Below are 129,842 nucleotides of genomic sequence, written 5' to 3'. Positions count from 1 at the left end.
TAGTAGTCACAGCACCAAACAGATCTTGCCCAACAAACGCAGAACCTCAAACCCAATCAAAATTAAATGAATGTCCACAAACTACAGACAACCGTAAGCCTGTGTGTGTGTGTGTGTGTGTGTGTGTGTGTGTGTGTGTGTGTGTGTGTGTGTGTGTGTGTGTGTGTGTGTGTGTGTGTGTGTGTGTGTGTGTGTGTGTGTGTGTGTTTTCACCTTTATTTATCCAGGTAAGCTAGTTGAGAACAAGTTCTCATTTACAACTGTGACCTGGCCAAGACATACAACAACACAGAGTTACACATGGAATAAACAATATATACTGTGTGTGCAAATGAGGTAGGATAAGGGAGGTAAGGCAATAAATAGGCCAAAGTGGCGAAATAATTACAATATAGCAATTAAACACTGGAGTGATAGATGTGCAGAAGATGAATGTGCAAGTAGAGATACTGGGGTGCAAAGGAGCTAAATAAATAAATACAGTATGGGGATGAGGTAGTTGGATGGGCTATTTACAGATGGGCTATGTACAGGTGCAGTGATCTGTGAGCTGCTCTGATTTCTGGTGCTTAAAGCTAGTGAGGGAGATATGAGTCTCCAGCTTCAGTGATTTTTGCAGTTCGTTCCAGTCATTGGCAGCAGAGAACTGTAAGGAAAGGCGGCCAAAGGAGGAATTGGCTGTGAGATATACCTGCTGGAGCGCGTGCTACGAGTGGGTGCTGCTATGGTGACCAGTGAGCTGAGATAAGGCGGGGCATTACCTAGCAAAGACTTATAGATGACCTGGAGCCAGTGGGTTTGGCGACAAATATTAAGCGAGGGACAGTCAACGAGAGCATACAGGTCGCAGTGGTGGGTAGTATATGGGGCTTTGGTGACAAAACGGATGGCACTGTGATAGACTGCATCCAATTTGCTGAGTAGAGTGTTGGAGGCTATTTTGTAAATGACATCGCCAAAGTCAAGGATCGGTAGGATGGTCAGTTTTATGAGGGTATGTTTGGCAGCATGAGTAAAGGATGCTTTGTTGCGAAATAGGAAGCTGATTCTAGAATGAATTTTGGATTGGAGATGCTTAATGTGAGTCTGGAAGGAGAGTTTACTGTCTAACCAGACACCTAGGTATTTGTAGTTGTCAACATATTCTATGTCAGAACAGTCCAGAGTAGTGATGCTGGACGGGCGGGCAGGTGCGGGCAGCGATCGGTTGAAGAGCATGCATTTAGTTTTGCTTGCATTTAAGAGCAGTTGGAGGCCACGGAAGGAGAGTTGTATGGCATTGAAGCTCGTCTGGAGGTTAGTTAACACAGAGTCCAAAGAAGGGCCAGAAGTATACAGAATGGTGTCGTCTGCGTAGAAGTGGATCAGAGAATCACCAGCAGCAAGAGCGACATCATTGATGTATACAGAGAAGAGAGTCGACCCGAGAATTGAACCCTGTGGCACCCCCATACAGACTGCCAGAGGTCCGGACAACAGGCCCTTCGATCTGACACACTGAACTCTGTCTGAGAAGTGTGTGCGTGCGTGCGTGCGTGCGCGTGTGTGCTCAGCAGATGCCATAATGTCAAGGGTTAGACACCCTCTATTCTGCAGTTCTTGGAGAGACTTATGCAAACCAACACACGCACACCCACACACACACACACACTGAACACTCATGCACAACAAACAGGGTTAGGCCTACACCTCAGAAAGAGACTTATTGCGACAAACACACTCGTTACCTCGCTCACAAGATGATGAAAGTGAAACATGCTCACATCATGTTCATTTAAGCCTGTAGACTGTGGCAGTAGACCGCTGACTGAACTGCCAAACAGCAGGTCCTACACACAATCCACAACTTCCCTCCTAGCCCCTATGATGAGCTCTAAATGGATTCGATAGGTATGCTGTAAGTAATATGGTAGCAGCCATATTGGATACACCTATTCAATTCTCTCTGGTCTAAACAAGTGCCTATGGAGTAGGCCATGGTGTCGGGATTAGGCGTCGGTGTAGTGGCTATGGTGTTCGGGTTGATTTGGGATTAGGCCTGACCCTCACAGCACCTCAGGCCCCTTACCTCTCCTCACTGTTCCTCACGTCTGCCCCCTGGTGTTCTGGAGGCCTGGTACAGACAGCCTCACTGATCTCAATGACCTGTGTTTCTACTGTATGTATGTCTATGGAGCTACCTGGCCAGTCTCTCAGTCTCCAGGCTTCTGGAAGATGGAGGGCCTCGTTAAAGATGAACTGCCCTGCACACGCTCTCCTGCTGCTGCATAGAGGTGTAGATTACTAGAGATGATACTGGAGACGAGAGGGGTAGGAGGGGGATGGTGTGGGTGAGGCAGGAGAGATACCTAGACAGGTGAGCGAGACAGAGGAGGAGGAGAGAGATGGAGGAAGAGGAGGGCTCAGGGCGAGCTATGGTGAGCAGAGAGTGGGTCTGTCAGTGCTTCTGTGTCTGCCACAGCCGATTCGTCCTCTTCAATATGTCCTGTAGGTACTGCTGCTGGCTGTCTCTCACACTCTCACTGGATTGTGTGTATGTATGTCTGTGTTATAATCGTGACATAGAATGTGTGTAAATGTGTTTAGATTGTGACATGGTGTGTGTGTGAGAGAGAAAGAGAGCGAGAGGTGTTTTCAGGTGACTCTGAGCATTGTGGATATTGGTAGTTTGTGGACATTCATTTCATTTTGATTGGGTTTGAGGTTGTGCGTTTGTTGGGCAAGATCTGTTTGGTGCTGTGACTACTAGTAATGTTGTGTGTGTGTGTGTGTGTGTGTGTGTGTGTGTGTGTGTGTGTGTGTGTGTGTGTGTGTGTGTGTGTGTGTGTGTGTGTGTGTGTGTGTGTGTGTGTGTGTGTTATGTGAGTGCTGAATGATATTAGATAGCTGTTGGGTTGTTGTGGATACTGGGATTATGTGTGTTGTGTTGTGTTTGGCTGTTGTGAATATTGTTGGTATGTTATGGTCTGTTCCCTGGAGTGGATCTTCAGTATGTGGATGGTTGTGTTAGGATGTAAACTGTTGAGTACTTGCTTTTTGTTGTCAAAGTGTGTGTGTGTGTGTGTGTGTGTGTGTGTGTGTGTGTGTGTGTGTGTGTGTGTGTGTGTGTGTGTGTGTGTGTGTGTGTGTGTGTGTGTGTGTGTGTGTGTGTGTGTGTGTGTGTGTGTGTGTGTGTGATAACTAATTAATAACTCATTAATAAGAGATGAGGTAGCAGTATGGAGCGGTATGGAGATTGACTGTCCAGAGATCGTGAGCGATTGTGTGAGATCGTGAGTCCGGTTGCTTTGCTGTCGTGTGTTATTTTGGAACACTGGCTGTAACTCGACCAACCACAGCCATCAACGTCCTCTCTAACCAATCACTGGTTGCTATGGAGACACTTCCGGCGGTAGTGACCCGACATATGAGATCGTAGGTCATAAGTAATGTGTCAAACTTCAAGTCTTGAGGAATGCCTGTGGTTCAGGGCCCCCACATTCCCAGTCAAACTGGTACCACTGTGAGGCCCTCTCTCTTTTTGTAAAGTCACACAGGCAAAGCTTGGGCTATGTAACTAGTCTCTATAGACATCCAGGCTGCCTCACACAATGTTTCAATGTTCCAGCTCAACGCGTCTGTATGGAATATAACGTCAGTTTGGCATAGAGGAACTACGTCACTGCCGTATCGGTTTGAATAAAATGCTAAATAGTAGCTAGCAAGATGGAGATCACCGAGGTTCTTTTTGCAAATGGATACCCAGCAAACCAAAAGTGGTTATGTGAAAGTTCCCAGAACATTTGTTAGGTCGCGTCAAATGTTCTCATAAGACTGTCCAGTCATGCTGAGGATTATAGAACGTGAAGGTTCCCCAGAATGTTTCATTAGGTTATGGAAACAGTGTGGTGGGAACATTGTGGGGACATCACAAAATATATTTTCCCAAAACACATAACATGTCTAGTTGTGCAGATGATTCTACAATGTTTCTTTTAGGGTGCAAAAAACCTTCACCTGATGTTACAAGAACATTCCCAGAACACATTTTGTCTGTTCTTTAAAGGTTCCCAGAATGTTTCATTTGGTTGTGGTAACAGTATAATCATTAACATAACTGGACAGTTTTTGTGTTATGAGAACATTTGCCGCAACCTAAGAAATGTTATGGGAACTTTCGCAGAACCAATTTTGGTTTGGCGGGAAAACATTACTGGTACATTGTGTTATTACATTACCTGGAAACCTAATGACAACTTTTGGGGAATGTTCTGTGGTGGTTGTTACAGATGTTGTGCACAACATTTTAGTGAATGTTAGGAGAACATTCCAAGGATATTTTTTATATATTTTATTATAAAACCCTAACAAGAACTTCATGGGAATCTTAGCTAATGTTCTGGGAATGTTCCAAGTCTACTGGGTAGTTTGCATCAACTACCTTCACTAAACGCGCAATTTTTGTATTTTTTATTATCGAAGTTAAGAAAGTCACTGCTGTTGCCTAGGGTCATATTTACGAGACTACTATGTAACAGGAGTATGTGTTTGTGATGTAAGAGAGAGTGAGCGACAGCTGTGATGCAGGTGGGAGTGGTCTATGCCTCTCACCTTTCAGGTGGATAAGAGACGCACACTGGGGTCTCTCTCTCTCGCTCTCTCGCTCTTTCTCGTCGCAAACCAACATAAACAATAAAGTCAACCATACAAACAATTGGTAATAAATATCTCGTCTTTTCTCCCCCTTCCTTCCCTCCTCTCCTTCCAGGCCCAGCGGTCCAGCGCCAAGTCCAGAATGGGCCCACTACAGACGAGATGGAGGTGCAGAGAGCAAGGTAAGGCATCGAGGTACTCCGCAACAACCACGCAACAAGACACAGCATTCACAAAGCAGCCACACAACGTTCACAAAACATTGAAACAACGTTCACACAACTTCCACACAACATTGACACAACGTTTTCCACAGAGTGGATCACTGCAGTTCCAGTAATGAGATTGTATAGCTTATCATTGGATGTCAGCATGGCTAAGACAGGAAATACATCAGACACAACATTCAATGAACTTCTCAGAAATATTTCCCAACGACAGGATTAGATGAGTAAACACACTGTGTTGTCTGTGCACAATAAAGAACAGTCTGTCGCGCAGGACTCAGTCTGCTAACAGGCAGCAGCCCTACCCACATGACCCCCAGCCAGACAGCTGTCCTCATCAACCTTTTATTCCCCTCTCTCTCCCTCTGTCTCCTCACAGGATTAACATACAGAAGGGAGAGAGCGAACGAGAGTTTCAGAGAGTCTGACAGAGAGAGAGAGAGCGAGTAAAAGAGGGAAAGAGAATGATGGAGTTATAATGATAGCTAAACACAGGAAGTACTTATTTCTGCTAAATCATGGTCGGCAGATTGTGGAGAATAGATGTTAATAGCAGATTTGTGCTTGAGATTATGCTCCAGGACTATTAGATTGCACCATAGCACCTATTCAGAGAGGTACAGTAACTCAAGCTGTTTCTGCTATCTATCTCTGTCTCTACGCCCCCAGGGAATTACACAAGCCCTTTGTTGCCTGAGTTATTTCTGCTCCGCTTATCATTTCATCTCAATTCCAAATGCCAAAGCAGAAACAGAACAAATATGATTGTATTATGGATATGTGATGACCCTGAGGCGCTCACTAGTGGTAAAAGCCAGGATTGCACTGCAGCTCTGTGCCATGTGGAGATCAAAATATCAGGTGTTTGTGTGTGTGTGTGTGTGTGTGTGTGTGTGTGTGTGTGTGTGTGTGTGTGTGTGTGTGTGTGTGTGTGTGTGTGTGTGTGTGTGTGTGTGTGTGTGTTTTTTTTGTTTGTGTGTGTGTGTGTGTGTGTGTGTGTCTCCCAGGCCTGTGGCTGCTGGGTCAGCACATCTCCTCTCCAACATTACACGCAGCTGGAAAATTCCACTTCCTCTCTGTGTGCTCTTTCTCTCTCTTTCTCTGTCAGTTCAATCTCAATTCAGTTCAAAGGGCTTTATTGGCATGGGAAACATATGTTTACATTGCCAAAGCAAGTGAAATAGATCATAAACAAAAGTGAAATAAAGAATCAGAAATGAACAGTAAACATTACACTCACAAAAGTTTCAAAAAAATAGAGACATTTCAAATGTTATACTATGGCTCTGTACAGTGTTGTAACAATGTGCAAATAGTTGAAGTACAAAAGGGAAAATAAATACAACTAAATATGGGCTGTATTTACAATGGTGTTTGTTCTTCACTGGTTGTCCTTTTCTTGTGGCAACCTGTCACAAATCATGCTGCTGTGGTATTTCACCTAACAGATATGGGAGTTTATCAACATTGGGTTTTATTTTGTATTATTTGTGGGTCTGTGTAATCTGGAGGAAATATGTGTCTCTAATATGTCTTTCTGTTTCTCTCTGCCCAGAGCTCTAACAAATGCGTCTCACATCAGAGGGGGGAAGAGAGGGAGGGGGAGATAGAGAGAGGAAGAGAGTGGGTAAAGAAGGAGAGAAAGGGGGAAGAGAGAGGTGGGGGTGAGAAGAAGAAATGGGGGATAATCTCATAAAGCCTGCAGCATAGTGAACAGCAGGGAGAATATCTCTCTTGTCATGGAAGTTAATAGTGCTACTTGTCCATGTACTGCACATAAGATTTGTTTTTGATTTGATTAGTGCACATAAGCAGACATACAGGATACTTACACTGTGTGTACAAAACATTAGGAACACCTGCTTTTTCCATGACATAGACTGACCAGGTGAATCCAGGTGAAAGCTATGATCCCTTATTGATGTCACTTGTTAAATCCACTTCAATCAGTGTAGATGAAGGGGAGGAGACAGGTTAAAGAAGGATTTTTAAGCCTTGAGACAATTTGAGACATGGATTGTGTACGTGTGCCATTCAGAGGGTGAATGGGCAAGACAAAAGATAGAAGTGCCTTTGAACGGGGTATGGTAGTAGGTGCCAGGCGCACTGGTTTGAGTGTGTCAAGAACTGCAACGCTGCTGGGTTTTTCACGCATGTATCAAGAATGGTCCGCCACCCGAAGGACATCCAACCAACTTGACACAACTGTGGGAAATTTTGGAGTCTTCATGGGCCAGCATCCCTGTGGAACGCTTTCGACACCTTGTAGTCCATGCCCTGACAAATTGAGGCTGTTCTGAGGGCAAAAGGGGGTGCAACTCAATAGTAGGAAGGTATTCGTAATGTTTTGTACTCTCAGTGTATACCACCACATGCCATCATTTTACCAGACCTTGGACACCTGGAGAACTGTAGAGCTGTAGGACTATAGGTTAACTGACTGTGGTGCATTTAAGCAATAAGGCCTGAGGGGTTGTGGTATATGGCCAATATACCACAGCTAAGGGCTGTTCTTATGGATACCAAACCCCCAAGCTACCTTATTGCTATTATAAACTGGTTACCTGTGGTATACGGTCTGTTATACCACAGCTTTCAGCCTATCTGCATTCAGGGCTCGAACCACCCAGTTTATAAATACAATTGAAGGACTGCTGGCTGTATGACTCACTGGCTGTTTGTCAAATGTCCCTGCTCTATGGGGCAATAGAGCTCTAAGGCTTTCTGCCTTTCTGCCTATCTCACTGACTGTGCTATGACAGGCATAAAATGGAGATGGGCTGACTGACTGACTGACTGACTGACTGTGTGTCTGCTGTCTCCCCAGGCAGATGATGGAGCAACAGCAGATGCAGGCCCACATGGAGAGGGAACGACGATCCTCGAACCCAGGTGAGGAAAACGCTAAACTCAACCTACTGAACAGTGAAATGGAAATGTTTTTAAAGTAAAGGTCTTCTTTACAGTCTCAAGTGCCTGATGTGAGTGCATATTCCCTTTCAAAGTCAGACACTATGTGACACTATAAACAATGTCTTATTTTCTCGTTTCTCTTTCTCTCTCCCTCTCTCAATTTCGCCAGGCTCTCCTTTCCCAGGCCATCCCGGTGTGCTTTCTGTAGCCCCCCCAGCCCCCATGCCGCCCCCCATGTCCATGGGCTCCTCTTTAGGTGGAGGCCCCCCCTCACTGGGTGCCCCTATGCCTCCTCCCCCTCCCGGGCCCCCTCCCCCCTCGGCAGGGGCTCCCCCGCCCCCCCTGCCTCCTCCGCTGCCCATGGGTGGAGGGGGACAGGGTGAGGAGGCTCCCGCCCCGACGGGACTCGCCGCCATGATCGCTGGAGCCAAACTGCGCCGCGTCAATAGAGTAAGATGCCAATCACACTAATCACCATGTTACATAACATAAAATAATACTTGGACTTACCCTCTCAGACAATCTATCAATACCTTCGTAGACATGGGGATGTAAGAGCATCCTATGAGGTTTTATAAAGATGTAATGAGCTTTATAGTAGTAACAATAAGGCCCAGGCAGACATACTGCGAGTGCATCTCAAAAGTGTAAAGTGACCTCCTCTCCTCCTCCTCTTCTTCATCTGCACTGATCTCATAACAGAGGATGGGTGAAAGCACAATGTTCACCAAGCCCAGCTCTTTCATATCAGTGGAGCTGAACTAGGAAAGGAAGCCCCTTCAGACCATTAACTTGTGCTCCACCTCTTACAACTAGGGGACGTCACACACACTCTATCCGTTCTATCCTCACCTAACATACGGCGTGTGTGTGTCTTCCTTCTCTCTCCAGCCTGAGGACTCTAACTCTTCAGGATCGGGGGCCAAAAACGATGCCAACAGGACGAGTGGCGGCAGCGGAGGACTGATGGAGGAGATGAATGCTCTGCTGGCGCGGAGGTCAGAGCATAGAGTTAGAAACACTAGAACTAGACATTCCTATTCAGAGCATTGTTAAAACCACCACAACAGACATTTCTATTCAACATAATTTCCTGTCATATGTGGAGTGGGCCGGCAGCCATATTGAATGTACTACTTTGATATCAAACTGAATGAGGGTCTGACTTGAGGCTTCTTCTTGCCCCCAGAAGGAAAGCAGCGTCAGAGAAGCCTGAAGACAGCCAAAATGTGAGTGATGCTAACTGATGATACAACAGTGACATATGACTCTTTTCATCATTAAATGTGTGGCTCACTTCTCCTTAGTTGACCTCAACATTTTCCTCCTGTTGTTTTTCAGGATGACCTGAACGGATGCCCTTCACCCAGCACCAGGGGTGGACAAAACGCCACAGGTACTACAGTCATACACACTATATACAACATATACAGTACAAATACAACACAATATATACTGCACTACACAAGAACAACACAATACAAACTATATAGAAACAATACAATTGACATGTTTAGGTAATGTTTTTCCTCACCTGACCCCTGTCTTCTCTTCTCCTTCATTCTCAGATGGAGGGAAGAAGCCATGGGACAGAGCCAACTCTGCCGAGAGGTCATCACTGGTATCAAGGTGAGAATCTGAGGGACTTAGTCAGTCTGCCAACATACATCTCATAATTAGGTTATGTAATCAACGAGGCTGGCACTAAGACAGCATTGAATGAGCTGTATACCGCCATAAGCAAACAAGAAAACGCTCACCCAGAGGCGACGCTCCTAGTAGCCGGGGACTCTAATGCAGGGAAACTTAAATCCGTTTTACCAAATTCCAATCAGCATGTTAAATGTGCAACCAGAGGGGCCACCTTTACTCCACACACAGAGATGCATACAAATCTCTCCCTCGCCCTCCATTCGCCCTCCATTTGGCAAATCTGACCATAATTCTATCATCCTGATTCCTGATTACAAGCAAAAATTAAAGCAGGAAGCACCAGTGACAAGATCAATAAAAACAAGTGGTCAGATGAAGCAGATGCTAAGCTACGGGACTGTTTTGCTAGCACAGACTGGAATATGTTCCGGGATTCCTTCGATGGCATTACGGAGTACACCACATCAGTCATTGGCTTCATCAATAAGTGCATTGATGACGTTGTCCCCACAGTGACCGTATGTACATAATCCAACCAGAAGCCATGGATTACAGGCAACATCCGCACTGAGCTAAAGGCTAGAGCTGCCGCTTTCAAGGAGCGGAACTCTAACCCGGAAGTTTATAAGAAATCCCGCTATGCCCTCCAAACAGGCAAAGCATCAATATAGGACTAAGATCGAATCGTACTACACCGGCTCTGACGCTCGTCGGATGTGGCAGGGCTTGCAAACCGTTACAGACTAAAAATGGAAGCACAGCCGAGAGCTGCCCAGTGACACAAGCCTACCAGACGAGCTAAACTACTTCTATGCTCGCTTCGAGGCAAATAACACTGACACATGCATGAGTGCACCAGCTGTTCCGGACGACTGTGTGATCATGCTCCGCAGCCGATGTGAGTAAGACCTTTAAACCGGTCAACATTCACAAGGCCGCAGGGCCAGATGGATTACCAGGACGTGTACTGCGAGCATGCACTGATCAACTGGCAAGTGTCTTCACTGACATTTTCAACCTCTCCCTGTCCGAGTCTGTAATACCAACATGTTTTAAGCAGACCACCATAGTGCCTGTTCCCAAGAACACTAAGGTAACCTGCCTAAATGACTACAGACCCGTAGCACTCACGTCTGTAGCCACGAAGTGCTTTGAAAGGCTGGTCATGGCTCACATCAACACCATTATCCCAGAAACCCAAGACCCACTCCAATTTGCATACCACCCCAACAGATCAACAGATAATGCAATCTGTATTGCACTCCACACTGCCCTTTTACACTTGGACAAAAGGAACACCTATGTGAGAATGCTATTCATTGATCACAGCTCAGCATTCAACACCATAGTGCCCTCAAAGCTCATCAATAAGCTAAAGACCCTGGGACTAAACACCTCCCTCTGCAACTGGATCCTGGACTTCCTGACGGGCCGCCCCCAGATGGTAAGGGTAGGTAACAACACATCCGCCATGCTGAACCTTAACACAGGGGCCCCTCAGGGGTGCGTGTTCAGTCCCCTCCTGTACTCCCTGTTCACTCATGACTGCACGGTCAGATACGACTCCAACACTATCATTAAGTTTGCCAATGACACAACAGTTGTAGGCCTGATTTCCGACAATGACGAGACAGCTTATAGGGAGGGGATCCCTGACCTCTATACCAGTCGGTGTCAGAGGAAGGCCCTAAAAATTGTCAAAGACTCCAGCCACCCTAGTCATAGACTGTTCTCTCTGCTACCACATGGCAAGTGGTACCGGAGCGTGAAGTCTAGGTCCAAGAGGCTTCTAAACAGCTTCTACCCCCAAGCCATAAGACTCCTGAACATCTAATCAAATGGCTACCCAGACTATTTGCATTGCCCCCCCTTTCCCCCCTTTTCCCTCTTTTACACCGCTGCTACTCTCTGTTGTTATCATCTATGCATAGTCACTTTAATAACTCTACCTACATTTACATATTACCTCAAATAACCGGTTCCCCCACACATTGACTCTGTATCGGTACCCCCCTGTATATAGTCTCGCTATTGTTATTTTACTGCTTCTCTTTAATTACTTGTTACTTTTATTTATTATTCTTATCCGTATTTTTTTTAACTGCATTGTTGGTTAGGGGCTCGTAAGTAAGCATTTCACTGTAAGGTCTACACCTGTTGTATTCGGCGCATGTGACTAATACAATTTGATTTGATTTGAATCAAGGGATTGCCTGGTTAACTGTGTAAAGGACTGTACATGTTTCCCGATGTACACTTAATGCCTTATATGTTCACTTATTTTTCTCTTGCACGTTCGCTCTCTGTGCATTTGTCAAATAAATACATTGAAATAGCAGTGATGTTATGACGTGTGTAAGTGCGAGAGTGTTTTACTTTTCTGTAGGGTACGACCTGTGGGGAGTAGCAGCGACACAGACGCCTTAGACTTTGACAGAATGAAGCAGGTAAGGTGCCCTGCAGTCAGTCAGGGGCACATACGCTTTGTAAATCTGAAAACGTATTATACCTGGAATGATTAACTTTTTTGTACTTGAAACAGGAAATCTTGGAAGAAGTCGTTCGTGAATTGCACAAGGTGAAGGATGAGATCATTGATGGTACGTCATCCTCACTCACCTCATCAGAGAATGTCTCCATGGGAAATTGACTGTAGTTTACTACACATATGTTTGTAACTGATCAAACGTGCTTGTTATTGTTAGAGAGGGAGAAGTGAGACGTATTATCCACCAGATAGCATCAGAAACAGAGAAAGTGAAACTAATAATCCTAATATACTATTGTTGGGCTTTGACAGGACAGGACAGCACCTTTTATGTCTATGACATGGCCTGTAACACTCCTCTTGTGTGTCACTTCTCTCTTCCAGCCATTAGACAAGAACTGAGCAGAATCAGTACTACATAATCTTTCATGTGACCCCAGCTTTTGGAACCATCGTCCCCACGCCAACTATTGTTAGGAAGCAAGGAGAGGATCAAGGCTCGAACCACAACCTTTTATTTATTGTACATTGTTGTGATGTTGTAGCAACGTAACAATGTTGCTGTAACACTCCAGGAATGTTACGTTTGGTTTGGAAGAATAGGATGGATGGACACTCTCACTGCTTTTCTCTGTTTCTTTGGTTTTTCTCTTCTCTTTTTCCTTTCTATCTGTCCATCGGTAACCCCATGTTTGCTGTTCTTTTTCCAGTCTTAAAGGCAACATTTATTCAATTCAATGAAGTAACCTCTTGTTTTTTTTTTTAGGAGTTTATTGTTTTGATTAAAAAAATGTTGTTTGGGGTTATTATTACTATCATTGTCATTATTATGACCATTCTTTTTATTATTGTAGATGTAATGGTGTGAACATGAATAGTAGTAGTTTTAGTGATGGCAATAGTAAAAATGACTAAATAATAATGATAATGATATGGATGATGATAATAATAATTACACATCATTTTATGTCAGCCTTTTATATTTTATATTGTATTTTTTTCCTTTTGGTTTTGTTTTACAATACAATAATAAGCACATACGGATTTCTTTCTCATGATCTGACCTTGAGATTTTTTGAAGAGTTTTGTATCCTTTTCGCCAACACCGTTTTGTGTGTGTGTGTGTGTGTGTGTGTGTGTGTGTGTGTGTGTGTGTGTGTGTGTGTGTGTGTGTGTGTGTGTGTGTGTGTGTGTGTGTGTGTGTGTGTGTGTGTGTGTGTGTGATTTTTAAAAACAGGTCTTTAACCTGAAAGGGAGGGTGGTATATAAACTATTGCTCTTTGGATATTGCAATCTTATGAACAAAAAAACATCAATACACCAGAGTATTTGTGTTGATGTTGTTAAAAATGTTTATTGGCTGCAAGAATAAGTATTGTTCGTTTTATTATTTACTTTTATGACCAAGTGCTTCCTGGTTTAAAAATTTGAAAAAGACACACACTACATTAAAAATGATTTCAAATAAAACTGTGAACAATGTCTTGGATAAATGAAGTGGTCTCTGATTGTGAGTTTTGTATGTTTTTTTTTTTAGTTGTGCTTGATTAACTGCTTGATTCAGTGTTCTTTCTCAAGTATTCACCTAGTCAGACTCTGTATTCATACACTATGGGCCACAATGTACATAATTTGGTCTATCGGTTCGTTTCAGTTTTACTTTGTAACAACACATAACATTTTGGTCATTTAGCAGACGCTCTTATCCAGAGCGACTTAGAGTAGTGAATGCATACATTTCATTTCATGCATTTTTTTATTTTTTTTGTACTGGCCCCGTGGGAATCGAACCCACAACCCTGGCGTTGCACACACAATGCTGGCGTTACGAACACCATGTGCTACCAACTGAGCCACAGGGAAGACCTAATACTAATACTATCCTGGGGTGAATTAATTGGGGATCAATTTAGAGCAGTGTAATGTATAGGGTTGAATGATTCCCTGCATAAAGGAGATGCCTACTCTTGCAGTCAGTAGGCAGGAAAGGTATTGCAGATACATGACTGCACCACAAGAGGCAATACAATATACTGTCTGGAATGTGGATTATGTTGGATTTTGTTTCCATGTATGTAGCGCCATCTGGAGGTCAGATTAAGAAAGAGGTAAAAGACAACCTACTGTATATAGAGTAACCTACTTTACAGTAAAGGTGTATTTGTAGAAAACCCAACAAACATAAGTCAAGTGCAGTATTTCCCTTTGAATGTGTAGGGTAATATTCAAGAGTATATGAAACTGTTTGAAATACATCTATAGGATTAGATGGGCCAAATACCAGTGGGTATTTGAGGTGGCAGCTCATCTACCAGGGTTTCCCAAACTTGGTGCTGGGGCCCCCCCTGGGTGCATATTTTATTTTTGCCCTTTCATAACACAGCTGATTCAAATAACCAACTCATCATAAATCTTTGATTATTTTAATCAGCTGTGTAGTGCTAGGGCAACAAACTAAACATGCTCCTTTGGGGTGCCCAAGGACTGAGTTTGGGAAACCTCGCTCTATAAAATAGTCATTTTCTGCATTCGGAAACTATTTAAGTCTTATGGTGCATTATGCATAGCAGTGAGTTGCTCAAAGTCTGTGTGGCCCTTGATGTTTTAGCAACCTAAAAAATATTCAGCAAGCCATTCATTTATTAATTCATATGTGATTTTTTTTTTTTTTTTGGTCTAAACATATCCCTCACCAGACACCCTGTTCCAGAAGTCTCGCGATGTATTTTTTTTTTTTTTGAGCATAGTGGCGACGGGAATTGGTGGTGTGGGACGGAATTGAGTTAGACAGCTATTTGTGTTATCGTAGAGAGAGAGAGAGAGAACCGGAACAGGGGGTGTGTTTGTTGGGCAAACGAGCACAGCACAGCACAGGGTGCGTGAGAAGCAAGCTGGCGGAATTCAACATGGCATCCGGCGATACGCTGTATATTGAGGCGGACGGCTCGGAGATGCCGGCCGAAATAGTGGAGTTGCACGAGATAGAAGTGGAAACGATACCCGTGGAGACGATAGAGACTACGGTGGTCGGGGAAGAAGACGAGGACGATGATGACGACCAGCCGATGATAGCACTTCAGCCGCTGGTATCAGACGACCCGAATTCGATCCACCACCACCACCACCACCACCATCAAGAAGTGATCCTAGTGCAGACAAGAGAGGAGGTTGTTGGCGGGGATGATTCGGATATGCATGCGGACGGGAGTTACGAGGATCAAATCCTCATCCCCGTCCCAGCACCCGGCGTCGAAGACGAGTACATCGAACAGACTCTGGTGACTGTGGCCGGAAAAAGCTCGGTGGGTCGGATGAAGAGAGGGGGAGGCGGCAGTGGCAAGAAAGCGGGGAAAAAGAGCTATTTGGGTACTGCAGAAGCAAGCGGTAGAAAATGGGAACAGAAGCAGGTGCAAATAAAGACTCTGGAGGGGGAATTCTCTGTTACAATGTGGGCTTCGGGTAAGTGGTCGGTTCTATGTAATCTGTCAATTCGAAAAGTGTATCTCTCTCCCGGCATTGTTCGTGCTTGGTCGTTAGCCTGTGCAAGGGGCCTTGTTGCAGGGCGTTGTCCTTCTGCACCAGTCTATTTCCTCGGGTAGTTCGCCAGGCCACGGTTGGAATCACTTTTAGTTGTTTTCGGTGCAGAATTGCCAGTCGGTTAGATTGAAATGTTTTTGTTATGAAGGGAGGCCATGTTTTTAGATGTTGATGGGCGCCGCCATGTTCCCCGAGAACCAGTATGGCGGCCCGAAAAAATGGCGATAGAGCGGCGGGGCGAAGATGGCGGCGGTTGGGGGAGCAAGCGCGCTGTTGGCTCCAGAGAGTAGGCCGCGATGGCGTAGCTAGCTAGCTATTTACTACTAGGTTAACTAGCTAGCTGGCTAACGTTGACTATGCGGACAATTAGTTTGCTGCAGCCGTGATTATCTAGGTCAGTAACCCTGTAATTTAGCACCAGTTGAGTTTTATGTTAGATTTAAATAGCTGGCCAAATATATTTGTTTGCCAAAATAAGTAATATTTCTAGTCTACGCCCACGCATTGATGCACACACTTTTCGTCTGCATAACCAGCTAACGTTAGCTAGCTTTAAAAAATATATATATATATATATATATATATATATATTTTTAGCTCTGTTACTGTTAACAAATGTTATACAAGTTACAACTAGTGAGTTTCCAACACAAGTAAGACGTTCCTAAACACGAAGGCCCTACAGAGTTTGCCTTGTCCAGTATTGCATGAGCAACGTTTATCCGCATTTGGATTATGCATGATTCATACATTAGAATTATAGTCCCCCGTTCGCGTGCTAGTAAACCCATTATAATGTGGCTACAATTAAAAATATGCGACTACCATCAGGGCTAGAAATTATGTTGGCTGGTAGACGGTGCAGGGGGATCAAGGTGATGCATGATTGTATACATTGTATTTACTTTTGGTAATAACACAGTCAGACTAGGTACACTGTCTAGAAATATTGCTGCAGTATTGTTGTTAACATGACTGTTTTCAAACTGCAATGGTGTACCCCGGTCTTGTAAGGCTATTTTCGGTTAAGTCCCTGCATTGTATCCTAGATGACAAAAAAGACATCGACCATGAGTCGGTTGTTGAAGAACAGATCATTGGTGAAAATTCCCCTCCGGACTACTCTGAATACATGACTGGGAAGAAGCTGCCCCCTGGAGGGATACCTGGCATCGACCTGTCAGACCCCAAACAGCTGGCAGAGTTCGCCAGGTCAGTGTCTGTCTGTCTAAACTCACCTGTCCGTCAAGGATATGTACAATGAACACACACAAATAATTGTGGCACACCTTGTAAAGTGGTGTTTAGCAAGATGCCAGGATTTGTGATTCTCTTCATGTTGCCTGGCTACTCAAGTCTTGAAGGTAGCACTTGATGTGGCAGCTTTCCTGTAGTAGATGTCGGAGGTATATAGCCTAATCTCCTTCCTAAAGGGAGTGATGAGCTCTTTCTGACTCCCGTTTGGATGTTGTGTTTTTAGCCCCTTCAGTAACTCTGCGGGTCCCTATGGTCAGAGCCCAGTGCGGTAAGTTCTAGAGTTCAACCCACGCACTGACACAGAGCGCCTGGACACAGTGAAAGGAGGGAACCGGCTGTTTCAGCCATACTGAAACTCTTCCATGGGTGCTGGTTTATATTATTTGGTTAGCAATTGAACATGGTTAATTGGATTTTGTATATGGGCAACATTATTTGAGTTCTGTTTCCCGTGAATGCAATAGGATGAAAGTTACCTCCACATCTGATGTTTTCTCAGGATGAAGCCAAGGAAGATAAAAGAAGATGACGCTCCCAGGACGATAGCCTGCCCTCATAAAGTAAGTAGTCTGTTTCCAACAGTATCTTTCCTACCCGGTCTCTTTCTCAGTCTATGCCCGACTTGACAGTTGTCTTGGTCCCCAAGGCGTCCTACATGCCTCAATAACGGAACTCTCTCACTCAGGGCTGTACTAAGATGTTCAGGGACAACTCGGCGATGAGGAAGCATCTCCACACCCACGGGCCTCGCGTGCACGTCTGTGCCGAGTGTGGCAAGGCCTTCGTAGAGAGCTCTAAACTCAAACGCCACCAACTCGTTCACACAGGGGAGAAACCCTTCCAGGTACAATACCCGGACACACACACTCACATAAAGGACAAACCCTCCCAAGTACTCTGTGTTTGACACTGTAGTGTAACATTTTTGCCGTGAGAGTTATTCACAAATTTTAAATAAGTCCCTTAACTTGCATTGAGGGTCTGCATACATTTTGATAGGACATTGACACAAAAAGACTAATGCATGTTGAGCACTGAATTTAACTGCACACACTGACTATTAATTCGTATATCCTAATAAATGTTTCTTGTTGTCCATCCATGGTCTCCTTTCTGTGTGCAGTGTACTTTTGAGGGCTGTGGGAAGAGGTTTTCGCTGGACTTTAACCTGCGCACACACGTTCGTATCCACACCGGAGACCGGCCCTACGTATGCCCCTTCGACGGCTGCAATAAGAAGTTTGCCCAGTCAACCAACCTCAAGTCTCACATCCTCACACACGCCAAAGCAAAAAACAACCAATGAGAGCCCTCCGACCTGCCCCAAGTCCCACCCCCACAGCAGCATCTTAATGACACCACACATCAACTTCCTTTGAGGAAATAAATAAATGGGGGGGGAGAAGAATAAAGACTAAAGAAATTCAAAAGGTACTGAAATTCTCCCCCCTCTTCTTCTCCTATTGGATTGGCTGACTAAAGTACAGCGGCACTCTTGAAAAATAATAAACCCTCCCATCCCCCTCTCTCCTCCCTTCGTAGTGGCATCATGTTGTTGCCAGAAATATGGAACTCATGGACAAACATCAGAGACTATTCTTTCTGCAATGGAGCTGCAATAGAGAGAGAGGGAGCAATCTGTTTGTTTTTCCACTGACCGGTCTTCATATCTACTGCATAGCTTTTAATTTTCTATTTCTCCAAGTGTGCATATTGTACACTTATTTTGGGATATGTTCAGTAAGACAATTTGTGATTATTATTGAGATCCGCTTACCATATGATAGTCCCTCAGACAAGACTTACTGTACCATCACATCGCTTCAAATAGTATTTTCTGTAAAAAGTTTTGGTTTGCATATTCATCCCTACTTTTGGTTGTATTCCTTCTAACCATTAAATAATCTTGTATACTTGTATTGTATGGCTGTATTGAAATGTAGACCTTGATAGAGGTGTGATTTAAAGTGTTAACCAATTTAACTTTTAGTCATGAGTTGCTTTCTTTTTTTTATGGATTGTCCCCTTGCAGAGAAACGTGTCCCTACCGTTGATTCGCTGCGAGCCTGTCTCTGTTGGAATACTGAAACACATCAAATGAAATCGCCAGCGTGACCATCAGTTTCTTTGTTAGAATGTAATGTACAGGCGTCCGTCAACCATGAACTTTCTTTGTTGATATTTACACCCATGTATTTCAATGGCCCACAATAAAACGGTCATCCCAAATCCTTTTCTAGGCCTGGGGTGTAATCATTAGTCCAAAATGTTGCATTTGCAATTAAAACAAGTTTTAATTTTTTTAGGGGGGGGGCAAATTCAGGTAGGTCCCTCCTTGTTTGTTTCCTAGTGAATAGATCCCCTGATGTGAGCCCGGAGTGTTTCTCATAAGTGTGGTGAAAAACATATTGCTTGCATAATACTGGAGACATGGGCTCAATCCTAAATTGACCCCTATGCACTTCTGGAGATCTGATTTATTGGTGTAAGCAATATGGTGAAACGTCCACCTAGCCTATCAAGGGGCAAGGTGGTGCTATTGCCATAATACTAGCACCTCAGATCTCCACAAGTGCATAGGGATCGAAGGAATAATCCCATTCCACTTCCAATTATATTTAGGTATTTTTTTCATTAGTCCACTGCTGATAATAGTCCCAAAATGTTTTGCATGTCAGCAATCAAGTTTTTAACATATAGGACTTTCAAAAAGCAAATTGTGATTTAGTGGTATTTTAGTTTCTTATTTTTGTATCTACTCTATATTTTGTAATCTGATTAAGTGTTGGTTATATCGATCCATGGAGTTTGAAGACCAACAAGCCAGTTGGTTTGCTGAAACAACTGAAAGGATAATTACTACCCACTGGGCAAAAACTTGTGGAATCAATGTTTCCATGTTATTTCAACCCTAAAGAAATCTATGTGAAGCCGTTGAATCAAAGTGGAAACCTGGATATTTTTTCCACCCAACTTTAAACCCAATTTTAGGTTGAAAGTTGAAAAGCTGTGAATTCACATTAGTTGACAACTCAACCAAATGTAAATCAAAACTAGACGTTGAACTGACGTTGGTGCCCAGTATTTTTATTTGAAATAAGAAGTGGCGGAGGCTTGTGGAAATTGAGCCGCTGATATCTCAAATGGTTATTAAACTTTTCCTGTTACTGATGTGCAATGAGCTTCTGGCGCCCAAGCGACACCTGGCGTCACCCAGGTTGGTGCCACAGACTCTACAGAGAGCGGCTAGGGATGGGGTGCCTTGATCAATGGCTTCGGATCTGTCCTCCGGTCTTTCCCTCCTACTGGAGGTGACCACCATCCCCCTCGTTCAAACCAGCTTCATCGGGGCATGCTGACGAGCCAGGGACTTTGAGGTAGAGGACTGTGCTCAGATAGTGGAGTTGAGACAGGCTGAGTCTAATATCTTACCATGCAGCCCATAAATGATCAATTACTTAATTCTGGTTTTTGTTTTAAAGCGTCTTTGAGATTCTTCTAAATTAAATAATATATGATGCAAAACGTATCAAGGCAAGTTACATTTGGTTTTTGAAAGTCCTATATCTTGAAAACTTGATTGCTGACATTTAAAACATTTTGGGACTATGAATAGTCCCCCAAAAATACCAAAATATTGTTTTTGAGTGGATTATTCCTTTAAGGGTCAATATGAGATTCGGCAATAGTTTATTGCTTGTCAATACTGGTGAGAAAGATTACTCACCTATAGGCTACCTGAGCTATCCTTTTACATACTGAACAGAAATATAAACACAACATGTAAAGTGTTGGTCCCATGTTTCATGAGTTTAAATAAAACATCCCAGAAATGTTCCATACGCACAAAAAGCTTATTTCTCTCAAATTTGGTGCACAAATGTGTATTTCATCCCTGTTAGTGAGCATTTCTCCTTTGTCAAGATAATCCATCCACCCGACAGGTGTGGCATATCAGGAAGCTGATTAAACAGCATGATCATTGTGCTGGGGACAATAAAAGGCCACTCTAGAATGTGCAGTTTTGTCACACAATACAATGCTACAGATGTCTCAAGTGTTGTGGAAGCGTGCAATTTGCATGCTGACTGAAGGAATGTCCACCAGAGCTGTTGCCAGAGAATTGAATGTTCATTTCTCTACCATAAGCCGCCTCCAATGTCGTTTTAGAGAATTTGGCAGTACGTCCAACGGCCCCATGTTGCAAGGAGATGTACACAATTCCTGGAAGCTGAAAATGTCCCAGTTCTTCCATGGCCTGCATACTCACCAGACATGTCACCCATTGAGCATTTTTGGGATGCCCTGGATTGATGTGAACAACAGCGTGTTCCAGTTCCCGCCAATATCCAGCAACTTCGCACAGCCATTGAAGAGGAGTGGGACAACATTCCACAGGCCACAATTAGCAATCTGATCAACTCTATGCAAAGGCCGCGCTGCATGAGGCAAATGGTGGTCACACCAGATACTGACTGTTTTTCTGATCCACAGCCTGACCTTTTTCTTAAGGTATGTGACCAACAGATGCATACCGTATCTGTATTCACAGTTATGTGAAATCCATTCATTAGGACCTAGTGAATGTATTTCAATTGACTGATTTCCCTATATGAACTGTAACTCAGTCAAATCTTTAAAATTGTTGCATGTTGCGTTTATGTTTTCGTTCAATATACATGAAGTGCCCAGGTGAAGGCTTAGCCGGGTAGGTAGGTGCTAGGGGCCTATTTGGAACCGAGCCATGGTTGTTAATACAAAGGCAGGAGTTCTGTCCTGTTCTGCATGAGCTGCAGGTTTTTCCACATACCTCAGCATTCTGCTGATCCTGCTTCCAGGAACTCTTGGCCTCATCAATGATCAAGTCTGACTGTAGTCAGTTCTACTGACACTCTGTGGTGAAGTTGAGAAAATGCATCAAAACAGACTATTCACAAGTTCAGGGGATGTTTTTACTCTTCTCTGCAGGGTGCAGTCTAGCAGTTTTACAGCCCTGTTACACTATAACCATCGGGCGTCCGGCATTGCCAGAGTAAATTCTTCCTTTGAAATCAATGAACGCTGCTATACTGCCTGTGTTGCGCTTGCGTTGCATCACGTCCAATGGCAGCGTCCAAGCTCAATAATCGCATTCATTCTATCTTGTGAATTGAAATAATGAGAGATAAAGTTGATGACTATACACCACTGGTTATTGTACTAAGATTTAATGAAGTCAAGAAGCTATCTCGCAGAAACTCTTGCTTAGTTCACAATGTAAACAAAAGCAAATTGTGTAATTAGAGGATAATTTACTACAACCACGAGCAACAATTTAATGAGTTCTTGTGAAAAACTGGACCAAAGCTATTGTACACACATAATCAATGAATATGGTAAATTCACTCTGGAGTGCTGGGCATTTATAAATGAGTGTTCAGAGCGCACTCAGCACTGGACGCTCTGGCCGAGGAGTAGGGTTGATCCAAGCGTTCTCACCTCACAAGTGCAATCAAGCAGCGAAGCTAACTGGTTGAAGCTGGCTAGCTACTTCCAGACACAAATGAGAGAGAACCTCACTCTGACCATTTTACTCGCCCTAGCAGAGCTGGTTAGGCTGTTTTCATGTACTCTAGAGCACAAGGGACTGTAATTATGCTGTTGGCCACAATTTAATTACGCTTTTTTGCAGTTTACTGACACTGGCCATATTCATCGGGTGTTGTGCGTTCTTTAATTCATCAGTTATTCTGCGCTCTGGCACACAGACGAGAGTGCTCTGAAATCTGAGTAGATAGCCAGAGTGAATTTACAAACGCACCCATAATGTATCTAAGAGAGCGACATAATGTTTTTTGGTTGAATACTAAATTGCCAAGTTATCTACCCTACTCTGTGCCTCTAAAGAAAACTAATTGGGAGCAAGATCTGTTTTTGAGCCACGGAAGATGACATTTCCACCATATAGTAAGCGTCTCAGCTGCAGTCGCGTATCCATCTTAAAGGATTACATCAGTGGTGCTGAAACCACTGAGGTATGAAGAATGGCTGAAACTCCTGCTGCGACAGCAGTGTTTCTACTGTATGTTCACATTTTCCCAGACGTCGTTGGTGAAAATGTATTGGTTGCGGGTGGAGGGTTTTTGGGCTATTTCTAAATTGTATGGCGGCTGCCATGACAATTGTCTTAAAAGAAAATATACAGTACCAGTCAAAAGTTTGGACACACCTACTGATTCAAGGGTTTTTCTTTATTTTTACTATTTTCTACATTGAAGAAAAATAGTGAAGACATCACAACTATGAAATAACATATATGAAATCATGTAGTAACCAAAATAAGTGTTAAACAAATCAAAATATATTTTATATTCTTCAAAGTAGCCACCCTTTGCCTTGATGACAGCTTTGCACACTCTTGCCATTCTCTCAACCAGCTTCACCTGGAATGCTTTTCCAACAGTCTTGAAAGTGTTCCTACATATGCTGAGCACTTGTTGGCTGCTTTTCCTTCACTCTGCAGTCCAACTCATCCCAAACCATCTCAATTGGGTTGAGGTCAGGTGACTGGAGGCCAGGTCATCTGATGCAGCACTAAATCACCCTCCTTGTTCAAATAGCCCTTACACAGCCTGGAGGTGTGTTGGGTCATTGTCCTGTTGAAAAACAAATGATAGTCCCACTAAGCGCCAACCAGATGGGATGGAGTATCGCTGCAGAATGCTGTTGTAGCCATGCTGGTTAAGTGTGTTAAGAAATCACAGACAGTATCATCAGCAAAGAACCCCACACCATCACACCTCCTCCTCCATGCTTCACAGTGGGAACCACACATGCAGAGATCATCCATTCACCAACTCTGCGTCTCACAAAGACACGACAGTTGGAACCAAAAATCTCAAATTTGGACTCATCAGACCAAAGGACAGATTTCCACCAGTCTAATGTCCATTGCTTGTGTTTCTTGGCCCAAGCAAGTCTCTTCTTCTTATTGGTGTCCTTTAGTGGTTTCTTTGCAGCAATTCGACCATGAAGGCCTGATTCACACAGTCTCCTCTGAACAGTTGATGTTGAGATGTGTCAGTTACTTGAACTCTGAAGAATTTATTTGTGCTGCAATTTCTGAGGCTGGTAACTCTAATGATCTTATCCTCTGCAGCAGAGGTAACTCTGGGTCTTCCTTTCCTGTGGCGGTCCTCATGAGAGCCAGTTTCCTCATAGCGCTTGATGGTTTTTGCGACTGCACTTGAAGAAACTTTCAAAGTTCTTGACATTTTCCGGATTGACTGACCTTTATGTCTTAAAGTAATGATGGAGTGTCATTAATCTTTGCTTATATGAGCTGTTCTTGCCATGATATGGACTTGGTCGTTTACCAAATAGGGCTGTCTTCTGTATACCAACACCTACCTTGTCACAACACAACTTATTGGCTCAAACGCATTAAGATGGAAAGAAATTCCACAAATGAACTTTTAACAAGGCACACCTGTTAATTGAAATGCATTCCAGGTGACTACCTCATGAAGCTGGTTGATAGAATGCCAAGAGTGTGCAAAGCTGTCATCAAGGCAAAGGGTGGCTATAAAATATATTTTGATTTGTTTAACACTTTTTTGGTTACTAAATGATTCCATATGTGTCATTTCATAGTTTTGATGTCTTCACTATTATTCGACAATAAAAAATTTTAAAAAACCTTTGAATGAGTAGGTGTGTCCAAACTTTAGACCGGTACTGTATATTTCACTGTGACCTGCTGCTGCTGACTATCAGGCAATGAGCAGGCTGTTACTGAGTGAGTGAGTGAATGGTGGGGAGGAGGAGTGAGTGAATGGTGGGGAGGGGGAGGGTCGGAGGGGTGTGGGATCACACCGACAGGGTCGTTGCATTTTGGTATACCAGAAGTACATTCATTTCAAATTGAACGCTGCGTTTGCCTTGCAGCATTGTGTTGCAGAGGCAGTGCGTTTGGTGTGGTGCGCACCATCGGATTTTTCGAACGTATGCTTCAAACTGGTATGCATAGGCTTGACAGAAACGGTAGCAGAAGTTGAACTTTTGTTGCACACATATCCAGATGATGCTGCGTACCATTTTGTGCAATGACTCTGTAGGTGTGATTAAGGCATGAGAGAGTGCTGCAGTTGAGGCTGCTGAGTCACGGAGACAGAGCAGCATGTGTGAATGTCGTGACAACTTTTTACTAGTTTTAGCTAGGCTATTTATGCCTCGATCACACCGATAGCGTTATGGCGCAAAATGGTATGCAGCATTATCTGGATATGTGAACAACAAAATGTCAACATTCACCTTCTGCTACCATTTCTGCCAAGCCTTCTACACATACAGTTTGAAGCATAGGGTACTACAGGGTAACTAGCCACCCCTAAGAACAATGTCTGGTTGCTGACGCAAAAAAAGCAACGTTTGGGGCAAAAAAATTGTATTTGGATGAAGGTCATGCTTAGGCGAATTAACTTTAAAGGGAAATAAATGGCTACAGTTTACACTTTTTTTGTTATTTTATGAAATGTTGTTTTTAGAAAAAGGGCCCATGTCAGTTATCCCGGTAGAAGATTATGGCATTGGGTTTCACCCAATTGTGTCTAGTTGTCTTATTGTAATTATTTAAATAAAATGTGGGGTGGAAATGTTGTTGCACGTCACCATTAATATCTGCACTATGAGGAGATTTGATGTAAAGTCCCTCTTTTAACTCACTTGCACATACATTTTCTTTGTTCTTTCTTTGTTGTTCCTTTTCCATACAATCCATTATGTACAACTGCACTAAATATTACTTGAATAATGCAAGATTTAAAATCCCAGCAGTTTTTAAAATGACATAACAATAACTTCACTAATTAACCCAGTGTAACATTGATGTAGCAACTATCTTATGCGCTTCTATTGCACAACTCTAATTTCTACACAGGTCACAAAAAAAGCTATCCCCCAGTAAAATTGGAGCACAACTCATGAGCCCACCTCCTGCAATGCTCACACCTGATTCCAGTCCCCACCTGTGACTGAAAACAGGGCGAGAGATGCCAATTAAAAAGCTCTCTTAAAAACATAGCTAGCTATATTACATAAAATGCTGTGTAAAATAGCTAAAAGGCTATAAAGTAACATTAACTGTAAAGCTATCAGTCACTAGTGGAAACATTTACAACTGCAATTAAGTTATGTTTTCTTTTTAATATATTTTAGCTCAGACAATCTGGTAGTAAGGTTCCTAGCTAGCAGCTTATGCTAACTAGCTAGCTGGCGTGCATTTACTGCTAGTGAAGTTGCTACAAACTCATCCAACATATTACTACTATTTCTCTCTCTAACAAGTGGATTATTTATCTTAAGGCTTTCCTACTTGTATATTTACAAAACTATTATAGATCTAACTTCATTGGAATGTATCTACAACTTTTGAAAAATGTTTTAAAAAATTTGATAAATCTACCACAAAATCGTTTTTGTTGAAATATCTCTAAAAGTTATGACGACACCGAGGACATCTTTTGTTGAGCAAGAGCAGTGACAGCCAGGGAAAGTGTTGGGGAAATAATTTGGTGACATCTTGTGGTTTTAATGTGAATTTCAGGGAGGGGGGTTACCCTAGCGGGCTGTATCATACTGTAACGACCCGGTATTGTGTTCTGTGTTTGTGGGTGTGTTATGGTTCTCATGGCTACTAGCAGGGGTTAAATATGTCAGGACAGAGGGAAAGGCTGGGGGGGTATGATGGGTAATCCCGCGGGATTTGGAAATGATAAATAGGGATTACTGTCTCATCTTCTCTCTCTTTCTGTTCGGGGCCTTGATCTGTTCCTATGGGAGTAAACATTAATTAGACTTGGTATAGTTGTGTACATTCGGCATTTAGCGGCGTGGGCTGTGGCCTGAACAATAGCCCAGTTTAGGAATAAACCTGTGTTCTGACCTGCACACCTAGAGTCCGTCTCTTTTTCCTTTATGACCCAGCCGGGTCATTACAATACGTTCCATGAATCCAATGTATGCACCACACAGAAAGCACTGCAATTGCCTCTGCAATGCAATGCTGCTGCAAGGCAAATGCAGCGTTCCATTGGAAAATAATGTACTACTGCTGTACCAAAATACAAAGACACTGTCGGTGTGATCGAGGCGTTAGATTGGTTATTATGGAGACACCCCTTTTCCATAAAACCTATTAACGCTAGAACTGATAATTTGAAAACGACTTTAGGCATACAAAATCTCTTTAGAAAAATTAGCTCATAGGTGGTTTTAGTAAACTGCATTCTAATGTCGACTTTGCTTATGGATAACAGTATCAAGCGAAGTGTTTTACTCATTTGAGCCCCACATTTTTAGCAACAAAAAAATATCATTTTTTTGGGCCTTGCCTGTTTTGCATGCTATTTTTGCGTTAATACGTGTCACATTGCCAACAATGTAACAAAAATATATATAATTGAGTTAATGAAGCCTCATACAAACATGGTCTCTTTTTTGTTTTCTTGAGTAAGGCAGCTCCAAAATGCAGGTGTTTCAGCCTAGCTCCGTGCTTTCTGTGGTGGTGGGGCAAGCCAGCAGAAAATATGGAGTGTTGCGCCGTGATTGGCTCAGTGTTCTGTCACTCATGGGGACGCTATGTCACCGCCAAGTCTAAGGGTAGAGCTAGAAAATTCTATCCCCTTGGGTGCTGCCATAGAGTTACATTAGAAGTGCCCATCCAAGAAGGCTCAAGATCATTGGCCACAGATAAGATGATGTCAAATCATGTTATATGTACAGTAGCTTTGATTGGACTGATCATGTCAACATCATACTTTCAAAATCTTAGCCAGCAGTCATCATCATGAATCAAGTCGACAATCTACTGGCAAATCGTTTTTAATCCTTATCATATGAAGATAAATAATTAAGGGAAATTATAGATAAAACGTATCGGTGCTCATCGGCCATTGGACATAAACATTACACAACAAGTTGGAAATCGCAAATTCAACAATGAGTGGTTTGGAAGGAATCAGTGACAGTGGCTAACTCTGCAAGCATTACAAAGCAATCACTAGCCTGCTATTCCGTGGAGTGACTGTGTGGTCCCAAATCTGGGATTAATGGGCTCTTTTCCAAGTTTAAAATGATAAACATTCAACATTGGCCATGCTGTCAATGAAGCATGATTTGTGCTGTGCTCAAAACAACTGTTAACTCGGAACTGCGAAACCTTGTCTTCAGTGAGCTCAAGACAACTGGGAAGTCGGGATTTTTACATTTTTTATTTAACCTTTATTTAAGTAGGCAAGTCAGTTAAGAACAAATTCTTATTTACAATGACGACCTACCCCGGCAAAACCCTAACCCGGATGACGCTGGGCCAATTGTACGCCACCCTATGAGACTCCCAATCACGGCCAGTTGTGATACAGCCTGGAATCAAACCAGGGTCTATAGTGAAGCCTCTAGCACTGAGATGTAGTGGCTTAGACCGCTGCACCACTCAGGAGCCACTCGGGAGCCACTCGGGAATAAACAAGCTCCGACTGGGAAAATATGTTTTGAACGGTCATCCAACTCGGAATTGTAAATCCGACCTCTTTCTAGAGCTACGACCTGAAGATCAATGACGTCATCATGATTCGACCTTGTTTTTTTCAGAGTTCCCAGTTGTTTTGAAAGCACCATAAATCCAGAGAATGCCAGACTTTGATGACAAAATTTGCCCACGAACGACCGCCGCGCCACCTTCCTTTTCAAGTGAGCACAGCACAACAAGGTTAGTCCAAAAATGTATTGTATGCTGCTGAATAAATTATGTAATATGCCAGGGAGATATGTATACTGTAGCTAAGAAAGTAATATTAAGTGTATGTTGTGTAGTAAGATGTTAGTAGCCCATGTGCCTCACCCTAATAATTTGGTCTACTTACCCCTCTTAATTTCGCCTACTGTTCTGACTTGGTGGTGCAAATGTAGCCTATAACCTGTTTTAGAGAAATGTAATCATCGAATATTGTAAGAGCTTTCATTGTCTGCTTATATGCCCCCTTTATTTATCCTCCGATTCCGACTTGGTGTAAAAAGAGAACACTGTAAGAATGGCCCATGTTCTGAATTCTGTCGCTGTACATTTCAAAAGTGCTAAACCAATAGTTATATTGACTACATCCGTCCTAGCTTGCTCACTAATGTCTTAATCGAAATTACGGATTGCCTCTTATCCACTTGCCGTCCCCTTATGACATAGTTTGTACATCTCAATTGTCATTAGAAACGACATTTGTTTAAGCAAGTTAGCCATATCAGCTATGTTTTTTTTAAAAGGCAGTAAATGAGGCTGAATGAACTGCCAGACAAGGCTCCGCTGATAGCCAGGTGTAGCAGTGGTCCCAAAATGTTGGGACTGCTGTTGGGACAGCTTCGTGTAGGCCCTAACAGTTTGTGGGCACCGTTTGTCACTGTTATAGTGCAATTAATGTATTGTTTAGTGTTCTGTTGTGGCTTTGCTGGCAGGGATCCCACTTACATTTTTTTTTTGCCCCATCAATATTTACATGCTAAAATCGCCACTGCTCAGTTATAGGGTCTGGAGCGCTGCACAAGTGGACATTTGAAATGGAAGTTATGAAACTCCCTTGCATGCTTGTGTTATGGGAAAAGTCCACAATGAAAATGACATTAAATGTGGAGAATGATAGGCGACATTTGCATCTGTTGGCCATCAAGTAGGCTATTTCTGTGCCATTGCAGTGTACTGTAGCCCACCATTTGATACAATAAATATATTGAAATCATATCACTGGAGTCATTGCAAATCAATTTGTGCCACTTGTGTAGCTTACCTGGAGCTGGCAAATGGATTTAATAAATAGCCTATAAATCTTCTACAGGATCGGTGTCCCTATACCGGGAAGGTTGTTGCTGACGTGCGCTAATGTGACTAGAATGACGTTGCAAGTAACAGCCAACTGTCCAGGATATAGAGGTGTCTTATATGTGTAGAAAGCTTAAATGCTTGTTCATCTAACTGCACTGTCCAATTTACAGTAGCTATTACAGTGAAAAAATACCATGCTATTGTTTGAGGAGAGTGCACAACAACAAAAAACTTTTATCACGGCAACTGGTTTGATACATTCACCTCTGAAGGTAAATAATGTACTTACATTCAGTAATCTTGCTCTGATTTGTCATCCTGAGGGTCCCAGAGATAAAATGTAGCATAGGTTTGTTTGATAAAATCCATTTTTATATTCAAATGTAGGAACTGGGTTCTACAGTTTGAACCACTGCTGTTTCTGCCAAACAATAGCCAAATGTTGTTGTTTTTAAGTTTGGTCAAGTGTTTCTTCGACAAAGATTTCGAGATCCTCTGTCCAACTTTCATCACTCAAACTCACCTGTCAGATTTATCTGTAGTTATGCACAAGCGCAAACTGGATTTATTTCAGCAAGAAGGCCAGAGGGAGTGTGGTACATGGCCTGGAGTGCCTGGATACAGCCCTTAGCCATGCTATATTGGCAATATACCACAAACCCCTGAGGTGCCTTATTGCTGTTATTAACTGGTTATCAACTTAATTAGAGCAGTAAAAATAAATGATTTGTCTTACCCGGGATATACCACAGCTTTCAGAAAATCAGAATTCAGGGCACGAACCACCCAGTTTATAATTACAATTGAGCCCTGAATGCTGATTGGTTGAAAGCCATGGTATATCAGATGTGTACCACAGGAATGAAAACATACTTTTTACTGTTCTAATTACATTGGTAACGCATTTATAATAGCAATAGGGCACCTCAGGGGCTTGTGGTATATGGCCAATATACCACGGCTAAGGCTTATGTCCTAAGAACAGCCATGTTCTAAGAACAGCCCTTATCCGTTGTCACACCCTGATCTGTTTCACCTGTCTTTGTGCTTGTCTCCACCCCCCACCAGGTGTCTCCCATCTCCTGTCCTTATCCCCTGTGTATTAATACCTGCGTTTTCTGTTTGTCTGTTGCCAATTCGTCTTGTCAAGTCCTACAAGTGTGTTCCCGTGCTCTAGTTTTCCTAGTTCTGACCTTTCTGCCTGTCCTGACCCTGCCTGCCGTCCTGTACCTCCCTGACCCTGATTTGGATTATCTTTGCCTGCCTTGACTTACCTTTTGCCTGCCACTTGTACTATAATAAACTCAGAGACTGGTACTATCCACCTCCCGTGTCTGCATCTGGGTCTTAGCTTGATGGAAAATGGTCTGAAGATTTTAATAAGGGTGATTTCTCTTCTCTTGCAACATATTGTTAAACTCGCAATAATTATTATTTTGATGGAAAAATGTATTTTGCCTACATCATTAAAAATGACTCATGTTCCTTCTTAATTTGCTCAATAACACTATGGGACAAGGGTTTATTGGATAAATGTGGCAACCCCTCTCTTGCTGCGAAAAACATTTTTAGCCTAGTTTTCAGGCCTTGTGGGCGGGTTTTCTGAGGTCATTGGCCTATACGTTTTTGCTAGACATGGCAAACCTGCGCGACAATGATCGCCAAATCCGAGCCAGTGTAGGTATTACTAATGGTTTTCTTTACTCCCTAGTGGACCAATGGAGACGCATTATCCACGCTTCCCTTTAAATCCCACATTCATGGAAAAACTGTGCCAAATCTTGCAATTGAAAGAAATGGCACTGTAAGCGAAGAAACAGATGGCGAAGGAAAATATCTATATATGTAACTGCAAAATGGATTCAATAGGGTTGTTGGAAAAGTTTAACTGAACAATTTCTGCATTCGTTTTCAAATGATTTGCTCTAGCTTTTAAATAATTTGCTTGCAAGTTTTTTGGTTTGCTTTTGATATAATTTTTGTTTAAAATTCTACTAATTTTGCTCTCAATTAATTTAATTTATTTCAACAATCTATAATTTAACCTTTCCTCTAATATTATTTTTACATTTTCAACTTTATTTTTCATGTTTATGGCAAATTTTATTTTGAATTCAGTACTTAAGGTGTGAAACCTAATATAATTGATTCATATCACTGACTAGCAAGATTTCTCTCACCTGGTGTCCGAGCGCTGAATCAGTCCATGATAAGAGGGCAGTACGCCTTCTTCTGTTCTGACCTAGAGGTCTGGATTTGAGAAATGGTGCCTGGCTGGGCTATATCTGTGCAGCACAAGTCTATAAGCTCTGATACAAAGGCTGGCATCTGGTCAATGCTTAAAAGAAAATACCCTTTTTTAATAAATCTGGATCATGGCTTACAGACAGAACAGCATTTGCATTCAACAACAACATAAGATATTTTGGTTTATTTTCTTTTGTCTCTCCCCTTCTCTCTCCCAAATTCACCTTGTGTCTACAGTGGATTTTTTAACTGAACTGAAGCGATAATACAATTATTTCAAAGATCACTGACATATAAAAGGGAAAGTAGGCTACTTATTTAATTATACCTCCTAAAGAAATACATAATTTCAATTCAAGTGCATTCTTGATGTGTTGTCAGCTTCTTAAACATTGCAGAGAACTCACAGGCGCACCTCTGACACCTAGTTAATATTCACAACCTGTCTATCCATTCCATTGAATCTGAAGATGGCGCGTGGGATGCAACTTTCTGACTGGTGTTTAAAGCAACTGTGTTACTCCAACCTGTGTGTGTGTGTGTGTGTGTGTGTGTGTGTGTGTGTGGTTTTGTTTGTTTGTACTAGTAGGCCTATAATTGTAAATCTTGCTCAGGCATGACGACATGGGCGCCCAAGCATTTTGCTTGTTTAGGGAGCATTTATTCAGGCGATTGGCCGTTTGATTGACAAAGGCAGGGGATGTTAAAGCGTGCTACTTGTTATGCAGCTAAAGTCTGTCAAGCCTCCAACACCTGCTCTCTCAGATGCTTATTTCATTAAGCGCTTCTCTCCCATGTTGAAGAGACTTCTTGTTTTTATGATGTATTGGTGGAAGGTTAGCCTGGATACCATTCTGTCACTCTCTGCTTCAGACAACTCTTCTAGATTGTTGTTGCCATGCCAAATATTCTGGCCTTCACCGCATCTAACAGTTGGACATTACATTGCCTAGAAGGCCAGCATCTCGGAGTCGCCTCTTCACTGTTGACGTTGAGACTGGTGTTTTGCGGGTACTATTTAATGAAGCTGCCAGTTGAGGACTTGTGAGGCGTCTGTTTCTCAAACTAGACACTCTAATGTACTTGTCCTCTTGCTCAGTTGTGAACCGGGGCCTCCCACTCTTTTTATTCTGGTTAGAGCCAGTTTGCGCTGTTCTGTGAAGGGAGTAGTACACAGCGTTGTAGGAGATATTCAGTTTCTTGGCAATTTCTCGAATGGATAGCCTTCATATCTCAGAACAAGAATAGACTGACGCGTTTCAGAAGAAAGGGGTTTGTTTCTGGCCCATTTTGAGCCTGTAATCAAACCCATCAATGCTGATGCTCCAGATACTCAACTAGTCTAAAGAAGGCCAGTTTTATTGCTTCTTTAATCAAACCAACAGTTTTCAGCTCTGCTAACATAATTGCAAAAGGGTATTCTAATGATCAACTAGCCTTTTAAAATGATAAACTTGGATTAGCTAACACACCGTGCCGTTGGAACACAGGAGTGATGTTTGCTGATAATGGGCCTCTGTACACCTATGTAGATATTCCATTTTAAAAGAATCTGCCGTTTCCAGCTACAATAGTCATTTACAACATTAACAATGTCTACACTGTATTTCTGATACATTTTATGTCATTTTAATGGACAAAAATGTCCTTTTCTTTCGAAAACAAGGACATTTCTAGGTGACCCCAAACTTTTGATCGGTAGTGTATATGGAATGGTTACCTATCAAAATCAATCCTAACTGGGAAGGAAGTATAAGCAAAACATACAGCACTAAATCCTCCCCAGCAAATTTAAAGTAGGAAATCCACCAGGATTCAACCCTGAGCCCTTTTCTGATTTATTAATGATGTTCCTGATCCTCAAACTGCTCTGTACTCTGCCTTATCTTTTTACCTTTATTTAACTAGGCAAGTCAGTTAAGAACAAATTCTTATTTTCAATGACGGCCTAGGAACAGTGGGTTAACTACCTGTTCAGGGGCAGAACGACAGATTTGTACCTTTTCAGCTCAGGGATTTGAACTTGCAACCTTTCAGTTACTAGTCCAACGCTCTAACCACTAGGCTACCCTGCCACCCTTATGAGTGCATGCATGTGCTAGTGTGGCAAATATCAATTTCCATTCCATACATTTGGTTACAGATTAGGCTAATTCTCAAATTACATCATTTTCCCCACATAGTGCAACACTTTCGCTTTAAAATTTGTACATGTAGTCACTTACCGGGCCTTTCGCTAGGGGCAAGCTAAATAGCCTATCACAAATGACATGCATGAAGCGGTTCACCTATGCCTGTCCAATTGCTGCAGTGATAACAGCGGTTGAAGTGTCTCTCTGTGAGGATCATTGATGCTCTTGACACTGACACATATAAATGTTGTGGTTGTGTTTCTTTGCGGTGGGAACAGCTCGCTTCTCTCAGATGCTATTTTCATGCAGAAATATGTTGCCAAGGTAACAGAGACGTGAGAGGCTGAGTGAACGTTGAAAAATTATCTGAATTCCAGGACTGCAGCAGTAGTCGTGGGGCGAGCTGAGCCCCAGAATACGTTACTCTGCATCAGGAACAGGGTAGACAGGTTCGCTGAGAAAAAAATACCATTAGGCCTACCATTGTGTAGCTTTGAAACATTGAAATGTCATATTTTAGCCTAGGTGTCTATGTGACAATTTAGCCAAAATGTTCCTCATAAGGATCAAAGTGTTTTTCTCATCACCTCCCTCTGTCTTTTGATGTAAATGCAAAGCTTTCAAATGCAATGCACATCACAAACATGTCAACCTTTTATTTGATTACTTCTACTTTATAATCCTTATCAAGTCTCGTCCTCATTCCACCCAGTTACCAAATGTGCCGCGTGCACTCCTCTTCAAAAGAGCATAGCTATTGCATCTACATTTCAAGTCAGCGGTCTCAAAAGCACTGAATTGCAATAGGAACGGCTGTATACTGTAGCTGGTTTTACACAGAAAACATGGTCACGTTTCGATCAAAATACCCTAAAAGCCTTGTTTCTGATGAGCTAGCTGACATTTTTTCCCTAAACACATGAATTCCCACCTGGGGCACGGTGCCACAAACCTAAACCAGTGACAACTGATCAAACAAATTATTGTATTACTATTCGACTGATCAATTCATTTGTCTCCAATTTGCAGTTTATTTCGACAAGTTAGTGTAATATGACATTCTGCCCAATGGGGCATTGTTTGAGAATGGTTTGATATCTCAATTTACTATGCACGGTCGTAGAGGAAGCATCAGATATCAAAGGTTGCTTGTTCGAATCCCTGAGCCAGCAAGGTGTTAACATCTGTCGAAATGAGCAAGGCACTTAACCCTAAATACTCCAGGGTCACTGTCGATAATGGCTGATGTGTCTCAGGGGGAAGTTGGGATATGCAAGAAACACATTTCCATCTCACACTTGTACAGGTTAAAATCACTTGAACAAGCAGTGAATCAAGACAAATATAAGCAACCCCTAATTGAGCAGGTGGAGCTATGGTGTTAATAAATAGTTTACTGTATTTGTAATCGCGGGATAAACCAAGAGGCATGACATCCATGTAGTGATTTGTTGTTAAATGACCCGTCTTCATATACTACATACGATCAGCAGTTTGCAGAGGATAGACCTATTTTGACATTGCCCATAGGCATAGATCTAGGATCAGCTTACCTTCCCTCAAACCTAACCTTAACCATTAGTGAAGCAAAAAATGCAACACTGGCCTCAGATCAGCATCTAGGGTCAACTTCATCTAACTCTGCATCACTGACTGCAGGGGCCTCTCTGACTGAGTTGTGTTTGAACAAAGAGAAATGGTCCCTGACTCCCCTAGCAGTCTCTATCCTCCAATATCCTCCATTACCGGAAATCTGCAGTGATAACAAGATTAGCATAAGCTTTGTCTTAGCAAGTCACTGAGAATGAAAGGGCTTCTTAGAGGATTAGTCTCCCCTCTCCCTTCGCCAGGAGCTGATAGTTATAGAGCTGACTCTGACTGACTGGCAGTCTGCTAGCCCATTAGGTAGCTCCTATTCACATTTCTCTATCACCGGCTAATCAATGAGGAATCCATCACTACAGGTGCTTAGGAGGGAGACAGAGAAAATAACCTCCATAAGCGATACCAGCTATCAGGCAAATGGGCAGAAAATGGTTCCTAATGGTGTCTGGCTTGTCTGGTGTAAACTGCTGCCAGCCTCTTTACCCATCCCCCCCAGAGCAGATGAGGAACTGGGAGAGAAGGAGATACAGAGTGAGGGAAGAAGAGAGCATAAATAACATGGGGGGGGTCGTACAATGATAGCGAGACAGGAGAGAAAGCATAATGAGAAAAAGTGAGAAAGAGAAGAAGAGACAAAGAGAGGAGAGACACAGTCTGGGAGAAAGTGTTTGAGACAGACATCCAATCAAATTTTATTAGTCACATGCTCCGAATACAACAGGTGTAGTAGACCTTACAGTGAAATGCTTACTTACGAGCCCTTAACCAAAAATGCAGTTTAAAAAAAATACAGATAAGAATGAGATAAAAGTAACAAGTAATTAAAGAGCAGCAGTGAAATAACAATAGCGAGACTATATACAGGGGGGTACCGATACAGAGTCAATGTGCGGGGAGCACTGGTTAGTTGAGGTAGTATGTACATGTAGGTAGAGTTATTAAAGTGACTATGCATAGATGACAACAGAGAGTAGCAGTGGTGTAAAGGGGGGGGGGGGCAATGCAAATAGTCTGGGTAGCCATTTGATTAGATATTCAGAAATCTTATGGCTTGGGGGTAGAAGCTGTTTAGAAGCCTCTTGGATCTAGACTTGGCGCTCTGGTACCGCTTGCCGTGCGGTAGCAGAGAGAACAGTCTATAATTATGGTGGCTGGAGTCTTGACAATTTTTAGGGCCTTCTTCTGACACCGACTGGTATAGAGGTCCTGGATGGCAGGAAGCTTCGCCCCAGTGATGTACTGGGCCGTTCGCACTACCCTCTGTAGTGCCTTGCGGTCGGAGGCTGAGCAGTTGCCTTACTAGGCAGTGATGCAACCAGTCAGGATGCACTTGATGGTGCAGCTGTAGAACCTTTTGAGGATCTGAGGACCCATGCCAAATCTTTTCAGTCTCCTGAGGGGTAAAAGGTTTTGATGTGCCCTCTTCACGACTGCCTTGGTGTGCTTGGACCATGTTAGTTTGTTGTTGATGTGAACACCAAGGAACTTGAAACTCTCAACCTGCTCCACAGCAGCCCTGTCGATGAGAATGGGGGTGTGCTCGGTCCTCTTTTTCCTGTAGTCCACAATCATCTCCTTTGTCTTGATCACGTTGAGGGAAAGGTTGTTGTCCTGGCACCACACGGCCAGATCTCTGACCTCCTCCATATAGGCTGTCTCGTCGTTGTCGGTGATCAGGCCTACCACTGTTGCCACGGTTATTTCTCTGCTGACTGGGCGGGCGTTGGAATGGGCCATGGCGGTCTGGGAGAGAGGAGAGGAGGAGCTGGATTCGTATGAAGGGTTCATGGCTCGGTTCAGAGTTATCTTCGAACTGGACCTGCAGAGTGCATACAATCTCATCTGCATCCGGGAAGGGGATGAATGGAAGACAGCTTTTAGCATGATGTCTGGCCACTACGAGTACTTGATGATGCCATTTGGCTTAGCCAATGCTCCATCAGTATTCCAGGAATTTGTCAAGGAGGTGTTCCAGGACATGCTCGGACGCCACGTGGTCGTGTATATCGATGACATCCAGGTCTACTCGGCTACCTTGGAGGATCAAATCACTCACGTCCGAGTAGTCCTGGAACACCTCCTGGCTAACCACCTGCTTGTCAAGGCTGAGAGGTGCCAGTTTCATCAAGAGGTTGTCTCCTTCCTAGACTACCAAATCAGCCCACAAGGAGTGAAGATGGACGTAAAGAAGGTAAATGTGGTCAGGTCAGGGCCAGTCCCAACCACCATAAAGGGGTTACAATGTTTTTGGGGTTTTGCTAACTTCTACCGTCGTTTCATCAGAAACTTCAGCACCATCGCTGCTCCTCTCTCCTCAAAGGTGGTCCCCGTAGGTTGGTGTGGAATCCAGCCTTCTGTCTACACAAGGGACGTTTCACCTCCGCCCCATTGCTCAAACACCCAGATCCCACGATATCCTTTGTGGTTGAGGTGGGTGCTTCAGAGGTGGGCGTGTGGGCAGTTCTGTCTCAATGACAAGGTAATCTACAGAAATTGTATCCCTGTGCAAATTACTCTACGAAACCAACCCCTGCAGAGAGGAATTACGAGGTCAGTGATCGAGAGCTCCTGGCGGTGAAGTTGGCATTAGAGGAGTGGAGACACTGGCTGGAGGGCTCCAAGGACCCATTCGTCATCCTCACAGACCATTGGAACCTGGAGTACATACTGACAGCAAGGAGGCTGAATCCGCGCCAAGCAAGGTGGGCCCTTTTCTTCACAAGATTTGACTTCACACTGACCTATTGCCCAGGTAAAAAAACAAAAACAAAGCTGATGCCCTGTCCCGTCTCGACGATTTGGAAAAGGGTCCTGTCCAGAATGAACCTATAATCGCTTCCTCGAGTCATAGCCCCTGTAATCTAGGACATAGATGTGGAAATCTGCCAGGCTCTGGAGAGTGAGCCCGCACCCACTAATTGTCCTCCTGAGCGCATCTAAATTCCCACTGGGATAGGGGATCAGCTGCTGACATGGGCGCACACAGCTGTCATCGCTGGACATCCAGGTATTTCTCGCACTACCCAATCTATCTCTGAGATGTCAACTCCTGTTCCGTATGTACTCAAACCAAATCCCCCGGAACGCTCCAGCAGGGAAACTCCTTCCCTTTCCCATGCCTCAGCATCCCTGATCTCATCTATCCATTGACTTTGTCAGATCTCCCTTCTGACGGTTTCACCACTATTTTGGTGGTTGTGGATATATTTTCTAAATCCTGTCGTTTCATCCCTCTCTCTGGTCTCTTTACTGCTCTCGCCGGGCTGACTCAGTTCCAGTGTGTTCTGGGTTTTCAGCTGGCTCTGGCTCTGTGGACCCCGGGCCAGACTGAAGCTCCTGTGGTTGATGAGTGGTTCAGGCGCGCAGAAGAGGTGTGGAGCGAGGCTCGCCGTCCACCGTCAGAAGGAGCAGGCAGACTGCCACCGCAGTGAGACACCCGTGTTCCATCCAGGGGATCGTGTCTGGCTCTCTACCAGGAACCTCCCACTGCACCTGCTCTGCAAGAAGCTGAGCCCCCGGTTTGTGGGGCCGTTCAAGGTTCTCCGGAGGGTCAACGAGGTGACGTATAGGTTACAGCTTCCCAGTCACTACTGCATCTCGCCTTCTTTCTTTCTGGTCCCCTGGCTGATGCTGTTCCCACGACACCCCTCCGCCTCCCATGGATGTCGAGGGTGCTCCCGCCTATGCCGTCAGATCCCTATTGGACTCCCAACGTTGTGGGAGTCGGCTCTAGTACCTGGTGGACTGGGAGGGGTACGGCTCAGAGTAGCGGTGTTGGGTTTCGGTGGAGGACCGTCCGTGATCATCCGTGATTTCCATCTTCACCACCCGGACAGGCCCGCTCCTCGTCTTCTGGGCCGTCCCTCTGGCCGGCGTCATCCTGCGGCTGGAGCCATGTGTCGGGGGGGGGTACTGTCACATCTACTCCTGCTCTTCCCCTCCAGCATTCATTAGGCACTCCATTACCTCCCCTTTATCTGTCACTCCCTTAGGTTCTTTCCCCAGGCAGTACTGTTTTCTGTTGTTCATGGTTTGACGCTACTCCTACATTGTATTGTTCCATTTTTCTTGTTATATTAAACTTACCACCTGCTTCTCGACTCCCAGCCTCTACGTTACAACAGGACTGGTAGAAAAGGCATGCTTGCTCATCTGTCCCTTTTATATTGAAGCAGGACATTAATTAATTGGTTATCAATCTGAAACATTTTAAGAAAGAGGCTTCCAAAATTAGACAGTAGTTTGATAATGGAATGTTTTAACTCATCTCTAAATGGTAAAGTCTTGCTTAATCCTAATACATGTGGTAATTTTCAAATAACTTTTTATAAACACACTGCTCCATAAATCTGAGGACATTGTGCCAGACAGAGGTTCCCCCAAGAAAGGTAAATGCAAAAATGTAAGTATTTGTAAAGTGACAGTTAAATACCTGTCATATCATTCTTGCAACAAACATTGTTCGAAATAGGTGTAATTGGCACATCTCTTCCTCTTCAACTGTGTGCATGTTTGAGTGAGCGTGAAGGAGAAAGAGCTAGACAGAAATGTGAGAAACTTTACATGACTCACCAAGGGAGGTGTGTGTTGAATCAGGACACAAGGGTTTTGCACCGGGGGAAAAAAAGGAGAGTTAAAATAGGATTTTATTTGCTTTACAAACATATTATTCGAAGCAGTGCTATTTCAATTGGATCTGCTTACACTACTCCCTAAGAAAAAAGGGTTCCAAAAGGGTTCTTCAGCTGTCCCCATAGGAGAAGCCTTTTTGGTTCCAGGTAGAACTCTTTTTGGTTCCAGTTAGAACCCTTTTGGGTACCATGTAGAATCTTTTCCATAGAGGGTTCTAAATGGTACCCAAAAGGGATCTACCTGAAACCAAAAGGGTTCTACATTTACATTTCTTAGTCAGCCGGCTGAATAACTTATGTACTCCTTCACTTTGTTCCCTCCTCCATTCTCCCATCCAAGCTAGAAGATTCCATAAAAAAAAAAGAATCAAGAATTGAAAAAGGCAGTTGAGAGTTGTAATGTCAGAATTAGTGTTGAGGGGGAGCAAGGATAGGCAAAATGTATATTATTGTCAAAGGCAAAATACACAAAAATGCAAGGATCCGTTTCACATCCATAAACATTTCAAGAATTTGGCTAGCTTAAAATGTCTCTTGTTCACACACACACTCCTCAACAATCTCTTTCTCTCACACAGAACACACACACAGAGCTAGCATGACAACATTAACATGACAATGTTTTCTAAAGTTATTGTGATCATCAGCTCTCTCCCTCGCACACACAGAGAGAGAGAGAACACCCACACATACACACATTTACTGATATTAACTAAACAGATATTTTAAATGTGAAAACGTTAGCTAGCTAACTACAACAGGTAAAAATGAAAATGTACCACGTCCATGGAGAATTAGCCAGAGAGCTAGCATCAGCTAGCTAACATTAAAATTAGCTAACTAGCAAAACTTTCTTTGAAGTTCTTCTCCCCAATAAACCGCCGCTTTACTTTCAAAAATAAAACAAGAATGCAGGAGAACAGGGACTACCACATAGGAGTCAAATCTTTTGGATTTTTTTGTGCAAATTTCGAGAAACTATCGTTTCCCAGCAACATTGTTGTGTAGCCTACCAGGCGCTCTGTCCCAACCGGTTGAATGGAATGTTGATGCTTGCAAGCAGGCTGCATGCAGAGATCTATTGCTGTGCGAGGCACAGATTCCAATCCAAGTTGGAACTGATATGCCTACCTCCTTATTTAGTAACTGAAATTAAAATAAAATTACTGCACACATTACATTAATTGCGTAGGAAAATATAATTTTCATGTTTTCAGGTAAATTCAGTGCATTCATTTAAAAAAAATTAACGGAAATAAATGGGAGAAAAATAGGGTTTTGTAAATCCTGGTGGATTAGGATATTGCAATAAAAGACATAGACCTAGGTTTTATTTGTTAAATTCTGAAAACAAATGTAGTTAGTCATAACAGAACTTCAAAATTGCATTCAGTGAACAGAAGAAAATGTGCAACACAATGAAAAGGGGAATTAACATCAACAAAAGTTTACCATTAGAAGCCAAAACACACAGCAAGTTACCAGATATTAATTAAACAACCATTATTTAATTGTACTGCAGTTGTACTGCCTTTTAACAGCAGTGAATTTTTATAAGGGTATCCTGTATTATTGTGTATGTTTATCTTACATGCTGGTAACCTAGAACAAATGTTATGGAAGTGAATGTGCAGTTTTCAATTGGGTGGACTTCAGCTACGAAAAACACTGCCATAACCTGTAGTAAAAGCAAAAGCATTTATATATTCTGAGATTCTCTAAAATCGGGACCATCTCTGATAGCTATAGGACCGCAGAGACTGTCACAAATGTTATCTTTGGCGTAGCAAATTCGATGACTTGGAGGTGAAATATCCCAATTCTTAGTTTTTTTAAATGGGTATTTCTAAGATGGCGCCGAAGAGGATGGCTACGTTTTACATGCCCGTAACCAATTGTGCTACTTTGTTCGTTTTTTTTTTTGCGTTGTTTGTAACTTATTTTTTTTACTGATTTTGTACGTAATGATGCTGCTACCGTCTCTTATGACTGAAAATAACTTCTGGACATCAGAACTGGGATTACTCACCATGAATTGGAAGAAGCTTTTTCTTTTAACGAGTCTGACGAGAAAGATAAACTGCTCTCATGAGAACAGGCCCAGATCCCCATCATTTGTATGAAGAAAAGACGGAGGAAAAGAGGAAGCAGATCAGGCTGCCTTTTGAGAATCCACAGGCGAGCGAGTAAACTCCCACTGCCATCAATTCTACTTGTGTCATGTGTGCTCCCTTTCTGTCCTCTAGGTCACCAGGCTGCTCATTATGGCGCACACTTGATAAATCGTTATGCGCACCTGGACTCCATCACTTCCCTGATTACCTTCCCTATATATGTCACTCCCTTTGGTTCCTTCCCCAGGCGTCATTGTTTCTGTTCTTGTGTCAGTTCTGTGCGTTCGTGTTTCTTATTTTTGTATTTTGTTGTGTTTATTTATTAAAACACTCACACCGTGAACTTGCTTCCCCACTCAGCGCACATTGTTACAACTTGCTAACATGCAATCATTGGAAAATAAAATTGATAACGTACAGTTGAAGTCGTAAGTTTACATACACCTAGGTTGGTGTCATGTCCTGATCATAGCGAGCCCTTGGTTCTGTAGGTCAGGGCATGACTAGGGGGTGTTCTAGTCTTTTCATTTCTATGTTGGTGCTCTTGGTATGGTTCCCAATTAGAGGCAGCTGATGTTCGTTGTCTCTAATTGGGGATCATACTTAAGTTCTCCATTGTTCCCACTTGGGTTGTGGGATATTGTTTTGTTGAGTGCTGATGTGCGCTCTGTTACTTCACGGTAGTTGTTTGTTTATTGTTTCGTTTAAGTTTCACTAATAAAAGATGTGGAACTCGATTCACGCTGTGCCTTGGTTCGTCTATCCCAACAATCGTGACAGAATATCCCACCACACAAGGACCAAGCAGCGTGCAACGGAGGGAAAAGTGAGTTAGACCTGGGAAGAGATCATGGGAGGACACGAGACCCTTCCTTGGCGGGAGTCGCAGAGGACTCAGGAAGGACAGCGACGACGCCGGGGACAGTGGTCACAGAAACCCCAAGATTATTTTTTTTAGGGGGGGCACGAGGGGTGGTCGGCCGAGCCAAGGAGAGAGCCAGAGCCCACCTGGGAGTCGATGGAGCAGTGTGAGGAGGGATATCGGAGAATGACTTTGGCGAGGAGTATGCTGCAGCGCAGGCGTGCTGAAGAGCGTGACACCAGTCCGGTGCCATCTGTGCCAGCTCCCCGGACTCACCCTGAAGAGCCAGAGACCGTCAGGGAGGCGATGGAGAAGTTGGGAGAGAGAGGAGAGAGATGTTGGTCAAGTGTGTTCTGCTCAACATTGGACCTGAAGAGCCTGTCAGCAGTCTGGTGAAGTCTGTGCTGGTTTCACGCATCAGGCCTCCAGTGCGCCTCCCCAGTCTGGTACGTCCTGTGCCAGCTCCCCGCACTCGCCCTGAAGTGTGCGTCACCAGTCCGGTGCCACTTGTGCCGGCTCCACGCATCAAGCCTCCAGTGCGTCTCCCCAGTCCGGTACGTCCTGTGCCCGCTCCCCGCACTCACCCTGAAGTGCGTGTCACCAGTCCGGTGCCACCTGTGCCGGCTCCACGCACCAGGCCTCCAGTGCACCTCTCCAGCCCGGAACGTCCTGTGCCGGCTCCATGCACTCGACCTGAGGAGCATGTCATCAGTCCGGTGCAACCTGCGCCGATGCCCAGTCCAGGCATGGTGTCCAGTCCCACTCCAAGGCCGGAGTCTTCCTCTGTGCAGGTGCCCAGTCCAGGCATGGTGTCCAATCCCGGTCCATGGCAGGAGCCTTCCTCTGCGCCGATGCCCAGTCCAGGCACGGCGTCCAGTCCCGCTCCAAGGCCGGAGCCTTCCTCTGCGCTGGTGCCCAGTCCAGGCACGGCGGCCAACCCAGCTCCATGGCTGGAGCCCTCTTCTGCGCCGGTGCCCAGTCCAGGCATGGCATCCAGTACCGCTCCAAGGCCGGAGCCTTCCTCTGCGCCGATGCCCAGTCCAGGCACGGCGTTCAGCCCGGCGCCATGGCCGGATCCGGGGTCGGCGACCCACACCAGAGCCGCCACCGACACTAGTCACCCCCCCCACCCTCCCCATTTGGTTTCAGGTTTAGCGGCCGGAGTCCGCACCTTTGGGGGGGGGGGATACTCTCACGCCCTGACCATAGAGAGCCTTTGGTTCTCTATGGTGTTGTAGGTCACAGCTGGTAATCGTTGCCTCTAATTGGGGATCATATTTAGGAAGCCCTTTCTCCCACCTGCTTTGTAGGATATTGTTTCAGTTAGTGCCTATGTGTGCGCTGTACTTCACGTTCGTTGGATGTTTTGATGTTTTTGTTGTTTCACTGTGAATTAAAAGTATGTGGAACTCAACTCACGCTGTGCCTTGGTCCGCTCTGTACGACGATCGTGACAGTTGGAGTCATTAAAACTCGTTTTTCAACCACTCCACAAATTTCTTGTTAACAAACTATAGTTTTGACCCCCCTCCATTTTTTTGTACACTGCTGCTACTCGCTGTTTATTTATACATAGTCACTTCACCCCTACCTACAGGTACCAATGAACCTCTAACCTGAACTCCCGCGCACTGACTCGGTACCGGTACCCCATGTATATTGCTCATTATTGTTATGTTAAGAATATATTTTACTTCAGTTTATTTGGTAAATATTGTCTTTAACTCTTCTTGAACTGTGCTATTGGTTAAGGGCTTGTAAGTAAGCATTTCACGGTAAGGTCTACACTTGTTGTTTTCGCCGCATGTGACAAATAAAGTTTTATTTGATCACCTAATAAACAAAAACCCCACATGGCCCTACTCCTGAAAAAGTTGATTGGGCCGGATAAGCTGAAGTGGACTCTGCCCGAGTACCATTAGCCGGAGCTCAGCGTAATGTGATTTTGCCGGACTCGAAAAGCTCGGCCCGCAAGAAGCCCCTCGAGTCCAAGTCCATGCGGAGTCCCCCGAGTTTCAAACGGAATAGGCCCGAGTCCAGCATGTTGACTGGGTATAGTATGCCATGAGACCCTAACCCGCTTTGGTGCGCTCTGACAGCTGTTGTTTGCCAAGTGTGCTAAGCTGAATCATGCTGAAAAATAACATTAGTCCAATTGTAATAATTGCTGACTGCAGGAATGTCCACCAGAGCTGTTGCCAGAGAATTTTATGTTTATTTCTCTGCCATAAGCCGCCTCCAACGTCGTTTTAGAGAATTGGGAAGTCCAACTGGCCTCACAACCACAGACCACATGTATGGTGTCGTGTGGGCGAGAGGTTTGCAGATGTGAACATTGCGAACAGAGTGCCCCATGGTGGCAGTGGGGTTATGGTATTGGCAGGCATCAGCTATGGGCAACGAGCATGATTGCATTTTATCAATGGCAATTTGAATGCACAGAGATGCTGTGCAACTGTCGCCATCACCTCATGATTCAGCATGATAATGGATAGCCCCATGTCACAAGGATCTGCACACAATTCCTGGAAGCTGAAAATGTCCCAGTTCTTCCATGGCCTGCATACTCACCAGACATGTCAACTATTGAGCATGTTTGGGATGCTCTGGATTGATGGGTATGACAGCATGTCCATTTCTTGCCAATATCCAGAAACTTCACTCAGCCATTGAAGAGGAGTCGGACACCATTCCACAGGCCACAATCAACAGCCTGATCAACTCTCTCAATACGAAATAAATGTATCGCGCTGCATGAGGAAAATGGTGGTCACACCAGATACTGACTGGTTTTCTGATCCACACCCCTACCTTTTATTTAAGGTATCTATGACCAACAGATGCATATCTGTATTTCCAGTCATGTGAAATCCATAGATTAGGGCCTAGTGATTTTGTTTCAATGGACTGAGTACCTTATATGAAGTGTAACTCAGTAGAATTTTTTAAATTGTTGCATGTTGCATTTATATTTTTGTTCAGTATAGATTGGTGTCTATTAATTGAGTAGCATTTAGATAACTGGTCTGTAGTTCAATCAGATTTCAACCAAAAACCAGATATCAACCAAAATAAGACGTATTTTTCATGTCAAAAACAAGTCATGAAATGACGTCTTAATCTGGTTGTGATCTGATTATAAGATGTCCCTGCCAGATTTCAACCAGTGAAAGACGTCTTTATCACATCGTATGCCCACTGGGAGGAAGGCTTTCGTTTTGATTTGACCATTTCAATTATCCATCTCTCCCTCCCCACTCCCAGCGCAGGCAGACTACAGGAGCTTCCCCGAAACAGTCATCACATTGACTAATAATGGGAAACGTTCATTCTGGACCAATTTTCTGCTCTTAATAATGCATACTCTCCAGGAATTGTCTTTGCATGTATAGTATTACACTGTGTGCATGTCACACACACACACACACACGCACACACACACACTCCATGTCCTTCTGCAAGACAGATCTCTGGTGGTTCAGTGATGTTATCTGTCTTGCCTCAGGCTTAATACTTTTAAGGAAAATATGAGACTGTATCATCAAATTAAGTGAAATCTAATTTTATTTGTCACATTCGCCGAATACAACAGGTGTACCCCTTACAGTGAAACACTTACATTCAAGCCCTTAACCAACAATGCAGTTTAAAGAAAAAGACCTACAAAAAAAGAAGAAATAAAAGTAACAAATAATTAAAGAGCAGCAGTAAAATAACAATAGCGAGGCTATATACAATGTGCGGGGGCACCGGTTAGTCGAAGTAATTGTGGTAATATGTACATATAGGTAGAGTTATTAAAGTGACTATGCATAGATAATAACAGAGAGTAGCAGCAATGTAAAAGAGGGGCGGGGGCAATGCAAATAGTCTGGGTAGCCATTTGATTAGATGTTCAGAAATCTTATGGCTTGGGGGTAGAAGCTGTTTAGAAGCCTCTTGGACCTAGACTTGGCGTTCCGGTACCGCTTGCCGTGCGGTAGCAGAGAGAACAGTCTATGACTAGGGTGGCTGGAGTCTTTGACAATTTCTAGGGCCTTCCTCTGACACCGACTGGTATAGAGGTCCTGGATGGCAGGAAGCTTGGCCCCAGTGATGTACTGGGCCGTACGCACTACCCTGTGTAGTTCCTTGCGGTCGGAGGCTGAGCATTTGCATACCAGGCAGTGACGCAACCCGTCAGGATGCTCTCGATGGTGCAGCTGTAGAACCTTTTGAGGATCTGAGGACCCATGCCAAATCTTTTCAGTCTCCTGAGGGGGAATAGGTTTTGTCGTGCCCTCTTCACGACTGTCTTGGACCATGTTAGTTTGTTGTTGATGTGGACACCAAGGTACTTGAAGAGCTCAACTTGCTCCGCTACAGCCCCGTCGATGAGAATGGAGGCGTGCTCGGCCCTCCTTTTCCTGTAGTCCACAATCATCTCCTTAGTCTTGATCACGTTGAGGGAGAGGTTGTTGTCCTGGCACCACACGGCCAGGTCTCTGACCTCCTCCCTATAGGCTGTCTCATCGTTGTCGGTGATCAGGCGTACAACTGTTGTGTCATGGGCAAACTTAATGATGGTGTTGGAGTCGTGTCTGGCCAGGCAGTCATGAGTGAACAGGGAGTACTGGAGGGGACTAAGTACACACCCCTGAGGGGCCCCTGTGTTGAGGATCAGCGTGGCGGATGTGTTGTTACCTACCCTTACCACCTGCGGGCGGCCCGTCAGGAAGTCCAGGATCCAGTGGAAGAGGGAGGTGTTTAGTCCCAGGGTCCTTAGTGATGAGCTTTGAGGGCACTATGGTGTTGAACGCTGAGCCGTGGTCAATGAATAGCATTCTCACATAGGTGTTCCTTTTGTCCAAGTGTAAAAGGGCAGTGTGGCGTGCAAAAGAGGTTGCATCATCTGTGGATCTGTTGGGGTGGTATGCAAATTGGAGTGGGTCTAGGGTTCCTGGGATAATGGTGTTGATGTGAGCCATGACCAGCCTGTCAAAGCACTTCATGGCTACAGACGTGAGTGCTATGGGTCGGTAGTCATTTAGGCTGGTTACCTTAGTCCCTGTGCCCAAGAACACTATGGTGGTCTGCTTGAAACATGTTGGTATTACAGACTTAGACAGGGAGAGGTTGAAAATGTCAGTGAAGACACTTGCCAGTTGGTCAGCGCATGCTCGGAGTACACGTCCTGGTAATCCGTCTGGCCCTGCGGCCTTGTGATTGTTGACTGGTTTAAAGGGCTTAATCACATTGGCTGTGGAAAGTGTGATCACACAGTCGTCCGGAACAGCTGATGCTCTCATGAATGTTTCAGTGTTACTTGACTCGAAGCGAGCATAGAAGTCATTTAGCTTGTCTGGTAGGCTTGTGTCACTGGGCAGCTATTGACTGTGCTTCCCCTTGTAGTCTATAATAGTTTGCAAGCCCTGCCACATCCGACGAGCATCGGAGCCGGTGTAGTACGATTCCATCTTAGTCCTGTATTGACGCTTTGCCTGTTTCATGGTTCATTGGAGGGCATAGCGGGATTATTTATAAGCTTCCGGGTTAGGATCCCGCTCCTTCGAAGCGGAAGCTCTACCCTTTAGCTCAGTGCAGATGTTGCCTGTAATCCATGGCTTCTGGTTGGGGTATGTACACACAGTCACTGTGGGGACGATGTCATTGATGCACTTATTGATGAAGCCAGTGACTGATGTGGTGTATTCCTCAATGCCATCGGAAGAATCCCGGAACATATTCCAGTCTGTGCTAGCAAAACAGTCCTGTAGCTTAGCATCTGCTTCATCTGACCACTTTTTTATTGACCGAGTCACTGGTGATTCCTGCTTTAATTTTTGCTTGTAAGCAGGAATCAAAAGGAGAGAATTATGGTCAGATTTGCCAAATGGAGGGTGAGGGAGAGCTTTGTACGCGTCTCTGTGTGTGGAGTAAAGGTGATCTAGAGTTTTTTCCCTGGCTGCACATTTAACATGCTGGTAGAAATGAGGTAAAACGGATTTAAGTTTCCCTGCATTAAAGTCCCCGGCCACTAGGAGCGTCGCCTCTGGATGAGCGGTTTCCTGTTGCTTATGGCAGTATACAAACAGGAAAACGTGGTTTGTATGTAGGCGTGTGTATGTTTGTATCTCAGGGGTTGTTCAAAGATGGAATCCGCAGTAGGTGGAAACTGCGCTCCACCACCTTTGTTATTGTTTTTGTTACTAAGCTGAGGAGTGTTGCGCAGCATGGTAAAATTACAGTAGGCTATGTTGTAGCTGCAGTCTGATTTTGTCACCTTGAAGAAAGTCCTCGTTGATTTAAAATCGGTACTTAATGCAGGAAAAACTAAATGTATGCCGTTTTATAATTCTCATCGAAATATTTCAGATGGCTTACACATTTATGCATTGGATGATTCTTTCATCAATCAGGTTCTCGCCAATAAATATCTGGGCTATTGGATTTACAAGAATTTTACGTTTAAAAAATATATGGATGAGTTTAAGAAGCTCAGATTTAAAGTAGGCTAGCCTTCTTTTCTAGAAATAGATCATAACTTCACTGTTAAAATGTAAAAACATGACACCAAACCCGTTCACAGGGATGGTTAACTCTCGAGGTTCAACTAATATGTACCAGTAAATCCCCCTTCAGTTTTAGTGCCCCCCATTTTTAGAATAGACTACAAAACTCCCAACATCTTGACTGGTGCCTCTATGTCAGTTTATGACCTTAACGTTGAATGAATTTCATGAGAACTGCAACGGTTTGGATTGAATTTGTGGTGGTTGAAGCTGTAGTGTTGATTCTGTAATTTGTAGATTATTTAATTTTTATTGATCATTTTGAATTTGTTGTATTGTTGTCCTCAGGACACCAATGTAATTGGGAGCCTGGTCTCAACTGGTTCCCCTGAATAAATAAATGTTTAGTTTTTTTAAGTTGAAAAAAAGTAACCTACATATTGTGCTCTTTTATCGCACATGCTATGATGTCAGAGGTGGAAAAACGGTGTTCCTTGTTTCACCATTAAGGATTCCTGCTTCAAGAAGATTAAAAGACACAATTACATCCCTACAAATGGACAATAAACTACTCTTCCTCTTCTTCAATGTTTCACATATGTCTGACAGGTGATTTTGCCTGCTCTATGAAGGGCTGCCGAGTGTTTACAAAACAATGTAATGCAACATTTTTAGCACCCCTGTCATCAACAGTTAAACATCTCTATCATCCTCTCTCTCTCACTGTGATCGTAATAGACCCTTCACACTGACACAGACTCAAAGATCACTTTAAACCATGCAATTGGACACAAATTGTTGCCATCAGTGGCCTGGTGGGGTAGCTACTCTCCCTGTCCCAATTAGCAAAAGATAATTGTAGCGTCAGTAATCGTTCCAGTAGATTTCTTTCGGAAAGTTAGCGGTTGTGAACCAATTCGGAGAAACACATGTACAGCGAAAAAATAGAGCATGCCGATGCCATCACCTGTACCAGCAGGTAGTTAATGTAACCGGTATGATGAACATGTGAAAAATAATTGGTGGATCAGTTCCCCCACTGAGAAGTAATTGGCCGGCCTGCCTCTTGCTCTGACAGTTTGTTAAAGCCCAGTGATCTATGATTGACTGTTCAAACCCCTACTGAGAGGTGATTGGCTGGTTGACTGACTCTGACAGACTGGCAGGGCCAGTGACACATGATTGGCGGGTGAGTCTTTCACCGGGACAGCGATTGGGTCTAACGGGCATTGCAGGTGAGGATTTGATGGCAGGGCGGTGCCCAGTGAAGAAGAAGAGCCCTGTAGTGGATCAAGGAAGGATGGAGGGGAGGAGAGGGTGCAGGAGCAGGGAGCAGGGGCAGGTGCGGGTTAACAAGGGAGGAGGGCCGGAGGGAGGTGGTGGGAGTAGTTCCAGAAACATGCAGGAGTGGAAGGATGGTGGAGGGCAGGAGTTGGCAGGGGGCAGGAGTTGGCAGGGGGCAGCAGCAGGGCAGAAGGGGTGTTAGAAGTCAGGCAGAACCCCGCAGTGTTTGAGGGGAAACGTGTCGTTCTGTATTTGGCCGCGGGGCACACTTCACTCGGCATTGGTCCATTTCCACCACAGGAGGTTGGTGGGAACTTAATTGGGGAGAACAGGCTCGTGGTAATGACTGGAGCGGAATCAGTGGAATGGAATCAAATACATCAAACACACGGTTTCCAGGTGTTTGATGCCATTCCATTTGCTCCGTTCCGTCCATTATTATGAGCCTTCTCCCCTCAGCAGCCTCCTGTGACCCCTCCCAGCCCTCCTAACCCCCCACCTCACTCCTGCAGAGGTGCAGTGAATGCTGAGAAGCTGTCGGCTGCATGGCTGACTTAGACAGATGCTCTTTTCTCTGTTATTCTCTTTCTGGCCTCTCCCTCGCTTTCTTTACCTCCCCACTCTCCCCCTTTCTCAAGCATCCCTCTTTCTTCACCTCTTCCTCTCATTTTCCCTTTCCTCCTCTCTCGTTCTCTTTTCCCTCTCTCTCTCTCTCTCTCTCTCCCTCTCTCTCTCCCTCCAGAAACTCTTGTATTATTATCACACACCTCTGGCACCCTCAAGAGACTGAGGGGACGTCCGGACCTGGCTCCTCCACTACACATTTTTAATCATGCATAATGAGAGAGAAATAATGATTAAAAGGCCTGGTCTGTTTGGATGACATGAATTAATATGTCTGACATATGCGCAGCACATCTTAACAAGCCTACTGTTTAATACTCAACTCTATTTTACCAGAGTTTCAGAGCGAAGGTAATGGGGTATATCTCTTTCTCAAGGTGCAGCTCTAATTCGGCGATGGAGTCAGTCAGACCACAGGAAAGAATCTATCCAGCGTCAAAAACCGCGGAGTCAGAGTGCATACTGTCTAACAGCAGATACAAATACTGATCGTATGATTGAAGTGAAATGGACCCCACTCTCCACGATCTGAAACATTACTGTGATTGCAGATTTGTTTCTCTGACTGCGAGGCCCATGGTGCCATGATTCCTACTGACCGACCGAGGCTGGAGTCTTTAACCTCTGCAGAGGGTTCTCTCTCTCTCTCTCTCCACCCCCCCTCTTTCTCGCTCTCTCTCTCTGACTGGTATCCTCGTCACGAGGCTCTCTCTGACTAGGAGTGTAGATATGCAGGCGGGTAGGGGGAGGGAGAGGGAAAGGGGGAGTCCCAGGTGACTAGCATGGCCTCTTTTCATAATTTGCTTCCCGTTGCCTTTGAACAAACACAGGAGCTGAGAGCAGAGATCTGTCCGAGGTTTACCGTTCTTTCTACTCTCAGTGAGAAGGAGGGGGGGATTAAAATGTTTTAAGATTATATTGAACCTTAAAAATCATTACAGATGAGGTGATTCTCCTGGCTGGCTCGCCAGAGAAAAATATATAATTTCTTTTGTCAGTCATGACACGAGATTGAAGATAGATTGAGATGGAATCTATCTACTAAAATGTGGGCTACTGTGAACATTACGTCCTAGGTATCCCTCTGCATGTTCTGTTGCCAGACTTCAGAAGGGTTAGTGTTAGACGGTACCTGGAAAATGGAGCTAAAACTGAAATGACTTCTGCTGTGTCCTCAGTGTTGCATTTCATGTTATTGGACTTAAGAAAGCTACAGTAGATACCTGGCAAATGGATGTCACAAGCAATAACTGTACAGGTATTGTCTACATTAGATAGATTTTTCTCATTGGTTTATTTATACTGGTAAACATCAAACAGAAACAACAGCAAAATCAAGAGCCGACTTCTCATATAGCCTACTGTTTTGTGGCTTTCGTTTTCTCTTTACCCAACAAGTCAATTTACAACGGTTCTTGGCCTGACATGACAAATTATGTCTTAATAATAGTAAAAAAACATGAAAATGGACCACCAATCCTTTATCGAGCCCCATCCACCTGCTGACGTATTGGAATCGCGCCAGTCATCCTGTCTGTGTTGGTTTAGACTGTCATATCAGTTGCGACAGGAATCCTATGAGCGTGAGTCTTTATGTGTAATTACGTGATAAAAATGTATTGATTCAACTCGGAGGGCAGTATTAGGCTCAATCAACACCGACGGGCTGCCATGAATGTTGCATTCTGCTGTGTGTCTGGTGCGGCTTGATGAAAAGATCCAGCTCTGTCACTAGACTGAGGGGTGCGGCCCAAATGGCACCCTATTCTCTATATAGTGCAATACTTTCGACCAGAGCCATGGTCAAAAAGTACTGCACTATAGAGAATAGGGTGCCATTTGGGACACAGCCTGGGTACATTGTGTTCTACATCTCTGCACATTCACAATTCCTCCAAACGCCGCCAAGTTAATTAAGACATGTCACCAACTGTCTGAAAAACTGATGACAAGAAATATGTCCATTCATTGTCTACACAGTTATTGTAATCACTTTAAGTAACAGGCAATGTTATAACAAGCTTGATCATCCATCCCTTTTTCACCCTCTTCCTAAATGATGCTAGACTTCCAAGAATACTGCATTCAGTACCATATGAACACTTACGGGTGTATCGTGTTAGCCTATATGTTACACAACTCAACATTTTTGTACATGAAGTTGCTTTATACATTTTTTTGTGCCTTTCATCAAAGTTATATCCGAAGTCGCTATACAGATGACTTTGAGAGGATATTTGCTTTTTAGGTAGAAAAACAAATGTGAAACATTTGGCTTTTAAAACCCTGTTTTGCTGCCTTGTCTTCAGAAATACAAGAGGAATCTATGGGTCTTGTAGATAAAAGACAAGGCATAAAGTTACTGTATGCTCCACGACGGGTCACAAATCCAATCCAGTAAAACAAAGAACCGATAAGCCAGTAAAATCCAGATCATAGAGTGCTTTCGAGAAGCCACTCAGATCGGGACAGCTTGTCTCTGCCTCTGCGTATGTTTGCCATTGCACTCTCCAACGTGGGCATTTCTCCGCTCATGGACAGACTGCGTTTGGAGCACAAACTCCCGCCAGGTTTTGGCTGCTGCTGTACCAGGCTGACGTAGCAGCGCTCCTTGTACGAGTCCACGTTCAGCGAGTGCCGCCGGTTCACCCTCACACCCCCTGCTGGTACCGTCATGTAATGGTGGGAGGAGGCTCCAGGGGGGCGCGGCCGCCTAGCGACCGGCGTCCATTTTGTGGAACGGGCAGGAACAGGTACGGCCAAGGCGGCAGCCATTTTAGCTTCCGACGAGTTATTGCGGTTTGTGTTCTCTAACTCCACATCTGTCTGGCCTTCGGCTCGGCGGGCTTCTCCGGGTTTCAGATCCCCGGTGGCAGTGATATCGGCCCGTTTTTGCCTCAGGGTGACCGGGGAGGCAGGGTGCCAGGAGTGGCTGGCTGCGGAGGTAGAGACAGTGCAGTCGGGGATGGAGGGCTTGGTAGATGTGGTGGTTGGGGCTGGGGGTTGCTGCTGCTTGACCGGTTTACGAGGAGAAAGGGCCAACCTCAGAGACTCCTTGTCCTCCTTCTCTGGTTTCTCTGGCTGGAGGATCTGCTTGGACAGAGATTTGGACATGGCCTTGGGGACGCCACAGCCCTGCAACTGACCATCACTGCTCAGAGATGGGATCTCACCCATCTCCAAAGCCTTATGAAAGAGATTGAGAGAGATTTTATTAATCCCCAGGGAGAAATGACCTCAATATTCATCATCACATCTGTACAATACAAATAATCCAGAGACAATAGCCCCAAAGAAAAGAGTACTACTCAATACTCCTACCTTATCCTCATCGCCTTGGTTACACACTCGGTACCTCACGATGAGGAAGATGATGAAAGCTAAGACGGACGCCACGATGATCCCTCCGATGATGACCACGATGGTCCCTCCCAGGAACTGGGACTGCATGAAGTGGCAGCGGAGGTACTGTGGCTCGGTGGTGAAGCGGACACACCCCACCACTCGTGTGGCAGTCAGGGAGGTCACCAGGTCATCGTAGATGGCCAGCACACACAGGTCGTACTGTGTACCGGCCGCCAGGTTGTTCACCAGGATACTCTTACTACTCGAAGGGATCATTCTGAAAATACAGAAAGAGAGACGGTTAGTGTGGAATGAAAGAGGTGAGAGCATACTAGACCAACTGTAGACCAATTATACTGTACATTATATTGCAATAACAAAGAGCACAGGGCTATGGCCTGAAAATGGTAAGAGATGAGAGAATGCTATGAACAGCATTGTCATGGGTGGACGAGTAACAGTCGCAGGGATTCCAACGGTTAAAAAAAGAAAGTAGAATTGCTAATGTGCAGTGAAAGGGGTAAAAGATGAAAAATAATATTTTATTGTCCAAATGTGTCATTTTTACCCAACCCCCTGAGACACAAAAACACCCACTGAGAAGTCGGAGGCATTAAAGATGAAAGATTGTATGCACACCCATCTCTCAGAAGAGAAAGTCACAATAGATCCAATGGCTCGGTTGTTGGATCATGGTGCTGTGTGCTTGAAAGACCAGAGCTGTGGAATTTTTATTCCCAAATGGATCTCATACAATCAATATGCTGTATGTACAGTATTTGTTGACTGTAAGTCACTTTGAATAAAAGTGTGTTCTAAATGGTCACGTCATATTGCATCATGAAGATAAGCTCCAAATATGGAATGAAAGAGTTGCCGGATGAAAGAACATTGTGTACACTCAGTTCTCAGAAGGGGCCTGAAAGATCTTCAGAAGCTTTTTGTAACATTCTGCTTTCTCTTTCATCTCGGCTTCTCCTTACAACTCAGTGCTGACATTTTATTTTGATTCTGTTGATTAGGTATACTATATATACAAAAGTATTTGTATTTATTATGGACCCGCCAAGGCAGCAGCTACTAGCCTGGGGTCCAGTAAAATTAAGGCAATTTATACCATTTTAAAAACATTACAATACATTCACAGATATCACAACACTCTGTGTGCCCTCAGGCCCCTACTTAACCACTTCCACATATCTACAGTACAAACTCCATGTGTACGTGTGTGTATAGTGCGTATGTTAGTGTGTGTGTGTGTGTGTGTGTGTGTGTATGCAGGTGTATGTGTTGCTTCACAGTGCCCGCTGCTCCATAAGGTGTATTTTTATCCGTTTTTTAAATCTAATTTTACTGCTTGCATCAGTTACTTGATGTGGAATAGAGTTCCATGTAGTCATGGCTCTATGTAGTACTGTGCACCTCCCATAGTCTGTTCTGGACGTTGGGACTGTGAAGAGACCTCTTGTGGCATGTCTTGTGGGGTATGCATGGGTGTCTGAGCTGTGTGACAGTAGTTTAAACAGACAGCTCGGTGCATTCAACATGCCAATACCTCTCCTAAATACAAGTAGTGATGAAGTCAATCTCTCCTCCACTTTGAGCCAGGAGAGATTGACATGCATATTATTAATGTTAGCTCTCTGTGTACATCCAAGGGCCAGCCGTGCTGTCTTGTTCCGAGCCAATTGCAACTTTCATAAGTCCCTTTTTATGGCACCTGACCACACGACTGAACAGTAGTCCAGGTGCGACAAAACTAGGACCTGTAGGACCTGCCTTGTTGATAGTGTTGTTAAGAAGGCAGAGCACCGCTTTATTATGGACAGACTTCTCCCCATCTAAGGTACTGTTGTATCAATATGTTTTGACCATGACAGTTCACAATCTAGGGTTACTCCAAGCAGTTTAGTCACCTCAACTTGCTCAATTTCCACATTATTTATTACAACATTTAGTTGTGGTTTAGGGTTTAGTGAATGATTTGTCCCAAACACAATGCTTTTAGTTTTATAAATATTTAGGACTAACGTATTCCTTGCCACCCACCCTGAAACTAACTGCAGCTCTTTCTTAAGTGTTGCAGTCATTTCAGTCGCTGTAGTAGATGTATAGTGTTGAGTCATCCGCATACATAGACACATTGGCTTTACTCAAAGCCAGTGCCATGTCGTTTGTAAAGATTGAAAAAGGTAAGGGGCCTAGACAGCTGCCCTGGGGAATTCCTGATTCTACCTGGATTATGTTGGAAAGGCTTCCGTTAAAGAACAACCTCTGTGTTCTGTTAGACAGGTAACTCTTTATCCACAGTATAGCATGGGGTGTAAAGCCATAACACATACGTTTTTCCAGCAGCAGACTATGATCGATAATGTCAAAAGCTGCACTCAAGTCTAACAAAACAGCCCCCACAGTCTTTTTATCATCAATTTCTCTCAGCCAATCATCAGTCGCTTGTGTAAGTGCTGTGCTTGTTGAGTGTTCTTCCCTATAAGCTTGCTGAAAGTCTGTTGTCAATAGGTTTTCTGTAAAATAGCATTGTATCTGGTCAAAAAAACATTTTTTTCCCAAAAGTTTACTAAGGGTTGATAACAGGGTGATTGGCTGGCTATTTGAGCCCGTAAAGGGGGCTTTACTATTCTTAGGTAGCGAAATTACTTTTGCTTCCCTCCAGGCCTGGGGGCACACTTTATAGTAAGCTTAAATTGAAGATATGGCAAATAGGAGAGGCTATATCGTCTGCTATTATCCTCAGTAATTTTACATCCAAGTTGTCAGACCATGGAGGCTTTTCATTGTTGATAGACAACAATAATTTTTTCACCTCTTCCACACTCACTTTACGGAATTCTAAATTACAATGCTTGTCTTTCATAACTTGGTCAGCTATACCTGGATGCGTAGTGTCAGCGTTTGTTGCTGGAATGTCATGCCTAAGATTGCTAATCTTGCCAATGAAAAAAATCATTAAAGTAGTTGGCAATATTAGTTGTTTTGTGATGAATTAATGATGGAGCTGATTTTGCCTTTTTTCCCCAAAGCTCCAAATCTTTTTACTATAATTCTTTATGTCATTTATCTTTATTTCATAGCGTATGTGGTCACCCCTTCAAATGAGTGGATTCGGTTATTTCAGCCACACCCGTTGCTGACAGGTGTATAAAATCGAGCTCACAGCCATTCAATCTCCATAGACAAACATTGGCAGTAGAATGGCCTTACTGAACAGCTCAGTGACTTTCAACGTTGCACCATCATAGGATGCCACCTTTCCAACAAGTCTGCCCTACTAGAGCTGCCCTGGTCAACTGTAAGTGCTGTTATTGTGAAGTGGAAATGTCTAGGAGCAACATGATTTTGGAATGAGATGTTCGACGAGCAGGTGTCTACATACTTTTGGTCATGTAGTGTACATGTTTTGTGTTGGGTCGTTCCACGAAATGAGTGCCTTTTGCGTCCCTTTGATATTTTAGGAAGAAAGCACAAATCTAGAATTTTAAAAGCCCTTTAAATGAAGTGCCCTTTAATATAGACTACATGGAAAATTCTATAAATATGTCCCTCATTTTAAGGTCATGAACTGAATTATTTTCAAAAGAAACATTGAACATCTAATAGTCAAATCATAGTGTAAAAGCAGGTGAGCTGGTTCTACTCTTTTTGGCCATTTCCTGGACTTTTTGTGGTGGAAAACGGAGCGAGTTGAGCAGAACACGTCAACCCTGTTACCCATAGATAGTAAAACATTTTTTGTCTGTCTATGTAATATTTTTTGTGAAGTTTGCATTCAATTGCCACTCCCTGTTACACACAACAAGCTTCCAATCCCCCTGTCACAAGGAGATTATGGAGAATTTAAGATAAAGTCATGAACACTGTTACTTTATTTGGCACTTAATAGGCACTTACTATAGTCATTTTTCTTATTTAAGAGATGGGAAAACATGTTTTTTTTATTAAGTTGAACATGACAGAATGTAAAAAATGTCTCCAAGTTATTCAGAAGGCACCTAATTGCTGGAATGACCCTGTACTGTGTACGTACTGCAACACACTGTACCAAGGTGACTTTGTATGTCACTGAACAAGAATGTCAGTAAATTAATTACTTCATGCGGTTAGAGTAACAGCCTGTCAAACAATGAAAATTTGCATATTTGACATTTGAATACATTTTTCAACAACATAAACACCCCTCAACACCATCAGGAATACTACAACAGACCATTGTGCCTAGTTCTTGTTAGTTCTCATTCGGTTCTGAGAGTCGAAATGAGGCATCAATATCAATCATCAAGAAACAGTCCCTACATAAGCCAAGGCTCACCTGTAAACCAGAGAGTCATCGTAGGTTCCGTTGTACTGGATCTGGAACATTCGGATGCCCGGTATACTCCTCTGGAAGTTGAACCTGACCATGACGGAGGTAGACGTTGCCTCAGTGATCACCACCTTCTTCTCCTGGCTCGTCTTCGTGTTTCCCAGTGGCACCATGCCTCCGCCTTCCCCACCACCACCCGTCCTCAATACCGTGGCGATATCAGAAGAACCTGGGTTCGGTTCCTTCTTCACAGTACCGTTGGTGATGTGTGGGAGTTTGACGATCACCAGGTCCACAGTTTGTTGAGCCTCCCCGGCCGGGTTGGAAGCAACACAGGTGAAGGAGCCTGATGGAGCGATTGAGAACGTACTTTTGTTTTTTTTACCAAATTTGTATTTTTTGTTAGGGGGGTTAAAGGTACATTATCCATGTTAAATTATATGTTTATTAAAACATGTACCTGTAGGCTGCTACTCAAAAGAAGAAATAAACCCAGTAAGAAAAACATAATGTTTACATGTTTACATATTTTTACAAAATACTTATCTCAAATATACAGTTGAAGTCAGAAGTTTACATACACTTAGGTTGGAGTCATTAAAACTCATTTTTCAACCACTCCACAAATTTCTTGTTAACAAACTATAGTTCTGGCAAGTTAGTTAGGACATCTACTTTGTGCATGACACAAGTCCTTTGTCCAACAATTGTTTACAGACAGATTATATCAATTATAATTCACTGTATCACAATTCCAGTGGGTCAGAAGTTTACATACACTAAGGTGACTGTGCCTTTAAACAGCTTGGAAAATTCCAGAAAATGATGTCATGGCTTTAGAAGTTTCTGATAGGCTAATTGACATAATTTGAGTCAATTGGAGGTGTACCTGTGGATGTATTTCAAGGCCTACCTTCAAACTCAGAGCCTCTTTGCTTGACATCATGGGAAAAATCAAAAGAAATCAGCCAAGACCTCAAAAAAAAAAATTGTACACCTCCACAAGTCTGGTTCATCCTTGGGAGCAATTTCCAAACGCCTGAAGGTACCACGTTCATCTGTACAAACAATAGTACGCAAGTATAAACACCATGGGACCATGCAGCCGTCATACCGCTCAGGAAGGAGACACGTTCTGTCTCCTAGAGATGAACGTACTTTGGTGCGAAAAGTGCAAATCAATCCCAGAACAACAGCAAAGGACCTTGTGAAGATGCTGGAGAAAACAGGTACAAAAGTATCTATATCCACAGTAAAACAAGTCCTATATCGACATAACCGGAAAGGCCGCTCAGCAAGGAAGAAGCCAAGAAAGAAGGAAGAAGACAAAACCGCCATAAAAAAGCCAGACTACGGTTTGCAACTGCACATGGGGACAAAGATCGTACTTTTTGGAGAAATGTCCTCTGGTCTGATGAAACAAAAATACAACTGTTTGGCCATAATGACCATCAATATGTTTGAAAGGAAAAGGGGGAGGCTTGCAAGACGAAGAACACCATCCCAACCGTGAAGCACGGGGGGTGGCAGCATCATGTTGTGGGGGTGCTTTGCTGCAGGAGGGACTGGTGCACTTCACAAAATAGATGGCACCATGAGGATGGAAAATTATGTGGATATATTGAAGCAACATCTCAAGACATCAGTCAAGAAGTTAAAGCTAGGTCGCAAATGGGTCTTCCAAATGGACAACCCCAAGCATACTTCCAAAGTTGTGGAAAAATGGCTTAAGGACAACAACTACCACCAATACCAACGCATCAATAATTTTGCACGGCCAATTTTTCAGTTTTTTATTTGTTAAAAAAGTTTGAAATATCCAATAAATTTCGTTCCACTTTATAATTGTGTCCCACTTGTTGTTGATTCTTCACAAACAATTAGTTTTATATCTTTATGTTTGAAGCCTGAAATGTGGCAAAAGGTCGAAAAGTTCAAGGGGGCCGAATACTTTCGCAAGGCACTGTATTTGGCAAAGGTCTATGTAAACTTCCGACTTCAACTGTATATACTGTATTCTGTCCTATTCTACTGTATCTTAGACTATGCCGCTCTGACATTGCTCATTCCTTTACTTTAGATTATGTGTATTGTTAGATAATACTTGTTATATATTACTGCACTGTTGGAGCAAGAAACACAAGCATTTTGCTACAGCCGCAATAACATCTGCTAAACACGTGTATGGGACAAATACAATTTGATTTGATTTACAGCGTTTAAGTGATAATAAATTCCGTATAAACAGGAAAAGCAAAACAAAAAAATAAGTAGGCCTCCAGCCCAACCTCCCATCCCATTCCCCAACCCCACCCAGCCAACATGTCTCCATCCAACCGGCCCCACCCCTTACCCCCACTACCATAAATCATGTGAAGGAAAAGCAGGCAACAAGTGCTCAGCATATGTGGGAACTCCTTTAAGACTGTTGGAAAAGCATTCCAGGTGACTACCTCATGAAGCTGGTTGAGAGAATGCCAAGAGTGTGCAACGCTGTCATTAAGGCAAAGGGTGGCTACTTTAAATAATCTTAAATATATTTTGATGTTTATCCCTTTTTTTGGTTACTACATGATTCCATGTGTTATTTCATTGTTTTGATGTATTCAGTATTATTCTACAATGAAAATAGTAAAAATAAAGAAAAACCCTTGAATGAGTCGGTGTGTCCAAACTTTCTATAGAGAGAGAGATAGAGAGATAGATAGATGTGTTGGGCTTTAGCCAAGATTATTCTTTACAGAGTCAAGTATTTTGTCCAGGACTCAATTGTTCCTTGACTAGCACCATTCATTCTCGCTGTCGTTAATTCTAATGTTATAGCTTCTAATAGTAACTGTACTTACTTATGAATTGGAAGAGAGTGAGGTGATTGCAATCTAAGAGCCAACATCTTTTTTTGCAGCAGCAGTAATCGTCTTTGATTGATTGAGAGATTCAAGGAGCTATCATCGTTAAGTAACTTAATAGATGCAAAGCATTGAATATTTACATTCATGCAATTCAAAATGAATTTCGTGACTTTTCCGCAGAAGCATTTAACTGCAGGGCACTCCCACATCATACGGAGGAATGTGCCTAGCTGATTTAGGGGACACAATGAACAGTTGCTGTTAAATACAGTGTGTAAACAAACTTAAAATGTATACGTTTATGGTTCGGTTACAGGATGCCAAAGTCATATTTTTCCATATTCTGCTCAAGTTAAACGGTTGTTCAGATTAAAAAAGTTGTTTATATATTATAGAGATCAGTCCTTTTCGAGAGCACAGATCAATTATTTATAAATCCCATCATTGGACGGTTCAGTATTTGGGTTTCCCAATGGACTCTATAGGCCAGCATTGCTGTAAATATATAAATAAATGATTTGCCTGGTAATGTGTGAAATATTGGCGTATGGGCGTATGGATAATTGTTTTTCAATGTTGAAACTTTAACATTGACAACTCTATGAACATTTATTAGCTTTTCTGTTTCCTTTAAAATAAAAGGGAGAACTAAATGTAATGTGAGAACAGAGTTCATCGTAGGATCATTTTGATTCAGATTAAATTTGTCTGAAAAATCTGACCTCAGGGCCTAGTGAAAAACCAGAACATACAAACAGAAACACTCAGCATAGTCTACCACAACAGACGTTTCAATGACACCCACCTGAGTCCTTCACAGTGGTGATGAGGATGTCCAGAGTCCCGTCACTGTGCACCACAGCCCGGGAGGAACTGGACATGAGTCGGCCGTCTGGCGCAATCCAGTGGATGATGGGGTCCGGGTCGCCCCTGGCCTTACAGCGCAGAGCTACACTCTGACCCTCCAGTGCTCGCAGCTCCTGGAGGCGGTTAGATGGTGGTAGGGTTAACGATATTACCGTGATAGGTATTGAATTATCGTGATTAAAACAGTTATCGTGGTTAGCAACAGCATGATTATCGATGTTTGACAATTATTGCAATAAATGTGTTTATTCTGGAAAGGGATGACATGATGATCAATATTTCATGAATTATCATGTTAACAAAGTGTGTTCAGTGATATACATGATAGTTACTTTTTGTCAGTGTCAAATAGCATGACAAAAACAGTTGTAATGCTTCTGTTATCACTGGATTATTGCAGTAGTATTGACAAATGATCTTATTATCATCTCAGCCTTACCTGGGAGTGTCTGGTGATGAGAGGCGGCTCACAGAGGAACTCTTCTTCAGACACGGTCCAGAAGTACCGTCCAGCCAGGTGCTGCGGAGCCGCACACGTCTCCAGATCATCCTCCCGCCTTAGCCTCCTCAGCCATAGCAGCTCACAGTTACACCTCAGTGGGTTCCCCCCAAAACTCAACGCGAATGACGACGGACCCATGCTTCCTGACGTGGCCAGAACCCCAGCCCGCTGGAACACAGGGTCTGGCGGAAGCTTCTGGAGCTTGTTGGAGGTGACGTCAAGCCGTTTGAGCTTCTGCAGGCCGGAGAAGGTTCCTATAGGGATGTAGCTAAGCATGTTGTGGTCCAAGCCCAGGGTGTGGAGGCTGGTCATTCTCTGGATAGCCACCCAGGGGGTGCTTTCTAAGTTGTTGTAGGACAGATCTAACTCCTCTAGAGCCGTGAGATCATTGAAGGCCCCAATGTGGATATGAATCAGTTGGTTGTTGTTAAGAATGAGATGGTGAAGTTTGGACATCCCGCTGAAGGTGTCGTTGGTGAGCCTCGTCAGACGGTTGCTGTCCAAGTGCAAGGCCCTGAGGTTCTCCAGATCTTTAAAGGCGTGAGGCGAGATGGAACCGATGGTGTTCCGAGACAACGTCAGGTCCTGAAGCTTGGTCATGTTGGCAAAGTCCCGCTGTTTGATGCTCGTGACGAAGTTGTCGCCCAGACGCATCTCGACGGTGTGCCGGTCGATGTTTGGCGGGACGAAGAGGAGGCCCTTCTTGTCGCAGAGGGTTGCCAGGTTGGGGTTGAGCATTTGGCAGACACAGCGTTTTGGGCACAACTGGACCTTGTGGGCCTTTACAGCCATGCCAAGGACCATCAGGTAAACTAGCAGGGTCTCCATCAGGCTTTCCAGTCAGGCTAACACACCTGGCCAGATAAGAGAGAGAAAGAATTGTAATATCCTACATGGAGTTGGATAGAAATAACCCCAAGACACTGATCTAAGGTAATTTCCGCCTAAATATGAGACAACATAGAAAGGATTTTAATTACATGCAGTTGGATTAAGTTTCACCAGACTGATCTAAGGTCCGTTTTTTTTTCTCCTGATAGGATGGCTGCGTACGCTGAAGTAGAGACTGGAGAGAAAAGATTGTATTTGTTCATTTGGGTACAGCTACACTTCCTGGATCCTGGGGTCCACACAAATCGCAAAACAAAGCAATCATATGCACCCACACAAAAACAACGAAGTAGAGACGAGAGAGACAGAATTGTATTTGGATTTCCATTAGCTGTTACTTTATCCAGAGCTACTCTTCCTGGGGTTCAGACAAAACGGAACAAAACAATCATACACCCAGACAAAAACAATGCCAGAGACAAGTATTCTATTCTGAATCCCGAGACCTTAGAAAAAGACCTCTGCAGGTAGTCTAGTGAGTAGCGGGGGATACTGCAGCTGGAGTGCAGAGAGAGTTTGCCTAACGACACGTGAAATACTGCTCATAATGACTTATATAACTCCTTCTTCTTGGCTACGTGTACAGTAAACATGAATCTACCATGATGAATCTACCATGCGTCTCATGGTTTTTGATTATGGGAGGAAGGTGCAATGTCCAACGCCTAAAGATCTCACAACAACAGCACAACTCGAAGCCTTTAGACACAGAATGTGATATCTGTTTTTATCATCATTGGTTTTTCTTTGGTCCTCGGGTGGCAGGTAGCCTAGTGGTTAGAGCGTTGGGCCAGTAACCGTAAGATTGCTGGATTGAATCCCTGTGCTGACAAAGGTAAAAATATGTTGTTCTACCCCTGAACAAGACAGTTAATCTACTGTTCCCTGGTAAGCTGTCATTGTAAATAAGAATTGATTCTTAACTGACTCGCCTGGTTGAATAAAAAATGTTTTAAATAACTGAGGTTATATCTCTGTGTCTTAAATAATGTGTCAGTATAAATGCGTTTTTAGCTGACTAAAAGCCTGGAAGCTCTCTGTACACCTTCAAAAGATTTTTCCACCTGCAGCTTTTGATATAGAATCTGTAAAACAATAACCTTAACTGTCAAAATAGTTTGAGGAATTTAAAGAATGTCTCGAAATGCTCAGAATGTGTCAGGGAATAAAGAATTCTGCAGATGGAACATGAGTGACAAACTGCCATGGGGGAACGTTCTGTTGCAACGCTAACGGAGACTGAGGCCTGGTGGGAACATAGTGACAACACCTGTCATCTGACAGCTGTAAAACACATCCCAGCCTGACGACTAAAGGAAAAAGGTTGCCGCCTAAGAGTGTGCGGCCGACAATAAAAACGGGAACACAGTGGTATCATTTTAGGGAGAGCAGAGCACACACTGTCTCCCTGGTCTGACATTTCAATGAACGCCACGCTACATAAAAATCCCACTTTTCTTGGAGAACAGGTTTATGCCCTTGTTTTATAGGGCGTTTTACACGACTGAGTAACAGTTATAGAAATGTGTTGACTCTCTGTCCTGTGTTGACTGCTTGGGTGGCTGGTGCTGGTGAGAGGGGAGTAGTAGGCCTAGCAGTGAGGGCCGAAGTAAGTCGATGACAAATGGGCTGTGGTGTAATTGTTAAATGGACAAGTTATGACACTCCTTAAGCACAGCAAACGACCGCCAGATCGTGACCCAAACTGAGGAAAGACGGCTTGTGGTGTGTGGCTGTGGGTGTGTGTGTGTGTGTGTGTTGAGGGGTTAGGTGTTTGTCGGTTTTTGTGATAGTGGTTGCGTGTGTAGGTGGGTTTGCATGTGTGTAGGTGTGTGTGCTTTTCTGTGTGTGAAAGACAGATAGCGAGTTAGTATGCGTGTGAGTGTGTGTTTATGCGTGCGTCTCAACCAACCTTCTGCTTTGCTCTGGATGGCACAGCCTCTGGATGTGCAATGAGGCAGAGAGGACCTGCTCCTTCCCGACTCAAATGGCAATGGAGACGCAATATTGATTCACTCCGTAGAGATGGGGCTTTTTTCGCCGGTGATAACTCAGCCAAACGTGAAGAGAATGGTTGAGACGGTTATCACTGCGAAATTCGTTTTGTGAGGACAAAAGTACAACCCCATCGCCAAGACATGATGAGCAGCAGGAAATACATGTCGGCGCCTGTCTCCCTTATTTGCATTTAATTACGGTGGGGTTTCTACACAGCAATTTGCATAGCAGGTCACATTCATCCCCTAGATGAACAAATAACTAGATAATCAATCAATGATTTAATCAATGCTTTACGCAACCTTAGAATGTCAAACCTTAGATAATATAGATAATATAGAGAACACTTTCAGACACACACACACATATGCACACGGGTGGATTTTTCCTAATAGAAAGCGGCTTGGTAGACATCAACCTTTACAGTGACACTCAAGCGAAATGGCAGCAGCAGAGGCATACTACTGTTTTAGCGGAGGATATCTATGCTCTCCCTGGGGCAGCGATCATCCAGAAAAGCCTTATACAGCATCCTACACACACACACTCTCTCTCTCTCACACACACACATAAACACACACTTCTGCAGCAGGCAGGCAGCTGGGCCAGTTGGGTCATGAGGGATCTGTTTTCAGATGGTCTAACGTATGCTGGGCCTCATATAGAGAAAGCCTCTACTGCATCATCACATTGCTGCTGGGCTTTGGGCTTGGAACCGAGGGAGGGGGGGAGAGAGTGAGAGTGAGAGAGAGAGTGAGAGTGAGAGTGAGAGTGAGAGTGAGTGAGAGTGAGTGAGAGTGAGTGAGAGTGAGAGAGAGTGAGAGAGAGTGAGTGAGAGAGAGAGAGAGAGAGTGAGAGAGAGTGAGAGAGAGAGAGAGAGGAAACTAATGCTTGTCGTGCCTACAGACGGAACTTCTGCGTAGTGGCACTGTCTCACCTAGGTACTGCAGAGACACAGCTAGATACTGCATTCTCCATCGGAAGCTAAATGCTTCAGTACATGTATTGAGGTTGTGGTATGAAACTGATGTTTCATATTTTATAAGGAGAAACACATTAGGGGCTTGGTAGCATTACAGATACCCTCATGCTGATATAAACACTCTGATTTGTTGACCAGGAGGGAATTGTTCACCACATGAAATGAGTTAGTGTTTGATTAAAAACATTCCTTAATTAAACTGGCAAATTGGTGTTGAATGGTTTAAGTATGTCCTGAACACACCATCAGCCTATGTGTGTGTGTGTACGCGTGCGTGCGTGTGTGTGTGTGTGTGTGCGCGCACATGCGAGAGCGAGTCAGAGCGAGAGTATGTGTGGGTGTGTGAGACAGAGAGTGTGTGTTTGTTGGAATACCAATTTACATCAGTGTCTGCCAACGCGATGTGCTAGGTCTAGGGTGACATCCTTGATACCATGGCAACACCAAAACCTCACTTTGGGATGGCATGTATTTAAAGGTTCATTCTCAGACAACCTAATCCTGCGTTGAGTCAGTACTATTGTCCCACAGATTTCATTGGCCTGTTGGATTCTAGTGCTGCTACGGCAGGTCCATAAATAATATCTGGTGGTTTGTTTGCCATTGGGGTCGTACTTTGATGAGGTCTGAATTATAGAGGAAAAGGTCAATTACATTTAGCGTTGCCTAATGAATGGGGTGACTGAATCCAACTGATCTTATAGCTCTCTCTCTATCGCTCTCTCGCTCTCTCTTCCTCTCTCACTCACACACACCGTCAGATCGATCTACACAGAGGCATAAAATAATGCTTCAATCCTTTCATTTTCTTCCCATCGATGTTAGATGGGTACCGTAGGTCACATGGCTGAGGCGACCTAAACCGTGGATGTAATGAGCTGCCAGCTCCGTTCTCCAGTTGAGATCCCAAAGAACTGTGAGGTCTGAGGTGGCACTAGTTCCGTTTCAGAATGAAGAGGGGCGTCTTAGCAAGCTGAGTGAACAGGCCCCTCTCTATCAATACAATTGTCTTCAGTGCTTTTAGAGTCTTCTTTTTTGGTGTGAACCCTCCTTTTCCCTTTGGCGTGTAGATCCAAAAATGCATCTGTTGTTTTTCACCTTTTCGAGGGAATAGATTGTTTCTCCTGGCAAATACATCCAATCCTATGAGCCGAATAATCAATAGGCCCACTGTTTGTCCCTCCCCCCCCCCTTTCTTACAGAATATGTTGTGCGTTCAGCAAAGCTACTGTGAGGTAAGCAATGTAAATTAGGTCGATGTGCTCACTCTACTGTAGCCCAAGCCACAGCTCCTTGGATGCGTTGGTGGTGGAAGGATCTATACTACCTACACACCTCTCTCTTTTTAGACTATGAATCATGTCAGTGAAAGACATAAGCATTGCCTTCAATGAAAAGGCTACGCCACGATGAATGTTTCGGCGTGATATTGAATGTTGTGATCAGAGAGCGTTGTAGACTTTCGAGCAGTCAGCAAACAGCAGCATTATAATCAGGCCTACAGGGTGCTTTGGTGTGGCAGTTACAATGGTGCCTCAGGCTACCATGAATAATAGAATAGATGATAACCAACACCCGACATAAAAAGATGAAACACGTTTATAAGTCATTAGGGCCACATATTCACATTGCAGAGACCTGTATCATCATACATCTGTACTGAACTGTACCTCGTCCAGCCTTTCACTGGGCTACTCAACCCAGGCTGTTTTATTATAGGCAATAGACTACAACAAGATAAAAAGTGAATACCTGATGCCTCATTTGCATTCCAGCAAGGGCTGTTTACGGCTAATGTTTTGTTTGTGGTCACATTTCATTCTCTCTTACCACTCTGCAAGTTATTTCGGTTGGACTGACAAGAACTCATATAATGTCTGAGCACAAGTGCAGTCATTTCACATCTTAATTCAATCTGATGTGATCCACCATGCATCTGTAAGTGGACAAGACGATAATTGGTACATTACATGATTTTCGGTTTCAACTGGACAAAAAAAATAATAATACTCTGCATGCAATACATGCATAAATACAATTATGTAATCTGACCGCTTTGCTTATCATCTGAAGGATTTTTTTGACCTTGCGGTGTTATAGCCTAGCTTTTCAAAGATCTAGGCGCATGACAGCTGTCTTTTGGAGATTCCTCACCTTTTCAGATACCCCGCCGTGAGAGAGACAATGAGGATGTGAGCCTAATTGCAGTAAAAACCGTACTGCTGCTCCCCATGCAATTTCTTCAAAGCCGATTAACCAAAAGAGTTCAACAGCAATGCGATGCATTTAATGCTATAAAAAAATATTGCTTAAAGTTTACCTTGAAGACGGAGCATCAGCCCTGTTCAATCTGGGGTAGTAGGCCTACCACGTAAATTCTTCCGCAAATGCTGTTATGAGCGCCAAAACATTTTGACAGAATTCTATGTAATGTAAATGGTGGTTCCTTGAGCCGACTCAGGTCTCCCAAAAAATGTGCGCTGGATCCTAATATAGTCTGTGAGAATGGCCTTCGAAACCAGCGATGCCCTTCAAGAAATCCATGACCATAGAAAGCAACATTCCAACGCCTTACTTACTTCCCCCGGTGTATCTACGTGGGAAATGCTCACTGGATGTTGGCTATCTAAAAGAAAACTGCAGGCGGATGAGGTCCCGCTATCGCTTTGAGTCTACAGCTTTCCAGCTACACCACAGAGGATTGCCTCTGCGCACTCGGACGGCATGAACCGTTTAATAGCAGAGAAAACGCCTTTGTAGCGATACGGCGCTGTCTACTGACTGCTGGTGCTGCATTCGGATCGCGTAGAAGGTCCGCCGGTGACATGCGGGCTCAAAGCAACCTAGTCAGACTGACACCCCGCTAGATCCCCTCTGTCCTCCGGTCCGGGCGTTACACAAGTCGTGGACTATACTATCAACCTTTCCCCGCCAGCGAGCCAGCTCAATTTCGCGGGTGACCAGAGGTGCACTGCTGTGCTTGGAATGGTAATCGAGGGCGCCCCCCAGCACTAGGGCCATTTGTGCATTCATCCACAGACAGACAGTTGCAATGCCTCCCAGCACAATCTTGCACCTGTATACTGATTCTTTAAATTAGTAGGCTGTATGAACTCAGCTTCACATCTGACAATGCAGTGTCCCTATAGTAGGCTATGTGGAAATACTGTATTAATCACCATGCTGTTATTCATTTATCATCACAATGATTATGAGCTTAACACATTTATGAGAGCGTCTGCTAAATGACTTAAATGTAAATGTAAATGAGCAATCATTAAGCTCAATGATTTGATACAGTGACATACAAACACAATTTAAGAATTGACCTGCTGCAGGCACCTCTGCAAACAAGTAAGCACACAAATAACCAAAAATGTATAGGCTATTGAACATGTGGTGAAATAATAGCCTTAAAATGTGTATGATCTATTGGCAAACTGAAAAATGACCATATATATATATATATATATATGCTAATTTCAAAAGCTTTCAAGAGATACCCAGGTAGCTGGGTAGCAACATGACTACTTCTGCATTCATTAAGGTCACAAGAAAATGACAGGTTGGCTGTAACCATCTTGGCACTCTCTGCCCTGTCTCTGGCACCCACTCCCCAGGCTAAAGCACAGGGCTAGCCAAAGGCTACTGCTGCTGTGGTTATGTAACGGAGGTGGTTCGGTGAATCACAACCTTTGCTTGAGACCTAAATACTTGTGTTAGCTACCTGAGCTAATGTCTCGGTTTCTAGCCCCGCAGGCTTACACGGTATTGTGACGTGCCTGAAGATGACCTGGGATGATACATCGTAGGTCATGTCATCTTCTGATCTTATTCTGCACTTCTTCACGTTGACAAAGCCCATGTGTGATCTCTAAATGCATTCTCTTAACAGGAAATATCATCGGACTCATTGTTTTTGTCCTCAAAACAAAACCTTTCCTGCCTCTTAGCCCAGCTCCTCATAATTCACAAGGTGTTGGGTTTCATCTACTACAGCACTGCACTAAGGAGTTCTACTGCGAATCAATATATAGCCTCATTCAGCCACTGTATACAGGCAGGGTTCAGATCAATAGAGACAATGTATGCCCAAGGTGTTGGAATGAAGGAATCTATGGTGATTCCAGGAGCCTTTGCAGTTTTCGTCTGTCTAATATATTCTTTAGAATGCAGAAAATGACATCCTGTTGTTGTATCTTTCATTACCTAGTTAATCAATAAAGGACATTGTGACAAGGCAACTGTGTTCCACTTGTTCACGGACCAATGGAGTATTAATATTCTCCAATCAAACCTTCATACTCTATTGGACCACGAATAAGTGGTAAATCTGGAGGTGGAAGAAACGCAAGCCTGGTTCGGCGAAGTGCTGGCTAGCGGAGTAGAAGATTTTAGAAAGAAAACGAGAATAAGTGGAACATAGTCTTGGGCCCTTGGCTAAGGATATGTATCTGTTTTGCATACTATGCCAGGAGGTCTGGACCCTATTGGCACACGTGGTAGTATAATAACTACAGGGTCATAGTCCTAAGCCCTGCACTGAACCAGGTGTTACTCCTCAATCACTATGATATTACAAATGAAATAATCAGAAAAACATTAACACACACTCCAGAACACCAATTTAATCACAAAGCGCCTTGTCGTTACAATCAATGTCAACATCAACATCTGTAATTGATTGGAACATTATTGCTTCATCATTCACAACTAAACCACTCCTCCCTCCAAGGGCAAACTGCAACGCATTGTCCGGTCTGCGGAGAGGGTCATCGGCTGCCACCTGCCCTCCATCGAGGCGTGCAGGAAAGATCATTGCCGACCCCGCCCACCCCAGACACCCCCTCTGGTAAACGGTTCAGGGCAATCATGACCGAAACAACCTGACAGCTGAACAGTTGATCTGCGATGCTGTGGCTCCACATCGGCTCTAAAATCCCCAGCAGCTCACGCACATAGGCAGAGATGGGGGGGGTACAGGGAGGAGCTGAGCCAAACCATAGGCTAGATCTAAGGGTCATATTCAGTAGGGTACGTTGTAGAATCTTCAGATAGAAATGTATTGTATTTTAGAATAGACATGTCCCTCTGAAATGTACAGAGTGAGGAAAAAATGGCAGCTCTATTCATAGTATTTCTATCTGAAATGTTCAGTAGGTTGCACCCTTCTATTTACAGGAATGTTCAGGTGTGCTTGAAATGTAGGGATAACCCTAACTTAATAAAAGGCTATAAATGATGACATTAGAAATATAAACTCAGGGTCCAGTTTAGATGCTACCCTCGTTAGTTGGCCTATGAAATATGAATTATTCTCAGTGCTGAATCTGATTGTCTGCTGGCTGTGTATGATATATCATGTTGTGCGACCCATCTTGAATAATTAGCCTACCACTGAGATGGGAAGATTGCCCAATGTTTTCTTATTTGGGTTGGAACAATCCTGCATACATTCATGGTGGCGCTTCCAGGACATTTTGGTGCCTTAATGCAGAGATTACTGTAGTCTAGCCTATTTCTACTTTACATTCAGACCTTTTCAATCAACATCACTCTACTGAAATTGCTATAAGGATCCAATGCAGGCTTAGAATCTGAAAGCTTCTCGGCTTCATTTCCTTTTACCATCATATCCTCAAAGTCTGTGATTCCTAATCTTGACAGATAATGGCAATTTACATAAATAAGCTTTTTACCTGTGATGAGGTTCTCGGTGAAACAGGCCTGGGTTGGATAAAGACAGAGTCGTTGACTAGTCGCCATCAGCAAAGTGGACCGCTGTACACTAATGTTAGGCTATCAAAATGGAAAAGTTATTTGGCATTGTAAAGAAATGAGTAACTTCATAAAACAAGGTGATAGTTCACTCACTGTATAATGTGGATATCCTAAGGATCCTATGCATTTTGTCAAGGCCTGACAACTCCAGTGAAGGAACGCCATGTTGCCTGTGTGTTTGTGTGTGTGTGCGTGGTATCATAGAAACGGTCACATGTCAAGCTAGGTTGAAAGAGTTTATGTCATCTTCAACCTAGCTGTAAGGAAAGAAGCCAACGTAGCTCAGTCACAGTTTTCCATTGGGTCAAATGACTTTGCTCACGCCTAAATATAACATGTTAGGTATAGAAATAGGTTAAAATGCTTCCTGATGGCTCTGTTGGATAAGAAAAAAATGCGTAAGGTAAAATGATGGACTCAATTTTGCACCAATGAAAGACACGTAACAGAGCTGGGGCGGGCACTAATTGCAAGGGTAAATTATTTTGCATGGCTCGGTGCCTGGGTACTTAGAGTTTATACATTTTAGACCATTCCATTGGTCCTTACGTGAAATCCACTCAACCGGAATACCGGACCGTGTAAATTTGCCCAATGTCAACGACGTCTGGTCCGGATCATGAAAGGCCAGCCAATCCGCTTCATACATTTTGGGGAGTGTTTTTGTTTTCGCCAAATGATTGGTTCTCTTCCAAGCGTTTGTCCCTCACATGTTGCGCGTTCCCATTTCACAGATGAATAAAGTATCTGCTGCATTCATCAAGGTGGCCTAACGTTTCTGTCTCATTGAAAGATCAAATGAAAGGTGTAGCTTTTGCGTTTTCGACGTTCTCAGTCTGTTTGATTTCATGAACGTATAACTAACTGCTAGATAGCTAACCTTATCAGTGGCGAGAGGTGTCTGTACTTTGGGCTGAAAGCAATCACAGTCTCTTCTACCATGGCAGGGTTTCTAGCGAGATCGTTATGGAGCAAAAAGGTCAACCACATTCCCCGTGCAGCTTTTCTAGCTAAATGCATTGTTTTATACTTGATTGGCTAGCATAGTAGCATGGTAGCTAGTTAGCTAAGTATCGCCACACGTTTGAAAAAAAAAAGTCTAAGCAGTCATGTACGATTATTTCCTTTTTGGCATTGCAACATGTAACGTTAGCTATATTCTGTAGCATGCGGCCAATGCATGATTAACAGGTTGAACGAGTCAACTAGCTAGCTTCAATGTCACAGTTAGTTAGCTTAGCTAACTAGTTAGCTAGCAGAAAGGTAGGGTTTTGGATCTTAGCTAGCTGGCCAATGGAAACGTAACGTTGAAAATGGATCCTCGTGTGTCCTCTCTTCAGGCTAAACTTCAGATGGGTCTCATGTGTTATTCATCATCATCATCATCATCAGTGGTGAGTTAACATCTTGCAATCGTATAATAACTAGATTTATGAGTGGTCGTATGTATACTGTAGTTTGCTATCTAAGACTTGTATTAAAATGTATGCTCATGCAATCTACACATGCACAGATATGTTTGACATGTCCATTGTGAGGTTGTCATTTCCCGTCTTCTTGCAGCCCACCACCAAGCTGTTCATTGACGGCAAGTTTGTAGAGTCCAACACCTCAGAATGGCTGGACATTCACAACCCTGTAAGTGTCAATGCTTACACACATACCACAACAGGTGTACACAATGTATAAACCGGTCGGGTCGGAAGTTGAAAATGTCGAGGGTGTCATATTTAATCTGTATGATTTGCAAAATGTAGTAATGGAAGCCTATTCTTTACAGCCAACTGACTTGACATGTTTATGCACTAACACTCACTATAACTCTGCATCTACTTCAGGGAAACTTGCTTTTGGCAAGGCAACTATATACTGCTGTTGAATGCAGAATCAGCTACACACCCAGAAGACCATAAATCTCTTCCCTACAAATAATTTCATTTAAATGTTAGCCTAAAAATGATTTATGTATTATTCATAATGCTAAAAACCTTGGTAAAGACAGAAAAGTCCCCCTCTAGCATTCAGTCTCACTAAAGACTAATGAAGCGCTATCTGACTCAACTGCCTATTCTACATGTCATGATATAACGTTATACCTGTACACAATCCATTTTTACGTTACACCCTCCTGGACAGGCCCCTTATGTAGTGTGTCTCTGTTCACAATGACGTGATGATTTATCTATTGTCCTTCTCTCCCTACCTCAGGCCACTAACGAGGTGGTGGGTCGCGTGCCCAAAGCCACCCAGACAGAGATGTTAGCTGCAGTAGAGTCCTGCTCCAGGGCCTACGCCTCCTGGGCCGAGACCTCCATCCTCACCCGCCAGCAGATCTTCCTCCGATACCAGCAGCTCATCAAGGAAAACATTGTAAGGAAAGACCCTGGACTGAAAACGGGCCTCCATAGGAATGGTTCCCAATATTTTGTTCAATATAATGCCTTTTGAGCTATATTGAAAATCGTGATCCAAAGAACAAGCTACAAACATGTTTCTTTGCAGCAATCGGGGCCTAAAACATGAATGTTGGTTAATTTATTTATTTTCATCTGTGTTTTCAGAAAGAGCTGGCCAGGCTGATCACCCTGGAGCAGGGCAAGACTCTGGCTGACGCGGAGGGAGACGTCTTCAGAGGATTGCGTAGGTTGACCAGTCATGCTAAGTAGGCATGGGAAACGGAGAAAATGTTTGAACTGATTGAAACGGGGAGATACTACAACAACTTGTCTCTGTAGTCTGTATTTAAGTCTCTGTTCTGCAATCGTTATCTCCTTGCACCAAGTATTTGACCCTCTGCCAACCACTTGTATGTCTTTCTTTGCTACTCTTATCTCTACCTCCACATATGCTGTTTGACCTTCTGCTTCCTGGCTTTACTCACCGTCTCTTTGCCCCCTAGAGGTGGCAGAGCACGCCTGCAGCATCACCTCCCTGATGCTGGGAGAGACCCTGCCCTCCATCACCAAAGACATGGATACCTACACCTACCGCCTGCCCATCGGGGTGTGTGCTGGTATTGCCCCCTTCAACTTCCCTGCCATGATCCCTCTGTGGATGTTCCCCATGGGTATGGTGTGTGGAAACACCTACCTGATGAAGCCCTCCGAGCGCGTCCCAGGATGCACCATGCTGCTGGCCAAGCTGCTGCAGGACGCAGGGATTCCCGACGGGACCCTGAACATCATCCATGGACAGCACGCTGGTAAGACCAGGCGGTGTGTGTGTGATGAGTCTTTATAAAACATGCTATTGAAGTGTGTCCTGTTTCCCAGGATGTAAGGGAAAAACCAGGCTATGCTGATCATGTGTGCTAGTTAGTGCCTGAGGTATATTGGTAGATTTTGAATGTCCTGTAGACCCAGCACTATGTTAAGTAAACGCTTTGCCTAATGTGTGTGTTGGTAAATGTGTTTAAGTGCCGTAGGGGGTAGCAGTCCATATAGGAAACACTGTTTGTTTTGTTGCAGGTTTAATTAATTACCAAGGTGATTACACTGCCATCTTGTGCCCTCACAGTGCCATGTTGAGGAGTGAAATAATATGACCTTTGACCTCTTTCCGTAGCTGTGAACTTCATCTGTGACCACCCTGCCATCAAGGCCATCAGCTTCGTGGGCTCCAACCAGGCAGGAGAGTACATCTACGAGAGAGGATCCAAGAATGGCAAGAGAGTGCAGTCCAACATGGTAAATATGATGACCGAATAGGGTCTATGAATAGGGTCAATTGGGGACAAAACGAATTAAGGGAACCCTTAGACGCTTAGGGAAATATGTCTGCCTTAAATTGTCTACAGTGCCCTTAACCATACTGCAAGATGAATAGTTCTACCATTTTATCAATCCTGAACCAGTAGATGGCTAAAGTTCCTTGAGTTTCTTATTGCTTAGGTCTATGTCTTTGCACATTCCGAAAACGCATGGCAGTAAACCTACCAACCCTTGTATTCTGCCTCGTAGGGAGCTAAGAACCACGGTGTGGTGATGCCTGACGCAAACAAGGAGAACACTCTGAACCAGCTGGTGGGCGCGGCCTTCGGCGCTGCAGGACAGCGTTGTATGGCTCTCTCAACCGCCATTCTCGTAGGCGAGGCTCGTGAATGGCTCCCAGAGCTGGTGGAGCGCTCCAAAGCCCTGCGCGTCAATGCAGGTACAGTGCCTTGCAAAAGTATTCACCCCCTTGGCGTTTTTCCTTTTTTGTTGCATTACAACCTGTAATTTAAATTGATTTTTATTTGGATTTCATGTAATGGACATACACAAAAGTCAATTTATAAAGTGAAATGAAAAACAATTACTTCTTTAAAAAATGTTTTTATAATAACGGAAAAGTGGTGCGTGAATATGTATTCACCCCCTTTGCTATGAAGCCCCTAAAATAAGATCTGGTGCAACCAATTACCTTCAGAAGTCACATAATTAGTTAAATAAAGTCCACCTGTGTGCAATCTAAGTGTCACATGATCGCAGTATGTGTATACATGCATACATGCATACCTGTTCTGAAAGGCCCCAGAGTCTGCAACACCACTAAGCAAGTGGCACCATGAAGGCCAAGGAGCTCTCCAAACAGGTCAGGGACAAAGTTGTGGAGAGGTACAGATCAGGGTTGGGTTATAAAAAATCTGAAACTTTGAACATCCTACAGAGCACCATTAAATCCATTATTAAAACATTTAAAGAATATGGCACCACAACAAACCTGCCAAGAGAGGGCCGCCCACCAAAACTAACAGACCAGGCAAGGAGGCCATTAATCAGAGGCAACTGGGTGACCAATGATAACCCTGAAGGAGCTGCAAAGCTCCACAGCGGAGATTGGAGTATCTGTCCATAGGACCGCTTTAAGCCGTACACTCCACAGAGCTGGGCTTTACGGAAGAGTGGCCAGAAAAAAAGCCATTGCTTAAAGAAAAAAATAAGCAAACACATTTGTTGTTCGCCAAAAGGCATGTGGGAGACTCCCCAAACATATGGAAGAAGGTACTCTGGTGAGATGAGACTAAAATGGGGCTTTTTGGCCATCAAGGAAGACGCTATTTCTGGCACAAACCCAACACCTCCCATCATCCCGAGAACATCATCCCCACAGTGAAGCATGGCGGTGGCAGCATCATGCTGTGGGGATGTTTTTCATTGGCAGGGACTGGGAAACTGGTCAGAATTGAAGGAATGATGGATGGCGCTAAATACAGGGAAATGCTTGAGGGAAACTTGTTTGTCTTCCTTAGATTTGAGACTGGGACGGAGGTTCACCTTCCAGCAGGACAATGACCCTAAGCATACTGCTAAAGCAACACTTGGGTGGTTTAAGGGGAAACATTTACATGTCTTGGAATGGCCTAGTCAAAGACCAGACCTCAATCCAATTGAGAGTGTGGTATGACTTAAAGATTGCTGTACACCAGCAGGAACCCATCCAACTTGAAGGAGCTGGAGCAGTTTTGCCTTGAAGAATGGGAAAAAATCCCAGTGGCTGGATGTGCTAAGCTTATAGAGACATATTCCAAGAGACTTGCAGCTCTAATTTCTGCAAAAGGTGGCTCTACAAAGTATTGACTTTGGGGGGGTGAATAGTTATGCACACAAGTTCTGTTTTTTTTGTCTTATCTTGTTTGTTTCACAAGAAAAAATGTTGCATCTTCAAAGTGGTAGGCATATTGCGTAAATCAAATAATACAAACCCACAAAAAATCTATTTTAATTCCAGGATGTAAGGCAACTAAATAGGAAAAATGCCAAGGGGGTGAATACTTTTGCAAGGCACTGTACCTTTCACTCTTTTACCTAAAGGGACTCAATACCCTGTGTGGATTTATGACTTTTATTTTATTTATTTTTTTCCTCAGCAAAACTTCTTACAAATCAAAATGTTTTCCCCTTGTGTGTGAGATCATTGATTTTAATTAAACATTTCAAATAGTACATCCAATATGACCACCAGCGCCAGTCCGCATTGTGTATGTCATAGAATAGAGTTCTAATTGTGTGTTTTTTTCCTCTCTGTGTGTATTTAGGTGACCAGCCGGGTGCCGACGTGGGTCCTCTGATCTCCCCTGAAGCCAGGGCCCGTGTTGAAATGTTGATCCAGAGCGGCGTGGACGAGGGAGCTACGCTGCTGCTGGATGGACGCAATGTCCACGTCAAAGGATACGAGAATGGCAACTTTGTAGGCCCCACCATCATCGGCAATGTTACGGTAAGGGGGGGGTTTATGGCTTTGAACCCAGGTCAGCTGAGTGATTTACAGTTTTTTTATTTTTTATATATATAATATTTTTTTATATTTTAGGGGGTGGATCAGCTTTAATTTGCGGATAGATTGTAGCTTCCATCAATGTAATTGTCTACATCATTTCACATCCCTGTGTGTATGTATATACATATACACACACAGTTGAAGTCGGAAGTTTATACACCAGTCGGAAGTTTATACGCCAAATACATTTAAACTCAGTTTCACAATTCCTGACATTTAGTCCTGTCTTAGGTCAGTTAGGATCACCACTTTAAGAATGTGAAATGTCAGAATAATAATAGAGTGATTTATTTCAGCTTTTATTTCTTTCATCACATTCCCAGTGGGTCAGAAGTTACAATACACTCAATTAGTATTTGGTAGCATTGCCTTTAAATTGTTTAACTTGGGTCAAACATTTTGGTTAGCCTTCCACAAACTTCCCGCAATATGTTGGGTGATTTTAGTCCATTCCTCCTGACAGAGCTGGTGTAAATGAGTCAGGTTTGTAGGTCTCCTTGCTCGCACACGCTTTTTCAGTTCTGCCCACAAATGTTCTATAGGATTGAGGTCAGGGCTTTGTGATGGCCCACTTTAATACCTTGACTTTGCTGTCCTTAAGCCATTTTGCCACAACTTTGGAAGTATGCTTGGGGTCATTGTCCATTTGGAAGACCCATTTGCGACCAAAGCTTTAACTTCCTGACTGATGTCTTGAGATGTTGCTTCAATATCCACATAATTTTCCAACCTCATGATGCCATCTATTTTGTGAAGTGCACCAGTCCCTCCTGCAGCAAAGCACCCCCACAACATGATGCTGCCACCCCCGTGCTTCACGGTTGGGATGGTGTTCTTTGTCTTGCAAGCATCCCCCTTTTTCCTTCAAACATATTGATGGTCATTATGGCCAAACAGTTCTATTTTTGTTTCATCAGACCAGAGGACGATCTTTGTCCCTATGTGCAGTTGCAAACTGTAGTCTGGCATTTTTTTATGGCGGTTTTGGAGCAGTGGCTTCTTCCTTGCTGAGTGGCCTTTCAGGTTATGTCGATATAGGACTCATTTTACTGTGGATATAGATACTTTTGTACCCGTTTCCTCCAGCATCATCACAAGGTCCTTTGCTGTTGTGGGATTGATTTGCACTTTTCGCACAAAAGTACGTTAATCTCTAGGAGACAGAATGCGGTATGACGGCTGTGTGGTCCCATGGGGTTTATACTTGCGTACTATTGTTTGTACAGATGAAAGTGGTACCTTCAGGCGTTTGGAAATTGCTCCTTAGGTCTGCAATTATTTTCTGACGTCTTGGCTGATTTTCTTTTGATTTTCCCATGAATGTCAAGCAAAGAGGCACTGAGTTTGAAGGTAGGCCTTGCAAGACATCCACAGGTACACCTCCAATTGACTCAAATTATGTCAATTAGCCTATTGGAGGTGTACCTGTGGATGTATTTCAAGGATTGTGTGTTCTTGGTGTAACTTAGGCAGTTGTTGTTGCCATCCTGTACCTGTCCCGCAGGTGTGATGTACTGATCCTGTGCAGGTGTTACACGTGGTCTGCCACTGTGAGGATGATCAGCTGTCCGTCCTGTCTCCCTGTAGCGCTGTGTTAGGAGTCTCACAGTACGGACATTGCAATTTATTGCCCTGGCCACATCTGCAGTCCACATGCCTCCTTGCAGCATGCCTAAGGCAGGTTCACGTAGATGAGCAGGGATCTTTCTTTTGGTGTTTTTCAGAGTCAGTAGAAAGGCCTCTTTAGTGTCCTAAGGTCACAGTTATGAGAACTTAGGACACTAAATTGCCTACCGTCTAAGCTGTTAGTGTCTGAACGACCGTTCCACAGGTGCATGTTCATTAATGGTTTGTGGTTCATTGAACAAGCATGGGAAACAGTGTTTAAACCCTTTACAATGAAGATCTGTGAAGTTATTTGGATTTTTACGAATTATCTTTGAAAGACAGGGACATGAAAGGGACGTTTCTTTTTTGCCGAGTTTACATAACATTAAGTTTGCAAGAATTGTGTCATTTAAGTTTTGATTGTTAGCACGCTTAGCTAAACCCTAGGTTTCCACATCTACAAACTATACAGGTTACTGTATTTCATAGATCATGTACATTTTGGTGAACCATCTCCACTACACTTGGAAGGGTCATGCATCAATGGAGTATCTCAGAACAACGTTGAACCTTGGTACAGTGGAAATTACACTTTGACATAAGTAAAAACAAATGTATACAAAGTTGACATACCAGTGTTAGGTTCTAAATTAACCTTGTAAAATTTCATGGACGCTTAATAAAGCTCAAACCAAGTTTATACCCCCATTGGGTCATACAGCTGCATAAGACAAGACATATTCACACAAGCACTGATATTTAACCCTTTCTCCTATGCAGAGTCTCCTACACATCTGAACAGCTAATGCATCTCTGTTGCTTGACAGAACCTTAGTGATATCTGTTCTTCCTCACTTCAACTGACCTCTGCCTCAAAGTGCTCACTCCTCTCCAACTCACAGCTGTTATGTTGACTCGAACCAGACTGTATTTTTTTCCTCCCATAGGATCCCTGACGGCTAGCAACATATCTGGACAGAATGTAAACGTTATACATTCCTCTCGCTCCCTAAATAAGTATTTCATATTCTCAGGACCCAACACGACAATCTAGGGCTACAAAACCTAGATTAAAAAAATAATAAAAAATTTGCTGACATGGGCTAGTTGATCTGGACATTTCTGACAAGTTATAGATGGCTCTCTAAAGACATGACGAGGAAAACTGATCTCAGGCTTTTTCTCCACTCCCCAGCCAGCGATGAAGTGCTACACGGAGGAGATCTTTGGGCCGGTGCTGGTGGTTCTGGAGGCTGACACTCTGGATGAAGCCATCTCCCTGGTCAACAACAACCAGTACGGCAACGGAACCGCCATCTTCACCACCAATGGCGCCACCGCCCGCAAGTACACACACGAGGTGGATGTCGGACAGGTGAGCCATAGTTGAGACTTCCGGTAGGTGCTTGGGGAAGTAAGACTTGTGTGATTGGCGTGCAACAGCACAAGTAGTTTCCCATTTAACTTCATTTCTAGATAGATGGGTGACTATGCAGTGATTCATAGCTTGAGGTAACTCTGAGGATAATTTAATGCAACTTTAATTACATTTTAGTTATTTAGCAGACGCTCTTATCCAGAGTAGTGAGTGCATACATTTTTAATTCGTACTGGTCCCCCGTGGGAATCGAACAACCCTGGCGTTGCAAGTACCACGCTCTACCAACTGAGCCACACGGGGTCATCTATTGTTTACCGCACTATTTTTGTTGTGTATGCAAGTCTTTGTCATGGGTCGTTGAAGGTGTAATTTGTAGGTTAACGTTGGGCTCTATAGTTGTGTGTGTTAGGGTTTTCTAGCAGGAACCAGGTTACTGAGATAAATAATGGTGAGAAACCAGTCAATTATAATAAGTCATTTTTATGAACAGTGTAACGTAAAACTTACTATTAAATGATATGCAATGTCTAAATCTGGCTTCTCTACAGCCTTGTCTGCAGGTTCATCTGTGTGTGTGCTGTTTTAGCCTACTGTAGGCCTATTTACTTAAACAAAATTGCCATAAATTCAATGCGCTGTGTGTGATTGGTTCTCCTACAGTACTATGCCATTGCAAACAGCAAGTAGGCCTATAGGCTAGGCTAGGCTACATCAGATCAATGGTCAAAAATGATGTCCATACCTATACCAGGGGTCGTTTTTTTAATTTCATTTTAATGAAAATATTTGGCCTCCCCAAAGTTTAGGAATTTCGTTTTTGGTAAAAATACTAAAATCACCAGGAATTCAGCTAAAAAAAAAAAATACCTTTTTTAGGAAATCTTCTCCCCAGTATTCCAAAGAATTAAAAGATGTGATTGTGTCTCAATGTAATCAAGATATCAAATTATACCATGACATTTGGTATTTTCAAATACAATCTCTTTTTGGGGGAAGTTGTGGTCAATTTTCAGTGTACAAATTATTATAATTAAGGTTGGATGTGTCTGACTTCATTAAATTGTTCAACAGCAGTCGACAAGGTTGTTCTGGCTCTGAGGCCTATAATGCTCTAGTGTTGTCAAATAGACAATGCGCCAATCCTATCCAACCTGGCATGGTATAATTTGATATGGAATCTTTTCTTAATTTATAGACTAATCAACAGTGATAAATAGGCTATGGACATGTGTGTATTTGTTTCCATTTTAATAATTGTCAATTTCATCTTCATACTATCGCGTTGCTGTCCCCTTCATACTTTCCTTATCAATTCATTATCTTATAGGCTTTCTGAAAGTAGGCTAAGGTTTAAAAAAAAAAAAAAAAAAAAAAAAGTTTCATATGTTTTAAGGAAAGGTGACGTATTTGCTCTTGTCTGACATACACTGGTGGCTTTGATTGACAAGTCCATTTATGGGGGGGTGTGTGTGAGTTTGCTGATTCTCTTTATTTATTAGGTACACCACCCCATTCATGAAAATGGATCACTCCATTTTGGGAGTTTGGGCCGGTGGCTGATGGGTTGCTGGTTCGGGTCCCCGTTTTTTGATCTTCTGAGAGATCTGTCGACGTGTCCTTGAGCAGGGCGTTGACCCTGGTTGCTTCTGTGTCACTCTGGATGGGAGTCTGTTAGATGACAGATTTTTTTATTTTTTTATATATTCAATAAAAATACATTTACTTTGAGCACGGTATGATCTTCGGGGTCAAGGGTTTCCTGAGAATGGTGCGACAAACAAAACATCCGGTCAGTCAGCGGCAGTCCTGAGGGCAAAAACAGCTTGTTGAAGGAGAATGGCTTGAATCGTGCAAGCTAACAGGCGGGCACAAACAGACATAACGGCACAGACCGGCATCTCACAACACATCGATCCTTGTCATGGATGGGCTATTGCAGCAGACGACCACACCGTGTTCCACTCCTATCAGCTAAAAAAGAAGCGGCTCCAGTGTGCATGCGATCACCAACACTGGACACTTAAGGAGAGGGAAAAACGGCCTGGTCCGACGAATCCCAGTTCCTGCCACGTCATGCTGATGGCAGTTAGGATTTGGCATGAGTCAATGGACCCAGGCTAGTGGCGGCAATGTATCGCGTCAGCATGGACCAACATACCTGTGGAACGTTTCCGACTTGTAGAATCAATGCCCCTGAGAATTCAGGCTGTTCTGGAGGCAAAGGTAGATCTGACCCGGTACTAGATGGGAAATATCGTAAGTTTATTTTTGAAGTGTCTGTCCGATATGAGAGAGAAAGAGCTGTAGTTTGTTGTTGGCACATTTAACCCTTTTTTTAGGCACTAAACTACTTCCATATATACAGTGCATTCGGTAAAGTATTGAGTCCCCTTTACTTTTTCCACATTTTGTTATGCCTTATTCTAAAATGTGTTAAATAAATGTTTTTCCCCCTCAATCTACACACAATACCCATCATGACAAAGCGAAAAAAGGTTTAGAATATTTTGCAAATGTATTAAAAATTATTTACGTAAGTATTCAGACCCTTTGCTATGAGACTCAATTGAACTCGGGTGCATCCTGTTTCCATTGATCATCCTTGATGTTTCTACTTATTGGAGTCCACCTGTGGTAAATGCAATTGATTGGACATGATTTGGAAAGGCACACCTGTCTATCTATATAAGGTCCCACAGTTGACAGTGCACGTCAGAGCAAAAACCAAGCCATGAGGTCAAAGGCATTGTCCGTAGAGCTCCGAGATAGGATTGTGTCGGCACAGAACTGGGGAATGGTACCAAAACATTTCTGCAGCATTGAAGGTCCCCAAGAACTTAGTGGCCTCATCATTCTTAAATGGAAGAAGTTTGGAACCACCAAGACTTTTCCTAGAGCTGGCTGCCAGGTCAAACTGAGCAATTGTGGGGGAGAAGGGCCTTGGTCAGGGAGGTTACCAAGAATCCGATGGTCACTCTGATGGCGCTCCAGAGTTCCTCTGTGGAAATGGGGGACCCTTCCAGAAGGACAACCACCTCTGCAGCAGTCGACCAAGCAGGCATTTATGGTAGAGTGGCCAGATGGAAGCCACTCCTCAGTAAAAGGCACATGACAACACGCTTGGAGTTTGCCAAAAGCCACCTAAAGGACTCTGACCATGAAAAACAATGTTCTTTGGTCTGAAACCAAGAATGAACTCTTTGGCCTGAATGCCAAGCGCCACGTCTGGAACCATCTCTACTTTCAAGCATGGTGGTGGCAACATCATGCTGTGGGGCTGTTTTTCAGCGGCAGGGACTGGGAGACTAGTCAGGATTGAGGGAAAGATGAACAGAGCAAAGTACAGACGGATCCTTTGTCAACCTGCTCCAGAGCATACTAATATTTTCAGTTGTGTATTTTTCCATTGGTATATATTTTCTTCCCCCCTCATTCCTGCATCCTCTTTTTTTTTGTTAACCTTTATTTAACTAGGCAAGTCAGTTAAGAACAAATTCTTATTTACAATGACGGCCTAGGAACAGTGGGTTAGCTGCCTTGTTCAGGGGCAGAGCAACAGATTTTTACCTTGTCAGCTCGGGGATTCGATCTTGCACGGTTACAAGTCCAACACTAACCACTAGGCTACCTGCTGCCCCAACTGCATCCTCTTTAGCGGCTTTGAACAACATATTGCCACAGAGAATGAACGCAGCAGTATTTGTGACGTTATGTGAAATTGTTTAGAGAAGTGGAGGGGAAAAAATGAATCGGACTTGGTGTAACTGGTTCAGTGCGTCAAATTCGGAATTGTTTTTTTTTGGGGGGGGGGGGTTGTGATTCCTTGCCAATCTGAAACGTCTTAATTTGTATACTAGACTAATATTTAGAGAACATGAATAATAATGCTACTGATGATAACGAAGTGTAATAGTGAAGTTTCAGAGAAAAGCCACGTTTTCTTTTGTCTGATATGCGCAAATCCCCCCTGGCCAATTACCGTGACTTTAATTTCAAGACCGTCACAGCCCTAATCACAACTGGTGAGAGGATATGCTGAGAAAGAAGGGCAAATTAGCAGATATTAGGCCCTTAGGCTACAGCATAGTAAGCAATTAAAATGTATAGAAGCCATCTGTGCAGGCTACACACAACCTCTCGACGCAGTTATGGTGGATAACGTTCAATCTCCAGCTCACATTCAAATCTCCAAACTAACGTGTGACACCATATAAACTGTTGCTAATCACAAAACGTCTGATGCACTGTGTCCACAAAAGCGCTTGAGGAAATGGACATTTGCAACATTGTTTCATGATGTTACGCTAACAAAAGCAAGCGCACTGTGGGCCAACTGGTTAGATTTGCAATCAACTGCGACATCTATGGTGCTGAATCTCCGCTGGCCTAGGGCTACTATTAGTTTATCTGATTTATTTTGGGGATAATCTGAGTCGCCACAAACGGGTTATCATAAAGTAAAAACAACCTTCCCAAATTTCCCCTATAGCCAGGAGCAAGAGGAGAGATAAGGGCCAACAAGCTGTCTGACATCTTTTTCGGAGGAAATATTCAACCCTACTGTGTGTGCGTTTTCTCATTTTAGATTGGCGTGAACGTGCCCATCCCAGTCCCCCTTCCCATGTTCTCCTTCACCGGCTCCAGAGGTTCCTTCAGGGGCGACACCAACTTCTATGGCAAACAGGTTAGCTCGCTACAACCAGCACAAGCCCACAACTGTTTCTCACCCTTCGATTTGTATCATATAACCATATTGGTCCTAATGAATAGTTTCTGCAGTCAACTATACAGTATGAGGTGGACATTTTCTAGTGTTGACTGTCTGCTCCTGTGTGTTGTCTCTCTACAGGGCATCCAGTTCTACACTCAGATCAAGACTGTTACGTCACAGTGGAAGGCCGAAGACGCCACCACGAAGAGCCCGGCCGTTACCATGCCGACCATGGGACGCTAAACGGAATGTACACTTGTTCATGTGGTGTTCTCTACCTGGCACAACGTTCTACATACTGACGTGCGTTAACGTTCAGAAGGGGTTAGCAGCCAAGGGCTACGAACAACTGATAAGTCTATTGCAGTCATGGAATATGTTTTATACAGTGTACTATATGAGAAACGTTTTTGTATTTGAGTTTGACCCTGTTACTGAAATTGCTTCCTGTAGGGTGATGACATATTTTAATCTGAAATGTACTGTTACTGTAGCAAGAAATCCTCTGTTCAAACACTAGTCATATGCTGACCCTGGGAGTCACATTAGGATGGACTAGGTGGAATGCAATGGGTGAGAAGGCCGACGGCAGGTAGTCTAGTGGTTAGAGCGTTGGGCCAGTAACCGAAAGGTTGCTGGATCGAATCCCCGAGCTGACCAGGTAAAACTCTGTTGGCTACTGTTCCCTGAAAGGTCGTCATTATAAATAAGAATTTGTTCTTAACTGACTTGCCTAGTTAAAGGTTACATCTTAAATATTTGATTTATTTTTAAGATCTTACTCCGCTTGCATCCTAACTATTAGGAGAGGGACAGCGGGACACCATAGATAAAGAGCTTCACCCAGTCCCTTGTGGGCATTAGTGTTCCCAATCTGTGAAACGGAGACACTAGCTAGGTTTCCATCCAATTGGCGATAGATTCATGCAAATATTCTCAAATCTGCATACAATGTGAATTCTCACCAGAGATGTTTCCATCACGTTGACTTGTTGCCGATTTAAAGGCTGTGGGTTATGACGAGGTGCCTATAAAAACTTTTGCAGTTTCCCATGTACCGAATTAAAAAAATGCACTGTAAATTGGTTTCAATCGTATTTAACTCTGATGGTTGTCGTCACATCAAATGTTGCATTATATAGCGAATGTGCCCACTCCGGTCTTGGCACGTGCGCTCTAGCCAACAGCTCGCAGTGCGGATATAGCCGACATCAGATTATTATGGACAAAGGAGTGAGATTGACAAAAAATAAACTGCAGCCAAGCATCGATCATCATGTCACCAGAATCTGCATATTTATTCGAAAGGAGCATCAATCTCATCACCGTACCCTTCCAGCTACCATGTGAACTTGATTTATTTCATCTGTAGCCATTTTTTTGTATTTTTTTTGATAGGCATTTTTTTTCTACATAATTTATTTTGCGACGTGCACCGTATATTATTTCGTAATACAATCGTTTTATACTAGTGCATAGTACTTAGCGCAACCTCGTTACATATACAAATAATTACCTATCCCATCATATTCAAATAAGACTAACTTTAGAACAGTTGCCAATTTGCCAACAAACTCCTCTTCAGACACTTTAATCTCGATGGGCAAACAAGCCTTAAATTGGATGTTACAATTTATACCACGGCGGGCAGTAGTATTATAAAACGGTACCTTACCTTTAGTAGACGTATCATAAGTAGAGGTCGGCCGATTAATTAGGGCCGATTTCAAATTTTCATAACAATCGGTAATTGTCATTTTTGGACACAAATTATATTTGCAATCGACCAGGAGACTGCGTGGCAGACTGACCACCTGTTACGCGAGTGCTGGCAGCAAGGAGCCATGGTAAGTTGCTAGCTAGCGTTAGACAGTTTTTTTTAATAAGATACATTTATCTTAACATAATCACTAGTTAACTACACATGGTTGATGATATTACTAGTTTAACTAGCTTGTCCTGCGTTGCATATAATCAATGCGGTGCCTGAAATTGACACTTCTCTTGCGTTCAGTGCAAGCAGAGTCAGGTTATATGCAGCAGTTTGGGCCGCCTGGCTCGTTGTGAACTGTGTGAAGACAATTTCTTCCTAACAAAGACCGTAATTAATTTGCCAGAATTTTACATAATTATGACACAATATTGAAAGTTGTGCAATGTAACAGCAATATTTAGACTTAGGGTTGCCACCCGTTCGATAAAATAGGACCGGTTCCGTATTTCACTGAAAGAATACATGTTTTGTTTTCGAAATTATAGTTTTCGGATTTGACCATATTAATGACCTACGGCTCGTATTTGTGTGTTTTATTATATTAAAATTAAGTCTATGATTTTTATATTTGATAGAGCAGTCTGAGCAGTGGTAGGCACCAGCAGGCTCGTAAGCATTCATTCAAACAGCACTTTCCTGCGTTTGCCAGCAGTTTTTCGCAAGGCTTGAAGCACAGCTCTGCTTATGACTTCAAATCTATCAACTCCCGAGATTAGGCTGGCAATACTATAGTGCCTATAAGAACATCCAATAGTCAAAAGGTCTATGAAATACAAATGGTATAGAGAGAAATAGTCCTATAATAACTACAACCTAAAACTTCTTAACTGGGAATATTGAAGACTCGTTAAAAGGAACCACCAGCTTTAAATGGAAGCCAGTTTTGATTGTTGCTGACTATTTCTTTGTTACATTATTATACAATTACCCATAGAAAATACATCTCACATGCGTTTCTTTTAAAAATGTAATAAAATAAAACACAATTTATATTGAATCATTTCTGGGATTTTTTGGGGGGGGTAGGCCTATCCCTGGCTGCGCCTCTACTGTAAACAGCATGCTTTTTTGAGTGGTAGTGGAAGGACCACACAACATATCACGTTATTCCAAGTTTACTGCGATATGATGGTTATTATATTAATATTTGCGCATAAAGATGTTTCCACCAGCATTTCTAATATAACTAATTGTACAGATACAAAAACATACCACCTTAACTAGTGTATTTTGTTTTGTCGACATTTGGAAAGTTTACTGTCATTTTGCTGTTTCCATCATGTTTTTTATCCGAAATATGAATTATTCACATAAAAAGGTTTAATGGAAACCTGGTTAGTGACACTCTGGGCAAATTATTGTTTCTACAAATGTATTTTGTGCTGACCGGTCTCTGTTAGTATTTCAGTGAGTATACATTAGAATAATCCAATTTGGGATGTTAGTGCCTAGACCTCTGCTCCCAAATGGCGCAGCGGTCTAAGGCTCTGCATCTCTGTGCTACAGGTGTCATTACAGACCCTGGTTCGATTCCAGGATGTATTTAAAAAAAATGCCTTCCTCACCATCTTAAATAAGCATGCCCCATTCAAGAAATGTAGAACCAGGAACAGATATAGCCCTTGGGTCTCTCCAGACCTGACAACGAACAGCCCCTGTGATATGCAACTTTTCAGGGAAGTTAGAAACCAATATACACAGGCAGTTAGAAAAGCCAAGGCTAGCTTTTTCAAGCAGAAATGTGCTTCCTGCAACACAAACATAAAAAAGTTCTGGGACACTGTAAAGTACATGGAGAATAAGAACACCTCCTCCCAGCTGCCCACTGCACTGAGGATAGGAAACTCTGTCACCTCTGATAAATCCACTATAATTGAGAATTTCAATAAGCATTTTTCTACGGCTGGCCATGCTTTCCACCTGGCTACCCCTACCGCGGTCAACAGCACTGCACCCCCCACAGCTACTCGCCCAAGCCTTCCCCATTTCTCCTTCTCCCAAATCCAGTCAGCTGATGTTCTGAAAGAGCTGCAAAATCTGGACCCCTACAAATCAGCCGGGCTAGACAATCTGGACCCTTTCTTTCTAAAATTATCTGCCGAAATTGTTGCAACCCCTATTACTAGCCTGTTCAACCTCTCTTTCGTGTCGTCTGAGATTCCAAAAGATTGGAAAGCAGCTGCTGTCATCCCCCTCTTCAAAGGAGGGGACACTCTTGACCCAAACTGCTACAGACCTATATCTATCCTACCCTGCCTTTCTAAGGTCTTCGAAAGCCAAGTCAACAAACAGATTACCGACCATTTCGAATCCCACCGCACCTTCTCTGCTACGCAATCTGGTTTCAGAGCTGGTCATGGGTGCACCTCAGCCATGCTCAAGGTCCTAAACGATATCGTAACCGCCATCGATAAGAAACAATACTATGCTGCCGTATTCGTTGACCTGGCCAAGGCTTTCGACTCTGTCAATCACCACATCCTCATTGGCAGACTCAATAGCCTTGGCTTCTCAAATGATTGCCTCGCCTGGTTCACCAACTACTTCTCTGATAGAGTTCAATGTGTCAAATCGGATGGCCTGTTGTCCGGGCCTCTGGTAGTCTCTATGGGGGTGCCACAGGGTTAAATTCTTGGGCCAACTCTTTTCTCTGTATACATCAATGTCACTCTTGCTGCTGTTGAGTCTCTGATCCACCTCTACGCAGACGACACCATTCTGTATACTTCTGGCCCTTCTTTGGACACTGCAGACGAGCTTCAATGCCATACAACTCTCCTTCCGTGGCCTCCAACTGCTTTTAAATACAAGTAAAACTAAATGCATGCTCTTCAACCGATCGCTGCCTGCACCTACCTGCCCGTCCAGCATCACTACTCTGGACGGTTCTGACTTAGAATATGTGGACAACTACAAATACCTAGGTGTCTGGTTAGACTGTAAGCTCTCCTTCCAGACTCACATCAAACATCTCCAATCCAAAGTTAAATCTAGAATTGGCTTCCTATTTCGCAACAAAGCATCCTTCACTCATGCTGCCAAACATACCCTCGTAAAACTGACCATCCTACCGATCCTCGACTTCGGCGACGTCATTTACAAAATAGCCTCCAATACCCTACTCAATAAACTGGATGCAGTCTATCACAGTGCCATCCGTTTTGTCACCAAAGCCCCATATACTACCCACCACTGCGAACCGTACGCTCTCGTTAGCTGGCCCTCGCTTCATACTCGTCGCCAAACCCACTGGCTCCAGGTCATCTACAAGACCCTGCTAGGTAAAGTCCCCCCTTATCTCCGCTCACTGGTCACCATAGCAGCCCCCACCCATAGCATGCGCTCCAGCAGGTATATCTCTCTGGTCACTCCCAAAGCCAATTCCTCCTTTGGCCGTCTCTCCTTCCAGTTCTCTGCTGCCAATGACTGGAACGAACTACAAATTTCTCTGAAACTGGAAACACTTATCTCCCTCACTAGCTTTAAGCACCAGCTGTCAGAGCAGCTCACAGATCACTGCACCTGTACATAGCCCATCTATAATTTAGCCCATACAACTACCTCTTCCCCTACTGTATTTATTTATTTTGCTCCTTTGCACCCCATTATTTCTATTTCTACTTTGCACTTTCTTCCACTACAAATCTACCATTCCAGTGTTTTACTTGCTATATTGTATTTACTTTGCCACCATGGCCTTTCTTGCCTTTACCTCCCTTATCTCACCTCATTTGCTCACATTGTATATAGACTTATTTTTCTACTGTATTATTGACTGTATGTTTGTTTTACTCCATGTGTAACTCTTTGTTGTTGTATGTGTCGAACTGCTTTGCTTTATCTTGGCCAGGTCGCAATTGTAAATGAGAACTTGTTCTCAACTAGCCTACCTGGTTAAATAAAGGTGAAATAAAATAAACAACTGGCCGTGATTGGGAGTCCCATAGGGCGGTGCACAATTGGCCCAGCGTCGTTAGGGTTTGGCCCGGGTAGGCCGTCATTGTAAATAAGAATTTGTTCTGCCTCCTGCCAAGTTAAATAAAGGTAAAAAATAAACAAAATTATGCAATGATGCACCCTGTTTTACATGGCATAAAGATTTCCATTGAATACTGCTGCTGAAGACACTTCTTCCTATGCCTCATCAATGAGCTCTATATATTGCAACTATAACTAAATATTGCTCTCTCAAGCATGAATCTGGGGAAAACATGTTTTGTTGAGAAGTTGTAAATGCTGGTATTTGCGAGTCAGACACCTTTTAGAGAGCCACCCTTTGATGAGTCGTTAAGCTTTGTGGTGCCTGAAGTTCCTGATTATATGTTCTTTAGGCCACAGAATAACACACGCGACTGGTAGGTTATATGGATGTTTGCAACTTACATAAACGGAACTTCGTAAACAAGCTTTGACAAGGCTTTGCTGTTGTTAAAGTACAGAATTGGACATGGATGTAAATGTTTATCATAAACATTTGACAACACTAGGTAGTCAGATTACCATGGGGTTTACAATGTGTTTTTTGGCTACAGAGCTTGCTTTTCTATTCATCAATAGCGGAGTCCTGACCAGGGCCCAGAGATTTTTCCTAGCAATCCTAAATCTGCTGTCCGGTGGTTATTTTGTTTGTGAAAACCCTTTCACGTAGACATTGTGAACAGTAAAGCGGCAGAGTTTCAAACTTTAAGCAGTAAAACTGGTGTTTTGCTGCTTAAGAAATTCCTATGTTTTGACAGACAGACCATGGGACTTGTTGCAAAATCCCAACAATATAAATATGCTTCTGCTGTGCTGGCACAAAACTAATTACAGTGAGTTTCCCTTGACTGCATTGAACATGCTGAAAATTGGTATTGTGGGTTGATTGTTTCGTTTCCTCAGCATGTTCATTCTTTCGGGATTAACCTTTATGGTCTTTATTTACATTGTCAGCAAGATTACCTTAATGTATGGAAAACAACTATCTACATGAGAATTTTCAGTTTTCTTTGATCAGTGGTTTGACAGATGCTGCGTTCAAACCAACTGGGGGGGGGGGGAGCTCCGACTGGGAAAAATTGTTTTGAACGGTCAACCAACTCGGAATTCCAAGAGGGAAATTCTGGCATCTTTCTAGAGCTCTAACTTTCCGACCTGAAGATCACCAATGTCATGATTTTACCTGCTTTTTTTTCTTTGAGTTCCCAGTTGTTTTGCAGCCTGGGAACCAAAATATATATATATATATATATATATATATATATTTTTTTAATGAACAACAAATCAATACAGAAAGTACATGCGGGAACACGAGTATATATAAATAATATACAAAGGACAATTGGGCTTGGGGGTACAATATCACATTACACAAGGACCTTAAGGGACATACATACACTTATAATTCTAACAGCTTTTTGTTAGTAGAGTATTTAATTGTCTTAAAATACAGTTCAATTTACTTTTGTAAGGTAAGAAAGTGTGGTGTTTTGTTTGTAAATTTACATTTGTGAATATGAAATTTGGCCAAAAGAATAATGAAATTAATTAAATAAAAATGTTTCAGCTTAATTCTATCGTAGGTAAAGAATCCAAGCAGTACATCTCTCCACAATAGTGTAAGATCTTCATAAATGTGTTCAATTATAAATCTACTGACGTCTTTCCACAGTTTTCTTACGTGAATACAATGCCAAAAAGATGCAACACTGTTTCTGGGTGGTCATTACAAAAGGAGCAATTAGAGTTGATGTTTTCCTTAAATTTCTTCATATAGTGGTTGGCAGGATAATATTTATGAATAATTTTAAAGGAAACTTCACAAGTGTGTGTGTGTGTGTGTGTGTGTGTGTGTGTGTGTGTGTGTGTGTGTGTGTGTGTGTGTGTGTGTGTGTGTGTGTGTGTGTGTGTGTGTGTGTGTGTGTGTGTGTGTGTGTGTGTGTGTGTGTGGCAAAGTTGTTTTGCAGCGTCAATAGATGACGTAGGTTTGCCCTCCAGTTTAGCTGTCAAATAAGCTAGCTAGTTTGATAGCAGGTGGATGTTGACATGAATGGTAAAATCATTAGCTAGCTAGATATGTCGTTTTATGGCTGTGACTACCTGTATTGCCCGAGAAGAATTGTATATCATTTGTTTTATTTGCAATACATTTTGTGGTTTCTTCGGGAGAAGTTAGCCAGTTAGCTAGCACGTTAGCTGTCAATTGGTAAATTGTGCAACGGCATGGGTCAACTGCAGTCAGAAATGAGCTAAATATAAACGTTTGTGCCTATTTTATTCCCAGCATTTATTTACACAACATGCCACTATATAGGTAGCAGCTATCGTTTCTTTATTTGCATGCAGTGTAAGTTAGCTAGCTAGCTAGCACAAGAATGTTAATTAAAGAAATGTAGGCGAGTCGACAGGTCAGGACCATTACATTTTCAGAGGTAAACTGGCTCTGGCAGCAAAACAGCCAAGTACTCCCTCTAAACATGAATTGATTCTCAATTCCGATATGGTTCTAGAAACATAAGATCTACTTTCATAACACATCAAAAATAATTTCACAAATGCAAAATATACACTAGTGTACTCTGTTTTAGTTCAGTTACAACACTTCGGGCGTCCTTTCATTACACACAGGTGTTTGGAGAAGCTCTGTCTTCGGGTGAACAAGCGCTGTAACATGGACATGTGGGAACCCTAACGCTATACAGGTGTGTGTAGTAATTCAACAATTTGTTTAATGAAAAATCTTTCTGGGTTATAGTAAAGTAAACTTCCAAAGGTTTCCAAAATCGCATTGGAAACAAGCATTATTAAAGTGTAGACAAAGGACTATTGTACACAATCCCATGCAGTCTTCAATGCATCAACTGAGAACCTAAGAGGAAGCCCTCTGGTGAACGATGGCTAGCAGCTAGCTATCATAGTCTTGGGAATTTGACAGTACTGCACTGGGAATTTGAACAGAGTAGCCTTTTAACAGCCTTGTTTTTTAACAGGATCAATACAGAACTGTTTATATTCTTGACAGCTGCAGCGTTGTGGTTTCACTTGCAATACTGTAGGTTTTCCATGGGGTTAGCCTATATAACATGTGGTTATAACATGTTTATTCACTATTTAAAAACCAATAACAAATATTCCTGTAAACATTTAAACAAGGTCAATCAATCAAATGTATTTTATAAAGCCCTTTTTACATCAGCAGTTGTCAAAAAGTGCTTTACAGATACCCAGCCTAAAACCCCATAGAGGAAGCAATGCAGAGACCGAAGCAAAGTGGCTAGAAAAAAATCCCTAGAAAGCAGGAATCTAGGAAGAAACCTACAGAGGAACCAGGCTCAGAGGGCCTACCAGTCCTCTTCTGGCTGTAGCGGGACCGTTTTTTGAGTATACGTGGCCAGATGGTTTTGAAGACCTTCAAACCCGGTGGACTGCATGGACAGGAGAGAGAGCATCTGAATTTCTCCCAATAGTCTATAGGATTTGTCACACATATGATAGTTGGTTCTTTTTATTTTATTTGTATTTATTTAACCTTTATTTAACTAGGCAAGTCAGTTAAGAACACATTTTTATTTACGATGGCGGCCTACCCCGGCCAAACCCTAACCCTGACGACGCAGGGCAAATTGTGCACCGCCCTATGGGACTCCCAATCACGGCGGGTTGTGATACAGCATGGAATCAAACCAGGGTCTGTAGTGACGCCTCTAGCACTGAGATGCAGTGCCTTAGACCGCTGCGCCACTCGGGCGAAACAGTTGTAAGGGGAGTACTGTACATTTGTCTAACAATCCTGCTTGGTGGAAGTGTCAACGTCATCCTCCAGAAGGCTCCCTTCTGATTGGTGAATGGCTAGTTAGGGTGTGGTCAAGGTGCATATAACTGTATGCTATTGCTTTGGGGCTCTTCTGTTGGTTGTTGCTTCTAGTTGGGACCTTGTGTCTTCTATCCAGTTAGGTCGACTCAGGAGCAGTGTCAATTATCTAGCGTGCTGTTGGCTAAACTAAACGTTCCTCTGCATGACTGCCTCAGTGGTCCACTCCTATTGAGTTGACTAAGATACCCTTCAGTCCCTCAGTTTTAGCCTAATCCTCCTGGCCTTGTACCCATCAGAGGGACACTCATCTCCTACTCCTTCCCCAGAGATGTCTCCCCAGGCTTCTCTCCTACCTGCGGTGGTCCTGTCACTGGTTCTGGTTGTGTGGGTTCTGACAGGGCTGACCCATGCCCAGCCCAAGGCTTCTGTCCTGGACTTCTCCGCCAGCCTGGGTAACCTCCTCCCCAGCCTCAGCCGACCAGCCAACTCCAGCCGGATCTTCTATGGGGTAATGTTTGACGCTGGCAGCACTGGCACACGCATCCACGTCTATACCTTCATACAGAAAGACCCTGGTGAGTTATGCTAAAACTCTACTGGAGAGAGGAGGTGTTAAGATGCTCCCTGATGTGTTACTCTGCGCAATGTTGTGGTATTACATTTCCCATTTACTTCAAGCAAAATTGAATTGGTATATTATTAAATGCTCATCAATAAACATAACACTAAATGCACATCTTCATAAAACATCGTTCATGTTTGCAAATTGTAAATTAAATGCTTATTGCTCCAAGTGGATTTTGTCGTCTCAATTGTATGTTTTTTTTTCTTCTGTTGACGGATCGTTCATGTGTATCTTTTGTCTGACAGAGGAGTTACCAGTGTTGGATAATGAGATGTTCCATTCCATCAAGCCTGGTCTGTCAGCATATGCAGACACGCCTGAAATGGTGAGACAGCAGTGGTTGTAATTGCCCGATGCAGCAAGTGGTATTCAAATATTTCAAAAACACTTGAAATGGCTTGAGTCCCTAAAATGCACATCATAATCATCATTCTCCAATACCACATTCTCTCCCCAGGGTGGGTATACAGTGAGGCAGCTTCTGAAAGTGGCTAAGAAAACCGTCCCCCGGCTGGAATGGAAGAGAACCCCGCTGGTCTTGAAAGCCACAGCAGGACTCAGGCTGCTGCCCTCAGAGAAAGCCCAGGCTCTGCTGGAACAGGTATGGGTGGGACCTAGGGCACTCCTAGATCTGATAGGGCTGGAGCACTATTAAATCAGGTATGGCACTGCCATAGGTGTTGACACTGCATTCACCCTTTCTGCAGTCATCTCTCCGTCTTCCCACTCCACCCCACAGGTGCAGGATGTTTTTGATGAATCTCCCTTCTTCGTGCCAGACGATAGCGTCAGCATAATGAATGGTACAAATGAAGGTAAAGTCTCGTCTACCCATAACCCGTAGTCAAACCTCCAGTCAGACCTATTCATCAGCAGTCCGGAGGCAGGCTTCAGCAGTGCTCGCCTCTTGGTGGCATCAGTCACTGTTCTCCTTCGACAGCTTGCTGTACACTTTCTTACCCCGATCCGTTATGATGACGCTGTAGAAAAAGAGGGTTGTTGTTGTTGTTGTTGTTAGAGTCTGCCTTGGTTACACCTCAAAAAGGTGTAATTATGTGGTGAATGGATTTAGTGGTTTACCGAACCTTGTGTGGTGTAATTGATTTGTCAGCATTTTGTCTCAAATGATAGCCCACTTACACAAACTAATGTCAAACTAATGCTTATGCATGTCAAACAAGTGATGAGTTAACTGCACTGTCAGATCAGTCTTTACCTCACTTGAATGATAGTTTTTTGTTCTTGTAGGAATCTTGGCGTGGGTTACTGTGAACTTTTTGACAGGTGAGGCTTGTAACTTTTTGTCATAGTACATATTGTAATGCATTATTGTCACTTTTCAAACAATTTTGTTTAGGCTATTCTATTATCAGGTTGTAGGGTCAGCTATAAACAGGTAACTGCCAAAATAATGGAAACACAGTAAAAGAGGGATACAAAGTCCGTATTTTGAAAACAGGTGCTTCCACACAGGTGTGGTTCCTGAGTTAAGCAATTATCATCCCATCATGCTTAGGGTAATGTATAACAATTCTGGGCAGGCCATTATTTTTGCTACCATGGTTATGCCACCATAGGATGACAATGCCCCCATCCACAGGGCACGAGTAAACAATATGCCATGGCATTATCAGCCACCAGTTCTCAACCCAATTGAACACTTATGGGAGATTCTGGAGCGGCGCCTGAGACGTTTTCCATCACCAACAAAACACTAAATGATGGAATTTCTTGTGGAAGAATGGTGTCGCATCCCTCCAATAGAGTTCCAGACACTTGTAGAATCTATGACAAGGTGCATTGAAGCTGTTCTGGCTTGTGGGGGCCCAATGCACTATTAAGATGCTTTATGTTGGTGTTTCATTTATTTTGGCAGTTACTTGTATATACACATAAATCAGACAGCTGACTCCCACCGTCTTCAGAGGGAACTTGTCAATAAAGTTGGTTGAAATGTGAAGCATGTTATTTTAGGTCACCTGTATGCTGAGACCAGGAAGACAGTGGGGATTCTGGATCTGGGGGGAGGATCGACTCAAATCACTTTTCTTCCTAAATCCAAGGTTAGTGTCCATTTGTACAAGTTGATTCATTTTCAATATTGTGTTTCTGTATTGTGTTGATACAGTTTTTATTGGAATGGTAATAACATTTATTGATTTATTTTTCCTGTGCAGAAAACCATTGGAAGTTCTCCTGATGACTACATTGCCAGAATTGACATGTTAAACTCGACATATGAACTCTACACTCACAGGTATACAATCTATATCCACTGATGCAGCAAGTATAAACAGTAATATTTCTTCGTAACAAATCCGTAAGGTAGGTATTTGTAAAACTGCTACCCAAGTAAGATTGATTGATTTAATTGACAGCTACCTGGGTAATGGACTGATGGCAGCTAGACTGGCAGCCCTAGGAGCACTGGGGGCAGAAGGTACAGGGATTACATATTTTACATATCATCATCAGCATGTTATCTCCATTTAGACAATATAGGTTTCAGAACATGTATCAAATGTTTACTTTGCCATGTTATTCATAGACCCCCATACATTATTTTCTCACTTTACACTCCAGGGTTAGAGTGGAGAGTGTTCAAAAGCTCCTGCCTGCCTAAGAAGTTCAGAGAGGAGTGGAGCTTTGGAGGACTCACCTACATAGTCAGTGGGATACCTGATGGTGAGAGTCAGCCAACTCACTATATCTGCTAGAAGTACAGTGAAATATGTGCCATAGTAGATCAGCCTTGGAACAGTTCTTTGGATGGTAACACAAAACATAGCATGCTGAGGTACCTCTCAACGTGTCCTCTATGCAGGGTGGTAGGGTTTACCTGAGTTTGCTCATCGGGATATTAGGTCTCGGTTGCTGTTGAGCAGTTTGTCACAAATGTGTGTGAAAAGTGCTATACACATGCATTTCATTGATTGATTGGAAAGGTCATAATAGTATCCTGTTTCTGTCCCAGGTTATGTGGGATACAAGCTGTGTTACCAGGAAGTGCTGAAGGTGGTAAAGGGAATAGTTCACCAGCCCTATGAGTTGAAAGACACCAGTGTGTTCTACGCTTTCTCCTATTACTTTGACCGAGCCGTGGATGCAGGCCTTATTGGTGAGAGGAAACGCAGACACTATGACTTACACACAATACTTCAAGCGAGCAGTGGACTTTTCAGTGAGAGAGGACACACACACACACACAGTTAGTATAATTACTCACTGCTAGAATTAGATTTATTCACCTCCTCCCTCTCGACAGGGAAAAATTACTCATTGCTGAGGTGATTGACTCCAGTGTTTCCCCTAGGATTTCTTTCAGCAGCGGTGGAAAAGTTAGCGGGTTGGGGGTACATGGTAGTGGGTGGGGCCAATGCATGATTTTAGGGCAAATTTCCTGCAATTCTACACATTTTGCCATTGGGCAGAGTACATTTTACAGTTTTAAAAGCTCGTTTCCTGCAATTCTACAGGTTTTGTCATGAGGCTGAGAGACAAATTTCAGTTTGAAAAGTGATCATATTTAAAAATATATTGCGGCATTATATTTTCTACATACTTTCTGGTTTTAGTAGTTTAAGTTTACACTTAAAATATTTTACCATCCCCGAATATATATTTTTTGCATTGGTGGCAACCATTTTGCAACAGCGTGCTGCCGCTAAATACATTTACAGTTGAAGTCAGAAGTTTACATACACTTAGGTTGGAGTCATTAAAACTCGTTTTTCAACCACTCCACAAATTTCTTGTTAACAAACTATAGTTTTGGCAAGTCAGTTAGGACATCTACTTTGTGCATGACACAAGTAACTTTTCCAACAATTGTTTACAGACAGATTATTTCATTTATAATTCACTGTATCACAATTCCAGTGGGTCAGAAGTTTACAAAACACTAAGTTGACTGTGCCTTTAAACAGCTTGGAAAATTCCAGAAAATGATGTCATGGCTTTAGAAGCTTCTGATAGGCTAATTGACATCATTTGAGTCAATTGGAGGTGTACCTGTGGATGTATTCCCTACCTTCAAACTCAGTGTCTCTTTGCTTGACATCATGGGAAAATCAAAAGAAATCAGCCAAGACCTCCACAAGTCTGGTTCATCCTTGGGAGCAATTTCCAAACGTCTGAAGGTACCACGTTCATCTGTACAAACAATAGTACGCAAGTATAAACACCATGGGACCACGCAGCCGTCATACCGCTCAGGAAGGAGACGCATTCTGTCTCCTAGAGATGAACGTACTTTGGTGCGAAAAGTGCAAATCAATCCCAGAACAACAGCAAAGGACCTTGTGAAGATGCTGGAGGAAACAAGCACAAAAGTATCTATATCCACAGTAAAATTAGTCCTATCAACATAACCTGAAAGGCCGCTCAGCAAGGAAGAAGCCACTGCTCCAAAACCGTCATAAAAAAAGCCAGACTACAGTTTGCAACTGCACATGGGAACAAAGATTGTACTTTTTGGAGAAATGTCCTCTGGTCCGATGAAAGAGAAATAGAACTGTTTGGCCAAAATGACCATTATCTTTTGGAGTAAAAAGGGGGAGGCTTGCAAGCCGAAGAACACCATCCCAACCGTGAAGCACGGGGGTGGCAGCATCATGTTGTGGGGGTGCTTTGCTGCAGGAGGGACTGGTGCGCTTCACAAAATAGATGGCATCATGAGGATGGAAAATTATGTGGATATATTGAAGCAACATCTCAAGACATCAGTCAAGAAGTTAAAGCTTGGTCGCAAATGGGTCTTCCCAATGGACAATGACCCCAAGCATACTTCCAAAGTTGTGGCAAAATGGCTTAAGGACAACAAAGTCAAGGTATTGGAGTGGCCATCACAAAGCCCTGACCTCAATCCTATAGAAAATTTGTGGGCAGAGCTGAAAAAGCGTGTGAGCAAGGAGGCCTACAAACTTGACGCAGTTCCACCCGCTCGGTCAGGAGGAATGGGCCAAAATTCACCCAACTTATTGTGGGAAGCTTGTGGAAGGCTACCCAAAACATTTGACCCAATTTAAAGGCAATGCTACCAAATACAAATTGAGTGTTGTAAACTTCTGACCCACTGGGAATGTGATGAAAGAAATATAAGCCGAAATAAATCCTTCTCTACTATTATTCTGCCATTTCATTCTTAAAATAAAGTGGTGATCCTAACTGATCTAAGGCAGGGGATGTTTACTAGGATTAAATGTCAGGAATTGTGAAAAATTGAGTTTAAATGTATTTGGCTAAGGTGTATGTAAACTTCCAACTTCAACTGTAGGGGAAACACTGGACTCAGTGGTGCGTTATAGATGTGGAGTTATTACAGTGGTGTCCTTGGTTCTCGACTCATCAGTGAGTGAGATGAAAGGTTGCAGGCCCAATTGTTAGTATGATGGAGATGTACTGTGTAGCTCTGCTGTCATTATGAATGATAGTGTGATAAGTGTTTCTTTCTGATGGAAAGGTTAACGACACCCATCGCTCCTCTCTTTCAGACAGGACCCAAGGAGGAATGCTGGAGGTCAGGGACTTCAAGAAGAGAGCTAAAGAGGGTGAGAACCAGATAAGCCTGAATCATGATATGCATAGCAATGGATTTATCATTACTATTTAGTGGGAGACTTGCTTCTCTGCCCAGTGCACTTCAGACATGCTGTGCATGGCAATGTATTATACCCATATCAGACTTACTGCGCTGTGTGCTGGAGAAGTCTCATTGGTTGAAAGTGTCTTCCTCTCCTCTTTCCTTTACTGCACTGATCTGGAAACTGATGTGTTTTTTATTCCAGTGTGTAACAAGATGTCTAAGTACCATCTGATCAGCCCCTTCCTGTGTATGGACATGACCTACATCACCTGTCTGCTCAAAGACGGCTTTGGCTTCAAGGAGAACACTGTACTGCAGGTGAGACAGTAAAGCCGTAATGCACAATAGTCCTTTTTGACAAGTCAGTAAAGCAAAACAACACTTTTTAAAAGACAGGATCAGTTCAATTTTTTTTATTTTATTTAAATAAATACAAAAAGGCATGTTGAGTGATTTTGTGTGTTGTCTCTCTTCCCTAGCTGACTAAGAAAGTCAACAACGTGGAGACGAGCTGGGCTTTAGGTGCCACGTTCAACCACTTCCAGAACCTAAAGATCTACAGATAGACAAGGAGCCACAGATCTGGGTGGGCAGGAGGGGAAACCACTGGATTAGATGGTGCTCAAAAATAAATGGACTAAGGAATTCTTGTTGTTTTAAACTTAACAGCCTTTGTTCCTGCCTTGTAATGTCTTAAAAATATGCCTTGCATCTGACTTACTATTTGACTATCAAGATTTGACATTTCTGAGATAACATTACAACTATTTTGTTACCCAACACCTAAATGGTTGGTACTATACTTCAGTAGGTCTGTTGTTTTCATGTGACTAGCTGCTACTAGCTGCTATTTACATCTCTATTAAAGCACTGGGGGCTGTCGATGACTGAAACGCCACTGAGTTGTGTTACTGTATAAAGATGGATATTTTGACCATCTGTTTAATATCACTTGGGTGTGATCTTTATTTTCATTAAAAAATAAACTGGTATGAGTGTGCTTTGCAAAAATAGTGTGTTAAATTGTTCTACATGCAGCCCTCTGTACATCAAATCTTATTGTGCCTTAGTTCCAATAGCAGCTTGTGAGTTTGGAACTGATTTCAAAGTTTCCTTTCTATTAATGGACGGAGTACATTGCTGTGGAGCATATTTAATGTCATTTTCAAATAGTCTTATGTCAGCTATTGACTTGATTAATTTATGTGAATTAAGCTAAAAGCACCAGCCTTAATATTGTTTTACAAAAGGAATATCACTGCATGTTAACCTTATCTGCTCTCAGGTGAGCTTACACAATTGATTTAGTACGATTCACAATGACAAATCCAGGTAGCTATACATGTACTTTCTTTTAATAAAACTCATGATTTGTATATCTGTCTTATTTCTTTGGAAAGTCACCTGATAATTCGTTGTATTTATAAACTACAGAAAAAGTCTGTACAGTTCTAGAACATTTCATACTGTCTTTCTCAAAATAAAACCCTTAGTAGCTAATTACAGATATCTACAGGGCTAAAAGTGAAGGATGCATCTATGTACAGAGAGCTTTGCCTCAAATGCCTGAGATTTGCCCAACAGACTCGACTACAACAGGGCCACCACATCCTCTGGGTATGTGTGGCTTGCCGTTGTCATGGTGACCAGGTCATGGGGTTGAGAGAGAACAACCACCGAGTCTGCCGAGCCTAGAAAGAAGGCGGAAAGGAAGAGGAGGGAAGGCATTAAATAACTAACATAGTCATAGGCTGTTCCCCTGGTTTTGGACAAGAATATAACAGCGTCGCTAACTGTTAAAGAGTATTAGGGTTTTGCATTTGTGACGGATTGTATGACAAGGTGTGTGAGTGTGTTTACCTTGGGCTCGCAGCATGGCATGGTGGACGTTAATTGGATCAACCCCTGTAGTCATGGTGACCATGGTGTCGCCGGGCGACCCGTCAGCCTCCAGTAAACTGCTGTGTGTCAAAGCCTCACCTGTCAATAATACACAGGGGACATACTGTACATTACAGGTATGTTTGTGTGTCATATCGAACATTCCAGATGGAAAACAACGGGCTGGTTCCACACGCGCGCACACACACACACACTCCAAGGCTGCGGCTGAATTAGGTGTGTTTGTGCTGGGTTGGAACTGGAAGAAAGAACGCTCGTAACCAGGCTTGGCGACCACTGTCCTAGTTCGTGTGTGTTACCCGTTTCTCTGCCCTCGTTCCCCAGAGCCTCCTCTCCATGTCTCTTCCTCATGTGAACGTTCCTGCTACCGCTCTGAGAGAACGTCTTCCCACAGATCCCACACTGGTGGGGTTTTTCTCCTGGAACACGATAGACACAGTAACACATCAGTCAGTGGTTGCATCTTAAATGGAACTCCATTCAGTGCACTACCTTTGCACATAAGGCCATAAGGCTCTGGTCAAAAGGAGTGCACTATATAGGGAATTAGGGTGTCATGAGAGACAACCAGTGACACACACTGAAGCTAAAGTTGTGTGTTCGTAAACAGTAGGAACTCGATTTCCACATATTCAGTTGACATAGATAAACGAAGCTAACTGTTGTAATTTCACTATATATAGAATGAAAAGCTGAAACTGGCGTGTTGTTCTCACCTGAGTGTACGAGCATATGTTTGCGTAGACTGGAGTACTCAGCGAAGGACCGACCACAACCATCTGCTTCACACAAGAAGGGCTTCTCCCCTGCAGACAACACACACACCAATTAATGATCACGTTTCACTCACACACACACACACACACACACACACACACACACACACACACACTTTTAAGGCTTCTCACCTGTAGACAACATACACTGTTAGCACTGAGGCAGTGTGCCCTAGTAGGAAGACCACTTTGTGCAGCTCACCCTGCACTCAGGTCCAATGTAAATAACATGAGTAAGTCTACTTCTGATAAGCTTCCCAGTAAAGCATTAAAGACAATCAAGCAACTCAGAAGTGCTAAAAAATAGCGCATATTAACACATGCAGCCTTAGAAGCAAGGTCCATGAAGTCAATAACTTGCTTGTTACAGATGACATTCATATTCTGACTATCTCTGAAACTCACTTAGATAATACCTTTGATGATTCAGTGGTAGCAATACATGGTTATAACATTTACCGAAAAGGGGCGGTTTTGCAGTACAGGAACCACATTCCTGTAAAGCTTAGAGACGATCTAATGTTAAATACTGTTTAAGTATTATGGCTACAGGTTCATCTGCCTCACCTAAAGCCCATTCTTGTGGGAAGCTGCTATAGACCACCAAGTGCTAACAGTCAGAATCTGGGTAATGTGTGTGAAATGCTTGATAATGTATGTGATATCAACAGAGAAGTATATTTTCTGGGTGATTTAAATATTGACTAGCTATCATCAAGCTGCCCACTCAAGAAAAAGCTTCAAACTGTAACCAGCGCCTGCAACCCGATTCAGGTTATCAGTCAGCCTACCAGGGTAGTAACAAACAGCACAGGAATGAAATCATCCACTTGTATTGATCACATCTTTACTAACGCTGCAGATATTTGCTTTGAAGCAGTATCCAAATCCATAGGATGTAGTGATCACAATATAATAGCCATATCTAGGAAAACCAAAGCTCCAAAGACTGGGCCTAATATAGTGTATAAAGAGGTCATACAATAACTTTTGTAGTGATTCATATGTTGATGATGTAAAGAATATTTGCTGGTCTGTGGTGTGTAATGAGGAGCAACCAGAAGCTGCACTTGACACATGAAATTACTTATTCCAATCACTAATAAGCATGCACCCATTAAGAAAATGACTAAAAACTGTTAAATCCCCTTGGATTGATGAGGAATTGAAAAATTGCCTGGTTGAGAGGGATGAGGCAAACGGTCTGGCAAATAAGTCTGGCAGCCCAACTGATTGGCAAACGTACTGCAAATTAAGAAATCATGTAACTAAACAAAAATACAAATAAAATATACTATGAAACAAAGATCAATTATATAAAGAACGATAATAAAAAGCTTTGGGGAACAATAGATACATTTTTGGGGAAAAAAAGCCAACTCAGCTCCATCTTTCATTGAATCAGCTGGCTCATTCATCACAAAACCAACTGATATTTCCAACTACTTTAATTATTTTTTTCATTGGCAAGATTAGAAAACTTAGGGATGACATGCCAGCAACAAATGCTGACACTACACATCCAAGTATATCAGACCAAATTATGAAAAACAAGAATTGTACTTTTGAATTCCGTAAAGTCAGTGTGGAAGAGGTGAAAAAAAATGTTGTCTAGCAACATTGACAAGCCACCGGGGTCTGACAATCTGGATGGAAAATTACTGAGGATAATAGCAGACGATATTGCCACTCCTATTTGACACATCTTCAAATTAAGCCAACTAGATAGTGTGTGACCTCAGGCCTGGAGGGAAGCGAAAGTCCTTCTACTACCCAATAATAGTAAAGCCCCCTTTACTGGCTCAAATAGCCGACCAATCAGGCTGTTACCAACCCTTAGTAAACTTCTGGAAAAAAATAGTCCCCAAAGTCCAGAACAGACTATGGGAGGCGCACAGTACTACATAGAGCCATGACTACATGGAACTCTATTCCACATCAAGTAACTGACGCAAGCAGAAAAATTAGATTTAAAAAACAGAAAAAACACCTTATGGAACAGCGGGGACTGTGAAGCAACACAAATATAGGCAGACACATGCATACACACACGATAACATACGCACTATACACACACATGAATTTAGTACTGTACATATGTGGTAGTGGTGGAGTGTGTTGTGAAAACTGTGAATGTATTGTAATGTTTTTTAAATCGTATAAACTGCCTTAATTTTGCTGGGCCCCAGGAAGAGTAGCTGCTGCCAAGGCAGCAGCTAATGGGGATCCCTAATAAATACAAATACAATGATTACACTTTTTTTTCTCAGACCAAGCATTATACCATTCTCTCCCACACAAACAAACTTATCACATATCCTCCCACAGCACTGAAAACAGCACTGAAAACACATAATACACATTTAGTTTACTTCAATGCCCTACTACTGGATACAGAGCAGACTAAAAGAGATGTCCTTCCTGTGTATGTGCACTTGAGCTCTAGCGCTGTGTACCTGTGTGTGTGTGTGTGTGTGTGTGTGTGTGTGTGTGTGTGTGTGTGTGTGTTTCTGACTGTCCCCACCTGTGTGTGTGCGTTTGTGGTTCTTGAGGTTTCCTGCGGTGGTGAACTTCTTGCCACAGTTTTTCTCCTTGCAGATGAAGGGCTTGTCGCCATTGTGAGTTCTCATGTGGACCTGCAGACGCTGCAGCACGTAGAAACTCTTCCCACAGCCCTCTGCCCCACACCGGAACGTGCGGTCGTTCCTGACACACACACGAACACAGACGTATATGAACATTTGAGGTGATATTTGAGAATATGGAGAATATGATGTGTGCGTGTGTGTATACCTGTGTGTTTTGAGGTGGTATTTGAGGTGAGCAGGCCAGGTGAAGGTTCTGTAGCAGCCCTCAAAGGAGCAGCGGAGGATCTGTTTAGACGATAGCGTACGATTGGGCCTCGCCGGTTGTTCTCTCTTCGCCCCCTCCGATAGGAAGCTGGGCAGGTGGTCACCTAGACAACAAAAGCAGAAATGGGATGTGATACCATATACTGATGTCTTCCTGTGCATTATAGTGCATAGGAAGAGTAGCTGCTGCTTTTGCAGCGGCTAATGGGGATCCTAATACATACCAAATACCCAGTATCAGCTAAAGTATCAGTATCAGCTATAACACTTGCTCTTCAGTGGCCAGTTGGTGACAGTAAACTAGGGCTGACCCCATTTAGTCAACAGGTCGATTGTTTGGTTAACAGGCTGTTGGTCTACCGAGGTTTCTTTAGTCGAGCAGTCACAATTTAATTTTTTTCATGGTGCACAAGACAACTCTGATTCACACCTGTCTCGTGGACTAATCAATTGCGGAAGCCACAGAGATGGCACAGCCCATCACTCTAAAATGTGATACTGAAATTGTATATGGTTGGTTATATTAGGAAAAAATAATGGTGCACTGTAATATCATTTTATAACAACTGCGCTTTCTCCCTCGTTGGATATGGTCGCTGTCCGCGGTTCTGAAACAATCTTCAGTGCACTGTAGAATTGGTGCCTTTCCCCGTGTTGCTATGTGCATAACAGCAAAATTAACCAGCATATTGGGATTGAGAACAATGCGGCGGAGGCAGCAGCAGCAGAAACGGCCCTTTCCTTTAAGCCCTATTGGGACTGGATTAGTTTTACTGGGGAGGGGAATGTAATTACGTGTACAAGCACAAAACACCACATCTGTCATTTTAGTCCTGTACGAATCTGCCATGTCAGTAATTTGTACATGGCAAGAGAGTAACAACTCCAGCCAGAATAACCTACTGTTTTTTGGCGATAATACAAGTCCGGTGCGAATCGACATCTCTGTGTTTTGAGAGAAATGTCTGTTCGACAGGGGTTGCACAAGGTTTGAGAAGAAAACAATAAGTGATTCGATAAATTTAACAAAGTGCTGCGCATAGCCTATATATGAAGGGCCTCCATGTATCAATGTTTACAGTGAATGCTGTTGTTCATATGTTTTGTGCTTTGAATATTGCCAAATGCATTAGTAACAAATATTGCGGATATTTAATGTAACTGACCTAAACGTTTGTAGTTCACTTTCACATCCATAGCCTTAAAACGCATCTCAAGTGCAAGTGCACTGTTTAGCTCACATTTGAAGGCGGGGGGCATTTAGGACGTTTACTGCAGAATGCTAAAATATCCTAATGATTTTGATCACATTTTGTCAATTCAAAAATTATGGAGACACTATATCAAAGCTGGTTTGGTATGGTTTAGAAACTTGTGAACCAAGTTGGAGTTATCAGTGTGGTCCTATTACCGCCTGGAGGTGTTGAACTATCATCACGCCAAGTTAAAACCTCCAGGCTTAATCACAACTGTCAATTTATTGGAAAAAAATAATAACGGGGCAGTTTGGAAAAAAAATAATCCTGTCTGAGTCATCCTCCGGAAAAACGAACATTCTGGGGTAATAATTACGTAAACAACTTTCTCTAGTAATACTAGTCCCGTGAGAATTCTTTATTTTGTACCAATTTTCTACATTGTAGAACTATAGTGAAGACATCAAAAATATGAAATAACATATGGAATCATGTAGTAACTAAAACAAAGCGTTAAACAAATCAAAATATATAGTTGAAGTCGGAAGTTTACATACACTTAGGTTGGAGTCATTAAAACTTGTTTTTCAACCATTCCACAAATTTCTTGTTAACAAACTATAGTTTAGGCAAGTCGAATAGGACATCTACTTTGTGCATGACACAAGCCTTTTTTCCAACAATTGTTTACAGACAGATTATTTCACTTATAATTCACTGTATCACAATTCCAGTGGGTCAGAAGATCACATACACGAAATTGACTGTGCCTTTAAACAGCTTGGAAAATTCCAGAAAAGGATGTCAATGCTTTAGAAGCTTCTGATAGGCTAATTGACATCATTTGAGTCAATTGGAGGTGTACCTGTGGATGTATTTCAAGGCCTACCTTCAAACTCAGTGCCTCTTTGCTTGACATCATGGGAAAATCAAAAGAAATCAGCCAAGACCTCCACAAGTCTGGTTCATCCTTGGGAGTAATTTCCAAAACGCCTGAAGTTACCATGTTCATCTGTACAAACAATAGTACGCAAGTATAAACACCATGGGACCACACAGCCGTCATACCGCTCAGGAAGGAGAAGCGTTCTGTCTCCTAGAGATGAATGCACTTTGGTGTGAGAAGTGCAAATCAATCCCAGAACAACAGCAAAGGACCTTGTGAAGATGCTGGAGGAAACGGGTGCAAAAGTATCTATAGCCACAGTAAAATTAGTCCTATCGACATAACCTGAAAGGCCGCTCAGCAAGGAAGAAGCCACTGCTCCAAAACCGTCATAAAAAAAAGCCAGACTACAGTTTGCAACAGCACATGGGGAAAAATATCGTACTTTTAGGAGAAATGTCCTCTGGTCCGATGAAGAAAAATAGAACTGTTTGGCCATAATGACCATCGTTATCTTTGGAGTAAAAAGGGGGAGGCTTGCAAGCCGAAGAACACCATCCCAACCGTGAAGCACGGGGGTGGCAGCATCATGTTGTGGGGGTGCTTTGATGCAGGAGGGACTGGTGCACTTCAGAAAATAAATGGCATCATGAGGATGGAAAATTATGTGGATATATTGAAGCAACATCTCAAGACATCAGTCAAGAAGTTAAAGCTTGGTCGCAAATGGGTCTTCCCAATGGACATTGACCCCAAGCATACTTCCAAAGTTATGGCAAAATGGCTTAAGGACAACAAAGTCAAGGGATTGGAGTGGCCATCACAAAGCCTTGACCTCAATCCTATAGAAAATTTGTGGGCAGAGCTGAAAAAGCGTGTGTGAGCAAGGAGGCCTACAAACTTGACACAGTTACACCAGCTCTGTCAGGAGGAATGGGCCAAAATTCACCCAACTTATTGTAGGAAGCTTGTGGAAGGCTACCCGAAACATTTGATCCAAGTTAAACAACTTAAAGGCAATGCTACCAAATACTAATTGAGTGCATGTAAACTTCTGACCCACTGGGAATGTGATGAAAGAAATAAAAGCTGAAATAAATCACTCTACACTATTATTCTGCCATTTCACATTCTTAAAATAAAGTGGTGATCCTAACTGATCTAAGACAGGGAATGTTTACTAGGATTAAATATCAGGAATTGTGAAAAACTGAGTTTAAATGTATTTGGCTAAGGTGTATGTAAACTTCCGACTTCAACTGCATTTTATATTTTAGATTCTTCAAAGTAGCCACCCTTTGCCTGGATGACAGCTTTGCACATTATTGGCATTCTCTCAACCAACTTCACCTGGAATGCTTTTCCAACAGTTTTGAAAGAGTTCCCACATATGCTGAGCACTTGTTGGCTGCTTTTCCTCCACTCTGCGGTCCAACTCATCCCAAACAGTCTCAATTGGGTTGAAGTCAGGTGACTGTGGAGGTCAAGTTATCTGATGCAGCACTCCATCACTCTCCTTCTTGGTCAAATAGCCCTTACACAGCATGGAGGTGTGTTGGGTCATTGTCCTGTTGAAAAACAAATGATAGTACCACTAAGCGCCAACCAGATGGGATGGCGTATTGCTGCAGAATGTTGTGGTAGCCATGCTGATTAAGTGTGCCTTGGATTCTAAATAAATCACTGACAGTGTTACCAGCAAAGCACCCCCACACCATCACACCTCCATGCTTCACGGTGGGAACCACACATGCGGAGATCATTTGTTCACCTACGCTGCGTCTCACAAAGACAAGGCAGTTGGAACTAAATATCTTACATTTGGACTAGGACCAAAGGACAGATTTCAACCGGTCTAATATCCATTGCTTATGTTTCTTGGCCCAAGCAAGTATCTTATTATTAGTGTCCTTGAGTAGTGGTTTATTTGCAGCAATTCGACCATGAAGTGCCTGATTCATGCAGTTTCCTCTGAACAGTTGATGTTGAGATGTCTGTTAATTGAACTATGTGAAGCATTTATTTGGGCTACAATTTCTGAGGCTGGTAACTCTAACGAACGTATCCTCTGCAGCAGAGGTAACTCTGGGTCTTCCTTTCCTGTGGCAGTCCTCATGAGAGCCAGTTTCATCATAGCGCTTGATGTTTTTTGCGACTGCACTTGAAGAAACTTTTAAAGTTCTTGAAATTTTCCGGATTGACTGACATGTCATTTCTCTTTGCTTATTTGAGCCGTTCTTGCCATAATATGGACTTCGTCTTTTACCAAATAGCACTATCTTCTGTATTCCACCCCTACCTTGTCACAGCACAACTATTGGCTCAAATGCATTAAGAAGGAAAGACATTCCACAAATTAACAAGACACACCTCTTAATTGAAATGCATTCCAGGTGACTACCTCATGAAGCTGGTTAAAACAATGCCAAGAGTGTGCAAAGCTGTTATTAAGTCAAAGGGTGGCTCCTTTGAAGAATCTCAAATATAAAACATGTTTTGATTTGTTTAACACTTTTTTGGTTACTACATGATTCCATATGTGTTATTTCATAGTGTTGATGTCTTCACTGTTATTCTACCATGCAGAAAATAGTAAAAATAAAGAAAAACCCTGGAATGAGTAGGTGTGTCCAAACTTTTCATTGGTACTGTATATCTTCAGAAATAAGAAGGATCTTGCTTCAGTTGCCTCTGAGTGATTTTTTAATAACCTATTGAGCACCAAGCCACATTCTTTTCGTTATAACAGACTGGTATGGGGCCTCCCGAGTGGTGCAGCGGTCTAAGGCACTGTATTGCAGTGCTAGAGGAGTCACTACAGATCAGGGTTAGATCCTGGGCCGTGTCATAGCTGGCCGTGACACCCATTTAAAAAAAAAAAAAAATACAGTTATTTTACCAGGTAAGTTGACTGAGAACACATTCTCATTTACAGCAACGACCTGTGGAATAGTTTCAGGGGAGAGGAGGGGGATGGATGAGCCAATTGTAAGCTGGGGATGATTAGATGCGGCGCACAATTGGCCCAGCGTCGTCCGGTTAGGGGAGGGTTTGGCCGGCTGGGATGTCCTTGTCCCATCGCGCTCTAGTGACTCCATGTGGCGGCCGGGCATATGCAAGCTGACTTCGCTCGCCAGCTGTATGGCGTTTCCTCCGACACATTGGTGCGGCTGGCTTCCGGGTTAAGCGGGCAGTGTGTCAAGAAGCAGTTCGACTTGGCGGGGTCATGTTCCCGGAGGACGCATGGCTCTCGACCTTCACCTCTCCCGAGTCCAACGGGAGATGCAGCAATGGGACAAGGCTGTAAAAAAATACCAATTGGATATCATGAAATTGGGGGAGAAAAAAACTACTTTGTGTTGTTTACACTGTTCCAAACAACCAGAAAAGTATTATTGTAATCTAACAGCACCTGTTTGTCATACACAATATACACGCAGATCTCGCTCCTATACCTTCCTTTTTCTAGATCTCCTTCTTATTACAATTATTATTATGATTATCATTATAATAAGTAACGTCGTTATCATTAATAGGCTTAGTATCGTAGCCTTGTATAACCACTATCGAGAATTTCTAAGCAAACAGCTGGAGGCAGGGCTTTCTCCTATAGAACTCCATTTTTATGGAATAGTCTGCCTACCCATGTGAGACGCAGACTCAGTCTCAACCTTTAAGTCTTTACTGAAGACACATCTCTTCAGTAGGTCCTATGATTAACTGTAGTCTGGCCCAGGGGTGTGAAGGTGAACGGAAAGGCTGGAGCAACGAACCGCCCTTGCTGTCTCTGCCTGGCCGGTTTCCCCTCTTTCCACTGGGATTCTCTGCCTCTACCCCTATTACGGGGGCTGAGTCACTGGCTTACTGGTGTTCTTCCATGCCGTCCATGGGAGGGGTGCGTCACTTGAGTGGGTTGAGTCATTGTGCCGTGGCGGAGATCTTTGTGGGCTATACTCGGCCTTGTCCCGGGATGGTATGTTGGTGGTTGGAGATATCCCTCCAGTGGTGTGGAGGCTGTGCTTTGGCAAAGTGGGTGGGGTTATATCCTACCTTTTGGCCCTGTCCGGGGATTTCATCGGATGGGGCCACAGTGTCTCCTGACCCCTCCTGTCTCAGCCTTCAGTATTTATGCTGCAGTAGTTTATGTGTCGGGGCGCTAGGGTCAGTCTGTCACATCTGGAGTATTTATCTTGTCTTTTCCAGTGTCCTGTGTGAATTTAAATATGCTCTCTCTTATTCTCCCTTTCTTTCTTTCTCTCTCTCGGAGGACCTGAGCCCTAGGACCATGCCTCAGGACTACCTGGCTTGATGACTCCTTGCTGTCCCCAGTTCACCTGGCCGTGCTGCTGCTCCAGTTCCAACTGTTCTGCCTGCAGCTATGGAACCCTGACCTGTTCACCGGACGTGCTACCTGTCCCAGACCTGCTGTTTTCAACTCTCTAGAGACAGCAGGAGCGGTAGAGATACTCTCAATGATCGGCTATGAAAAGCCAACTGACATTTACTCCTGAGGTGCTGACCTGTGGCACCCTCGACAACTACTGTGATTATTATTATTTGACCCTGCTGGTCATTTATGAACATTTGAACATCTTGGCCATGTTCTGTTATAATCTCCACCCGGCACAGCCAGAAGAGGACTGGCTACCCCTCATAGCCTGGTTCCTCTCTAGGTTTTGGCCTTTCTAGGGAGTTTTTCCTAGCCACCGTGCTTCTACACCTGCATTGCTTGCTGTTTGGGGTTTTAAGCTGGGTTTCTGTACAGCACTTTGAGATATCAGCTGATGTAAGAAGGGCTATATAAATAAATGTGATTTGATAGGCCTAAGAAAGCTTCCTATTTTGGCTTAATACCCTAACCTACTTAGGCCTACTGTATATTTTAATTAATGGGCTACTGTATCAACAAATCATTTATTAATTCATGCCATCACACAGCATATGAGACATTCATGCTTTGAAATGCAATCAAGCATTTTAGTTTTAAAGTTAAATAACAAAGGGAGCTTTGAATAATTAGCCTAAACAATAAATAAACTGCAATTCACGAAGGCATGTAACTGTTTTTCGTCTGCTGTAATAATGGCTTTAAATGTCTTGTTTTTCGTTAGAACAGACTCTATGGTCCATTTATTTACTGAATGTTGTTTACACTGTTCCAAAAATGCTCAGAAAAAAATTATATTGTAATCTTACAGCAACTTTTTGGCACACTGGCAACGCTTCCTCCTATACCCTCTTTATTCTGGATCTCCAGTAGCTTCCGCAACCAAGTCAAATGTATTCCACACATCTAACCTATCCTTTCCCTCCTGAGCAACCAGTAAACATTCGCCCGCTGAGTTTCTTTTCACATCTTCCGTATCCATTTTGCTGTCGACATTACCGTGTTCGGAGTTTGTTATAACCAGTATATTGATGTGATTATGATAGGATATTGGTCAGGCCCTATTAGTTACATGCATGCGCTTCTTACATGTTTCATGTAAAGAGAGCAAGCGTTGAGGGAATAGGAGATGCTTGACAGTCAGAAACAAGTAAGAACCTAAATGGCTGTAATGATGTTGCAGCTTCAGCAGGGACAGCGCAATAAACACTTGCTGTGGTGCCTTTTCGATGCAGCAGGGAGGAGAGCGAGACAACGTGCGCCAGTCACATGGGCACTCACTGTCATTTTTGTTAACACAGTGTGACCATCGGGCTCTTTCCTGGGCCATTTGTGTGTCTTAATTATTGAATCAGACATATGTAGCTGGTTTTATTCAAACAGATAGGGTGTGTCTATATATGGAAAAACAAGTTTAAACATTTCAACCAATCTAATGGTCGAAAGAACAGGACAACTCTTGGCCGACCAATAATTTTTTGTTGTTGTCAGGGACAGCCCTACAGTAAACCATCATTAAAGTCAACCCACCACCATAAAAACCCTTCAAAAGAAGAAGTGACATTACTGTTGGTGCCATTCCCAGCCCTGGCGTCCTGGCTAGCCTTGGCATCTTTAGCCAGCTGTGCCCGCGTGGCTGCGATGAGGCTGTCGTGCGCCAGCTCCTGTACCCGCAGGTACCAGGGGGCAGTGCCATCCACGCCACAGTCCCCGGACGAGATCACCTCTTCTTCCTCCTCCTCTGCACCATCTGCTGAGAAGATTAGGGGCTCAGAGGAGGCTGCTAGACCTGGGAGAAGAGGGAGGGAGGGGAGGGATGGAGGGCGGAGAGGGAGGGTGGAGGGGGAGAGAGAGTTTGTCAGGGCATGATGAAGTGTCCTTGTCACGTTATCTCAGTCCTACAATGTAAACAAAACAAGGTCATAAGAGAATAATTGTGATCATTTGCCAGACAGAGACAGAGCATGGCAAAGAGAGCATCCAGAGATGAGATAACACTTGTCAGTGCATTTGCATGACATTTCAAAGCTGCTTTGTCACACCACAGTACAGATAACAGTTAAATACAGCATTTCAAAACTAGGGATGGCCACGGTTATTCTAATACCCAAACGGACGTTACTATTCGATTACTTGTGTGAATTCATTTTGTTGTTGTTGTAGTATAGGCCTATTTTAACAATGAAAGGCATTGTCTAAATGAAATTAAAATATCCATGTGACATTGTTACATACAAGGATATACCATGACATCTGAAATTCTTAATTTAATAAAACAAACCTTTGAATGTAGTTATTATGACATGTGCCCTATAAATAAATAAAAAACATACCGGTAGCCTTCATGTGTGTAGCCAGGTGTTTTTGTCAGCCTATCAAAGCGCCACTACAGTCAAAGAAGACCCATGTGCAGTAAATAAAGTGAGAGATGCAATGCAAAATGGAATTAAAATTAAGGAATTAAAAGTTAGCTAAATACAAATGAGCAGACAGTAGGCTACAATGAGCAACCATCAGGTAGGCTGTTAAATCTGAATGGACTCGTTGGTTTTTGTAGACAAGCTCAGGGAGCGCGGCAAATGCTGCCTCACTTAACATAGCTAACAAGTTTCTCTTCTCAGATTTGATGCAGTCAGGCGCTGTATGGCCCTCGGTTTGGAAGAACTTGACTGGCCTGCACAGAGCCCTGACCTCAACCACATTAGGGATGAATTGGAACTTCGACTGCGAGCCAGGCCTAATCGCCCAACATCAGTGCCCGACCTCACTAATGCTCTTGTGGCTGAATGGAAGCAGGTCCCTGCAGCAACATTCCAACATCTAGTGGAAAGCCTTCCCAGAAGAATGGAGGCTGTTAGGGAAGCAAAGTGGGGGGGACCAACTCCATATTAGTGCCCATGATTTTGGAATGAGATGTTCGACTATGTCCACATACTTTTGGCCATGTAATGTAATCAAAAGTTTAGCATTTGTCCCATACTCCTAGCACACAATGACTACATCAAGCTTGTGACTCTACAAACTCGGATGCATTTGCAGTTAGTTTTGGGTTATCTAAATACTGATACTGGTCACTATTACTCTTGTTTAAATGTATATATTGCCATAAGTGTTTATATATTCCAGCTTCCAGTCACTTTTCAACCCTGTTTACATGTACAATTGAAGTTGGAAGTTTACATACACTTAGGTTGGAGTCATTAAAACTCATTTCTTGTTACTTCTAGGCTGGACTACTGCAATGCTCTACTTTCCGGCTACCCGGATAAAGCACTAAATAAACTTCAGTTAGTGCTAAATACGGCTGCTAGAATCCTGACTAGAACCAAAAAATTTGATCATATTACTCCAGTGCTAGCCTCCCTACACTGGCTTCCTGTTAAGGCAAGGGCTGATTTCAAGGTTTCACTGCTAACCTACAAAGCATTACATGGGCTTGCTCCTACCCATCTTTCCGATTTGGTCCTGCCGTACATACCTACACGTACGCAGGCCTCCTAATTGTCCCTAGAATTTCTAAGCAAACGGCTGGAGGTAGGGCTTTCTCCTATAGAGCTCCATTCTTATGGAATGGTCTGCCTACCAATGTGAGAGACGCAGACTCAGTCTCAACCTTTAAGTCTTTACTGAAGACTTATCTCTTCAGTAGGTCCTATGATTAAGTATAGTCTGGCCCAGGAGTGTGAAGGTGAACGGAAAGGCTGGAGCAACGAACCGCCCTTGCTGTCTCTGCCTTGCCGGTTCCCCTCTTTCCACTGGGATTCTCTGCCTCTAACCCTTTTACAGGGGCTGAGTCACTGGCCTACTGATGTTCTTCCATGCCGTCCATGGGAGGGGTGCGTCACTTGAGTGGGTTGAGTCACTGACGTGGTCTTCCTGTCTGGGTTGGCGCCCCCCTTGGGTTGTGCCATGGCGGAGATCGTTGTGGGCTATACTTGGCCTTGTCTTAGGACGGTAAGTTGGTGGCTGGAGACATCCCTCTAGTGGTGTGGGGGCTGTGCTTTGGCAAAGTGGGTGGGGTTATATCCTGCCTGTTTGGCCCTGTCCGGGGGTATCATCGGATGGGGCCACAGTGTCTTCTGATCCCTCCTGTCTCAGCCTCCAGTATTTATGCTGCAGTAGTTTATGTGTCGGGGGGCTAGGGTCAGTCTGTTACATCTGGAGTATTTCTCTTGTCTTATCCGGTGTCCTGTGTGTATTTAAATATGCTCTCTCTAATTCTCTCTTTCTGTCTTTCTCTCGGAGGACCTGAGCCCTAGGACCATGCCTCAGGACTACCTGGTATGATGACTCCTTGCTGTCCCCAGTCCACCTGGCCGTGCTGCTGCTCCAGTTTCAACTGTTCTGCCTGCGGCTATGGAACCCTGACCTGTTCACCGGACGTGCTTGTTGCACCCTCGACAACTACTATGATTATTATTATTTGACCATGCTGGTCATTTATGAACATTTTAACATTTTGACCATGTTCTGTTATAATAACCACCCTGCACAGCCAGAGGAGGACTGGCCACCCCTCATAGCCTGGTTCCTCTCTAGGTTTCTTCCTAGGTTTTTGGCCTTTCTAGGGAGTTTTTCCTAGGGAGTTTTTCCTAGCCACCGTGCTTCTTTCACATGCTTTGCTTGCTGTTTGGGGTTTTAGGCTGGGTTTCTGTACAGCACTTTGAGAATATCAGCTGATGTACGAAGGGCTATATAAATAAATTTGATTTGATTTGATTTTGATTTCTCAACCACTCCACAAATTTCTTGTTAACAAACTATAGTTTTGGCAAGTCGGTTAGGACATCTACTTTGTGCATGACACAAGTCATTTTTCCAACAATTGTTTACAGAGATTATTTCACTTATAATTCACTGTATCACAATTCCAGTGGGTCAGAAGATTGCATACACTAAGTTGACTGTGCCTTTAAACAGCTTGGAAAATTCCAGAAAATGATATCATGGCTTAAGAAGCTTCTGATAGGCTAATTGACATCATTTGAGTCAATTGGAGGTGTACCTGTGGATGTATTTCAAGGCTTACCTTCAAACTCAGTGCCTCTTTGCTTGACATCATGGGAAAATCAAAAGAAAATCAGCCAAGACCTCAGAAATACAATTGTAGACATCCACAAGTCTGGTTCATCATAGGGAGCAATTTCCAAACGCCTGAAGGTACCACGTTCATCTGTGGCAACAATAGTACGCAAGTATAAACACCATGGGACCACGCAGCCGTCATACTGCTCAGGAAGGAGACGCGTTCGGTCTCCTAGAGATTAACTTACTTTGGTGCGAAAAGTGCAAATCAATCCCAGAACAACAGCAAAGGACCTTGTGAAGATGCTGGAGGAAACAGGTACAAAAGTATCTATACCCACAGTAAAACAAGTCCTATATCGACATAACCTGAAAGGCCGCTCAGCAAGGAAGAAGCCACTGCTCCAAAACCGCCATAAAAAAGCCAGACTACGGTTTGCAACTGCACATGGGGACAAACATCGTACGTTTTGGAGAAATGTCCTCTGGTCTGATGAAACAAAAATAGAACTGTTTGGCCATAATGACCATCGTTATGTTTAGAGGAAAAAGGGGGAGGCTTGTAACCCGAAGAACACCATCCCAACCGTGAAGCACGGGAGTGGCAGCATCATGTTATGGGGGTGCTTTGCTGCAGGAGGGACTGGTACACTTCACAAAATAGATGGCATCATGAGGATAGAAAATTATGTGGATATATTGAAGCATCATCTCAAGACATCAGTCAGGAAGTTAAAGCTTGGTCGCAAATGGGTCTTCCAAATGGACAATGACCCCAAGCATACTTCCAAAGTTGTGGAAAAATGGCTTAAGGACAACAAAGTCAAGGTATTGGAGTGGCCATCACAAAGCCGTGACCTCAATCCTATAGACAATTTGTGGGCAGAACTGAAAAAGCGTGTGTGAGCAAGGAGGCCTACAAACCTGACTCAGTTACACCCACTCTGTCAGGAGGAATGGACCAAAATTCACCCAACTTATTGTGGGAAGCTTGTGGAAGGCTACCCAAAACATTTGACCCAATTTAAAGGCAATGCTACCAAATACAAATTGAGTGTATGTAAACTTCTGACCCACTGGGAATGTGATGAAAGAAAAGCTGAAATAAATCCTTCTCTAATATTATTCTGACATTTCACATAGGAAATGAATGATGACTGGAGTAATTCTCTTTCTATGTGAGTAGATGATGAGTGAGAAAGTCACAGATTTACAGATTTAAATCTGTTACAGATTTAAACCAGAGACTTTTTGGTTACGGGCCCAACACTCAACCTCTAGGCTACATCATTCATCATGATTATCCCACAATCATAGTGACATCCACATTTATGTAGAAGTGTTCACAAACATCTTCTATAATAAAAGTGACTCCAAAATGACACGAAACATTATTCACCTGTCACTTCCTATTGGACAAAACATAATCTGAAACACAACCAAAATAAGATGTAAATGCATCCAACAAGTGTGTAGAGTCGCAAGCCTGATGTAATAATTGCATTAGAAATATGGGACCAAATACTACATTTGACTACTTTAATACACTATAAGTGAAATTTGTCCAAGTACTTAGGTCAGCTCCCACTTAGCACAGTCAAAGCTCTTTTCTGTCTTGGCACCCCAATGGTGGAACCAGCTTCCCCATGATGCTAAGACAGCAGAGTCCATGCCCATACCCAACAATGTCTGAAACCCTACCTCTTCAAAGAGTATCAACATCTCATGTTCACCTTACAGCACCACATGCAGGCATGCCCTGGAAGAAAAGGGGGCTGTCTATATAGAAATATGGTGATAGAAGTGGGGTTTTTTTTTATGCCTGGGGCCTGCGTCTCCATACCTTTGGCGAGGTTCAGTAGGACATAGGAGGTGCTCTCTGACCGTTGCAGGTCATGGAGGACGGGAGGGGGGCTGGGGGGCATGTGAGGGCTGCGGGGGTGGTGGTGCACCACCATGGGGCTCCGCTCTGCAATCCCAAACTCTGAACGGGACGGAGACCTTGCTGACACATGGCTGAGACCACCCTCTGAGGAATAAAGTAACAGATTACATTAGTGGACTGGTTAGTTGCCTGAGGACCAATGATAGAGCAGGTTCATAGAGAGATTTAGTCCAAGTGGGAGTATATAATACGAAAAACACAAGGTCTTTTTATGGTAGATTGTCTATGATGAGTCAGTCATTCTCTTCGATAGCTGTCTCATGCTATCTGTCTGACCTGTCAGACCCAGCTGTGTGCACAGGGAGCTGTCTGTGGGAGCCAGCAGGGGAAGGCAGACGTGTTTGGGCTCCGAGTCCTCCAGACCCTGCCCCAGAGGTATGGATGCGTTCTGGACAAACTGAACCAGCAGCTGCAGAAGCAGAGGGGGAAGTGAGGCAGAGAGAATCTATCAAACTGTTTTGTAGCTAAGGGTGGATCTATAAGTGCAAATGGAAGACTCCAAATAAATACAGCCATGCATTCACGTTGGCAGGTGAATAGTGTGTTGTTACCTCAGGTTTGGAGTCAAGCTCATCTGACAGCATGGATTACGCCTTGAGAGATCTGTTGGGATAAATCAAACTATGCATTAAACTGAGGAGGAATTTTCATCCTTACACAAACTTATTGTACTTTACTGTCCATTACTTACCCCCAAAATGAGCTTTTAAGTGAGATGTCCTATTAGGGTTGGGGTGAGAATGATCATCTCGGTTTCATCAGTTTCCAATGCTTTCCATTCATGAAGTCGTCATAAACCTAAATAGATTATATAAACCTCTTTGGTTGAATGACTTGTTGAAACTAGCAACCAACATCTCAACAAAGGTGCGTGCTGGATACAACGTCTATTAGTTAACTGAGCTGTTTGTACGTAAACTCACTATGAATCACAACAAGCTTTGCATAATCTTTGAAAGCTAACTAGTTAGCCGGCTAACTAGCACAGTCTCTATGTTTAGCTAATGCAACATCAATAATGTTGGTTGGCTGCATAGCAAGCTACCACCACCACCAGCACAGCAGCTACTGTTTCTCCAAACAGAATATAGCTATGTTACCAATTATGATAGATTACCGTTGTGTTACTTACTGGTCAACACTAAATCCACAGAGTTTCTAAACACAGAGACGCAACATCGCGAGACTTCCGGGAACGCTTGCGAAACAGACCAAACAGACCAGGCCGAGGTTTGGAGAGTTGAGAAACGTGAGAAGTAAAAAAAAAAAAATCCTTAGTTGGTCATTTTCTCGAAATCTAAAGGAACAACCTAGATTCGAGATAATGTTTTAAGTATTTCAACATATCATTACTCCACCTTCCTGAAAGTGACAAACTGACAAGTTTTCCTTTTCGTCAAAAAAACACTATATCGAAGGAGTGCCTTTGATTTAACAGCCTGCACTTGGAAATTCCGCACGAGACGACCGTTAGACACGATGACGTAAAACTGCGCATGAGCAGCTAGCAATCATCGCCTACAACCGTGATCTGGGATTTCTATTGGCTAAGCAGTTTCTGGCTCTCTTCACACTGTACGGAATTTTTCCATTCCCATTGCAGCTTAAAAAAATTAAGTGTATCGAAAACTGTGGCTATTTTAACGTTAGCCGGTGAGTTTGTTAACATTGCAGTTAATAGCTTGCTAGCTTCTTATGCCAAAACAAAGCTTCTCAACAGTCAATCTACGTCGCACATCTACACTATAATCAAAACATTAAGACAAAACATGAATTACTAAAGATTAATGTAAACGTTTTACCTTGTTTTCTTAATTGTACATCAAATAAATGTACCAGCCAACCCAATTCTACGGCACTTCTTGAGAGACAAAACTGGTACTTCCGCATTTCAGTTTTGGAAACGGCAGTTGATATCTGCTGGTTGCTGTGTGGTCAGCTGTAGTCTCGCGTTGCCAAACCTCCAAAATCTAGTCGTCACGCCTCCCCTTCCCGTTTAGAGAAACCTGCTTTTCGAGCAGAGGCTTTTTAAATTATTTCAGGGGATTTTAATGAAACACCCGATGCACCTGCTGATCGTTTTCCTCCTAGAACGAGTCAAAGCCCTCAAAATAGCAATATTATCACTACTTTATGCAAGGATCTCTGTGTTGAGGATGCGTGGCGTTATTTTAATCCGGATGCAAAGGGTTATACCTGGACCAACAAAAACTATGTCACGTAAATCTAGAATATAGATTTATTCCTAATTTCCCCCTTTTTGTTACAATTTGTTATAGATGTAGATCATCAGTTGGCTCCTTTTCTAATCATCACTTGATTTCTCTGAGTTTACAAGCTACTAAAAAATCCAAAGGTACTCGAGGATATTGGAAATTAAACAACACACTTCTTAAAGATACTACTCTCATTGAAAACATCAAATCGTTAGCTAAAGATATTTTTGCAAGAAAAGACTTGGGTCATGGAAGTAGATGGGAATTTTTCAAATATAAAGTCAGAGTGGTAGCCATTAAACGGGCCAAAGAGCTGATGCACTTAAAGAACTTTAGAGAAAAAGAGATGATGAGCAAGCTCGACAGTTTTCTAAAGAAAGATAATCTATCTGAAGAAGAGTAGTGTGTATTGAAGTCTTTACAACTAGAATTAGAACAGCTTTACACGGATCTGGCAAAGTGTGCCTTTGTAAGGTCAAGAGCAAAATGGACTGGGAAAGAAACACTAGTTACTTTTTTGCACTTGAAAAGAGAAACTACATAAGAAAATCTATAACTGCACTCAAAATGAACGATGTTTATGCAAAGATCCCATTACAATATCATAATTTCTCAATTCCTTTTATGAAAACCTTTACAGCTCTCAATTTCAGGAAGATGGTTGTGAACGCTACATTTGCAACATTCAGAATTATTATTATGTCCCTGTAATTGAGGATGATTTCCACTCAGTTTGCGATTCACCTGTGTCAATTGAAGAAATTAGAGAGGCTCTGAATTCAATGAAAAAAGGGAAATCTCCTGGCCCTGATGGCCTGTCAGTTGAATTCTATAGACAGTTTGGGGAGTTACTAGAAGACCCGATTTTTAATGTTTCAAGATTCCATTAAAAATGGTGAAATGGTCTCCACTATGAAACAGGGCCTTGTTTCATTGATTCCGAAGCCCAATAAAGACCCTTCTCTCATTGACAATTGGAGACCAATTACTTTATTAAATATTGATTACAAATTGATTGCTCTGGTTTATGCCAAAATATTAAAGAAAGGAATAGATACCATTATAAATGAGACTCAAACAGGATTTATGAAGGGCCGTCACATAAGCTCTACCATTCGTTTAGTCTTGGACCTTCTAGATTATTCAGATGTAATTGACTCAGATGCGGTTGTCTTATTTTTGGACTTTCTGTAAAGCCTTTGACACAATTGAACATGAATTTCTCTTTAGGTCACTTAAACTTTTTGGATTCTGTGAAAATTTGATCAAAGTAATTCGCTTGTTTTACAAAGATATAAATAGTTCTGTGTTACTAAACCTTAATACTTCCAAAAGATTCAGTATCAACAGAAGATGCCCAATTTTGCCATTTTTATTCATTTTGGTTGTGGAACTTCTATCTCTAGATATTCTGAATAATGCAAATTTGTATGGCTTAAACATTTTTAACAAAATTTCCCAACTGGCTGATGATACTACTCTTTTTTAAGAGACAAAGACCAGGTCGCCCTTAATACTATAACTGCATTTTCTATTGCATCAGGATTAAAACGGAATGTTTGTAAATGTGAAATCTTATGTTTATTTGACTCTGGTGATAAAGAAATAGAAAATATTCCTGTAAAGGACTGTGTTAAATATTTAGGAATACATCTGTCAAAAAAACACTTAGACAACATTTGAATTTCTCTCCTAAAATTAAGAAAACCAAAAATAGATTTAATAATTGGCTACAAAGAGATCTTTCTATACTTGGGAGAGTACTTCTGTCCAAGGCAGAGGGACTGTCTTGTTTTGTGTACCCCTCATTATCTTTATGTGTAAATCCTGCTACTTGTAAAGAGATCAATAAGACCTTTCTTGACTTCATCTGGAAAAATAAGTCTCACAAACTTAAAAAGTCAGTCCTTTCTAATAAAAGACCTGAAGGAGGTCTGGAAGTGTTGGATTTTGTTGACATAAATAACACTTTCAAGATCAACTGGTTGAAAAGATGTTTGATCAATATTGATTCAATATGGTATTTCATTCCAAATAATGTGTTTAATAAGTTGGGAGGTCTTCAATTTTTACTGAAATGTAATTATATATATGGCTAGGATTCACCAACAAGCTTTAATGGCCTGGAAAATATGTTTCCTGCACAATTTTTCCCCACATAAAGCTCTTTTGTGGAATAATTCAGACATAACTGTAAGGAATAAGTCATTGTTCTACCCCAGCTGGCATGAGAGGAATATTGACTTTGTTCTTGATGTTTTCGACATCAAGAGTAATATTCTCACATATGAACAATTTATAACATTGAAAGAGTTTCCAATACCTTTCAGAGAGTTTATTTCTGTGGTCAAAGCCATTCCCAGTGGTCTAACTACACTAATGAAAACTCATCTTAGCTTTGGTAATGATCACAAAGTTTATCCAGAACTCAGTTTGGAAGGCGTGGGCTTGAGAAATCTTGTTGTAATAAATATATAAGACAAATTCTTCATTCACAAAACCAACTTACACCAAGAGGAACATTTTTCTAGAACATGCTTATTCCTGGTAAAGGCCTTACAAATATTGTATACCAAACAAAGTTAAGAAAGTGCACTTTAAAATTTTACATAAGATATATCCATGTAATTCTATGATATTCAAATTTAGTGGCTATTGATGATATCTGCGTTTTTTGGTCAAAAAGAAGATGAGAATCTGTCTCACTTGTCATTTAATGCAAATTTGTGCAGAATTTTGGGAAAACCTTGCAAAATACTTATTTACCATTATGAACACTACCCATGTTTTTGACATGAAAGATATAATATGTTACTATTGCAATGATAACAAGACCATTGAAATGATTGTGAATTTTTTTTTATTCTTGTTGCCAAATACTTTATACATAAACAAACATTTTAAAATTCTATACCAAAATTACACATTTTTTTATTGACTGTAACTATTTTTATTAAAACATTTACCCTAGTGAATAATAACAAGAATACAATTTTCCTTAATCATTACAATAAGATTTTTTCAGAGTGATTACCAATTGCACTAGAATTGTTTCTTTTTTTATATTTTTAGTTTGTTTTAGTATTTTCTTGTTAATACCTGCATTCTGTTTTGTATGATGTAAGAATGTAAATTGTTGATCTGTATTTTGAATAAAAAACATTAAAAATAAAAAATAAAATAAAAATAAAAAGCCTGCTTTTCGACGAGCTGTTCTAAATACTGTACTATCACTCCCTTCGCCAGTAGGAGTCAGTATAATTCAAAATGTAATGTTCAGGAGAAAAGTACCTGTTCAATTTGTTCGTCTGCTTTCTTTTTTACTATTTTTGTGGGATGCTCGATTATTTGTATCGCAGCAGCTGCCACCACGAATTACTTATTTTTTAACAAATACAACTAAATGAATCAAAAAGGTTAGGTCACGATGTCTTGCCAAGGCTGCACTGCAGCATCTACTCACAGGTATTATCCCACTACTGGACAGCACGGGGGATTTGACCTGCTTCGTTTCCGACCTGGGCCGGTGCACCCCTCCTTAGACAACCTGGTGGTCCCGGGCTCCCCCAGGATCACCATGTCGATACCGAACTTAGCGTGGACAGCCGTTCGACGTAGCGTGCTGCAGCCCAGAGCTCCTCAGCTCACTTGATCCACCAACCTCAGCCTCCCAGTGACTTGGATTACAGGCACATGCCACCGCGCCCGGCGAGCAACTCAGCTGCAGGTAAAGATGATAGAGGTAGGATAATGTAGCGTAATTTCGAAGGAAGGCTGTCGACAATACATATCTTATCTACGATCGGTGTACAGCCCACTGCAAGGAAGAAGTTAACTGTAGCTTATAATAAAAGGTTTAATGTTTATTGGACATTTTAGTTCCGTCTCTGAAGTCTATGTCAGTCTTGTCAAAGCAATGAATTTGATGTGTATTCATTTACTGATCATACAGTATGTGTGACAGGGTAGGAACTAAGGCAGTCTTTCCGATGCCACCCTGATTAGTTAAATGTATAAAAACAGAGAGGAAGAGGCTACACTCGACTACTCTCCATTTTTACTTTTATCTCAACAAAGGCAGAATACAGTTTTTAACCTTTCTACTGTCTGGGTCAGCTCTAAAATACATGTAAATTACTTTTTGCAAGAAGTACAGCCTTCGTATGTAAATATGGACTTTCCCCTCTTGTACCATGCTTGTAGTGTTGACAGAGTGTGTAGAAAAGGTCCATGGAGTTGGTGGAATCGCCCTTTAGTTTATGGCCACTTGCGCAGCTGGCCCAGTGCGTTTTAATTAGGTCAGGTGGAAATGGCCGCGGAGCGCACGCTTCAAACCTATTGCGTTTCAAGTCAGTTAAGAACAAATTCTTATTTACAATGACAATGGACAATGATCACGGCCCTACAGATCATCACAGGCCAATTATGCCATTGACATGTGGTTAAAATGTAACGAAATGACATGTACGTATGAAGACAAACCTGGAAGGATGAAATTTGAAACGTAATTGTTATTTGCTGAATTGATAAATCCTGATATCAAACTGATTGAGATTACTGATTGAATAATTGATAACTGGTTCGATTTATTTGCATTATCATTCTCATGATTATGATTAAATGGTTATGATCCTAAATGGCTCAATCATGATTCCTATTGATCTGAATTGCAGAATGACCTAATTATGTTAATGAGAATGATTCTTATGATTTGACTTTTGTGATTATGAATTTGGTTGGATACATGTTATTCTGTTTCCTTTGTAATACAGCACAGACAAACTGCCCAGTGAACATACTACTTTGTGGTTAAAGGAATTCCTGCCTCAGTCGCCTCCATTCCTTTCAGTCACCTGACCTGTGACCACCTTTACTATTGTCAGTCATCCTAGTGTGTGTGATCTCATCCATCTTCTCTGCTCAATTATATTGACTTAGATATTATCGTGCTTCATCACCACAGACAGAGACCATGTTCTTGGAAATAACGTTTATTAAGCAAGCAATGTATCTTCTAAAAAAATGAACAAAAAACAACACAAACACAGATACTGCATTTTACTAACCATCATTCAATTTAAGGATCGTGATTTGCATAGCTGCAAAAAAAAAATGTGTTTTAGGAAGTCAACATCATGATCAATTTATTTTTCTGCAGCTTTTACAAATGTTATAATTTAAATAAAGAATAGTAATACAAAACATTGGTACAGAATCTGTTAAGCATTATTCTGTCTGGACCTCTGGCAGTCTCTATGGGGGTACCACAGGGTTCAATTCTTGGGCCAACTCTTTTCTCTGTATACATAAATGATGTCGCTCTTGCTGCTGGTGAATCTCTGATCCACCTCTACGCAGACGACACCATTCTGTACACTTCTGGCCCTTCTTTGGACACTGTGTTAACAACCCTCCAGACGAGCTTCAATGCCATTCAACTCTCCTTCCGTGGTCTCCAACTGCTCCTAAACACAAGTAAAACTAAATGCATGCTCTTCAACCGATCGCTGCCTGCACCTGCCCGCCTGTCCAGCATCACTTCTCTGGACGGTTCTAACTTAGAATTTGTGGACAACTACAAATACCTAGGTGTCTGGTTAGACTGTAAACTCTCCTTCCAGACTCACATCAATCATCTCCAATCCAAAGTGAAATCTCGAATTGGCTTCCTATTTCGCAAAAAGCATCCTTCACTCATGCTGCCAAACATACCCTCGTAAAACTGACCATCCTACCAATCCTCGACTTCGGCGATGTCATTTACAAAATAGCTTCCAATACCCTACTCAACAAGCTGGATGCAGTCTATCACAGTGCCATCCGTTTTGTCACCAAAGCCCC

General features: G+C 42.9%; 6 protein-coding genes across 26 annotated transcripts in view; 4 read left to right on the top strand and 2 right to left on the bottom strand.

Annotated features, from left to right (window-relative positions):
* The window catches only part of LOC106571568 (ena/VASP-like protein), a 65,579-nt gene extending 52,169 nt beyond the window's left edge, over positions 1 to 13,410 (top strand). For 4 of the 6 annotated variants that reach the window (XM_045695864.1, XM_014144773.2, XM_014144767.2 and 1 more), the window contains exons 4-13: positions 4,748 to 4,814; positions 7,687 to 7,751; positions 7,942 to 8,222; positions 8,664 to 8,770; positions 8,962 to 9,001; positions 9,114 to 9,168; positions 9,341 to 9,401; positions 11,812 to 11,872; positions 11,968 to 12,025; positions 12,298 to 13,410. In XM_045695864.1, the coding sequence (XP_045551820.1) occupies positions 4,748 to 4,814; positions 7,687 to 7,751; positions 7,942 to 8,222; positions 8,664 to 8,770; positions 8,962 to 9,001; positions 9,114 to 9,168; positions 9,341 to 9,401; positions 11,812 to 11,872; positions 11,968 to 12,025; positions 12,298 to 12,335 (833 nt within the window). In that variant the 3' untranslated portion in view covers positions 12,336 to 13,410. The remainder of the gene's footprint in view (positions 1 to 4,747; positions 4,815 to 7,686; positions 7,752 to 7,941; positions 8,223 to 8,663; positions 8,771 to 8,961; positions 9,002 to 9,113; positions 9,169 to 9,340; positions 9,402 to 11,811; positions 11,873 to 11,967; positions 12,026 to 12,297) is intronic. The other 2 variants (XM_014144769.2, XM_014144771.2) reach the window with 1 other exon arrangement.
* Positions 13,411 to 14,691: 1,281 nt separating this feature from the next.
* On the top strand, positions 14,692 to 18,941 carry LOC106571569 (transcriptional repressor protein YY1). Of its 4 annotated transcripts, none has more exons than XM_014144774.2 (6): positions 14,692 to 15,372; positions 16,500 to 16,662; positions 16,931 to 16,975; positions 17,207 to 17,267; positions 17,393 to 17,551; positions 17,831 to 18,941. In XM_014144774.2, the coding sequence occupies exons 1-6, from the start codon at positions 14,820 to 14,822 to the stop codon at positions 18,011 to 18,013; spliced, it is 1,164 nt and encodes a 387-aa protein (XP_014000249.2). In that variant the 5' UTR covers positions 14,692 to 14,819; the 3' UTR covers positions 18,014 to 18,941. The 4 variants fall into 4 exon arrangements, with proteins under 4 accessions (XP_014000249.2, XP_014000250.2, XP_014000251.2 ...); XM_014144775.2 differs by having other exon boundaries at positions 14,694 to 15,372; positions 16,512 to 16,662; XM_014144776.2 differs by lacking the exon at positions 16,931 to 16,975 and having other exon boundaries at positions 14,694 to 15,372.
* Positions 18,942 to 52,819: 33,878 nt separating this feature from the next.
* On the bottom strand, positions 52,820 to 73,491 carry LOC106571570 (leucine-rich repeat and fibronectin type-III domain-containing protein 5). 6 transcript variants are annotated; one of them, XM_014144779.2, is made up of 7 exons: positions 73,177 to 73,491; positions 73,002 to 73,101; positions 63,369 to 64,285; positions 62,868 to 63,042; positions 59,217 to 59,556; positions 54,866 to 55,166; positions 52,820 to 54,730 (listed from the first exon to the last, which is right to left on the bottom strand). In XM_014144779.2, exons 3-7 carry the CDS (start codon positions 64,257 to 64,259, stop codon positions 53,978 to 53,980), a joined length of 2,460 nt encoding a protein of 819 aa, XP_014000254.2. In that variant the 5' UTR covers positions 64,260 to 64,285; positions 73,002 to 73,101; positions 73,177 to 73,491; the 3' UTR covers positions 52,820 to 53,977. The 6 variants fall into 6 exon arrangements, with proteins under 6 accessions (XP_014000254.2, XP_014000256.2, XP_014000257.2 ...); XM_014144781.2 differs by having other exon boundaries at positions 73,002 to 73,029; XM_014144782.2 differs by lacking the exon at positions 73,002 to 73,101.
* A 313-nt stretch (positions 73,492 to 73,804) lies between these two features.
* LOC106571571 (methylmalonate-semialdehyde dehydrogenase [acylating], mitochondrial) lies at positions 73,805 to 88,123 on the top strand. 2 transcript variants are annotated; one of them, XM_014144786.2, is made up of 12 exons: positions 73,805 to 73,888; positions 74,424 to 74,477; positions 74,647 to 74,721; positions 75,292 to 75,453; positions 75,645 to 75,723; positions 75,983 to 76,285; positions 76,648 to 76,769; positions 77,043 to 77,232; positions 79,100 to 79,281; positions 82,145 to 82,324; positions 86,916 to 87,014; positions 87,180 to 88,123. In XM_014144786.2, the coding sequence occupies exons 2-12, from the start codon at positions 74,436 to 74,438 to the stop codon at positions 87,282 to 87,284; spliced, it is 1,539 nt and encodes a 512-aa protein (XP_014000261.2). In that variant the 5' UTR covers positions 73,805 to 73,888; positions 74,424 to 74,435; the 3' UTR covers positions 87,285 to 88,123. The 2 variants fall into 2 exon arrangements, with proteins under 2 accessions (XP_014000261.2, XP_014000260.2); XM_014144785.2 differs by having other exon boundaries at positions 73,815 to 74,062.
* Positions 88,124 to 88,278: 155 nt separating this feature from the next.
* On the top strand, positions 88,279 to 104,192 carry LOC106571572 (ectonucleoside triphosphate diphosphohydrolase 5). Of its 6 annotated transcripts, none has more exons than XM_014144789.2 (15): positions 94,749 to 94,846; positions 95,422 to 95,495; positions 96,934 to 97,182; positions 97,478 to 97,557; positions 97,690 to 97,833; positions 97,972 to 98,047; positions 98,481 to 98,516; positions 99,207 to 99,295; positions 99,410 to 99,489; positions 99,611 to 99,672; positions 99,816 to 99,917; positions 100,207 to 100,350; positions 102,725 to 102,781; positions 103,019 to 103,134; positions 103,296 to 104,192. In XM_014144789.2, the coding sequence occupies exons 3-15, from the start codon at positions 96,936 to 96,938 to the stop codon at positions 103,380 to 103,382; spliced, it is 1,320 nt and encodes a 439-aa protein (XP_014000264.1). In that variant the 5' UTR covers positions 94,749 to 94,846; positions 95,422 to 95,495; positions 96,934 to 96,935; the 3' UTR covers positions 103,383 to 104,192. The 6 variants fall into 6 exon arrangements, with proteins under 6 accessions (XP_014000268.1, XP_014000264.1, XP_014000267.1 ...); XM_014144792.2 differs by having other exon boundaries at positions 96,904 to 97,182; XM_014144790.2 differs by having other exon boundaries at positions 94,782 to 95,054.
* Positions 103,215 to 123,634, bottom strand: znf410 (zinc finger protein 410). Of its 2 annotated transcripts, none has more exon segments than NM_001173730.1 (12): positions 103,215 to 104,507; positions 104,677 to 104,796; positions 105,018 to 105,137; positions 105,435 to 105,524; positions 108,019 to 108,200; positions 108,288 to 108,450; positions 116,383 to 116,604; positions 121,684 to 121,869; positions 122,062 to 122,194; positions 122,337 to 122,388; positions 122,477 to 122,583; positions 123,588 to 123,634. In NM_001173730.1, coding segments are annotated over 10 exon segments (1,350 nt in total). In that variant the 5' UTR covers positions 122,370 to 122,388; positions 122,477 to 122,583; positions 123,588 to 123,634; the 3' UTR covers positions 103,215 to 104,406.
* Positions 123,635 to 129,842: the final 6,208 nt, after the last annotated feature.

The sequence above is a fragment of the Salmo salar genome, chromosome ssa15 (assembly GCF_905237065.1).
Source record: "Salmo salar chromosome ssa15, Ssal_v3.1, whole genome shotgun sequence".
NCBI classification, from domain to species: domain Eukaryota; kingdom Metazoa; phylum Chordata; class Actinopteri; order Salmoniformes; family Salmonidae; genus Salmo; species Salmo salar.
The sequence above is the reverse complement of the archived record's forward strand: the minus strand, read 5'-3'. Positions and strand labels throughout refer to the sequence as shown.

What these genes read in the sequence shown, in the direction of transcription:
- LOC106571569 (XM_014144774.2), top strand. Translation starts at nt 14,820, where the DNA reads ATGGCATCCGGCGATACGCTGTATATTGAGGCGGACGGCTCGGAGATG. An exon ending in TATGGTCAGAGCCCAGTGCG is followed by an intron (nt 16,976 to 17,206) that starts GTAAGTTCTAGA and finishes ATGTTTTCTCAG; the next exon opens with GATGAAGCCAAGGAAGATAA. An exon ending in CAGGGGAGAAACCCTTCCAG is followed by an intron (nt 17,552 to 17,830) that starts GTACAATACCCG and finishes TTCTGTGTGCAG; the next exon opens with TGTACTTTTGAGGGCTGTGG.
- LOC106571570 (XM_014144779.2), bottom strand. Translation starts at nt 64,259, where the DNA reads ATGGAGACCCTGCTAGTTTACCTGATGGTCCTTGGCATGGCTGTAAAG. An exon ending in GATGACTCTCTGGTTTACAG is followed by an intron (nt 55,167 to 59,216) that starts GTGAGCCTTGGC and finishes CTGTATTTTCAG; the next exon opens with AATGATCCCTTCGAGTAGTA. An exon ending in ACCAAGGCGATGAGGATAAG is followed by an intron (nt 54,731 to 54,865) that starts GTAGGAGTATTG and finishes CTCTTTCATAAG; the next exon opens with GCTTTGGAGATGGGTGAGAT.
- LOC106571571 (XM_014144785.2), top strand. Translation starts at nt 74,024, where the DNA reads ATGGCAGGGTTTCTAGCGAGATCGTTATGGAGCAAAAAG. An exon ending in AGAGAGTGCAGTCCAACATG is followed by an intron (nt 76,770 to 77,042) that starts GTAAATATGATG and finishes TCTGCCTCGTAG; the next exon opens with GGAGCTAAGAACCACGGTGT. An exon ending in ACGAGGTGGATGTCGGACAG is followed by an intron (nt 82,325 to 86,915) that starts GTGAGCCATAGT and finishes TTCTCATTTTAG; the next exon opens with ATTGGCGTGAACGTGCCCAT.
- LOC106571572 (XM_014144787.2), top strand. An exon ending in TATGAACTCTACACTCACAG is followed by an intron (nt 99,490 to 99,610) that starts GTATACAATCTA and finishes TTTAATTGACAG; the next exon opens with CTACCTGGGTAATGGACTGA. An exon ending in CGTGGATGCAGGCCTTATTG is followed by an intron (nt 100,351 to 102,724) that starts GTGAGAGGAAAC and finishes CCTCTCTTTCAG; the next exon opens with ACAGGACCCAAGGAGGAATG.
- znf410 (XM_014144717.2), bottom strand. Translation starts at nt 122,369, where the DNA reads ATGCTGTCAGATGAGCTTGACTCCAAACCTGAG. An exon ending in CCTACTGAACCTCGCCAAAG is followed by an intron (nt 116,605 to 121,683) that starts GTATGGAGACGC and finishes CTCTTCTCCCAG; the next exon opens with GTCTAGCAGCCTCCTCTGAG. An exon ending in TGCCATGCTGCGAGCCCAAG is followed by an intron (nt 104,508 to 104,676) that starts GTAAACACACTC and finishes CCTTCTTTCTAG; the next exon opens with GCTCGGCAGACTCGGTGGTT.